The 119,199-nt window shown below is 39.2% G+C and overlaps 3 protein-coding genes across 7 annotated transcripts; 2 read left to right on the forward strand and 1 right to left on the reverse strand.

The window, feature by feature from the left end:
• Positions 1-5,165: 5,165 nt before the first annotated feature.
• LOC124147679 (zinc finger MYM-type protein 4-like) lies at positions 5,166-41,348 on the reverse strand. Of its 2 annotated transcripts, XM_046518399.2 has the most exons (17): positions 41,077-41,347; positions 33,572-35,002; positions 32,933-33,020; positions 32,455-32,549; positions 29,807-31,046; positions 28,096-28,182; positions 27,004-27,101; positions 26,077-26,227; positions 24,970-25,148; positions 23,397-23,532; positions 22,269-22,430; positions 10,021-10,482; positions 9,357-9,482; positions 8,492-8,746; positions 8,130-8,250; positions 7,863-7,868; positions 5,166-7,638 (listed from the first exon to the last, which is right to left on the reverse strand). In XM_046518399.2, exons 1-17 carry the CDS (start codon positions 41,116-41,118, stop codon positions 7,449-7,451), a joined length of 4,869 nt encoding a protein of 1,622 aa, XP_046374355.2. In that variant the 5' UTR covers positions 41,119-41,347; the 3' UTR covers positions 5,166-7,448. The 2 variants fall into 2 exon arrangements, with proteins under 2 accessions (XP_046374355.2, XP_048236651.1); XM_048380694.1 differs by lacking the exons at positions 5,166-7,638; positions 7,863-7,868; positions 8,130-8,250; ... (1 more) ...; positions 9,357-9,482; positions 10,021-10,482 and adding exons at positions 13,869-16,336; positions 16,765-16,935 and having other exon boundaries at positions 41,077-41,348.
• Positions 41,349-41,545: 197 nt separating this feature from the next.
• On the forward strand, positions 41,546-63,860 carry LOC124147680 (non-POU domain-containing octamer-binding protein-like). 4 transcript variants are annotated; one of them, XM_046518400.2, is made up of 10 exons: positions 41,546-42,518; positions 42,733-43,034; positions 43,143-43,238; positions 43,410-43,606; positions 43,819-43,906; positions 44,019-44,136; positions 44,283-44,393; positions 44,814-44,924; positions 54,105-63,344; positions 63,716-63,860. In XM_046518400.2, exons 1-9 carry the CDS (start codon positions 41,613-41,615, stop codon positions 54,354-54,356), a joined length of 2,181 nt encoding a protein of 726 aa, XP_046374356.1. In that variant the 5' UTR covers positions 41,546-41,612; the 3' UTR covers positions 54,357-63,344; positions 63,716-63,860. The 4 variants fall into 4 exon arrangements, with proteins under 4 accessions (XP_046374356.1, XP_046374358.1, XP_046374357.1 ...); XM_046518402.2 differs by having other exon boundaries at positions 63,217-63,344; XM_046518401.2 differs by lacking the exon at positions 44,283-44,393.
• Positions 63,861-78,641: 14,781 nt separating this feature from the next.
• LOC124147629 (balbiani ring protein 3-like) lies at positions 78,642-105,138 on the forward strand. Its single transcript, XM_048380651.1, has 45 exons — positions 78,642-78,658; positions 79,210-79,329; positions 79,721-79,840; positions 80,240-80,359; positions 80,751-80,870; positions 81,271-81,390; positions 81,782-81,901; positions 82,301-82,420; positions 82,822-82,941; positions 83,334-83,453; positions 83,844-83,963; positions 84,355-84,474; positions 84,874-84,993; positions 85,398-85,517; positions 85,919-86,038; positions 86,950-87,069; positions 87,472-87,591; positions 87,999-88,118; positions 88,511-88,630; positions 89,021-89,140; positions 89,540-89,659; positions 90,062-90,181; positions 90,589-90,708; positions 91,110-91,229; positions 91,622-91,741; positions 92,132-92,251; positions 92,654-92,773; positions 93,166-93,285; positions 93,688-93,807; positions 94,213-94,332; positions 94,734-94,853; positions 95,246-95,365; positions 95,756-95,875; positions 96,276-96,395; positions 96,798-96,917; positions 97,324-97,443; positions 97,845-97,964; positions 98,357-98,476; positions 98,876-98,995; positions 99,398-99,517; positions 99,924-100,043; positions 101,136-101,255; positions 103,977-104,111; positions 104,607-104,722; positions 104,931-105,138. The coding sequence occupies exons 1-44, from the start codon at positions 78,642-78,644 to the stop codon at positions 104,710-104,712; spliced, it is 5,178 nt and encodes a 1,725-aa protein (XP_048236608.1). The 3' UTR covers positions 104,713-104,722; positions 104,931-105,138.
• Positions 105,139-119,199: the final 14,061 nt, after the last annotated feature.

A 119,199-nucleotide genomic window follows, 5' to 3' on the forward strand; every position in this document is an offset into this window, starting at 1 on the left:
GCAGAGACAACGCCATCAGTATGTGTTGGGCAGAGACTACTCCATCAGCATGTGTTGGGCAGAGACTACGCCATCAGTATGTGTTGGGCAGAGACTACTCCATCAGTATGTGTTGGGCAGAGACAACGCCATCAGTATGTGTTGGGCAGCGACAACGCCATCAGCATGTGTTGGGCAGAGACAACGCCATCAGTATGTGTTGGGCAGAGACTACTCCATCAGCATGTGTTGGGCAGAGACAACGCCATCAGTATGTGTTGGGCAGCGACAACGCCATCAGCATGTGTTGGGCAGAGACTACTCCATCAGCATGTGTTGGGCAGAGACAACGCCATCAGTATGTGTTGGGCAGAGACTACACCATCAGCATGTGTTGGGCAGAGACTACACCATCAGTATGTGTTGGGCAGAGACTACGCCATCAGTATGTGTTGGGCAGAGACTACTCCATCAGCATGTGTTGGGCAGAGACAACGCCATCAGCATGTGTTGGGCAGAGACTACGCCATCAGTGTGTGTTGGGCAGAGACTACGCCATCAGTATGTGTTGGGCAGAGACTACGCCATCAGTATGTGTTGGGCAGAGACTATGCCATCAGCATGTGTTGGGCAGAGACAACGCCATCAGTATGTGTTGGGCAGCGACAACGCCATCAGCATGTGTTGGGCAGAGACAACGCCATCAGTATGTGTTGGGCAGCGACAACGCCATCAGTATGTGTTGGGCAGAGACTACGCCATCAGTATGTGTTGGGCAGAGACACCGCATCAGTATGTGTTGGGCAGCGACGAGGCCATCAGTATGTGTTGGGCAGAGACTACGCCATCAGTATGTGTTGGGCAGAGACTACTCCATCAGCATGTGTTGGGCAGAGACTACGCCATCAGCATGTGTTGGGCAGAGACTACGCCATCAGTGTGTGTTGGGCAGAGACTACGCCATCAGTGTGTGTTGGGCAGAGACTACGCCATCAGTATGTGTTGGGCAGAGACTACGCCATCAGCATGTGTTGGGCAGGGACTACGCCATCAGTATGTGTTGGGCAGAGACTACGCCATCAGTATGTGTTGGGTAGAGACAACACAATCAGTATGTGTTGGGCAGAGACTACACCATCAGCATGTGTTGGGCAAAGTCTAAGCCATCAGCATGTGTTGGGCAGAGACTACTCCATCAGTATGTGTTGGGCAGGGACTATGCCATCAGTATGTGTTGGGCAGAGACTATGCCATCAGCATGTGTTGGGCAAAGACTACGCCATCAGTATCTGTTGGGCAGAGACAACGCCATCAGTATGTGTTGGGCAGAGACTATGCCATCAGCATGTGTTGGGCAGAGACTACGCCATCAGTATGTGTTGGGCAGGGACTATGCCATCAGCATGTGTTGGGCAGAGACAACGCCATCTGTATGTGTTGGGCAGGGACTATGCCATCAGCATGTGTTGCGCAGAGACTACGCCATCAGTATGTGTTGGGCAGGGACTATGCCATCAGCATGTGTTGGGCAGAGACTACGCCATCTGTATGTGTTGGGCAGGGACTATGCCATCAGCATGTGTTGGGCAGAGACAACGCCATCAGTATGTGTTGGGCAGGGACTACGCCATCAGCATGTGTTGGGCAGAGACAATGCCATCAGTATGTGTTGGGCAGAGACTACGCCATCAGTATGTGTTGGGCAGAGACTACGCCATCAGCATGTGTTGGGCAGCGACGAGGCCATCAGTATGTGTTGGGCAGAGACTACGCCATCAGTATGTGTTGGGCAGAGACTACACCATCAGCATGTGTTGGGCAGAGACAATGCCATCAGTATGTGTTGGGCAGAGACTACGCCATCAGTATGTGTTGGGCAGAGACTACGCCATCAGTATGTGTTGGGCAGAGACTACACCATCAGCATGTGTTGGGCAGAGACAATGCCATCAGTATGTGTTGGGCAGAGACTACGCCATCAGTATGTGTTGGGCAGAGACTACGCCATCAGCATGTGTTGGGCAGCGACGAGGCCATCAGTATGTGTTGGGCAGAGACTACGCCATCAGTATGTGTTGGGCAGAGACTACACCATCAGCATGTGTTGGGCAGAGACAATGCCATCAGTATGTGTTGGGCAGAGACTACGCCATCAGTATGTGTTGGGCAGAGACTACACCATCAGCATGTGTTGGGCAGAGCCTACTCCATCAGTATGTGTTGGGTAGAGACAACACAATCAGTATGTGTTGGGCAGAGACTACACCATCAGCATGTGTTGGGCAAAGTCTAAGCCATCAGCATGTGTTGGGCAAAGACTACGCCATCAGTATGTGTTGGGCAGAGACTATGCCATCAGCATGTGTTGGGCAAAGACTACGCCATCAGTATCTGTTGGGCAGAGACAACGCCATCAGTATGTGTTGGGCAGAGACTACGCCATCAGTATGTGTTGGGCAGAGACTACGCCATCAGTATGTGTTGGGCAGGGAATATGCCATCAGCATGTGTTGGGCAGAGACAACGCCATCTGTATGTGTTGGGCAGGGACTATGCCATCAGTATGTGTTGGGCAGAGACTACGCCATCAGTATGTGTTGGGCAGAGACTACGCCATCAGCATGTGTTGGGCAGCGACGAGGCCATCAGTATGTGTTGGGCAGAGACTACACCATCAGCATGTGTTGGGCAGAGACTACGCCATCAGTATGTGTTGGGCAGAGACTACGCCATCAGCATGTGTTGGGCAGAGACAACGCCATCAGTATGTGTTGGGCAGAGACTACACCATCAGTATGTGTTGGGCAGAGCCTACGCCATCAGTATGTGTTGGGCAGGGACTATGCCATCAGTATGTGTTGGGCAGAGACTACACCATCAGCATGTGTTGGGCAGAGACTACGCCATCAGTATGTGTTGGGCAGAGACTACGCCATCAGCATGTGTTGGGCAGAGACTACGCCATCAGTATGTGTTGGGCAGAGACTACGCCATCAGCATGTGTTGGGCAGAGACTACGCCATCAGTATGTGTTGGGCAGAGACAACGCCATCAGTATGTGTTGGGCAGAGACTACACCATCAGTATGTGTTGGGCAGAGCCTACGCCATCAGTATGTGTTGGGCAGGGACTATGCCATCAGTATGTGTTGGGCAGAGACTACGCCATCAGTATGTGTTGGTCAGAGACTACTCCATCAGCATGTGTTTGGCAGAGACTACGCCATCTGTATGTGTTGATGAAATGGGATAGCACAGAGGTTATTGCTGATTCTTGTTTGATCATTCACCATTCACTGGATCATGAGTTGAGCTCCAATCTCTTGGCTTGACCACGAACCTGAAAAATATCTTTCTTGAAATCATGACAAAAATGTTCCATATTTTCATGTTGTTTATTTAGCTTTATTTTATGTTTTACTTTTTAAACTAAGAAGCATTATACAAACATCCTCAATTGTAACAAATAATTTCATCATATCTGCCTTTTATACAGGAGATGATGTAAGTAGGTTGCCTATTTTCAATAAAACTAATTTCACCTTAAAATACTGGCCAACATCTAAAACTACATACATTTTGACATATAAAACTACAGGTAAACAACTGTCCACTTATACACAATGTACTGGACAAAATATGTTTGGAACCTTTATAAAAATCACAGTACAAAGAAAATGATAAACCCGATTTATATTATATTTATATTATACTTTTACTCATTTTAGAATTATGGGGAGAGAAATTCCAAAGCCATAGAAAGAATAAGCAGTACCTGGTATCATGTTTCTCCCTTACTACTGATTTAACAGAGAAATCCCACTGCATGTTGTTCTATGTATATGTAGCGGCCATGAAATTTCCGAGTCCCGTGATGGGATTCGAACCACGGACCTTCTGATCTGAGGTCGGACGCCTTGTCCACATGACCAAAGAGGTTAACCCCGTCAGCAAGCTGACAAGGTAAGGATGTCATCTGTGGGATGACTCCCCGCCCTGCTACATACTCCCCCGTCAACAGAAGGCACGTCCCGGGCCGCATAGTAGGGTACTGAGGCTTATAATGTTCAAATTTAATATGAACATGCTCAGCCCCACGTTGGGCGCCAATGTAGCGGCCATGAAATTTCCGAGTCCCGTGTTGGGATTCGAACCACGGACCTTCTGATCCGAGGTCGGACGCCTTGTCCACATGACCAAAGAGGTTAACCCCGTCAGCAAGCTGACAAGGTAAGGATGTCATCTGTGGGATGACTCCACGCCCTGTTCATACATAAGGCTGATGATTTCTAACTGACAAAATCCGAGACTAGAACTTAATGATTATGCATGATCATGTCCAACTAGCACATCCACTATGTAAGTATGAAAGCTATCTAGCTTAAAGCACAGGTATGGCACACTGACGCAATGACTTCAATGACCGTATATTTAAGGAAGAGACACAAACACTTGAACACATACAACATTTGTTCCTCGATAAATCAGCTGAGGTGTACTGACTGTATAACAGATGATATAGGAAGAGGATTCACACCTAACAGGAAGCACATGTGAGTGTTCAGCACTCTCTCACAACACGTCTCACAGCAAGTGTGTACTTCTACACTATTAATGGACAAATTGCTGCCATGTCACAACGGATTTCAACAGCCTTCACATGTGCGGCAAATAGAACCTTGGTCTTCTCCTTGATAAGCAAATGCACTGGCCTCAAGGTTACCCAAGATCCATATAATCCTTGTGAAACACAACACATTGTTAATGACCCCCGTTGGAAATCAATTGATGGTTTATGTTGACTGGTGGTGTTGATGGATTATGAAATATAGAGTATACAAAGTACAATATGGCCAGCTTAGCTTTAACCATGTGACGTCACAGGTGTAAAATCATCTAGAATATATAATATAATATAATGGTTACCAAATCATTCCCAGCATGCTAGGTATTAACAAGGAAATCTGCCGGAAAGAACTACCACGTTGCGTTCACATATCTTCATTCTTACATGTAACTGTCCCACTAGTCTAATGTCTGAGTGAGTGAGTTGGGTTTAACGCCGCTTTTAACAGTATTCAAGTTATATCACGGCGTGTCAGCTTAATGTGGGAGGAAAGACCGAAGTAATGCAGGTCTCACACGTTTACCACTTCGGTGAAACCCACGAGCACAGGTATTGTGCTGACAAACCTAGAAACATAATCGGGGTGAACTGGGATTCGAACCCACAATCATAGGTTTCTGGTGTGCCCAAGGGACGCAACTCTGCACAGCGAATCGCGGCGCCTTAGACTGGGCCACCCGTGCCATGTCTACTGTCTGAACCAGTGCTGCACCAAGCTTCAGAGCATGAATCCTCGGGTCTCTTGTGCTTCCAAACTTGGGCTGTTGGGCTCGTTGTCTCACCTATCTGTATACACAAACGTACCCTCCCCAAAATGAAAACAGAAATTACAACGATGCTGAAGTCAGGACGAGTCTATTTTCACAATTCACCAAACCAATTTCTGTCCATATTTGTGCAGAGTAGACTTCTTGAATGCCAAACCCCAATAAATTCAATAACGGCAGTACTTCAGAACTTGCTGCATAAACTACATGATGAGATCTAATCAGAATACTCATAATACATGACAGTAAATCTGATTGATCCTTTTGTTGTGAAAGTAGACTCCTGACAAGTGCCGTATGCGTTGTGCAGTCGGAGCACATCTGTGTTAGAGGAAGGTTCCTGGCGTACTTTTCTGAAATACCTGTAACCACGACAACCTCAACAGCTAAACTTGGACACCAGCAAAACAATACTTAGAAGGGACTTAGGGCCCCCTTGTTCTTCCAAAAAGGGACATCAGCAACCTTAGGAGGATGTCACAAATGTTTTGGGGCAACGTCAATCATTTAACGCGCTTTTAGGGAAAATTCTTCATGCATTATTGGGAGCCATGGTTTACCCTGCGGTGCATCCGGAGTAGCGGTACATCGAGGAGCGTTAAGTCGAGGGACCACTGTATTTGAAAGTCATTTTGTCGTGGAGTTAAAACAGCAGCTGGCTTCTTGAATTACTGACAATGATGCAGACATGGAATTTCTATACAACATTTTATATTGTATTTTATATTACTAGCGGGAGACATAATAAAAATAAATACTGTTATGCTTAATTTAATTCTTTTCCAGCTGCTTTAGGCTTGAATCAGCAGAAAGTTAAAAAATTAGCTCGTAATTGTGTTTCAGAAATTAGCTCCATTGTATACATGCTTAAAAAGCTTCATTGGGTATTTACACAAGCTGTTTTTATACATTTGAGTTTTTCATTTAATGCATGCGTTTCTGTACGCAAGTTAATTGAAAGTAATTGTTTGTTGTTTGGAGTGTGTGTGTGTTTGGGGGGGTTATTTTCCGCAAATAAGCAGCTTGTCTGCAGCTCTGCATTGATACATGTGTCCTAAGGTAACAACTAACATGGCTGAGTAAATGAACTAAAGCCATCAGTCATTCATCTTTAATGCAACACAATTGTCCAAAAGAGCCCGCCAGGTGAAAGATGTGCAGGTGACCAGTAGTCGCTCACATATATCGTCAAGCAAGCTTGGAGTCATAACATGACGGGCACACAAAGCAAGATCAGTTTAACCACCTTTTACCAGGGATGATAAAATTTGGCTTGAAGTGTAGATGCACGTGGAACTCTAGTTCTTGTCCGGGACAATTAATCACAATAAACTCACAGCGACCAATTCCTTATGAAAATAGATTTCACTAAATGATCTGGACTATGGTACTATTTGAAAGATGATGGTATTAAAGCCAATGATGCCATGAAGGATCCTTGAAAATAGTACTGTAGAATGTTCCCAGTGGATTGTTCCTGGAGAATATTACTTAAGGATGTTCCCAGTAGATTGTTCCTGGAGAATATTACTAAAGGATGTTCCCAGTGGATTGATCCTGGAGAATATCACTAAAGGATGTTCCCAGTGGATTGTTCCTGGAGAATATTACTAAAGGATGTTCCCAGTGGATTGTTCTTGGAGAATATTACTGGAGAATATTACTGAAGGATGTTCACAGAGTAATGTTCCTGGAGAATATTACAGAAGGATGTTTCCAGAGAATGTTACTAAAGGATGTTCTTGGAGAATATTACAGAAGGATGTTCTTGGAGAATATTACAGAAGGATGTTCTTGGAGAATATTACAGAAGGATGTTCTTGGAGAATATTACAGAAGGATGTTCACAGATGTTCAAAGAGTATAGTTCCTGGAGAATATTATTGAATGATGTTCCTGGAGAATATTACTGAAGGACTTTCAGCAGGATTGTTCTTGGAGAATATTATTGAAGGATGTGTCCAGAGATTGTTACTTAATGATGTTCCCAGAGTATATTACAGAAGGATGTTCCCAGAGTATAGTTCCTGTGGGTTATTCATGGAGAATATGAGTGTAGGACGATCCTAATGGTGTTTAGACATATATGGGCTGGGCATGTATATGTGCCTCCTGTATTTCTCTCACAAGGAGTATTCTATTGAGCATCTTGCTCATGGACTCTGTGGAGATGGACTGTGTGGAGTACCAGACAGGACTGTCCGGAACACAGCTCCGCTCAGGGACAAGGTAGAACATGTCATTCCTGTTCTTAATACTCTCCGGGCTGAAATGGGAAGAGAGAATTGAAAATAGCACAAATTAATTATTCAGATTGAAATAGTTCAGTTAGCAGGATTTAATTATTTTACCTTTTTCCATATTACTGTTAAATTTAAGAATTGATGAGATTGAAACATTTGTTTACGTCTTGAGCCTATTTCATTTTGTAACGTTATCATGTCATTGCATGATCATTACGGGTGCCTTGACTGTGAATGAACTGGTTACCTGGAGCTGAAAAAAACAATAATATTTTGATACTGACTGCTTGGGAACTTCACACCTATTACAAAACAAAAATCTTACAAAATGTATTTTCACAAAAATATGATTACCACATTTATTTGCCATAAAGATTTTGAGTAAAAACAAACAAACAAAAAAAATAAAAATGGAAAAAAACCAAGATCTATAAAACTCAGGTACAACTCACACATTACTGTTTACACACAAATTCAGAACGTTTAATTTTGATGATAGTCTTATCATACTTACCACTTGGAGAGGTAAAACTCATAGAGTTTGACTGGACATCTTAGCGGGTTCTCCAAGTTCTCAGACGTCTCATAGACAGGTATGCCCTCCTTGGGCTTCTTGTTTGGGGTGCTCTGGCCATCTATAACAAGAATAGAAATATGAGTAAAAAAGATGGATTTATGTTATCTTTTTACAGCCATTTGACAGTGGCCTGCAGTCTTATTAGACCTGGTATATGGAAAGGAAGTTCATAGTGTTTTTTTCTGTATTCTGGAAATGAGATTTACAAGAGCTGCTTAATGGCAAGCTGGTCAAAAAAGTTCTTCAAAACATGAATATTATTTCCAGACACAAAATAAGACATGTTTGCACACACTTACTTCCCGGGTTAAGGCAGTAGTACCGCAAAGAGACACTGCGACCTTGACCTGTGACAACCTTCGACCCTGGACCGCCCTTCTTCCAGTGCTTCAGTATGTGAGCGAATGAGAGCTTCATGTGCTCGTCAGTTGTCTTCAGCATGAAGTGTTTGGTGTTGAAGTATATGAGGGTGTTGAGGAGAACGTAGGGGGAGTGGGCTCCCAGCTGTTTACACTCCCAGATGTGCTCTTCCTCTATACGACACAGCATCTGACCTGCGAGAGATTTGAAGAATAACCAACAAGCTACGGGGAATTACGGCTTGTATGTCCCAAGTATATGAATGATAAAGTCCTAAGCCTTTAATATAATTTATTTACAAGGGACAGATCCTCAATAATTCCAAGTTTCAAGTAAGTTATAAACAATAAAGTCACTGTGGTAACACTTGACTGGTTGTTAGTTTTGTCATTAATTGGTACACATTGGAAACATCTCTTTTTAACGTGCAAACTTCTCTAGACAGCCTCTGTGGTCTAGTGGTAGAGCATCCACTCGGAGAGTGGTAGGTCCGGGGTTGGAGACCCGTCCGCGTCATACAAAAACACATTAAAAGATGGATTACTGTTCAAAGCAGGCATTAAAAGCCAACTAACTCACTTATTGTTCATAATCAAGTCTGGATGAAACAATCCAGTGATTGACATCATGAGCATCAATCCATACAATTGGGATACCATGACATGCTATAAACCAAGTCACCAAGCCCGACCATCTGATCCCGTTAGTCACCTCTTACGGATTCTAACCCGGAATCACCACAAGCTTCTAAACACAAAACAACAGGTCATCATGTTGCTAGTACTCTCGTTTCATCACACTTACCTGTGGCGTTTACTTTAGGCTCATATTTAGCCAACACATCGTTGAGACATTCTGTGAACTTCTCATAGTACAGGTCAGTGAAGATGTTGTCAATACGGCTGTTCTCATACAAGTATTGCTGAATACCTGCCATGGAAACAGAAGCTACATTGTACAAATTGATAAAATATGGAGCAAAACAGTTTTATTGGTACATAATAGACCAATCAGCTTCATTTTTTGGAGTTATTATATGGACTGTCAGGGACTAAAGCTGAGCTTACTAGACCGAACAGCATTAACACTCAGCATCATTATCAGTATTTGGAGTTAATATATGGACTGTCAGGGACTATAGCTGAGCTTACTAGACCGAACAGCATCATTTTCAGTATTTGGAGTTATTATATGGACTGTCATTGACTATAGCTGATCTTACTAGATCGAACAGCATTAACACTCAGCTTCATTTTCAGTAGTTGGAGTTATTATATGGACTGTCAGGGACTATAGCTGATCTTACTAGACCAAACAGCATTAACAATCAGCTTCATTTTCAGTATTTGGAGTTATTATTTGGACTGTCAGGGACTATAGCTGAGCTTACTAGACCGAACAGCATTAACACTCAGGCTTCGTACTAGAGGCTAAAGTCACAGACTGTAAGAATCCCCTGTGAACTTACCGAGACAGAGGTAGTAAATACTGTCGGGAGAATACTCCTCTCCGTTTGGCTTTCTCACTTCCTTGACAAACAAACACAGCGAATAGTTGAGCTCATCCGCTGTACACTGAAGCAGGTCAGTCTTGAACAGCTTCAGTTTACCAGAACCTCTCTTGGACACCTTCTCCAGCAGCGTGTTCTTGTGGACGACCCAGTGGCGCCAGGCGTTGACACCGTACGTGTATTTGAGGTGCATGTTGGCATCTGGAGGAGGAAGGGAGGGTGCCAGAGGTGGGGGAGACGGCTCACTTGGTGGTTCCGGTTCTGGAATTTCAACTCGGGCTCTTTTAGACTGGCGACCTCCTCGTCCTCTGGATCCCCGCTTCCCTCTGCGTGATCGTGTTTCTCGAGGGGGGAGATAGTCATCATCTTCCTCATCAATCATTCTGATTGTATCAGGGTTGGCAGGAACTGGCGGCGGATCTACAATTGAAATGTAAGATTTTTAACAATAATCTAATATGTCTTACTCTCAAACTCATACAAACCATAAACTCCGTGATGGTCCCTGTAGAATTTACATGCCATCAGAAATGAAAGTTCTTTGTCTTTACAAGAATGTGCTCATGGTGCCCTTGATGTGCAATCATATGACCCAAAGGAGCTTTGATAAGATATGTCTTGAAGTTGAACTTCTGTACCAGTTGGTCGAACTAATACCAAGTGAGTGAGTTGGGTTTAACGCCACTTTTAACAGTATTCCAGTTATATCACAGTGTGTCAGCTTAATGTGGGAGGAAAGCCTGAAGTGATGCAGGTCACACATGTTTACCACTTTGGTGAAACCCACGAGCATGGGTACGGTGCCGACAAACCTGGTAACATCATCAAACCTGGATTTGAACCAATGATCACAGGTTTCTCACACGCTCAAGGGACGCAACTCTGCACAGTGAATTATGACTCCTCACCTGACTGGGCCACCCGTGTCCTCTCCCCTAGCAACAGTAAACTAATTGAATATCTGTGAGTACCAGCACATGTCTTGCAGTCTTGCAGTTTTTTGCCTTTCACTTCCTGGTTCGGCTTATCTACGGGTCATATCATTTTCTTAATACCTCAGCTTATCTACGGGGTCGACTTATCTGCGGTCATATACGGTACATATTCAGAATGACCATCTAACCACCCCTCACTTCAACCAACCCTGAGGTCTCGTAGCCACTAGGCCTTGATGCGCTGTAGGTACAATGAATATTGTGTGTCCCTTGAGATACAGTATTTCGTTTTTCTGCGTCCATTCTCTACAATTGTGCATACTGGATACGTGTGCCGTGTAAACCCCCCCAGCTTGTTTATCAACCAACGTGAAGAAAAATGACATTTGTGAGGCGCGGATTTTTGTAATTGCTTCTATTATTTTCCACTGATCGTCTGTGCTTGTTTTCAGATAATGTTTACAAAAGAAACTTGATGCAATGTTGAAATTCTGTACAAAGTGGTGCTTGAACATTAATACTAATAAACTGGATATTGTTTTCCATAATGGTGGCATAATATGGAAAATGGAGGTATAATGAGATCATCTTGAAAACTTCAACCTACTAAGGCTACAGGAGTTTTATATTTTCAAATAAGGTCAAAAATGAAAAAAATGCAATGTCGACCCATGGCCAAAAATGTGTCCTGTAATAATGTGAGTTCCCCTGACTTTGAACAATACAAACCAATCAGCAAACGAAATCACCAAGACTGTGGAAGTAGAACTCCAAAATATAGTATTGGGTCATAGCAGTTTGAATGAATGATATAATTTATTATCTTAACAAAAGTGAGTTAGCTAAATCCTTTGAACATCAATGATTAGAGCTCTGATGGCCAGATGATTAGAGCTCTGATGGCCAGATGATTAGAATTCTGATTGTGATATCATTAGAACTGTAATGGTGATATGATTAGAACTGTGATGGTGAGATGATTAGAACTGTAATGGTGATATGATTAGAACTGTGATGGTGATATGATTAGAACTGTGATGGTGATATGATTAGAACTGTGATGGTGAGATGATTTGATGACAACAAAACAACATCCACACTCCACAGTATACTAATTATAGTGTTTCACAAGATGAAAAGGAGTTTCTAATGACAGTAGAATGTTTGAAACGGGTGTGATTTAGGTTCATCTTGACACACAGTTTTGGTTTCATCTGGTAGAGTTTTTCATTTCACTGCAGCAGAGTTTTGAAAGGATAGTATTTTTAGTTTCCACCTTTGAGTCGGAACGAAGTCTTGAGTGTTTGTACCCATTCTGAAGTTGACAGAGGAAGTCAGGGGCTGTTCAGCAGTTGCACTGTTATGGCAGAGTGAGAGAACTTCAACTGGGAGCCAATGAAGATACTGAAGTACTGGTGTAATGTGAATAGACTTGGTTGTCACGCTTCGGGCAGCAGTATTTTGGACTCTTTGTGGCCAATGGAGGATCTCCTGGTTAGCACTCAGCAGTAGAATGTTACTGTGGTCCAGTGGCAGAGGAAGGCACAGAAGTGGAAGACATGGTCAGCTCCTGAACAACAGATAACTGATTCATCCGACCATCAGGCTGCCATCTTTGTTGTGTCTATCAACATGGCTTTTGTTTTATTCTCATTTAGATCGAGTATAGCTGTGTGGGGACTGCTATTTAGATTGTCTATTCTCTACTCTTCATGAGCCTCTATGGGCCTGACCTTCTTCCAGTACAGCGCTGTGTGGGGACTACTATTTAGATTGTCTATTCTCTACTCTTCATGAGCCTCTATGGGCCTGACCTTCTTCCAGTACAGTGCTGTGTGGGGACTACTATTTAGATGGTCTATTCTCTACTCTTCATGAGACTCTATGGGCCTGACCTTCCAGTACAGTGCTGTGTGGGGACTACTATTTAGATTGTCTATTCTCTACTCTTCATGAGCCTCTATGGGCCTGACCTTCTTCCAGTACAGCGCTGTGTGGGGACTGCTATTTAGATTGTCTATTCTCTACTCTTCATGAGCCTCTATGGGCCTGACCTTCTTCCAGTACAGTGCTGTGTGGGGACTACTATTTAGATTGTCTATTCTCTACTCTTCATGAGCCTCTATGGGCCTGACCTTCTTCCAGTACAGCACTGTGTGGGGACTGCTGACAGGGGCAAAACAAGTCCAAAAGCTGCACGTCATCGGCACACAGATGATGACCTTCACCTACACCATCTGGCCTAATGGCTTGTCGATCGGTGTTTTGAGAACAGCAGGGTTAGAAATTAACACTAGCCTGCTAGCCTGGTTTCAGTACAAATTCCTGTGGGCAAGTACAAATATCCCCATTGTTTTAATATTGGGCCTATCAAAAAAATATGTTTGCTTCCTAGTACAATCAAAAAATAAAAGGGGGAAGGTAGGTTGGAAAATTATTTTATTTTTTCAAATATTTTACATGGCATATCTATAACTTAAAGTCTCTTGTTGCATGGATGACAACAAAAACATTTTTTCACCAAGATGTCAGATATACAACCAATCTTTAAACAGGGTAAAATGAATTTTATGAAACATGTTGAAATTATATTGTCAGCACTGAACAAAATGATGAAAAACATAAAGACAGGGTCTGGGGATTGTCTTATTTAATAAATCGGAGTAAAATGAGGTAGAATAGGGAGTAAAATGTAGGTAGGGTTGGGTAACCGGAACCAAGCATTTTTTAGATATGCCTTACAAGGGCATTTTTATTTTAGCCAGTCTAATAAAGCTTTTCAGTGTAGTTGAACTGTGTGGCTAAAAGTGAGACATGGTTTACACTGTTAACAGCCTATTGAGCAAAATAATATAAGTCACTGGAAAAATGTTCCAACTGATATTTTTATTCACGAGTTTCCCTGTTACAAAAGTGGTGACCCACATCCAGGGAGTAAAGGTCACATCAAGTACAACATCATAAAGAAGTTTGTAAGGAACTATTTACTTGTATTGCACATCCAAGCCACTTGGCCCCCTTCTAACTGACAAAAACGAGCAATATTCAACAGTGAGGATGACAGACAGCAGAGGTAGGGAAGATTACTGAAACATGTGCCGTGGAGATAAACAATTGATGGGGTGCTGACAGACATCATACACAAGTTAAACTTGATGTCAGAGAGGCAAGAACTGTATTCATTGTAAAATGTGCCCTGGTGCTAAACAATTGATGGGGTGCTGACAGACATCATACACAAGTTAAATTTGATGTCAGAGAGGCAAGAACTGTATTCATTGTAAAATGTGCCCTGGTGCTAAACAATTGATGGGGTGCTGACAGACATCATACACAAGTTAAACTTGATGTCAGAGAGGCAAGAACTGTATTCATTGTAAAATGTGCCCTGGTGCTAAACAATTGATGGGGTGCTGACAGACATCATACACAAGTTAAACTTGATGTCAGAAAGGCAAGAACTGTATTCATTGTAAATGTGCCCTGGTGCTAAACAATTGATGGGGTGCTGACAGACATCATACACAAGTTAAACTTGATGTCAGAGAGACAAGAACTGTATTCATTGTAAAATGTGCCCTGGTGCTAAACAATTGATGGGGTGCTGACAGACATCATACACAAGTTAAACTTGATGTCAGAGAGGCAAGAACTGTATTCATTGTAAAATGTGCCTTGGTGCTCAGAAAATTGACAAATGGGGGGCTTATTATCACTATACACAAGTTAACTTGATGTCAGAGATGGAGAGGAAGAGTACTGTATTCACTGTAACATGTGCCCCGGCACTTAGACAATTGACAAATGGGGGGCTTATTATCACTATACACACGTTCACTTGATGTCAGTGACAGAGGCGAGTACAGTATTCATTGCAACATGCCCTGGTGCTTAGAAAATTAACAAATGGGGTGCTTATTATCAAGTTACACAAGTTAAACATTAATGCAACTATAGGTGGCTAAAATATGTTACTAGACAAGTTGAATTGTATTTTCAGTTAAACTTAAAGAAAGAATTTTAAAATCAAGATAATTGTGTCTGATTTTCTCAATCAATAACCAGGAAATAGCATTCACATGACTTAAGGTTTTACCTTTACTCCTGTGCTCTTCTGGGGATTCCATTTAGGAGATAACCTAAGTGTGTTTTAAAATATGAGGTAGTCTACCTATAGAATAGATACCTCTTTCTTTTAAAATTTGAAGCGGAACGCTTCCACTGGAATGTTTTAAAAAAGCACTCTTTTTAAATGTGTAATTATACGTGTGTAAATAAGTAAAATGTATCAAATTTATGTTCGAAACCTTTTAATTGAAATCACAGTGGGTTTACCTCCAAACTGACTGGATAATTTACAGGTGGAATTGTGCCTACTAACATAACCTCTGTACTAACAGAGCCACCTTGAAGTATGTTTGAATACCGCCGTTTTTGAGCTGAAGACAAGTTGGCATTGTACATTAGAAGAGACTGCTCATTTTTGTGGCCAGTGATTTTCATGATTTCTCGGTTTTCAACGCCAGCATGTGAAAGAAGTGAGATTGTTGTGGCCCTGACACAGTGGTTTGTGTATGTTTTACTTAAACGTGCACGTTGCGAAATAGATTTCATCATGTTTGACAAGTTGTTGTGCCCAAGTGCCTGTGCCGTGTACCAGTGAGGGTCGGGAGATCTGTTGACGTGCTTTCGTGGTCTCTGGAAAAGAGCCGTGTTTTCTGGGTGCAATTTGGAGAGATAAACTTTAAATGAAGCCACAGGACAGGAAGAAGTGCCAGTAGCATATATGCGTGTGTTTTGCTGGTTTAAATCCTGAAGATAACCAGAATGTCTTTTTGTCACCTCACTGTGTGCGCTTGTGATAAACTCACATCCTGATTCGTCAACCTCGATATTGAAAGAAGAGCGGGTGAGATTATGTTGATTTTCAGCCCCCATCCTGCCAAATCCTAGCGTTAGATCAAACCAAACCTTTCTCTGAAGGCTAACTGGATCATCTACTGATTGATATGCTCTGATTTTCACCAGATCTCTCTCTGAAATAGGCTCATAGTGAGTCGTTACGTCCAACCCCAGTTTCTGTATTTTTTTTAGCATCCCTATAAAGACATTGTTTGCACTAAAAAACTCTTGGTCCTGTCTGATGTTGAATTCACGCTCAAATGGTGGTTGTCGGAGATGGCGATGAATTGCAGCTCTAATGCCAACATAGGAAGACCTGGTATAATACTGTCCATCTGTATTTCGGACCTCGGCGTAGAATACTTTTAAAAGTCTGTTTAATTCTTGAGGTGTATGTGTCTCAAAATTCGGTGATTTGCCTCTCACACCAAGCCACTCTGGAAATTGAAATTAATTAATCTCTTACAGGACTGTCAACTAGAGTTATAAGTAATAATAATGAGTCTAGTTCCTGTTGTTATATAATCAATTTATGCATATGATTCAGCCAGTAAATATCAGTGACATCTTATGCATTTACTTCAGTAGGCCAGATTAGGCTAACTCCTCCATGTTGACATGTCAAAGATACTTATTTTCTTCATGTTAGAATTGATATTACAATTTACATCAAAAAGTAGTAAGATTTATGGATAACTTCTTAATCTGCCTGACAATGGTATAAGGATCTATACTGAAATGTAGCTATTACAGTAAAATAAAGAAGTTGTATTTCATAAACTGTGTGTACTTTGAACTTCTAAGAAATGCCTATCAAACAGAAATTATATTCAATATTTTATTTAAAGAACATATTTTTCCTTACGTTTGAATATCTTTACTCCCCAACTAGTGTTTTTTTTTGTCTTTTGTGCCTCTGAGTCTACCACACTAGACTTATTCTCAGCAGTGTCCATGTTGACGATGTGGCGACTGTCAGTAGCAGCAGACGTCTTTGTCTCAGGCATACTCGCTTCTGTCAGTGCAGTGTTGGGCCCTAATGTACAGTAAATAAATTGTAGGTAAAATGTAGATATACCGAGTATCAGTCCCAAAACCATTTAACAATATATTGTCATGAATAAATTTTGTTTTTACATTTTACGGATGTTTTTTTAATACCTTCATTGTTGTTATGTTTCACTGCAAAAATGACTGAATGTGGCCCTAAACGTTCTATAAATGTTGCTATTTGTTTGCAAATGATATACCTTTGTTAAGTGTTGTCATCGCATCATCAAACCAGTCACGGATAAGGTCTAGGACGTCAAAAATCGTCGCCAAAAACATCTGATATTGTTCTGATATCGAATGTATACAGTTCCAGCGGGTTATCGGCAGCTATTTTTATATGCACTGATATAAATGATATCAATAGATCAATGTATTCAGATGCTAGGTTTTTGAGAGAAATGGCTTGTAGACTGACCAATCAGAATCAAGCTTTCTTCAGTGTCATGGTAGTGTCAATGTGGGCCAATGTGACCCCAGTTCGATAAGCTTCAAAAACTTTTCACATTTGGGTAGTTCCCATCAATGGTATGTGTGATTATACAGACAATGATTTTCAAAATGTACAACCAACATAAATATCTATCAACATGCAGAGTATTATTAGTAAATGCCTTAAAAGTACAAATTGACCACCTAAGCAAATATTTAGGACAGAAACTTGAAAGCAGGGCTCCGTGTCACAAAGCGAGCTTAGCAATAAGTTAACTCCCATTCTATGAGTGAGTGAGTGAGTGAGTATGGTTTTACGCCGCTTTTAGCAATATTCCAGCAATATCACGGCGGGGGACACCAGAAATGGGCTTCACACATTGTACCCATGTCGGGAATTGAACACGGGTCTTCGGCGTGAACGAGCGAACGCTTTAACCACTAGGCTACCCCCCCTTCCCTACTAAGACATAAGCATATGATCGCATTGTGGAGTATAGCCCAGAAGTATAGCTTTACAGCATGACTCAAACCGTACTTGTGGGTACTCTTGTCCTTCTAAGTACAATGAGTGTACTCTGAGTGTCTTTGACAAACTTGCCCATAAATATGTTGTGGGTGCTTTGCCCTAGAAAACATATAACCCTAATCTGACATAGTATGATACAAGACTTCTCTGGTAATAGTGACATACAATCATCAAGTACCCATTTTCAGTATAAATGATCGTTGTAATTACAAGTCTAGCTTCCAGGGGTCACTGTACAACTAAATCTCTGTTTGCTTGTTGTACTAAAGTACTGAAGACTATCATTGTGTCATTGAAGCTCCGGTCTGGACTGTAAATTAAACACATGTATAACCCAGACAACTAAAATACCCTATCTACAAAAAGAGTAAACTTCTACATATTGCACACAAATAATGATTTTAATAATACCACTAATGAATAATCATTTGGCTAGAATTACACACACACACCTGCAAATATCTATTCACACATTTGACAAAATATAAATCAAAACAATCTGGTATAAAGTGTCTGGACAGATGTATGTCATCATAGCATATGCTGGTGCCTAGAATTGTGGCTCACTTCACGGCTTTTAGCCTCAGTGACGACAAAGGGAGTTAATTGACAGATATCGGTTTTGACGTCTGTAGAATGGATCTTGTGTTGTTACTTGTACATCTTGGAGGAAAATAAGCTAGCTCTGGTCAATTCTTCACCACTCGCCCCTTTTCCTAACCTGCAAGAAGACTCGTCCCCCTATCCATGAATGTTGTGTGTGAAAATGAGAAACCGATTGGAATGCTCGTATGACTTCAAGTACTTCGGTCAAAGAACCCCTCAGGAATAATTTGTGATGTTGCATATATCTTGCATTAAGACACATCCCCAAGACACAGTTAAATGTTTTCAATCATAATGCACAATACTGTAAGTCCGCATTTTCAAAAGCATCTGGAATATATATGACATCGGATAAATATATGTGAATCATTACGCAACGAGTTGACAATTCTTTTAGCTATGCCTGTTTGCGCTTTGACAGAACCCAGTCACAAAAATGTCCATGATAAGGGCACAAGTCTCTATTCGGCTGGTCCCGGAATACCGAATTCGACATAATAAGCGCCCACGTTCTAATAAGCTTCCACGACTACATTTGCTAATATATTGGCTAGTGAACAATCTCAATTAGCACCCCTTCCAATTGATCAATGTACACAAGACTTATTTATTCGTGTATAATACGCACTTGTGTGTTATATGCACCCTTAATTATGGGCAATTAAACCCAGGAAATATATATCCGTCATATATAAACATTTCAGGCTGTCGGCATAAACAAAGAAATTTACGATCTTTCAAAATAATATTCTGATAAGAGCCCGCTTTTTCTAATTTTGAGAGCGCCCTGGGCGCTTATTACGTCGAATACTGTAAGTCTGCATTTTCAAAAGCATCTGGAATATATATGACATGGGATAAATATATGTGAATCATTACGCAACGAGTTGACAATTCTTTTAGCTATGCTATGACAGAACCCAGTCACAAAAATGTCCATGATAGGGGCACGAGTCGCTATTCGGCTTGTCCCGGAATAACACGAGTTGGTCCTGAATGGCTCTGGTCCTGCTGGAGGTAGTCAGTTCATGGGAGTCAGGTCCTGATCGTAGTCCTAATTGCAGCTTGTCTTTGGTCCTTCTTGGGTTGCACTGTAGTCGCTTCAGAGGTACACAGGGAAAGGTTTGACCGAGCATCACCGGGAATCATATTCCATTTAGCCGTCACATTCACAAGGAAAATTATACTGTCAATGTTGAGCCACAAGGTTTGATGTTCATGATAACGATGATGTCAATTAAGAGTGTGTGGTATTATCGGTATATCCCTAAATTCAGGTTAATTTTCTCCATGTTACGTATCACAATATCATTTTTTCATGCTTGATATATCGGGTGATTTCAAAATAGCGATTCTTAGCATGTGTTTAATGTTACATACTTGCAAAATGCCTTCGATGCCCGGGAGCATGCATCCGGGCCCTAAGATGGCTGTGTATTTATTGACTGAGTAAACATCATGTTGTACTTACGTCTTCTTTTGTTCCAATTTTGAACTTCAATTCATACCTTAATGTATCAGATTGCTTCTGAATTCAAAATTAAGAATTATACAATATATCGTTATACGTATTGCATTACGGTCTTGTGCATCGCAAAATATAGTGATACACTTTAAACCTCCAATACTCATCCCTAATGTCAATAGAGATGACGATACGATAGATATTTGATAGATATTTGATATATATATACATATATGTATACAGTATTGCAGTGTAGATGTTCCACGTTGTGTTCAGCAGCCTAGACTGCTCTACGAACCGCATCTTCTTGATCCGTTTTATCTCCGAGCTCTAGAAGCTTTTACAATTTGAACACTGATGATTGACCCATGACACAGCACTTGTGGGCAATAAACTATAGTTCATAAATGTCAAGTGTGTAATCAACATTCAATGAAGATGTGCGACACTAATTGAATTTAGTACACTACACATGTAAAGGGGATGTTTTGACAAGCAAGTCCAGGACCACATTCTGTTACACAAAATAACATCAACATACATACAATTTCTCGCCAACTATAACTCCTTGAGAGCAATTGCTTAGTTGTTCCAACAAACCCTTCAGTTACTATCAATAGGTGTCAGTGAAAAACAAGGTAAAAAGTGAGCTAGACTCACTAGAACCCAGGCCTCAACTCCAACATCAGACGAAGAACAACTTTGATATTGAACATATATTGATGCCTTAACATTTGAGCAAGGTTTCGTTAAAAAGCACAATAATATAACATGGTAATGGCATGATTCAAAGATGCACTGGTACATCATCAGCAAGCTTTGCTGGATACGGTACACTTGACATGAACAAAAGCAGCATTATTTTCTCAGAAAATCCACTTATTGAAATCAAACTTTGCACTGCACCTGTCCTATTGGTATAGAAACTGTATCACCAATTGGAAAAAAATCCATGACATAGTTTTCAAGTAATAGGTCCCGCAAATGTTGAAGTAAAAATTATATTCTAAGTTAATTTTTCCAGAAAATACAAAGATCAAAATCACTCTTTTCTCAACACCTCTCTCATTAGTATAGTAAATGTTCCTTAAATTTGAAAAGAATCCATGTAGTTGTTCTCAAGGTTTAGGTTGCACAAATGTTAAAGTAACAAAAATCTAAGCCAAAAAAAAAAGGGAAGAAAAATAGCTGTATTTTTTCAGAAAATCCAAATATTAAATTCAATCTTTGCACTGAACTTCTCAAATAGGTATAGAAAGTGTTCACCAAGTTTGAAAAGAATCAATGCAGTAGTTCTCAAGTTATAGGTTGCAGGATATAGGTTATAGGATATTCCTTGGTATACATTCCCCCACCCTTATAAAAAAAAAAAGAAGATTAAAATTTTCAATAATCAGATGAACATGATTCTCATTTGTTCTAAAACACAGGACATGGGGTAGACACCATAGGTGGAACTAACTGGTCAGCAGGCCACTTTGGACAAGTAGCTTATGGCCCAACCAGGGATCATTTTAGGGTGGGGCCTTGTGCTTTTAGGACCGCCTCTGTGGTCTAGTGGTAGAGCGTCTGCCCGGAGAGCGGAAGGTCCGGGGTTCGATCCCCGGCCGCGTCATACCAAAAGACGTTAAAAGATGGTACTTGTTGTTACCTGTCTGGCGCTCGGCATTAAGGGGCTTAAAGAAGGACTGGTCGGCTCGGACTCAGTATACTGTGTCTGAGTGGGGTATTCATGTTAAACTGCGGCATGGTATCCCAGTGGGCTAGCACTATAAATTGGCATCAGTCCGGACTAGTACAAGCAGCCACACAAACACACACACGTACATGCACATCGCTATGTAAGTGCAATAATCTTGGACGCGACGTTAAACCCAATTTCACCTCACCTCACCTTGTGCTTTTAGCCCTTAAATTTGAAAAGAGGCTCACATTTTTAATACAATTTGGCATTTTAACATTGTGTTTACCTCTGGAACATTTGAAATTTTCACAAAGGGCCCATGTCAGACAATTCCAAGAGTGAACCCTGTCAGTATTTTGGGACAAAACAATCAGTGCCTCTAAAGTTTCAGTAGTCTCTAACAGACAAGTGGCTGTGGCTACCCCTGCTGGGGAAATTTCCAACTGTTCTCACACAAACAAAACATCAACTACCTACTACCAGTTTCAACAGCGAACACAGACAAAAACACAGTCGTTTCATTTCTAAGCTGCATCCATTCTACATGTATGGACACAGTTTTTATCATTGGAAGCTAGAAGTATTGAGACATTAGTCACCTACCTGTATTTACTGCGACGGGTTCAACACTTGTCTCGAGGTCAAGGACAGGTCCAGTGATCTCCTCGGCCATGCGCAGCGCCATCTGTACCAGGTCCTCCTCCCCACCCCCTGGTGCTCCACGATCTATCAATGGCGCCACATCATCACCATCATCTTTGTCATCTGAAGAATAGGAAGTCATCACTGATTAGTCCTACATGTGCATCGATAGTAACAGTTATAGCAGAATGTACAGTGAGTGAGTATGGCTTTACGCCACTTTTAGCAATATTCCAGCAATATCACGGTGGGGGACACCAGAAATGGGCTTCACACATTGCACCCATGTCGGGAATTGATTACTAGACTACCCGACCGCCCCGCAGAATGTACAGAAGAACCTGTGAGTGACACAAATGAATAAACACATTGGAATTTGGAAAATAATTTTCAGAGAATGGACAGGAAGAAAGAAATTGGTACGTGGTAGTAGAGCCTGAAGGCATGCAACATTGCAATAATGTTGTCTTAATTTGACTTCCCATTAACATTGTCATATGACCCGTGAAGATCTGGGTTAGAATAGGTCTTCAGCAACCCATGCTTGCCGTAAAAGGCGACTATGCTTGTCGTAAGAGGCGACTAACGGGATCGGGTGGTCAGGCTCGCTGACTTGGTTGATGCATGTCATCGATCCCAATAGCGTTGATCGATGCTCATGATATTAATCACTGGATTGTCTTTTCCAGACTTGATTATTTACAGACCGCCGTCATATAGCTGGAATATTGCTGAGTGCCACGTTAAACAACAAACCAACCAACCAACATTGTCATACCTTGACAGAAGCTTCCAGTCACTTATCATGATTCAAAATCCATTTTGTGTTTTCAAACTACGAGCAACGTCCTATACCATCGGAGAACATCGACATGTGAGTAATTGAGTAGGGTTTTATGCTGCTTTTATCAATATTCCAGCAATATCACATCAGGGGACCCTAGAAATGGGCTTCACACTTTGTACTCATGCAGGGAACTGAACCCGGGTGTTCGTCGTGATGAGCAAACCTTTAACCACTAGGCTACCCCAACGCCCTACATTGACACGCACTGGACTAGCCTGCCTCATGCTGAACTATCTACTTACTAGTAATTGCAGGGAATGGGTCTGCATCACTTTTATCTGTATCGCTGTCGGAGTCGCCGCCTCCCCCAGCAACAGCTTCTGCCATCATCAATAACTCCGCTTCCAGTGGGTCAGATGGAATCTTCTCACGAATCTCCTAAAAACATACAGTCATTAGGATCAAAATCACTCCTTCATGTGGAAATAAATATGAATACAGCAATACCTGGTTGACTCGAAGTCCTTGGGACACTAAATGAAGTTCACAAGTTATCAAGTTTACTACTGTCATCAATACTACGAGATGTGTGGAGTGCCATTACAAAGCCATCTTGCTGATACACATTCTGCAGGGACCATCAAGTCCCATAGAAGTTGTAAGTCCCCCGTGAAGATTCCGGGGAAGAGTAGGTCTTCAGCAACCCAAGCTTGCCGTTAAAGGTGACTATGCTTGTCGTAAAAGGTGACTAACAGGATCGGGTGGTCAGGCTCGATTATTTACAAACCGCCGTCATATAGCTGGAATATTGCTGAGTGCGGCCTTAAACAACAAACCAACCAACTCATAGTAGTTGCCCAACTGCCCAATAGTTAAGGCATCATAAGGACTAGTAGAAATCTGTCCCTTTTTCTGGTTTTGCTATATGTTATCATTACATGGACTAGTGGACGAAAACCGTTAGTTTCTAACGCTGATCAGTAGTTAATTATGCCAGTTACTCGCATCATAACACGATTTTGTAATAAAACGATTAAGTGTCATAATCTTTCTTATCTTACATTGACCATCCACATGAAAAATACAGTTAAACTGTTGGGCGTAATAACTGACTCGCCATCAGAAATTGGCACTAGTCCAGGAGTCCTTGCCAAACTGCCCAATAATTAAGGTATCATGAGGACTAGTTGAAATTTGCCATTTGTAAGGGTTTTGCTATATGTTATCATTATAAGGACTACTGATCCATACATTTTAGTTTCTACCGCTGTAACTAAAGTATGTGTACATCTTGTCATATTCTGGGTCATTTGCAACTGGTTTCATTAAAGCTAAAAAATGACAAAGAATAAGCAAGAAGATAGAAAGGGATGCCTTATGAACTTATTTTCAAAACATTTGATACTAAACTATTACCATGACAGAATATGACACAAATACTTAATAGCATCTTACTTAGTATAAAATCTTTTTATATCACAGGATGTGTCCTTCTGCAAGACCTAGTTTTACTTTTGTCCGCTAAGATATATCATGACGTTGGCCAGGAAAATGTGTTAATTCAGTGTTGTATGTTTGGAACAGTCTGCACAGACACATATCAATAATTACCTACTGAACAAAGAGACCAATGAAGATCCGGGTTAGAATAGCAACCCAAGCATGACATAAGAAGAGGCGACTGACAGGATCGGGTGGTCAGGCTTGCTGACTTGGTTGATGCATGTCATCGTATCCCAAATTCGTGGATCGATGCTCATATCAATCACTGGATTGTCTGGTCCCGACTCGATTATTATAAACATTGCTGATTGCGGCGTTTAACAAGAAACAAACAAACAAACTGAACAAGAAGGAAGACCAAAACGTACTTACTTTGATGAGCTTGAGGATCTTCTCGGCTGTTTTCTTGGCTGTAGGTATAAATATTGGGACTGGTATTGGGATAGGGACAGGCACCATCTGTGGCGTCGGGGCTGCATACATCGCCATTGGGCAGGGGACATACACCGGTACAGGCACTGGTATCAGTACCGGCTTGCCTTGGTGCTCCTCTGCAACGACAAATAACTGAATAACTATTCACATAATCAGATGAAGCGCACTTGTTATTATTACACATATGTTATTGAAATTAACACTATAGGTGCATGGTCGCAATGTTGCTCCAGGATGTATGATCATGTAGATGCATGTAAACACACGTTGGCAATGTGGTCAGTATCATTACCACCCAACAACATCCACCCTTCCATCTTTGTCAGGCACAACATCATGCTCCTCGCACCACCTGACGCCCATCCAGCCCTCCTTCCTCCTTAGAAACACTGACATGATCCTGGAACACTCCCTCCCCTCTTTAGACATAGAAATGCTCCTTGCACCACCTGACACCCATCCAGCCTTCCTTCCTCCTTAGAAACACTGACATGATCCTGGAACACTCCCCCCCTCTTTAGACATAGATATGCTCCTCGCACCACCTGACACCCATCCTTCCTCCTTAGAAACACTGACATGATCCTGGAACACTCCCTCCCCCTCTTTGACATACAGACATGAACCTCATACCACCTGACACCCATCCAGCCCTCCTTCCTCCTTAGAAACAGACATGATCCTGGAACACTCCCTCCCCTCTTTAGACATAGATATGCTCCTTGCACCACCTGACACCCATCCAGCCCTCCTTCGTCCTTAGAAACACTGACATGATCCTGGAACACTCCCTCCCCCTCTTTAGACATAGAAATGCTCCTCGCACCACCTGACACCCATCCAGCCCTCCTTCGTCCTTAGAAACACTGACATGATCCTGGAACACTCCCTCCCCCTCTTTAGACACACAGACACTCATACCATCTAGCACCCATCCCTCCTCCTAAGATATATCGATATGCATAGTACCACCCACTTATTTCTCCAACCAATTTTCCATGTAATTACACTCATACATCAGACATAATGGACTTCCAGACCGACCTGTCTGCACCTCCTTGTTGAGGGTGTGCGGGCGGCAGGAAGTGGCTTTGGTCTGGACAAAGGGTTTACACAGCAGCGACTTGTTCTTCATTTGTTTGGGTGGCGGCGGCTGGATGATGATCTGCTGCTGGGTTGCTGTCGACACACTTTGCTGCAACAATTACGTGAAAACGGTAAAACCTATGTACTCACTTTGCTGGAAACCTTCAGAATAATAATGATTTATCCATAGTTGATTTATCCAAGACATACAGAAAGTGATAGTGGCAATTTGGGCCTGCATCACACAGTTACATCCTCTTGAGCTATACAAAGTCAAGTCGGCTTTATCGGACACCAATTATGGGAACCCATCAAATCAGTGCTATTTAGAACCGTTCATCCGACTGTCTTGCACTCCGACTAAGACACAGCTAATTTGCAATTAAATTACCCAAATCACTCATTTATTATTTGTCTTTAATGCAACACATATTTTATTTTTATTATTCAACAAGTATGTATCGTTATCTATCGTGTAGTTGTCCGATTTTTTATCCCGAACATTGATACTACTTAATGTCATTTATCCAACATACTCGTTAATCTGACATAATCATAACCATCCATGTTGGATTAACGGGACTTGACTGTAATCGAGCTAAGACGAGTACAAATTTACAACCTTGGTACCCAACCCAAGTGTCTGAAATAGCTGCCTGCCTGCTATCCTCTGGCTAGTAACACTTCTGGCGGGATAGGTGAAATATATTCCTACCACTTAGGGTGGCCTCTTGCCCACGCGGCAATTCAATTCCCTTAACTCTGTGTAGAAATTCAGTTTGGCCTGTTTTTACATTTTTTTACATCCTACCTGCCCAACTGTAGGCAAAAATACTGAAGTATGTTAAAACCCTGACCTGACAGGTTCAACACTTGTGTTCCTACCTTTCCAGCTTGACTGACCACTACCGGCACTGGTGTGTTGGACTTGATGTTGACTGTCTGCTGCTTCTGCCCCGACAACATCAGCTTTCCTTTGGCACCTGTCAACACCCATGTTACAGTAAATTACCTTTATAAAGAACAAACTTAAAAGTAAAATTAGTGCTCCGAGTTCGTTATAGCCTAAGTTTACTGTATTTGTAATGTTGCTTAATGGAACACTAAGGAATATTCCATTTAAATGATGACGCTGTCTGCAACTTTAGCCACCAGACAGAAGACCAAGTCAAGTAAAATATTGTTTGGTCTTGTTAGCTCAGGTAATAACAATAATAAAAGTCTTTATGGTAACAATAAAATCTGTTGAAGAGGATGCTAAGAGACTTCTTCTGGCTTGTATTGGTTTGGTTTGATGTTTAATGCCGCACTGAGCAATATTCCAGCTTTATGACGGAAGTCTGTAAATAATCGAGTCTGGTCCAGACAATCTAGTGATTACATCATGAGCATCGATCCATGCAATTGGAATCAATGACATACCTCAACCAAGTCAGCGAGCCTGACCACCTGATCCCCTTAGTCACCTTTTACGACAAGCATAGTCACCTTTTATGGCAAGCATGGGTTGCTGAAGACCTATCCTACCCCGGGATCTTCATGGGTTCTCATGACACATGACTAATATCTGATTTTATAAGATTGAATCTGTAGGGTATACAATGTATACAATTTGTATACAATGTGTCTAAGGCCACTCAGTATTCTGAATAAACTCTCTGGTTCAGATTTGTTTATTGACAGACTGTCGTCATGCACTGGGCGAGACACGGCAACTAGTTCGGGACGAGTGAAAATCCATCAGGACTATCTGTCTTCTTCCAAAATCTAGTTGTTTTACATAAATAACTCGTTAAATATTGCTGAGTGTGGCGTTGAACAACAACAACAACAATAAAATTAATCTGACTATTTCAGTAATTTCACAGGTTGATTATCTGATAGAAGTGAAACAAGAACCAATCAATGTGGTGTGAAGAAAGGCAGGGCATTATGTGAATCTTGAGTAACACAAAGCGTTCAAGACCATGTCCTTACCTTGTGGTGCAAGGGACACAACATTGGAGATGACAGGGAAGGAGTTGGACTGGCCTTGTCCCGGGGACGTAGCATTACTGCTGGAGGCTGGAAACAAAGACGCAGCGTAAAATATCAACACATCTCAGGTATTTCACCTCATAAACCTACGGCCACTTTTGACTATTGTATTGTAGGTATCTTTCTATCTCGTAGTAACATCTTGGGAGTTTTACTTCTTGCAAGTAAGACCGTATGATTGGAGTAGCAGATGGAATTATGGACTGCAAACGTCCAATGTTAAAAAATCAAAGACATGAAATGAAACTTTTTCATAACGGATGACGGGAATCGAACCTGCAACCTCACATATCATGTTAAGTTTTGTAACCCACTGTTTCCCACTGAGCCACCGGGGTGGGGTGGAGTGAAAGAACATTTAATTTTAGATGCCATGACTTAGTTTTGTCTATGCTGCACGTGTTTCTTCTCTCTGTGCTTTGATTGCATTCCTTTTATACCATGACACACTGTATTGTTACACTATGAGGTATCTAAAAGTTTTCGTATTTTTTCCTGCTATTTCCTGCATTTAGATGGTTTATAGGTGAGATAAAGCACATTTATCCTTTCTCAAAACACCGATCAGTGATTTTTCACTTCTCCAGTTTAGAGAGTGAATATCGCTCTATAACGCCCACTCTTGGTGTGCCCTATTGCACAATGGCTGAACACCAAGGGAGTGAAGGGGTACTTAAACCCCTTTGTCAGACATCTTGAGTGTCAAATATACTGTCAACCTATCACGTGTCTATGCGCACTTCGTTAACTTGGATAGTTCAGGCTAGCAGGATCCCCATATTTCAAAAATCTAGAATTCACCTCTGCTGTGGTAACAGTATAATGGATGAATACACAAGGGGCTTCACACAATGAGTGTGGTGAATTGTACTCATGGTACTAGGACTTCCCACTAGCCTAACCCTGCCCTCCCTCAGTGAGCAGAGCTCCAGATAACTTTTTGAGCAATTGAATTTTTCCTCTACATGCTCTAGGGTTTCTATTTTAATTGGGTTATTACATTTTTCATTGGGTAACCAATATTTTTTCACTCATCTATTCATAACTCTATTGGATTTTTCCCCAAATGAGTGAACATTTTCAGATTTAAAAAATGAAATAATGTTTTAGATGTATAGAACTATGATAACTGTTCTAAATATATAGGCTTGACTTGGAAAGTAAATTAGCTCCTAATTGTGTTTCGGAAATTAGCTCCTTTGTACACATGCTGAAAAATCTTCATTGGGTATTTACGTGTGCTGTTTTTATAATCTGAGTTTTTCATTAAATGCATGCGTTTCAGTACGCAAGTAAATTGAAAGTAATTGGGTTTTGAATATTTTTTGGGGGTATTTTACGCAAATACGCTGCTTATCTGTAGCTCTGCCTCAGTTCATAAATGACATATCAACTGTAATGCAACCTTTGTTTCATAGACATTTTTTCTTAGAAGCTGACAATGCATCACAGCGGAGAACAAAATAGGAGCAACTGGATACAGGCAGGGACAGAACATAACACTAGCCCAGGGATAGCACAAATTCATGCGGGCCAATTTAATTTCCACATCTCCATTGATTTATCATTATTAGGGCATTTTATCTTTACCAGTGTTAGTCAAACTTTTGAGCTTTGTTCTAACCCTGTGCAGCAGAGAAGACATAGATACCTCGTGTATTAGGCTTGTTTTGTAGTTGAACCCTCTGCTGGGAATGAATGGTTGGCTGTGAGGAATTCTTCGAATTGGCACTGAACTGTGACTGGAAGGACATGACACAGTTATAAGAACAGAAGTTGCGCACCGAGGCGTCGCTCATGGTCAGGTGGTACTGGGCCGGGACGTACTTGTGACAGTGGTCACACGTCACCGCTTGGTTCGACTTAGCTTGCAGGTTCACTCGATACAGGGACAGGCAGTTGAGAGAGCAGAACAACTGATACTTATTGTTGGAATCAACACGTTCGATCATGTCAAAGTTCACTTTCTTAGTCCCACACCATCCACACGCGACGATCTTTTTGTGTTTAGACCGGAAAAAGTTCACACAAGCATCTTTACAAAATCGCTTCTGTTGGCCCTCGAACTGGATGAAATGGGAGACGACATCTTCCGTTGGACAGAGGCCCCCACAGTTGTCACATGTGTTCATTGCAAGCTTGTTGGCATACTGGAAGGCTGACAAACAGGGATCACTACACAGCCGGTTCATCACACCATTTAGTTTGATGTTATGCTTCATCTGCCCACCCTTGGCACACACAGCACATCTATTGGATTGCCCACCACCCTTCTTACCCGTGCTCTCCACACCGATTATCTCAACATCACTAGTTTTTTCCTCATATTTCTTCAAACAATTTTTACTGCAGAAGTCAAGGAACTTGTTTGCATCAACCGGTGCACAAAATGAATCACTGACAGTGGCTAGATCCTTTTGGCAAAATGCACACAGACGCAGTCTCTTCTTGTACTCATTGCTACACTTTGCCGAACAGAACGTTTTAAAATCGGTGCCGACCTGTAGGCAGAAGAGAGGCCGGAACTCAGGTGCCACAAAAGATGTGCAGTAAGAACAGGAAGAGTTGAGGTTACTCTGGTACTTGGCCAAACAGACCTTGCTGCAGAAGTCAACATTCATCCATTGTACAAACGGTTTCTGGGTGTTGATGTTCATCAGCTGACACACTGTGCAGGTCTTGTATTCTGATTGGCTGTTGGAAGATTTGGCAGTTTGTTTCAAGGAGCCTGTTTGAGACCTTGTTGTCGGTTGGCCAGGGGACTTCTGTTGGGTGGAGGACGTGTTCTTCAAGAACATTGTTGGGTTTGCCCGGAACTTGCGGAAACAGGTGTCGTCGCACAGATGTTTGATGTCTCCGTTACGGACGATGTTGTACTTGCATCGACCAACCTGCAACAAGATTTGGCAACTGGTTATCATTGATCCCACAGCTTATATAATCAGGGAGCTGAGATGCAATTTCAATGTGAGGTGGTGAAGTGTTTTGTTTGTTTGTTTGTTGTTTAACGCCGCACTCAGCAATATTCCAGCTATATGACGGCGGTCTGTAAAAAATTGAGTCTGGACCAGACAGTCCAATGTGAGGTGGTGAAGTGACAAGGGGTTTAATGTTTCATTCAAGATAATTGCACTTATAAAGTGGCATGCATGCATGTGCGCGTGCGTGCGGCTGCTTGTACTAGTGGGGACTAATGCTGATTTTATAGTGCTAGCCCACTGAGATACCATGCTGCAGTATAACATGAATGCCCTACTCAAGACACAGTATACTGACTGATCCGACCAGTCCCTGTATTAGCCATTTAATTCCGAGCGTCAGGAAGGGTAAACAAGTACATGGTATGACATGGCTGGGGATCAAAACCCCAACCTTCAGCTCTCCCACTAGATCACGGAGGCAGATCTAATTGAATGTTACATGATCCATAGTTACGAGTAAAAGATCGTATGAGTAGGATGAGAATGTGCTCGTGGAACACAATGTACACATTTATATCATCATTATCCTATTAATTCCTGTCATGGTATTGACAGCTAATGCCAAGATAAATTTGTGTTTGCTTAGCTTAATTTGCTTGTGGTTTAACGTAGCACTTCATTATTTCAGCTAATTGACAGAGGTAAATATTCGAGACTGAACCAGTGACTGATATTATGAACAGCGATCCACACCGTCAGGGTGTTTGTTTGTTGCAACATTGAGCAATATTCCAGCTATATGATGCCGGTCTGTAAATAATTGAGTCTGGACCTGACAATCTAGTGATTGACATCATGAGCATCGACCACACAATTGGGATATGATGACCTGCATCAACCAAATCAGCGAGTCTGGCGACCCGATCCCGTTAGTCGCCTATAGCAACAAGCATAGTCGCCTTTTATGGCAAGAATTGGTAGCTGAAGACCTTATATACCCTGGATCTTCATGGATATGAAGACATGCTATCAACCCAGTCATCAAACCTGACGACCTGATCCAATCAGCTTATGTTCCTGTGGACCTGTTCTAAACAGGAATCCCCACAGGGACCCAACACTAAGGCAACTGACTTTGTTCATGATATGCCTCTGTTCACCCATTAGGAAGATGTGGTATGACTATCAACTTCCTTGCACCTCTCTGGCATCTTGGGTTGTATACTCCCCAGGGAACGGAGAATGAAAATCGACTGCACACTGATCCATTGCTCGGGGACATAAAAATGTAGTGCCATGAGCATTCACTCATAAGTACAAAATGGACTTATTGTTAACAGCTTTACTCCAGTCTATGGAACATCTACAATCACATTACCTTGCCACACACGATACAGGACTGCATCTTTGACTTCTTCCCGCCTGAGCTAGGCGTGGCCGCTGCAACTGACGTCTTCCCTGCCGCAGGGCTCCCTGAGGAATTGAAACGCATTCATACAATTGTTCCACTTCTATTATCCTTTTCGACAACTTAAATCCAGAGAATAATCTTCACCCTACTTGATTAAAATACTGCACAGCACTCTTGTTATGTTTATTCTAGGTTACTGAATGATTGAGTGAGTATGGTTTTACGCCACCTTTAGCAATATTCCAGCAATATCACAGCGGGGGACATTAGTGAGGGCTCCACAGGTACCATCAGACCCGAGTACCCAAGTTACCTGTCCCGCCCTACTAGCCACTAGTCCAAAACCATGTCTAGTAAAATTCAATTCACTTCAGTACACTCAGTTAACAAAGGTTCACATAATAAATCTATTGAAAACAACGCTAGTGCCACAGAGCTGTCATACCTGATGCTGCAGGGGGAGGAGTTGTCCGCTCCTGTTTTATCCTGGTCTTCATGGAGTCTGGAGCTGTCTTCTGACCTTCCTTAGCACTCTGGAGGATGTCCCAGAAAAGAACACCATTTAAGATACACACCAACAGTATACTACCATAGCTTTTAGATCCTTTGTTAAACATGGGCAACATAACTACAGCTAGTTAACATACACCCTGTAGGGATGGGTAATACTAGTTACTTTTCATGCTAACTTAATTCAGATGGTGCATTTCAGTGCACAAAGGACCTAAACTGTTATGTGTTAGCTTCAAGCACTTATCATATAGTGAATATGACATTTGCAAATTTGAATTAAGAAATTCATTTCTCTCTCAAGTCAATAACTTGACAGAAAAATGAGGTCAAATTTATAATAGCTGGAAAATACTGCCCTGTTAATTTTGGACCAAACTTAAAATGGCCCAGTAACAAGGTGTGTACAAATTTCTAAATTGACATGATTAAGACTTTTTTATACTCATCCTTGCGGTTAGACATTTCAAACCTTGTCTTGGATGAGTAGGTGATGTGTTTCTTAATTATGACTCATAAGAATATGGGTTCAGTTGAATTTCAGGCTTGATAACACATAATTTAAAGCACTCACAGTCTTAGCAGCACTTTCCTTGTCCTGTGGCTCCCCGCCTCCCGAGACTGATGCAATGTGGAGGCCGCTGACGTCTGCTCCACTCGTCACAGAGGATATCTGCAATCCCATATCATTAGAGGAGTCCATGGTGGCCAAGGATGAACTGTCTTTCCCTTTACCCTTGGACTTCTCTGCAACACCACCCTCATCCTCATCATCATCCAATACAATAGCCTCGGGTTCTGTTTTCTCATCTTCAATCACCATCACGTCATCATCGTCATCTTCCATGTTTTTCTTGCCCATCTTAGATGCATCTGCAGACTTTTCACCTTTGCTCTCGTCTTCATCATCTTTGGAGTCTGTCTTCTGTCCATCTTTGTCTGTGTTGCCTTCTTTTGTAGAATCCGTGCCATCAACAATCTCGATGTCACTATCTCCCTTTTTCCCAGAATCAATGGAGGTCTCTGGATCTAACACAGGTGGTTCCGGTGACTTTTCACTTCCAACTTTATCAGCTGCTTCAGAACCTGACTGGTTACTAGTCTCTTGGTCTACCATGTCCCTAGAATCTTCATTAGTCTCTTCTGCCTCCTCCGATATTGTTTCCAGTCCCCCCTTGTCAGTCTCTGTATTGCTGGCATCATCTACCTCCATAGCCTCTGTTGTTCCTAACCCCTTACCTCCTCTATTTGCATCAGACTCCGGTTCTGAATTCTCATCTGCATCCTGGGAATTCTCTGCTGAGGTAGCATTCTGATCTGTTGGTTCTTCTGGTTCAAGGATAGGAGCTTCTTCTTCCAGTTCAGGAGCTTCTGCTTCTAAGTCGGGAGCATCTGCAGAAGTCTCTTTCATCTCATCCTGAAGAGGGGTAGCAGGAGTCTTTGGACCCTTTTCAGTGATCACTCCGCCTCCTTCACCTTCTGACAGAATCTCTGCATCTTCTCCTTTCTGGTCATCATCGTCATCTCCCAGCAGACGGTCCTCATCTTGTTGACTGAGGTCATCATCAGCTGGTTCTGCATCTTCTTTTGATTCCTCTTGTGCTCGCTTCTCAGGGACCTCAATCTGAACCACTTCATCTTCTTCTTCTGCAGAGGCTTTAGGATCTTCAGTTCCGTTCAAATTGTCCTGCTCCTCCGCTTCATCCAGTACTTTGTCAGAGGTTCTGTCTCCACCTTCTTCATTTTCATTTTGGGCTTCACTCAGATCACCTTCAGCCTCCATATCCTCCTCTCTTGGCGTGGCTACGCGGGGAGATCCTGGACTCCCAGGCGGCTCCTGTTCCTCATCTGCTATGGCTGGGCTGGCTTCAGCGCTGTCTGCCTCCATTGGTTCTGCTGGAGTCGTAGGCCCATTCCCTGTACCATTGTTAAGTTCCATGACTTCAGATGGTTCATCAATATTTACTGGGCTAACCTCTTTCTCATCATGTGCTGGACTTGAAATCTGAGGAAAGAATTATTAATCTATTAGTGTATACACGCAAAGTTCATTTAAAACTACTGACATTAACAACATCGACGAATCACACACAAGTGTACAATTATAACAAGAATAAGGGATTTACCATGACTTTCAAAAATGGGGCTGAAAGGGACCCCACATAATTAATTTAAAGGGTCCTTACAGGCAATATGAGGGCTCTGTAAAGTAATGGGATGGTGTGGTGTATTGTACAGTAAGTATTCATAATAACTTTAGAGCACTGGTCATGATTGACGGATGAAATGACAGACTCACATAACTGCAAAAGAAGAATAGATCTATTTCGGATGACGCTTCATGTTCTTGTGAGTCGCCTAATGAGGATACCAAACATTATCCCCTTGTATGTCCCAATTATGGTAATGTAAGGAGCACCAGTTATTATTTTATTAAGGGGTATAACTTACACTCTGTATTGAAATTCTACAAGCAGAGCTCCAGATAAGCTTTTGGTGTTGTGGGTATTTTACCCATGCATTTTAAAATCATTGGGTATCAGTAATTCTATCTGGGTATTCAAATTTCTGTTACCCACTAGTTTTTACACGTGGGTATTTAAGTTAAATATTTAAAAACACTATCTAGTCGCTGCAAACTGGTGTCGTGTGGGTTCGAGAGCTTTATAGAACTAAAAAATAATGTAATGTTCTTTGCGTATTTGATACGCTTGGATTTTATTTTACTGCATATTTCTGCATTTCTGATGCGTATTTCACGCAGATACGCAGCTTATCTGGAGCTCTGCTACAAGTCTGCAAATGAATATGAATTGTCTAATCAGTCCATAACTTAATTGCTGAAACTGGCCGATTTAATTTAAATGTTTACACATTTCACAGACCATGATGGGTGACACTATTTTGACTTCTGATATATATTATGTTTATTTCAATAAAATGCCTAAATGTTGATAAGAGAGCATATTACTTTTTCTACAAACCCAAATCACCATGCCATTACCTACCATGGTATTATGTTTTCTGGAGATGCATTAAAAAATCTGGCGGCTTGTTTGCCAACCCAGTTTCAAAATTATTTTTGGTATAAATATTTTTAAACCAACCATGAAGTGCAGTCTCCTTCGACAAAGTCTGGGTCAAACTGACATTTTTCGTCCACTCATATTGATGAGTGGCAGCATGTGCAGGGTGTGAGATCAGTGAAGAAACGCTCATCCTAGCGGGCGAGTACATAATTCAGTCATATCAATTGATCTCTTATCGTTTTCAATAATTATGTTTACAGAATTCAGTATTTGGGGGAGATGTTTTTTCGAGTATTAATTATGTGCAGAAAAAGATTACATTGTATTCCATCAGCGAATTCAGGTAAATGAACGGGTAATGATAAACTTAGTCAGAACAAATTTGAAATTTGAGATAAAACATTACTAGACATGGCGTTACACCGTCTAAATTGTATCTCCTGTTCTGCTAGGCATTGTTTTACATACAGAGACTAAGATTACGTGTGTATTTTTCTCGTAAACTAAGCCAGAAACAGCAGTTATCTGTACACACGTTTTCTCTTAATCTACCAGTGAATCGGTTAAAAATTACCCAATAATACAAATTTGGACACAATGATCGGAAAAAAAGTATCTGAAAATATTATTTTATCATGGATAATATTTTCCAATATTGGGCTGCAGCTTCTACCGTATACATGTATATCTAAAATAACAATAACCACAGACCTAGCACTTTAGTACAGCTGGTCGCTATTGCGGATATTTTTTATGTAAGGAACAATTAGACCAGTCACCATCGAGGCACTCACATTGCTGTAAATCTGGCCGTGGTTGCTGTAAATAATGGTCAGTTGTTCTATCTACCGATCACTTCACACACGATTTCGCCAAAACGAATGTAAACAATATTGAATTAAATTTTAGATTACAAACACAAGTCCAGATATACAATGAACACTTATTATAACCTGAGTGTAATTAAAAGATTATATTGTGTACTTCAGGGCTGATTTGTTGACATGGTATTTCCATTATTACGTGCTCACAGAAATGTAAAAAAGTGACAGAGAATGCTACTGTGAGTACAACATGTACAATGGTTGATGTACGAGTTTTTAATCGAAGACAAAAAAAGGATGATTTGATTACGAAACAGTATACAGGAATTTTTCTCTAAAATAGTATGACTGTAAGATGCATGGTTGATGGTAGATGGCAGTGACTGATTTATTTTGTATTGTCTGCCATTAATATCCGCAACTATCAGATTCAAAGTCTGGACTTGGGATTTCTTTAAAACGTGACTTCAGAAAGGAACAGTTAAAAATAACCTCAGAAAGGAAACATTAAAATGTTTCGAGCCCTGACATAAAAGAGCAATGTCAACAACTTTTACAAGGCATCATACCCTTCTTATGTATAAATATTCAAGCCACAAGCTGTGAAGCCTGGTCATTTTCTTTAAACTACATATATGTAAATGTTTAGGTTTATGTATGTACATTAACTGGAAGTTATAATTTTTCCACAATAAAATTCACAAACGTTGTGAGAAAAACGATCATTTTATGGGCCTGTCATTTGCATGTGTCATCATGATAATGAAAAATACTTTTTGGAATATAAATATTAGACAGTGTAATTATAAAAGAAATGAGTTTGAAGCAGATCTGTTAAAAAAACTGTTTCCAGTTGTAAATAAATCTAATGGGAAGACATGAAGGGTTTATAGATAACAATTTCTTGTATTCTTTGTAAGAAGTTTCAGTGCTACTTCTTGCATCTTCATCCGGAGATTAGCCTACTGCAAAAAACGTGAGTTAATACATACACATGCTGGTATGTTTACACAAAGATATCAATATAACAAGGAAGCCAGTGGGTGAACGGAAGAGAGACCAATTAAATACAAGGAAGGTGTAGTAATGGGGTGGGGTACTTTGGGGGTCCAGGGTAAAATCCTTTGATGTGGTGTGTTGTTTCAAGGGATTGAAACTGGATAGTCCGCCGCACTCAGCAATATTCCAGCTAGGCCTATATGACGGCGGTCTGAAAATAATAGAGTCTGGACCAGACAGTCCAGTGATTGACATCATGAGCATCGATCCATGTCATTGAGATACAATGACATGCATCAACCAAGTCAGTGAGACTGACCACCCGATTCCGTTAGTCGCCTCTTACTACAAGCATAGTCGGCTTTTCATATGTTGCTGAAGACCTATTCTACCCCGGATCTTCACGGGTCCCGAAAATATGGACTATGATACGAATTTCTTTTCAATGCAAAATAATATAACTTTTTCTAAACCACATCCTTGAAATTTCACATGGATGGTGTCAATAGCTCAAAATCTTCCCATGTTATATGCGTATTTATATAACACAACTTAAAGGGGCACTGATCTAACGGACTGGTTGTTGCCTTTGTTATTGTTTTTCCCCCGTGAGTACCCGGATGATACGCAACGCAACTGAGCGTGACCAGAGACTGGGGTACCGTCTGCAAAGACAGCTAAATAAACTTGGAGGCTGGAGGCAATATTTGTTTTACGCATTTTTGAACACTGATTGGCTAACTGTGATCTATAAAGATTTCGACAAAGGGCGCATGTTAATTCATTTCTTCAGCCTAAACAAACAGACAAAAAGAACAAGGGAGCTCATCGGATGTCGTCATTTGGAAATACCCCAGATGGTTATAGTTTAATACTAAAAACAGTATCCATGCAGTGAAAGCATTTTCGGATTTCGGCTTGCGTCGATAATACGATTACTACTCCCTTGTTGTCATCCACGTTTTCTCGTATAACCCTACACTTGTGTATTTGTCGTCATTCACTTGATGCTCAGTTAATGAATTTATTACAGGTACAATTAGTGGTAGCACCACTTATATTACCTGACAAAGGTTCCCATTTGGCATTTATTGTGTCTGGGGTAATTATTCAATCTAAATCCAGGTTTGAAGTGAGGTGAAATGTGTGTTATGTAATATGCACGTGGCAGCCCAGCAAGAGATGAATGAACAGTTGATTTACTTTTTTATGTAAATCAACGGATCGTTCCTAGTCATCAAAGGATTAACAGAAAATACGTTGATTGATTAATCACTGTTATCTTGCACAGTGGATATGTCAAGAGTGAGTGTTTACATGTCTGGGTTTACTCACGGACGTATATACATATACGTCTTTGGTTTACTAAAACAAAGGGAATACACTCATATCATGGCGCGAAGTTGATTGATCATTGTTATCTATCACTCAATGGAATTTTTAGGAACCGTGGACGCTATGAAAATAGTTGTCACGTCAGCCGACCATTGAGACTTGACACCTATGTAAAACACCTGAAACAATCCAAGCGATCAGTTGAGAAACGAACACGGGTTATAATATCCCGAAACGATATATATCTTTTAAAATATTTGATTGTTACTGAGACACGTGACATCGAATAAGTTTCTTTGTACAGCTGCAGACGAGTGGGATATTGTTCCTTTGTGTGGATATTCACGGATACATTCCTCGAACAAGGAAGCTGCCTAAAACTTATACACATAAATTTGGTAAGTGGAAATTATGATATCTGCATTTTGTTTTCCTTCATTTGAACCGATTCGTTCTTGTTTCTCTACGTCTTGGTTGGGAAATTCTACAATGTGCGATAGACGTTGTTGTCACACGTCTTTTCCTTTGTAAGCGTGTATATATTACCGTCAATTTGTAAAATGTGATTCTCTCAGGCAATTTATAAAATGTGTAAATATTTCAGTCATTTTGACTAAAAAATCTGTCCAGATTGATCAAGACGATCAAAAGGGCCTACAAACATCACAACAGATTATTATGTAGGATTAAAAGCCAAACAACTTAGAAATGTACTTTTCAACGTTACATTTTCAGTCTCTCGGTGATGACATTAAACATCAAAATGTCTGGAATTCGTTGTCATAACAATACAGATGGAAATGTTTTTCAGTCACTTTGTAAAACAACTGAATATTTAGACGTTTAATTAATTTGTTACACATTTGACAGTAAAAAAATATACACACTTTAAAAAAGCATATGCTCAGGTGAAATATATACTTTGTGTTGCAAGTCAAAATAGTGTAAACGAAAATCGCAAAATTACCAAGCAAGTGACTTATCAAAACTTCGTCACCATTACCGATGCTACTCACAAAGATACCTACATTTCCTTATTATCTCGAAAACTGTATTTCATTTTTTTGATCAATGTGACCATACGCCCTTATTACTACCCATAAAAGTGACTAATGCGCTTACGAATGGCGCAGCAGAGGTCGCGAACTAGTCTAGATTTCTGCTTTACATCCGGGTATTCACTGGGAAAAAACAATAACAAAGGCAACAACCAGTCCCGGGGAATTGCGTTAGATCAGTGCCCCTTTAACACAATATTGGTAATGTTACCATTACCAACATCATAAGATTGGATGATGAAGCCAACAAAAATGTTTCATATTGCATAAAGCCCAAATATCTTTTTGTCAGGATTTTACCTTAGTGATGAAAAAGAGGTGATGCTCCAAAACTGACTACTTGGGGTTAGTGGTTCGTGTAAAAAAAGCAGTGTTGTTTAGCAAACATACAGAACTGGCTTTTTTGTTACCCTTCCTGATAATTAATATTGATATAAATAATAATGCAAATAAAAGTCACCTCACCTCTAAATTAATTTGAAAACTTAACAGGACATTGTGAGTTATATAAAACATGCAAACAATACAATATGTATTAATTGGGGAAAGGAATTCCTTATAAACTTCCTTCCTAAACCTATAAACACCAAACACAGCGTAAAGATCCTCTTATCATTGATTTCATCTATAATTGGCCAGTGCGATCTAACCGCGGAATTAACCTAAGGGAAATAACCGCGGTGTGATAGAAATGGACGGTCTTGCTCAACAGCAAAATATCAAACATCACTTACATTTAACAAGTTTAAGTTACCCGCCTATAATTATATGCAGTTCTGTTTAGCACTACATCAATCTAATGATTATATCTGCAGGATGCATTGGAATACTTACCGTCTCATCTCCTTGCACATGTCCGTCGCTAGCGTCCGCCATTCCGCCTCAGTGTAAGATGAAATAAGGCGGGAAATTTTGGCTTCTCCGAAAGGATGCGAATATGTGAGGTATATGCTGAGGTCCTGTTTCAAAGTTCAAACACACTTATTCATACTAACGGTAAAAAATTGCATATAACTGTCAAATACTTCAAATACAAACAATCTGAGATAATAACTGCATTATATCAAGCGTCAAAGCCTCGTTGTGAAAACGGGCACCTGCTTTTGTCAAACAACATCCCCTTTAAAATATAACGTAGGTACGAGATTTCTGAAACATTATTCATTTCTTAAATTTGTATTTGTTAAATATTATATGATAACTGTAAGTTAATGACAGTTGTAAAAAGTAATGTAATTATCGTTTTCTTTTAAATTGTTGTGAACACATGGTCTCGGGTTCTTTGTTTCATTGCTGTCTACTGCGCATGTCAATCCCGATGCATTAACATAAAGTGTTGCGACGCCATTTTGACTAGTTCAAAAAGAAAGATGATGCGACCAGGAAACTTTGCGAGACCTTCGAGTAACTTTCGGGGCCAAGGTAACTTTAACAGGAATCAAGGAAATTTCAATAGAAATCAAGGACAGGCTGGGGGTACTTATGGAAGATATCCAAATCAACAGAGCGGTGGATTTCAAGGTCAGGGAAATAATTACGCTGGACGCCAGCAGAATCAAGGGAAAAGCCCTGGCAAGTATGAACCACCGAAGAAAACCCCCACGCCAACCAAGCCAACTAAACCTGATGAGGTTAAGACCGGGAAACCTGAACAAAAGCAGGAACTCAAAACTCAGATGCCTCCACCAGCCCAATCCCCGAAGAAAGAAGCCACGACGACCCCAACTGCTCAAAAGGTAACTCCTAAAATTACCACACCAGTCAAGAAAGACGAACCAGCTAAACCGACAGGCAACGGCACCTCGACTCCTAAAGGTGATGCTTCTACCGAACAGAAACGACATCAGTCGCCGAAATCACAGCAGGCGAAGCCACAAGACCAACAGAATAAGCCGCCGAACTTCCAGAATCAGAAACAAGACAGACCACAGAATAGCTTCCAGAATCAGAAACAAGACAGACCACAGAATACTTACCAGAAACAGGATAGACAGAATAGCTTTCAGAGACAAGATAGACAGGGTGGCTTCCAAAAGCAGAAGCAGTACAATAAACAAAATCGTGAAAGGGATTCAAGTTATTCAAGAGATCAGCAGTATCAGTTCACTGAACAGGGCCCGAAAGAAGAAAAGAAGTTCACGGGTAGATGTCGTCTTTTTGTTGGCAATTTAACTCCAGATGTCACAGAAGAGGATTTCAAGAAGATGTTTGAACAGCATGGAGAGGTCTCCGAGGCATATGTCAACTCGGGAAGAGGATTTGGCTTCATTCGTATGGTAAGACACCATTTTGTTTTTTTGCTGACATTTTCATCATTAACATTGTCACCATATTTTAAAAATGAACCTTAGGGTGACACTAAATTACATCCTAGAAATGAAACTTATGCTCTGTATTAATAGATTTCTACTTAAATTATTTTCTGTTCCATATATATATGCTGATAACTTTTGGTGAATGTGAATTAATTTTTATCATTAATCATTTCAGGACTATCGCCATAATGCAGAAGCAGCAAAAGCAGCCCTAGATGGCTTGCAGAAGAAAGGAAGAACCTTGAGGGTGAGGTTTGCCACACATGGTGCTGCACTGAAAATCAAGAACATACATGGTTATGCATCCAATGAACTGCTTGAAAATGCATTTCAACAGTTTGGAGACCTTGAAAGGGCCATTGTGATTGTAGATGACCGTGGAAAGCCAACAGGAGATGGAATTGTTGAATTTGTCCGTAAGCCAGGAGCACAACAGGCACTGCGAAGAATCAATGATGGAATCTTCCTTTTGGGATCGTAAGTAGCATTCTTTTTTTAATTCAAATTTTGATTTTATTCTGTACACTTTAAATCCTAAATGACTGTCTTTGTAGAAGTCCTTAATGAATTATCCTTTGTCAACAGATCACCCAGACCTTTGTCTGTGGAGCCGCTTGAGCAGACGGATGAGGACGACGGCATGCCTGAAAAATTCTTGAACAAGAATGAAGGTTACAAGAAGTAAGCATACAGTTCATAATATACGATAAGGCCAACATTATTAGTTTCTAGATTACCTGTGAAATCTGTCGTTAAGTTTGAGACTATGCATTTGTACTTGTCTTGCTTTTTCCTATCTCCTTAAGTATTAGAACGTCCTGATTAACTTTTAAATACTTTAAATTTTTTCAGGGAACGAGAAAAGGAACCTCGTTTTGCTATGCCTGGTTCGTTTGAGTGCGAGTTTGCACAGAGGTGGCGTCAGATTGACGAAATGGAGAAGGAGAGAATAGAAAGAGTGAAGAAAGAAATGGAGGATGCCAGGCTAAGATTGGATGATGAAATGCAGGGAGCTCTCATTGAGTACCAGGCTGAGCAGATCAGAAAAGGTAAGTTCTTTCAGAATAATGTAGTAATTAATAAATATAGTTATTACATTTATTTAATCAGATTGATTTGCTTTTGTAAATACTTAAGGACATGTATACACTACATTGCTCCACATGAGTAGACATAGGCCTGACATGCAACTTTTGACATTGACACATCTTCTGAACATAATGAAAATTAGGAAATTAATGCAGACAGTTCTTTTGTCTAGATCTAATGCGTCAACAAGAAGAATTGAGAAGGCTGGAGGAGATGAGACAACAGGATCAGATGCGCCGCAGGCAAGATATGGAAATGAGGTGATAAGCTTGGATAATTATTGGAAATTGGAATGAATTATTTTTTAAAAAGAACATTATTTATTTTTTTCTATTTGATTGTTTGCTAATACACCTAAATGTTCACTTGCAGACAACGTGAGGAAGAACGTATGAGAGTAGAGGAAGACCGACGTCTTCAAGAGATGATGATGAACAGACATGGTGGTCCTATGGATCAAGGTGGACCCAGAGGTCGCGATGAAATGATGGTAAGATTTTCTTTCAAAATAGTGTACTAAAAGTAGAATAAAGTATTGCGTGGTCAGTGAAAGGGCAAAAGACAAGCAGACATTGCTATATTAAATGTTTATTCATAAATTCCTCAGGACACTCAATGTCTGTTTCTGGATTTTAGGGTGGAATGCGTGATGGTCCAAGAGGAATGAAAGATGGAGCACCACCACTGCCCCCACCACCAGCCCCTCCTGCAGGCATGGGATTAGATAGATCAGGACGTCCTAGTCAGGTGTGTGAACACACATTACAACTCAAATTTGTTATTTTGATTTGGTAGATACTAGATATTGTTTAAGTGCTTTCTAATGCAGAATACTCTCCCAGCATCCCATGCTTGTAAGAACTAACTAAAATTATATGGGTTTGGTGGTCACAAAGGCTGTAACTTGCAACAAAAAAAAAAGAACTACATGTGTTTACCATATTCAGGGAAGGTATTTTTGTTGGCACACTGTCCTGTGCTTGGTTCTTTGGTTCTGTCTTGTTAAACTGTGCAGACTGCTATAATATAAGCTAGTGTTATCGGTAATAAAGATTTAGGGGAGCCAGACACGCTTTTTTGTACACTCATTCTGTAAATGTTGAATGTTTTGTTTTGATATTGGCTTGTATTTGAATTTGGGCAAACTTCTTCTATTCCTTGAAATAGATGTCAAGCAGCTTTGGAGGATCCAGCATGGGCAGCGGAATAGGCAGTAGCGGTCAAATGGGTGGGAGTGGAAGCCAAGGAGGAAGCATTGGCGGAATGGGAGGCAGCATGGTAAGTCAATGTCTAATAATCTTTTTTCCAGGAGTATTCACTGTTATCCTTTCAGACAGCAGTCCCTTCTTTGATAAAATATGTTGTAATAAACTTGAAGATTTTACCTGAAATTGTCTATTACATGTCACAGCAAATGATGCTGCAACGGAAAAAATTCATTATTCATATGTGGTTTAAGTTTTTCTTGTGTGTTACCTGTTGGCCCTTGCTTTTAGCTCATACAGTAATGTTCCAGTTTGTAATGGTAGACTTGATGTCGGTGTCTTGTGTCACAAATATGTTGTCTGCAATCACTGAAGTGATATCTGCATCCATGACTATTTCGGTCATGTTTTTTGATGAAACGGGATGTGATTAAGTATCCTCTTAAGCAAGTGATGGTTTTGATAACATCTTCGTTTGAATCTCCAAATCATAATGCAATAGCCTGAGTCATAATTATGGTTTTCCTTCATAGTTTGTGCTTATAAATGGTCTAAAATGTTTCAACTGTGTCATTCAAGCGCGTGGTTTTGATCGTTATGAAAAGATACAGCAAGAAGAATGGGCATGACCTGTTCAGATTCTGGTTTAGTTGAAACATTTCCAGTGGATTTTCAAATGAGCGAATGCTACTTTTATTGCAGAATTCAGGGTTAGTGGATTGTTACTTCATACATGGATTAAATCTATTTAGGTCTTTGTGAAAAGATGAAAACGTTTTCTGTTAAAGTGTTCATTAACAGATTTTTGCAAAATGATTGTTTACTTCAATTTACTTTCAGTCAAAAATGCTTTTATTGTCAAACCTTTTACTGAACATTTTTAGTAATAGTAGTTGACATTGACTGACATTGATTTATAGTCTTCTCACTGGAAAATGAAGCACTATCTGCAACCATAACACATAAGAAACACAGCCTGGGATCATTGCTTCCATTTTATGACAGCTAAGATGAGTTATTTTTATGGTCAACTTGTTTAGTCATAGACCATATTCTGGATTTCCAGTTATCTTGTCTCTCAGAAATTCGAGAATGAAATATATCTGAAAAGTATCTTTTTAGCCATTGGCAAACTTGCATATTTCCCAAAACAGGATATACAATTTGATAAACTGAGTCTGAGATGAGCTCTACCTACACTGTAAACACAGTGATCCCTTTTGGAAAACAAACTAGATCTGAAATTTCTATTTTTATGTTATATTTGTCCTTCGAAGACCAAAAATTTTAACTTATCTTCAGGAAATGGTTGTTTGACACACTGAAATTGAATTTTGATACTGGATAAAAAGTTGTTATTTTGCCTAATTTCAAATGGGAGTAAAACGAAATTGTGCTATGAAAGAAATGCCTATGACACCAATATCAGATGTCTTGCAACATTAAGCATTAAGCATGTCGCAATACACCGTTTGTATTTTAAGTTTGGATGATCACAATTTTAGGATGGAATGAAGAATGCCTTTTCTAGTTCAAGAATGTAATTTGATCGGGTAATATACCACAGTGAAAGAGCAGTTCCCTAAGTGTCCTGCTTGTCAGATTCCCTTGGACCTGGTCTTTGTCAGTGTTCCTGTTTACCGGTAATTATCAGTTTTTTTATCGGTACAATTAGTCTTGGACCTGTAATTCATGTGACTGCCAGTCCCTGTGGACTGGCAAATAAGTCTTTGTTGTTGAACAAAAAAATTGATGTTCATATAAAAATATTTTTCGTCCGAAGTCAGCTTGTCTATTTTTAGTGCAAGGAAATGACATTTTGCCTTGCGGTTTAATATTTATTTCTTGCGACGTTGTCCTGAAATATTCAAACAAGAAAAAGAAACATGTGGCTCAACTTTGTGTGAATGAGGTGTAGATCTTAGTTGCTCCAGAGATGATATCATTGCATTGAACATGATGTTGAAAGAATCAAAACCATGCAATTTTCATACATTTTTCTATTTGATAAAAGATGGGAAAATGCCTTCCCCACCCCCCACCCCCTGAAGTATTTAGAATTATTATCATTGTACCTCTAAGGCTTGATAGCCAACTGCCATCTATGAATAATTGTATCACAAGCATATCATTTCAGTCATTGTTATTAGGCATTCAAATTTTCAATACATATTGATATTGGCCTTTGGCCTGCAGATTCATGACCTTCAAACTGCATTCAGACCAAGGACCCTAACTTGCTCCAAGTTTTCTACATATCATTTCCCACATATGGATCAACATCCAGATATGAATCTGTGCTTGTCTTGTCAGTTGTAAAATGCAATGCTCTTGTATGTTTATCTTAGGCTGTCAGTGATGTTAAGATACGTGACTGCTTTTACAATGTATCACAACTATTCGACGGGTCCTCAATTGGAGGTTGTCCACAAGGAAACCAGTTGCATTTATGTGACTGCATCCTAGCTTTTGGGATCTTGCATTCTTACTGAGTTTTTTGTTCCACTTGTTTGTTGTTGATACTGGTTGAAAATGTGCTATTTGTTATCTACTGCTAAAGCAAGGGCCACAGGTCATCTATGTGAAACTATAACATCATGTTTCATGGTATTGTAACATGTTACCTAATTTTGTTGTGGGAATGCCCTCACATGATGGTGTATGGTGACAGAACAAGAAACCATTTGAGTAGCCATACTAAAGTGGCTGGTGAAGTCTCACACAAAGCTAGATTTCTTTTGTCTATTTTGTTCATCTTCTCGTGTTTATGCACTTGAAGTAGGACACCATTATTAAGAAATAAACTGTCTGTTGTGCAAATATTGTCTTTGTTAAAAAGGAAGCTTGTAGAACACATGCAAGTATCTTCTTGGTAAAACGGTTGTACAGAATGCTGTATTAAGATTATGGAACACCTGTATCAAACAATTTGTAATGCAGCCCATGTTGTGATCTGCCTTAGAGCTGCTTTATCAAAGTAATCAGTATGGTGACTTGACTGATCCTACCCATAAACATTATGGGTGACTGGTGCACACGTTATCGGAAACGATTTGTTGAACCGTGTTCATTCCTGGGTTGACAGTCCTGTTCTAATTGTGAACTGCGCACAGTATGGTATGTTTCATTTGAAAATTTTGCTTGAATTACTGCATTGCATTTGCTGCTTGGGTTGATATCAAGAAACAGATTTTAAGAACATGTAGGAAGTGTGAACTGATATTGAAGGACAAGGACATAGTTTGCTATTAATAAATGATGATTTTGGTTACATAATTTAAGACATGCAGCAACACTGCTTAGACCCAATTGTAAAGAATCAGAAGATATTCTCTGATCAATATTCATCTATTTATGGTATGTTTCTGTTGTATGTTAATTAGCTCTTTCAACACCAGTCAACCAGAAGTGTTTACTGCAGGGACACCGAGTTCCCAGAGACTCTTGTGTGATAGATGAAGCCAACATTTATCAAAGAAAATATCTGCTTGTAAAATATATTTGCTACTACATGTTATACACCATTTGAAAGGTCTGATCCTATGGTTAATAAACATGAAAGTTATGTTTTCACATTATTTAAAATAATGTATTGACAACTTAATTAAGATCGTTGTAAATAAAAAAATTGTAAGCTAACACGTTAACATCCAGATTAAGGAAGCGAAAACTTGACGATTTTCGGCAAATATAAGATTTAATAAAATCCACTTACCTATTTGTTTAATTTTTATTGTTTACGTAATTGGAAAACCATTTTAAAAAGAATTTATAAATAGTTTGTCATCACCCGTTTCCCGATAACAGGGACTGTCCGCTCAGTAACATGAAGAAATACCGCCATTTTTTAGGCTTCGTATGAATAACACATTCGTCGAAGAATGGCATATGACACATCGCTAGAAAGCTTATTCCTTCACCTACACGCTTGTTACATCGCCTGTTTTTTTCCGTAGTTATAACAAGCAATTTCATTGGATTAAAATTGGTTTCTAATGACGCTTTCTTGCCGAAATCTGCTACAAGTTTCGTGATTGGTCAGTTTTGAGCACATGACCTAATGCAGCCAAGCAAATTACAGCTGTGGTACCAAGCTCGTGTTTGATAAATTTCAGAAGTTGGCGAAAGATTTTTGTTAAATCCTGTTATTCTGAACGTTTTAAGCAGTAAATCACAATATATATTAAAGATATAAAACTTCGTGAATGTATCGTGCTAGGTTACGAGCTGTGACAAAGATTTTTCACGCATATATTTTTGCATTAAACATCGTGTATGAGCCCAGAATTCAAGGCGACGAAAGCCGAGATGTCATTTGACTTACATTATACGCGATCGCACGAAAAGATGGAAAAAATAACTTAGATGTAAGTTTGATTACTTTTAGATATATTTTTGTTGATTTTATTTATTACTTTGTATAATATATTTACAGATTTGTTAAGAACTTCTTTATTTTGCTCTTTGACATGTGCGATGTGGACCCGTTGTCGAAATTTGTGTCCGAGAATTTTATTTTCAACAACATCGCGGTAAATAGTGAATAATTTTTTAATTTATCGATAAAAAATGATAAATTGAAATGGAATATGTATTTTAGACATTGTGAAATGTGATAGATTTAATAAATGAATATCACAGGTAGGTCCATAAAAATATACATTATTTTGACGTGACTATGGCTTGGCCGGTTAACCGGCCAGCGGTGTCTTGGGACTCGATGCTTCTTGGCCGGTTAACCGGCCTACGGTGTTGAAAGAGTTAGTTATCTTCTTTATTATGAATTGCTTTTTACAATAATCAAACCAGGGATTTATCTTGCCCTGGTTAGGGGTCGATGTCAGACCCCAAGTCTACCCAAAATGTGGTCCAACATTCCCAAATTAGAAATAATAATTATCTGATTAGCAGATCGCCATAACTTACAGCAACCATAATCAGATAACTTCTGTTGATGCCTTGAAAGTAGCTTAGTTGTCATAAAATGTGGATACATACATGTATATTGTAAATTTGATACTTTGACTCATTTAGTCATATTTGTTAGTTTGTCAACATTGTTTTCGTGTTTGAAATAGCAGGACATAGGAAGTTTCAAACGGTGACTCGTCAAACTGTTCCATACATAAAGTATACCTGGCAAAATACCAAAGTGCTACGCTTATGGTTATTATTTTAAATATACTGAACAGCATTGAAAACGCACCAGCAATAAACCTTTAAATATAACAAAAACAACTTGAGCAATGACCGATTTTGATTAGAATAGTCATAAACAGATTATTAAGAAAAACAACAAACAGGAATACCACACAGTTATTACAATTACCTCATCAGTGTAAGGAAGACAAAAAGGGTTAAAATGAAAAGTCAATATCTGGTATGTCCACCATTGACAGCAACACATGCCATGCAACGTCTTCTCATTGATCGAATAAGTCTGCGAATAGTGTTCTGGGGGCATTCCACTCTTGACGTTCTGTACTTGCGGACGACATGAGAGGCATTGACCCAGGCAATCCAGGTGTGCGCTCTTGCATTATCTTGCTGGAAGGTGTGCATATCCTGGTGCTGATGAAAGAATGGGATGACGTGATTTGCCAGTGTTATTCCTGTAGGAAAGGGCATTAACTCTTCCACGACAAACATGGAGCTCTGTTCGAAGGTTATGACTGATGCCGCTCCACACCATGACACTCTCTTCCCCCCGTCGATTTGTCTATACAAAGCAGTCATTGTGTCGACACCACACTCGCAGTCGACACCACACTCGCAGTCGACTGTCATTCCGTAAATGAAAACAGGACTCATGAGAGAACAGCACACCATGCCACTGCCGCAATCTCCAATGACGATGCCTTTTTGTCCAACGCAGACGCTCATTTCAGTGTCGATCAGTGAGTATGGGTCCAGCATATGGACGTCGAGCACGTAGCGGAGACGTCGGCGTATGGTGTCAGCACTGATCAATTACGTCGGCCTTGTACGGTTGCTGCAGTCCTGGTAGCCGGAAGTGTACGATCATGAAGATGCCGACGAACAATATAGCGATCCTGACGTGTAGTTACACGACGTTGACCCGGACGTGGTCTATCTCTGGTGGTTCTTGCCTGCTGGTATCTGCTCTGTAGCCTGAGGACTGTAGAATGATGGTATTGAAACTGTTGTGCAACGACTCTACTTAACGTACCAATTTGAAGCATGCCCAAGGCACGTTCACGTTCCTCTGATGTTGATCTTGGCAATTCTTGTGTCAGTAGCCTTAACGTCTGCAGCAACAAGTGATGTGGCTTTTGAAAGTCGGTCTTTTATAGCCCTATTCTGCATGCTTCCCGTGAAACAAAACATGTTTTCCATGATGTGCACGCAATTTGTTGCGTTTTGGCGATTTCGCTCACAAAAAAATTAGGAATGTGTTTAGACGAGCTTTTCTTCATGCTTCGTCCAGGAAGCCTTTTATTACTCGTTCACTTATATATTTTCATGACTTAAGCCCGGATAAAAATACATCCATTTTCATGGTGGTGCGTTTTCAATGCTGTTCAGTATATATAAAGTTACAGCTGCAACTAAAATAAAACACTATTTGAATATATTATTCCTGGTAAATAATTTATTTAGATACAATTTCTTCCAAAAATGTCATCCAAATTCTTTTTTTAACTGAATATAATGTAGATCGAGGTGAATGTATGTACAGTTCCTATTTCTGGCTTAGTTGTGAGACGAATACAGTTATCTTGATCCTGGCATATGAAAAAATGTCTTGCGGGAATTCCTTTTGAAATGGGAAATGATCATGGCTTGTAATGTTTCTCAGGAAATTTGACACGCATCAATAACGCTCCATTGTCATGGTCAGATAGGATACAAAAACTTGTTTTATTGTAATAGATTATATCGGTCTTTAAAATTGTAATAGGAAACCTTCTTTAGGCCAAAATCCCTGCATACTGAGGCTTAGGTGTATTGTTTTCAGTGCAAAGGTATTCAGCTGCATTTGAATGTATTATGCATTTGGAACATATGATCTGTTATTCTTGGTTGTCAGTGCTAAGTTTCTCCTTCGATTTGCAAAACTAGTTGGATTGAACAGTTTTTAATTGCCAGTGACTTTAACAGCTAACTTAAATCCATAGTAATTTGGATAAACAGGTAACAAGAGCAAACAAAATATGTAAGATGTATGTGGGGTATACTAAGATTTTTGGGGGGAGTTTTGGATATTGCACTATACAGAATCAGGAATGCAAATTGCCACTAGCCCTCAAGTCAGTTTGGCTGATGTTGACGATATCTTGCGGACTGGTAGAAATGACCTTATGTTATTTAGGCAAGTATATGTTGCAGGTAAATGTTGCACCTCCGAGAATTGACATTGGTTGTGCTTGACAGATGAGTAGCAAGGTCTCAAAATATTGTTTATCTTCTATCTTGCCACTCCCTTCATATTTTCCTGTACATTTGTATCTTACCCCTATGGTTCCCTTATTTTGTTGCCTTTTCTGTCATCTTCAACTTTTTACAGCATGTACTGAACAGCTAAAATGTGTTTCAGTAATGTGTGTGAAACATTAGGCAACTTACAGGTGGTCAGATTCGCTGACTTTGGTTGATGCATGTCATCATATTCATTACAATTGCGTTGATTGATGCTCATGATGTCAATCACTGGATTGTCTGGTCCAGACTTGTTTATTTACAGACCACTGTCATGGCTGGAATATTGCTGAGTGGCACTGAACAGACATTCAGTACTCTAGGTGTACTCTTTAGTTTTGCCAGTATTCCTATATTGAAATAATGTATTACTGAGGCTGAAAAATTATTTTGAGCCTTGACTTAAGTTTATAGAATCCAGTATACACCACTAATGAACTAACTACTAGAGATATTAACTGTGAAGATCCGGGTCAGGATAGGTCTTCATCAACCCATGCTTTTCGTTGACAAATAGGATCAGGTGGTCAGTGTCGTTGACTTGGTCATCGTATCCCATTGTATCCCAATTGTGTTGATTGATGCTCATTATATCAATCACTGGATTGTCTGGTCCAGACTCATTGTTTACAGACTGCCATCATACAGCTGGAATATTGCTGATTGTGGCGTTAAAGAAACTAGTGATATACAGTGGGGGCCTATTAATCTGACATGGTTGGTTGCATATTATTGTTGAAAATTAGGTGTATTGGGGTCGTGTGAGACTGTTGGATCAACAGGTCTAAATAGCTCTGATTTAATCAATCCCCATCATGCCAAAGCTGATTGTTGGATTAATGAGACTTGGCTGTCACTTTTTTTTAGTAAACAATGTTTGTGTGACAATACCAGATCTGCCTTTAAACCGCTTGTGTATTCTTTGTGGGAACAAAATGCGAATAGGGTCAACTTTACATGAGAAGCAGATCCCATTCAAAACGTTGACATAATGTCAATGCCAGCTGACCAAACAACATTTTACAAGATGGCAACTTTATTACAAGTAATGATCATGTTCATGCTGTTGGACCTCTGGTTTACCTGTCACAAATGTAACAGGGCACCACTGTGTAGCTTGAATATTGCCAAACTATATGATATGGTTTAATGGTGTTTTCGTATCCCTTGGACTTGATTGCTGCTCAGTTGAACCACTGGTTTGTCTGGTCCAGGCTTGATTATTTCCTGATGTATATTTCTAACTTTGGTGTAAGATAACTAACTAGCGTCCTCATTTATAGAACAATGGTAGAAACTTGAAGGGTTCTGGGATATTTAAGCCAGTCTATTAGTTGAAATTAGCTTCAACATCATTCTCATTTATTCATAAAGCCTTCACTCTACTCTTTTGTATCAACAATTTCTTTGGGAAGGTGCTGTACACTAGCCATTATTAATGGCAGACTATATGCCGGAGTTCCTGTCGTTGACTGTTATAAATACAAACAGGAAAGACGATAGGAAGCTTTGCGATTGTATTGGCCATAAAAACACAATGGATGTTTTGTGCCATTTTGAAAGCATTTGTGATGAGATTTGTGATTGGTTTCAGTATTTGCACAACAGACAGTCTTAGTAATTAAATAGCAATTACATGTAGTGTTTGCATACTTGCTAACAAAAAGATTTTTCTTTCCCTTTTCTTTATGTGCTTGATGGATCGGCTGTTTCCTGCATTCCTGGTGCTATGTGTTCATGAACTTGGTGAACGTGATATATGTTAATCCAAACGGTTAATCATATGAACTGATATGAATATAACCTATAACAGCGTCAATCACGCTTTGACCAACAAGGAGGGAGCTTTGAGGGAGGGTTCCAGTCGGGGGGAGGGATGGGTGGTCCCATGGGGGGTAGCATGAGTAGCGGCCAAGGAAACATGTTTGGCAGTCAAGGCATGGGTGGCTCCAACAACATGGGTGGAGGTAATGGAGGCCCTGGAATGAGAGGCGAACGCATGGACCGACGACGAGAAGGCGGACCCAGAGAGGAATATGGAGACTTGAAGAGAAGGAGATACTGAGCTTTCTTGAAAAACACAACTGTTTCCATCTTTTTTCACTGACTTGTGAGACAAGAAGAATGTGCTATGCCCTGTTTGGGCTTGTTGACTTGCGACATAAATAATTCCATATTCTTAATCATGAACATTTTTTAAATACAGTGGCTTGAAGGCTGAAGACGACATTGTATATGTTCCAAGTCCAAGTGCGATTTTAGGATGTCAGTATTTGTTTTCAATCGTATCAATCATGTTTTGAGCATCACTTGTCGAAAAAAAACAGCTGACATTACAATGTCCTGGAGGACATCACGAGAGAGTTCATGCCTATTTCATAAGGCCTGTTTATTTGAACTATGAACTATTTACATGAGTATTTTATGTTGCTTCTTGTGATTAATTCACACTTATCGCTCTGTCATTGGTTTTAAGATTAAGGTACTTGTTTTCATTATATCAAAGTCATGCATGTTTCTTTAGATCACTTTAACTGTTTACATATGTGAAAAAACATTGGTAATCTTAATCGTTATTATTGAAGAGTTGTTGTGTATGTGGTAGTCCTTGTAATAAAAGTTGTCCTTAACATGAAAATATTTTCTTATGAATTGGTGATTTAAAATAGTGACGAAAGTATCCTCTAAAATCTTAACCCTAGGCATGTTAATTTATTGCAAAGACTGAATATAACTTGCCTGAAGATTGTCATTTGGGAAAACAGACACAAAGAAAATTATTAAGTTTGAAAAGTATTACCATTAATTTCACCAAGGGTGCATTTTACCCATAATTATCTGATCTTATCATAATTCAACTGAATTTGATCATGAAGAAATAGGGAAAGATATACATTATGGATGTGCTACCAAAGCGTGGAGATAGTAGACTTCATTACGACCCATGACTCGTGATCAGGCAGCATTGGAACATAATGGCTTGTGAAACATCATTGTAGGTAAAAAGAAATATATTAGGTAACTGTCAACTTGGATCAACTGATATATGGTTAAGTGAACCAGAAATAGTTTTCATTGTGCTAATGCAGAACTGAAGAGAGAAAACATCAGTTGCAGCTATTTGGAACAGTTTTGCCTTATGCATGCAGCTGGGCTTGATTCCTTACATGGTCACAATATCTGTGAAGCATATCTGTATGGTGTCCCTTGTGACATGATCAGCTAGTTAAGTGAAAACTTCTTGTGAAGCCTGATCAATTCCATTGAGGGAGAAAAGCTTGTTGGATAAACAAGTTTCTTGATGGATTCGTTCTGTTCAAGATGTGATACTTGTACTTATCACAATGGAGTGATGGGTTGATTAGTAGTTAAATTACTCACTTGCTACACAGAACCGGGTTTTATTCGCTCATGGGTACAATGTGTGATGGCCAAGAGGCCTGTGGTGGGTAGATGTTGATAAAATACACACACAGGTTCTTCATATAGACTTGTATTCAATATCCATCAGCCAACACAACACACCTCCTGCACTCACACCTGTTGTCACTCAACTACCTGCCTAGAGCAAACGAAGATGGCCATCGTAATGTCATTCCCAAATCATAGAGGGCAGTCTCGTATTCGAGGGAAAGTTTCGTATCCACACATTAACAGATGTCGTGCCGGGGCACATAGTTTCAAATTTGTGTGGGTCCTTATGGCCTGCAGTAAATTTGCTTCTTGGTTTATTTTGCCACAATAAGGTGCATTTTTAAGAGGGACTGGGGATTTTAGTCAGGGCCTTTCAAATATAAGTTGTGTAGGCCAGTAATTTCAAAATCACTTTTAGTGATTCTTGGAAATGTGTGGTATAATGTGGATCAAAACATCCATATTTATCATTCTGTTAGGGCTGTACCAAAGAAGTTGACCAACTTTAACATCTCGACTTCATATGAAACACAACTAAAGTGAACACACTAACACTGAAATGTTTTTGTGGCACTATAAATGCTTTATTGGGGTACAAAGTTTCTATGCTGATCAATTTGTGAATGTTTGAGGTGTAGACATTTTATCAAATAAGTGAAGGGACATTCCTTTGTGAAAGTCAAGTGATAAGTTTCAAGGGGTCATTTCCTTTCGCTGCCTTAAAATGCTATGACCTGTTATAGATTTTTGGCCTTCGGTGAAAAACCCCCGAGCCCTTGAGTAGCTAATGCAGAAGAACCAACTCTAAACCCTGCATGGGCATGTGTTGGATCCATACTTGGTGCATGCTGTCATTTGACAGCTGAAATTTCGAACAAAAAAAATCAAATGCTTGATCTTTGTAATCCTTGTCCAATTGCACGTGCACACTGACAGCCTTAGAAATTAATGCATGTACAAGATTACTAAATATTGCTGCAGACTTTTAAATAACTACTGACAGCTAGGCTTTGATTTAATCAAAGCTATAGCAAATATGGCAATTCAGGGACTCTTAATTTGACAATTAGATAAATGAGATATTAATTATATTTCAACAATTTATTGATTCTGGGTGAACGATTTTTGGTTTGACATATTTCTCTCCATATTGGTGGAAACATTTCTCATTTCAAAGGCTGTCTGGCTTCTGAGAATTTTGGAAATCAAAGCTTCATTGGGGACCTTTGTATATCCCAGAATGCAGATATATCCATCTTGTTCTCACATAGATAACATTAACAATTGAAATAAAAATTACTGTACTTAGTACTACTTACTACTATAGGTCACAATTGAACATTATTCATCATGAAGAAAATTGAGCAAGATCTTCAGTAGTATAAACGGAAATGATTGAGAATACCCTCGCGATCTACAGTCTTGATTCTTGATGCCTGTTGGTGATGCAACTGTAACAGATATGTTACGTTAGAAATATAACTTAGTTGGTAAGTATTGTTGGTAAGTAAATGTGTTGTTTGTGACTAGTGGAAGAAAGATGCGAGTGACAGATGCTGTGGTGACATAACAGTAATTGACTGCAGGTTGAGAGCCTTTGTAGGGGTTTAGCCCAGAAACAAAAGTTGGAGTAACGCATTTACCCTTAACAATGGCCATCTGTCTGGTGACCTAACACATGGCAGATGTCATAACACGGAATCTATGATGCATTGTTTGTGACTTGTAATCTGCAAAGTGGAAAAGGTGATTAAGATTACAATCTGCTTGTTTCATTGTGTATGTGTTTGGTTAATTACAATCACATGCATGGCTTAAGCTAATTGGTAGATTGACAGGTCCATCCAGTTTGGCGACATATTTGATTTATTATTCGATATTCTACAAAATGTCAAATTGTTAGAAATATCCAGGCTTGACTTAAGTACATAGTCTTATAGAAACAGACCGAACAGACTGGCCAGCATGGAGTAACAAGTTGTTCTGACAAAGAGCAATATTTCATCATGTCTAAACACATGAAGTATTTCTGTTGAACACAAGTTATAATTGGCATCATTTCCAGACTGATGTATCAATCACAGTTGGTTACTTTTTGATGAAAATTTCAAGTGTTGGAAATGTTGACTGGACGACAGGCCAATGATTTCATGTGATCTTAACAAAGTATTCCGACAGTAAGTTTGTTCTTTGACATTCATTAAATGTATGAACAAAAAGAAATCGCTTGATTGTTTGAAGGTGCCACCTCTTGGCTTACAGTGCATCCTGCACTTATTCATGATATATTGCCCTCACTTTTGAGTTTGCGAAAATAGAATTCTCATTAGTAATTTGACTAAAATTTGTTTTTTTTTCCATGGGTCAATTTCCTGTTTTGCAAAATTGATTCCCGGAATCTTGTACACTTTATTTCTATGTTCCTGATGTTTTTAAATTTATTGATAATCTGTTGAAACCCTTAAACCATTTGTATTCCTTATAACTGGTATGAGATTTTTCTCTCGTTAAAGGAAAACAATGAGACAATCGTGTGTTTTCAAACAGCTATCCTTAATTCGAATTGTGATGCTTTGTAACAAGAAATTAATGACAAAGTTGTCAGTGTGATGTGGAATCTTCTCATTGAATAACATAAAGGTGAAATGTTTTTGCAATATCTGCCCACATTCACTGTTCCATAAAAGTGCCACTTGTCTACAACAGTATCAATTACATGTATTAAGTGTCTCAATTTTGAACAACCTACATCGTGGCATGTGCCTTTTATCATATAATGAAGAGATGGTCGCCAAATATCACCTGGAGAGGTTAAGCGTGATGGCAATTTCCATCATGAGTAACTAGAAACCAGTAGATTGCAGTACATGTATGTAAAAGTAGATCGGATACACACATCTTTTCAGGTGGTTTGACTCATTTTCTGTTTGAAAACACATGTCACATGCACATATTTCAAGTTCAAATGTGAATTTTAGATGAAGTAATGTGCCTTTGACTTGTCCTGTGCCTGCTGGAGTGTCAAGTGTGAGAGAGGACCAACTACAGTTCACACTGAAAAGTTTAATCTTTTTTATGCTCCCAAGATTTTCATACAGGTTGATGAATAAGGATTTCCTTGAACTTGCTGTACCGATTTACAGAACAAGCCGTGCATGCGAGTATCCAAACCTCGCTATGTCATCTACAGCCTAACACAGGTCATCAGTTTGACTGCTGGAATGGTATGAGTAACATCACTTGAAAGTGATGATTTAGTGCAACAATGCTGCCACATGTTTCTGTTACTAAAGAGTTTGATCAATTTTGTCATTGCTAACTTTGCTATATAGTAAGAAAACCCTTTCTGCTCCTATATTAGATATGCCCATTTCTGCATGGTGAAATAACCTATCGGGAAGATGTTGTATGCGTAAATGAATTTCACATTATGAATACCATTGTTCATAACTGTTTGAAAGGCCCTTTCACAGGTCTTTAACAACTATAATCACATTCTGTTGACTTCATGTATGAATGATCAGCAAGAATAATTATGAATTTGTCTATGCATATGCCATATGATATCGAGCTAAGTGTCACATGTTGATGCCATTACATATACGAGTGATAATCAGTTTTACAAACTGAAAGATGAAACATATCGGTTAATTTTAAGAGGCTGTCAAATACATCTTTGTAAGTTACTGCTTAATGGTTTCTTGGTGGGGTAATCTTCATTGATTGTGTTGAGTTATTTTATGGCATGGTCTAAATTAATTTTCCTCGAGGTATTCATGCATTTGTGAACCTTGTGGGAATATCAATATTCCTTTCAAAACTGGAAACTATGGAGGGCACGACATGCCAATGAGGAAGACACTTCAAATGGATTGAGGGCAGATTTTCATAAAGGAACAGTCAAATGTTGGAGTGGGATAATTTAGACTAACAAACCTTGTGGTACTCTTTAAATGGTCAACAGATCTGATATAGAACCTTTTCCATGGTCATCACTACATTACAGCTCTCACTGTATGGAGATACAAGGCGTATTCTCTGGTACATTCACTTTTCATCCACAGTACTAATGACTCCAAAATTCATCAAGTGATCTTATGAAATATTTTGTTAGACCCTAGCTTGCGTCTACTATACTGCATTGCTGTACTTGTAATAGTGACCGAGTGCGACAGAGAAGTTAGGCAATCTACTACATCATTATTCTAGGATGCAGATTAAGATCTAAACAAGGTATGTATCAAATCTTCCATGATATTATGTTTATAGCTATATAAGCTTTCTACATTTCAGATACATGAATCCATCCACAGAAATCTGATGCTTATTACTTTGTGGTGTAGGGAAGACCTGTAAGATACGGTGTTGCATGTGTTGCTTGTGTGATAAGGGCTGTCGATGTATCGAAGATGTCAACAGTTACCCTTTGAAGTGAATGGGATGGGACAATCTGCTGTTAAACATGTTTCAATTACAATTTGGGAATTGGGGATACAGAATGCGTGTAGCACCAAGGTTAAATGAAGAATTGGGCTGGTCAGTGCAACTCATAAGACCCCAAGGGTCGTATGAGTGTTTGAAGTGTTGTCCATTATATAAGTTTGTATGAGCAATAAGAATCACTTTGGATGTCTCGTAATGGGTAGTGCATAACATATTCAAATTTGGGAGCTGTTGGGGTATATGTCAAGGAATATAACTGATTGGGTATTTCTGTGGTATGATAGTTCATGCTTGCCCAGTTTCCTTGTGAAATGCTTAGAAGATGGGTGTGATGGCATCATTTCATTGGATGTAGGACCCTTAAAAAAGGATATATCCTTATTTTGACTGGTAATTTATCATCAGAGGGAAGTTGTGGAAATAGGTCCGCAAGACACATTACCCAGAGATGCCAACCATTACGATTTGGAGTCTAGTTTAAATTGTTATGCTTGTTCTTCCACAAATTACAATTTTTGTCATTAATTAAACATGCATAAAAAATATGGAGATCAAATTGTTCATGCCTCTGTGACATGAGGCCTTCTACAGCGAGACTATGCTGGCTAATGATAGCCATGCTTTCAATTCACATACTGTTAAAATATCCATGGTACTAGTATCTGGTTATGTTAACACTGTTTATTTAATCAATCGATCTTTGTGAGTACTGACAGCTGAATGTACCCTTGAAACACCATCACTTGCTTGATAACGGTGTTCGAACCTATGCTGAAACTTCACTCCTAATTGTAATAAAGGAGTTGTTCATCCATATATCTTGCCCTTACTTAATTGAAACACCACATTGTCTCTGAAAGACATTCAGGGTCATGTGTGGAGCTTTCACCAGGTGTTTCACACACAGCTAGGCCTAACAAAATGTCCAAGCGAAAACCTGCAACATGGTTCTATCATCAGTGGTTCTAAAGAAATACGCTTTTTAACCAAAGAATACTCCAAAGCTTTAATTTGGGTTGGCATCTCTGCATTACTGAATAAGCCATGTGCACTGAATTGTAACCTGATATCAAAGCTTGCACTTGTTATTATTAAGAGATTTATCATTCCAAGTACATACCTTACTTATGACTATGTTTTAAGATACTGTTTAGGTGAGCTATGGTGATCTTTGCAATTGAGTATTTCATTGATAGAAAATTTGACAGTGTTGATTATTATCTCATGATCTTCCACAAACACTTATGTATGGCTGTAAGTGGCAATGAGGAGATGGACAACTGAGTATTATTGAAGTGCTCAAACAAATGCATCCTCTTTCTGAGTAATGCCACGTCCAATACATTCTAACCATAACAGTGCACCCCCTCCACACTTTATTGTACTGAGTTATTACTGAAGTCTCCAAGCCCAATGTCTGAAATCAGTAGCCATGTGCTCAGGTTCAGCACCATCAGACATGTTTTGCCATCACATTTTGGTGACAGTAAGATGTCATCTTGTCATGTCCAATAATTCATTCATTTTCACTATTAAGCACTTTTAAGCATGTGGTTGACATTGAAATCACTCTCATCATGGCACAGGATTCTGGAAACTATATCTGTAAACTTCATTTGTTCATTAATGTTACCAGGAATGTATTGTGAACATTCAAGTCCCACACTTGACTAACAAGGTGTTTTGAAGACATTTATTTGCCAGTCTCAAAATTGTTTCACAGCATAGATTTAAAAAGAAAAGCATGTATGTAAACATCCAGACCCGTGTGAATATCATATAATTTTGTAATGAGACCTTTATCTGTTCCCTTTCTTTCCCCCTAAGAACTATGATTGAACCAAAGTATGACATCTTGCACTGATGTTACTGGCTTGGTCATTTGTGTAGCCATTTGAAATGGGAAATAGCATGCAGTCATATTAACAGTAGAATTCTCTAATACATTCCCTTTCTTACTGTACCTTGATACGACGAAATGTAGTTTAAGTTATGCAGTGTCCCTTGTTAATCATCCAGAAAAGTTAAGGAAAATGAGTTGTAAAATCTCAGTGTCGGAATGGAGAAAAAAGTATTCATTTCATATTTCAGAATATCTTTGCACCATATGAATCCCCAAAGCAAATTAAGAGTCGCAATAGTTTTGGAAGAGCGAGGATTTGTTAGTATGGTAAATGAATATGAATGTTAAATATCTACTTGAAACTTTTATGTCAATAATTGTATCAAAGGTATCAAGTGACAACATGCTGCACAACATTAACAACATGTGGAGCTAGACAGTGTTATTGCGACAGTACAAGACTTTACCTTTGTTCATCAAATTGACAGAGGGTTAATGACTTCATTATGCGCTTTATTTCAATGATTTTAATATGAACACAAGACTTTTTCTTCTTGATCAGTTTATGATGAACCCTGTCACTCTTTTTGCACCCAGTATTTCATTGAACACTCATAAAGATTAAGACATCTACTTCACTATTTGGATAAATCATGGTTGCGCTCATACTGAAACAACTAGGCAAATATTGGTGACACGTTGATGTGAATATCTTGAGTGAACAATTGAAGTGTCTGTCTGTGAAGGCATGAATCAGTGATCATGGTTAAGTCAAACATGAGAATTATTTCTACATTTCATTTGTCATCGTGACATTACTTTGGTAGTGGAATGGGGGGTATCTGATTGGGAAGAAGTGTTGTCTCGTCCAAATATTGCCATTTATTTCAGGAAAAAATTGATGGCTGTACTGTGAAATGCAGGTTGTCTGAGTTGTTCCCTGCAGAGTAAAACATGACCGTCTACCTACATACCCAACTGTAGTTTGACATGCATCATATTGACGGATTTATTTCTGCATTTTAAAAATAACCTTTCATTGTTTTTCAGCAATTTAAATTTTCATTTTCTAAATTTGAAATATTTGATATTAATGTCTAACTTGTTTAAGGTAAGTAAAAGAAATAAAAAGTAAACATTCTGATTAAGATAATATCTGAGATAAAGTGTTTATTTGACTTTTAGGTTGGGGTCTTTTGGTAATCTGAGCCTGAATGTTTTGCAGGTGTGTTGTCCAGGATGAGGATGAAGATGACTAGCCCAACCTGCTGCTAAACCACAGTCTGATCTGAATGCACACATGGTCTAAGTCACTGGCCGAGTTAAGTGTCTGGAACTGCAGTAATAAGCGAGGTATGGAGATTATTTATAATGGTAGGTTGTATTTCTGAAATGACCATTACATATTATAAAGGTAAAATTAAATACTTTCCTTTTTGTGAGCATCAATTGAATTTTGGTTAACTGATATACATTTATATGTATTTATCAGTGTTTTGCAGTTGTTGGGTGTACTGGAATTAGTCCAGTCTGAGACTTGAGCTAGTGGTCCAAAGCCTAGTCAAGTAACATTCTGTTCAAACTAGTGAGCTCAGTTGTTAATAATTCACATAATAATATTAATTACTTGTGATTATGATGCAAAGAGCCAACTTAAGGCTAGAAGACTCAATCAGGGCACAGGCTGAGAGTCAAATTATTTTCATTATGCATCTTTTTTTCAGATTGAGAAAATGAAGAAGAGAACCTACTTGATGAATAGGATGCCACTGGTTTCAAGTCTGGGCAAAGATGCAAAAAAACATTTTCATCTTAATACATGATCAACATTGTTGAAAGAAAATTATGAATAAATGTTTATTTTCTGAATATTTTCTCGTGTTTGCACTTTCAAAGACAAGCAGTCGGATTCAAGAGAGCGTGCTTTCTTATTTTGTACGTTCCGTAATATTAAAGAAACTGATCTGAATTTTTTTGACAGCTAGAACTTGATAATAATTATAATCAAACTGACTATGGCTCTGCATATTGGTCTTTTGTGCATAGCAAACCCCCTTTCATGACCAGTGCAACTTGAAGTAGTTTTAAGGCTTTGTGGGGTCGGTGGATAAAAATGAAAGTCCTTTAAACTTTCCTTCCCTTGCAAGCTACTATACACCTGGAAGGGAAATCAAATGCACTGCTGTTACAGTCACATGTGTAATGTACACCCAAATTGTATGCAGGATATGGAATATGTTAGAATTTCATTTAACATGAGTTTAGAAAGAGTAATGTGCGACAATGGGCATGATATAAGTACCCTATTCGACGTAATAAGCACCCCCCCTCAATTAAGCACCCACAGCTATTTTTGCTTGTATATTGGCTAGTGAACCGCCAATTAGCACCCCTTCTGATGATCAATGTACACAAGACTAATTTATTCATGTATAATACGCACTATATATACTATGTGTTATATGCCCCTTAATTATGGGTCATTAAATTCTTGAAATATGTCGTGTATAATACGCAGACTTTTCTTTTGTATCATTACAGGATGTCAGCATAAACCACGTAATTTATGGTCTTTCAACTGTTTTTCTCACCAAAATTATTCTAATAAGAGCCCCCTGTTTCTAATTCCTGGGCGCTTATTACGTCGAATACGGTATATAAGAACATTATCAACAATGATGGCTGTATTATACATGGCTGGACAAGACAATCCAGTGATTGCCATGAGCATCGACCTATGCATACATCTATGTAATTGGGATTCAATTACATGAATCAACCAAGTAGCGAGCTTGACCACCCTCATACCACAAGAATTGTCTGATGCTTGCAGATTTGAAATATCACTTGACTTGACATGCATCAACAAAGTCAGTAAGCCTGACGACCCGATCCCGTTTGTCGCCTCTTACGACAAGCATGGGTTGCTGAAGATCAATTTTACCCCGGATCTTCAGTTTGCAATGTTGACACAAGGACTAGTGGGCTAAAACTGTTGGTGTCTATCACGCTCTGGTCTCCCCCCCCCCCAAAAAAAATATGAAATTAGATCATCGTGCAATGGATCTAGAAGCCACCCGCTGCTGATTTTTACCGATCATCGACGAAAGCCATAAAAAGTTGCATAACTTCAGCAATGTCTCACACACAAAGAATATTCTTGTACCAAAGTTATCTATGTAAAGCCTTCGTTGCAGTAGTAGCCTTTGGGGAAAGAAGGTAAACAAATGTGAAATGCAGCAGATTCTGAACCCAAATATTCTTTTACTTGGAAAGGCCAAACACATTGCTGTTCAGGATGATACAAATCCCCGTTTTACATGGAACTGAGAAAAATACTATCCTGTGTCAGTAATCCCTCAATGCACAATGACATCTGCACGCGACCACTTCATTGTGGTGAACACTGGAAAACCTGTAATGAAGTTCGACATTGTTAAACAGTAAATCAGTGTCAGATGAATGAAAGTTGTCTTAAACAAACATTGAAATATGCATGTAAAACCGAACGTTTTGTCTTTTTAGAACCGTTTACCTGAAGACCATATACAGTAAAGTACGGTTATAACGAACTCTACTAAGGGACTACTAATTTTAGTTCGTTAGTGTTCGTTATAAACATACATACAGGATAACTACAGCAAATAGTCTGGACCAAAAAAGTAAGTTCGTGATATCCGTCAGTTCGTTATAAAGCGTGTTCGTTATAACCGTAGTTTACTGTACATAGATTCTTAGTTGAAAAAAATAAACATTGACTCCCACCCAAACCAGCCTAAGCATTAAACATGCAATATTTTGTTCGTTGCAAACCCAACATTGATCACATGCGAACTTCCCTATGAACCATGTACTACCACTCATGAAAAAATAAAGTGTTCTTTAACTTATTTTGAGTAGTATGTTATAAACACAGATGCACCCACAGTTTTGTCTTGGGACATCAGAGGCTTCTGTCTGCGAAGTATGTTCGCTAAAACACCCCCAACATTATAACAATCGAGTAAAGTAACTGAAACTTACATAAAATATTCATACCACCCCCGCCCGTTGTCCGACAGAAGAGTGGAATATAAACTTACTGGAACCCCACACCTCTTGTCAACAGTAGTGTATCGGCGAACAACCTCTGTTAAAACCATGAACTCTTTGAGAGCCATTTAGAAGTTGTAAGAACATTAAGACGTAACTTTTCCGGATTACAATTTCTTTATTGTTTGTAACGACGGGCGAATGCTGAGTATGTGAATATGTTCACACAGGGCATGATCAGTGTACACAGCTGGTGGGGTTGACGAGAACGAAGACGATTGAGCAGTCTTGAAGACAGCGATTTGTCTGGATGTGATAAAAGTAGGGTAAAATCCTTAATACAATCAAGGAACGACTTTCTTTATATTCACAGAAAGTATTTGATCTGCTTGACTTTTGACTTTTGTAAGTCTCAGTAGTATAGTCCGCAGAAGGCCATTTTGGTTGATCCGGTTGATCCAGGCGGATGCGAAGGTGATTGGCTGATCCAAGTCACGTGATCGGATAGGATGACTCATGCATCAACAGCGCGTCACAGGTGAGGGGGGAATGAAAGGTGTGTGTTTATAAGGCAGAAAAGAATTCATAAGAAAACAAAAGTAAAGGGTATTGAATAGAGCTATGTGTATAACGTGCTGCCCTAAATAGACAGACCGTACCCGTCAGCCCAGTTTGAATTGAGCGCGCTTAACAACTCACGTGGCCTCGTCGTTTAACCCGCGCTCGCTAGAGCGTGCGATCTGGTTTGATGAATGCAGGGTGTGTGTTGAAAGTACATCATACCGCAATAGAGACGGGTTATGTCAACACGATATACGCCGGGTAATGTAGGGAAAAAAATGTACGTCTAGCTGGATCAAATTCATCTTGTACGGTGTACACGTTGTACACCATGAACGTTAGACAACCTGTATAGAAAAAAATATTGACAAAATAGATAAGACTACGCAATCAGCAAGCTAGCGGTGTCGTTTAATTACGTTTAGCGCGCAAGAACGAGGTAGTCACGTCACCCTGCATTGACTATAACGCTGAAGGCAGCCGGATTTCGAATCACCCCGCGCTGCGTACTATTGTGAATCATTTGTAAAGAATTCTTCAGCCCTGTCCCGACTTGCATAGTTGATGTTTCAGTGCTAGCGTTTCCTTTTAACGCGATGACAAATAAACCGTGCGGTTTGAGTTTTAACCGTGTAACATGATGTGCACAGTTTTACTTCAGAACGTGCTATTTTGAAAATTAAATAGAAAACTGATAAGTACATGTACCAGTGTGACGGCACGAAGCTAGGTTTGTTGGGAAAGTGATGGAAGCAATCTATAGGACATTTTCATGTTTACAATACTCACCCTTATTTCGAAGAGAGAACAGAGTTTATCATGGAAAATTGTTTGACGAGGAAAATGTTTTATTGGAAATATATGTCGAAGTAGGTTTATTCATAGCTAATGCATAGCAGAGAGACTAAGCGACCGACCGCCCATAACAATGTCAACATACCCCGGCCTTACAATTAATGTCAACATATCAGCCTCGCCTGAAGCTTCCCATTCATAAATGGTGTGAGCAGTGTCCCGTATTCATGCTATGTCAGGGAAGTTGTGTTGTACATTTGTTATTTTTAAAGGGAGTTATTTCAGAGAGGCGGGACTGACCAACCGATCCCCGTCAGTCGCCGATAAGCATGGGTTACTGAAGGTCCATTCTATAACCCGGGACCTTCACGGGTGTAGTATGACGAAGACTATATACTAATATGCAAAAAACTGAGAAAAAACAAACAATTCATTTGTATCATTTATTGATTCGAGTCAATCGGTTCCATACAAAGCCGTGATATACGAATGGACAATAGTATTCACTCTGGAACATTATTTAGTCACTCGTATACACATGCTGCTGCTGCTCGAAGGCCCTATTGTTTAAACAGCGAGTCCATGTTTTGAAACACATTTCGCAGTGTTGAATGTTTCCTTTCCTACGCTGTTTTAAGGTTGAATGGTTGTCTATAGTCTATGCTTTATCCATTGCTTGTAACGATTTCCGTCCAGGAGGTCCCAGTTTCACCATTCCTCTCACGTAGAGGGAAATTCGGCGTTTCTTATCGTTCAAACGCCTCAGTTTACGAGGTGTTTTCAAAATATGAATCAAACTAGACGCGTGGCGTTGACTCGGCATTATCTTCTGACTGTTAGACTGATATAGTAGTGATGGGTATTTATGCCTAATCGTTCTGCTCACGATCATCCTCCTCCTCCTCGTCATCACCGTCGTTATCCTCTGCAACGCTATCAGATTCAGTCTCACTTTCTATTTCCGGCATATCCATCAAAGGCAGGATCTCTTTCATCTTGGGTTTTAGGAGGAGTTTGATTTTATTTTTGAGAACGGATTGTTCCGTGGAAGGATTCATGTCTCCCAGGTTGTATAGCATGTTTTGAAACAGAGGTGCCTCTTTAAAGTACGTGGTATATTCCATCGCATAGTTGAGAGTACTACGCACTAGATCCTCCCACCTCAGTTTCAATCTTCTCTCAATCCATTCTTGCGTTCGTCCCTGTCGCTTGTACTGTTTTTTCTGCAGTTTCATCTTGTCATGAAACGTATCGTACACCTGCTTCCAGATGCGTTGTAAGCCTACATTTTGCCACTCCTCGGCTTCCATATTAGTGAATGTTGACTTCCCACGTAGAGGTTTGACGGCAAGACCACTGCCTTTCTGGGAAGAGGCTAGGTCGTCAAAGTCACTGTCATCGTCATCACTCTCGAGTTTGGCACGCTTTCTCTTAGGTTAAAGGCTATTGGCCGGACACCAGTGTTTGATATGTCGCTGTAGATCGTGCATGTTATCTATCAGCACCCCGCAATCTGCGCAAGCCGTGGCCATAGTCAATGATGTCTCACTACTCGTGTCTGAATCGGTTTCAATTGGCGTGAGCTGATGTTGGGGCAATCTCTCTTCTTGTGTCAGTGGACGATCCAGAGATTCTGTTGTAGTCAACTTCTCCCTACGCAGATCAGGTTCAGACTGTGCTGTTCTCCTGTTTTCCTCATTTATGAGGTTAACATGCAGTCGATCCTTATCTTTGGTGGTAGGTTTTAGATCGATGGTGAGTTGTCCATAGGGTGTTTCAGCAACCTTTTCATACATAGCCATAAAGGGATCCATATGTTCGGTGAAAATTCTACGAGCGAAGAGTTTGATTTGCTGTTTATCTATGGGGGAATGAAACAGGGTGACATAATGCGCATTCAAAGCAATGTCTCTCGATTCCTTACCTCTCGGAAACAGATTTTGTATCAAGAGAAAGATCAATACATTCTTGTGATGTGAGGTTTGAGTAAACAGCCGCGAAATACGCTTGTCGTGCTTTGCTTCGGCCAGGAAATCATCCAGGACCAACACGTTCTGTTGACGAGCATCAAAGTAATCCTCGTCCAAGATATCGTAGGGAATTCCTTTTACAAAGGTCAGCTGAGGCAGCTGCTCACCGAGGTCCTTATATAATGGCTGCCACTGAGTATAACACCAAACGATGCGGGTAGGTTGGGGTTGGATCAGGCCATGCCGGAGAACATGAGAGGTAAACACAGACTTTCAACAACCACTGGGTCCCACAACGAGCGCATTTGAGGGAATCAGGAACTTGAATTGTTCTCGAAGATCAGATATACATGGTAAATGAGGCAGCCACGAGTGGATTTGCGATGGCGGCGGCGGCGCATGTGCTTGTAACGGCGGGTTGGCTCGACGCAGCAGCGGCGGTGGGTGGACTTGCGGCGGCGGCGGTGTTAGCGGGTGGGCTTGTAATGGCGGGTGGATTTGCGGCGGTGGCGGCGGTAGCGGATGGGCTTGCGGCGGCGTTAGCGGGTGGGCTTGTAATGGCGGTTGGATTTGCGGCGGCGGCGGTGGTAGCGGATGGGCTTGCGGCGGCGGCGTTAGCGGGTGGGCTTGTAATGGCGGCGGCGGCGTTAGCGGGTGGGCTTGTAATGGCGAGTGGACTTGCGGCGGCGGGTGGGCTTGTAACGGCGGCGGTATGCTATGTTTGTTTCTCCTGTGTCGTAACATGACATCTCCCCTTGAAAACATTTTTTCACAGTCCGGACAGGTGGCAACCCCCATGGTGATCCAATACGGTGTGCGATTAGAGGGTATGAAGCTTTCTTTTATACCCTTGACTCTGTTGACGCTTCAAGGCAGCAAGTGCCCGTTCCACCACAGCCTTCACCTCCGATACATGTTGTATTTTCACGGGTTGGGGTGTTGTCTTCGATACCCGTTTGGTTGTCATCGTTTTCATTTTAGGTGTTACCTGTCTCTTCTTTGTCTTCAGCGTCGACTTCTTGGCTGCTTGTTGTTTCTTTCTCTGTTGTGATTTTCTCAACGTAGTCTTCCTAAATATATCTCTAGGGTCAAGTCTAATCTCTGATGCTTTCTTCATGTTGTTCACGTCCAATACGTTTGCTGGCGAGAGTAAAACTGTTTGTCGGGCTACACTACTGTAGAGTTTATACTGTCTTACACGTGCAGGGAATCTTGGAAGACACTCTTTTCTTCACAGCACACTTGTGAGTATGTTAAAAAAGCGATCAGTATGTGTTTTTTATACTGTCTTACACGTGCAGGGAATCTTGGAAGACACTCTTTTCTTCACAGCACACTTGTGAGTATGTTAAAAAAGCGATCAGTATGTGTATTTTAATTTGGTTTTACAATACACACTGGTAAATAATCCTTGATGGTCTTCACCTTTGGCTTCCACAGGCAGCAGGCCCAGTAACCCATGCTTATCGGCGACTGACGGGGATCGGTTGGTCAGTCCCGCCTCTCTGAAATAACTCCCTTTAAAAATAACAAATGTACAACACATCTTCCCTGACATATCATGAATACGGGACACTGCTCATACCATTTATGAATGGGAAGCTTCAGGCGAGGCTGGCATGTTGACATTAATTGTAAGGCCGGGGTATGTTGACATTGTTATGGGCGGTCGGTCGCTAAGTCTCTCTGCTATACATTAGCTATGAATAAACCTGCTTCGATATATATTTCCAATAAAACATTTTCCTCGTCAAACAATTTTCCATGATAAACTCTGTTCTCTCTTCGAATTAAGGGTGAGTATTGTAAACATGAAAATGTCCTATAGATTGCTTCCATCACTTTCCCAACAAACCTAGCTTCGTGCCGTCACACTGGTACATGTACATATCAGTTTTCTATTGAACATAGACATGGTTCTAACTATCTATTGTCAAAATAGCACGTTCTGAAGTAAAACTGTGCACATCATGTTACACGGTTAAAACTCAAACCGCACGGTTTATTTGTCATCGCGTTAAAAGGAAACGCTAGCATTGAAACATCAACTATGCAAGTCGGGACAGGGCTGAATAATTCTTTACAAATGATTCACAATAGTACACAGCGCGGGGTGATTCGAAATCCGGCTGCCTTCAGCGTATAGTCAATGCAGGGTGACGTGACTACCTCGTTCTTGCGCGCTAAACGTAATTAAACGACACCGCTAGCTTGCTGATTGCGTAGTCTTATCTATTTTGTCAATATTTTTTTCTATACAGGTTGTCTAACGTTCATGGTGTACAACGTGTACACCGTACAAGATGAATTTGATCCAGCTAGACGTACATTTTTTTCCCTACATTACCCGGCGTATATCGTGTTGACATAACCCGTCTCTATTGCGGTATGATGTACTTTCAACACACACCCTGCATTCATCAAACCAGATCGCACGCTCTAGCGAGCGCGGGTTAAACGACGAGGCCACGTGAGTTGTCAAGCGCGCTCAATTCAAACTGGGCTGACGGGTACGGTCTGTCTATTTAGGGCAGCACGTTATACACATAGCTCTATTCAATACCCTTTACTTTTGTTTTCTTATGAATTCTTTTCTGCCTTATAAACACACACCTTTCATTCCCCCCTCACCTGTGACGCACTGTTGATGCATGAGTCATCCTATCCGATCACGTGACTTGGATCAGCCAATCACCTTCGCATCAGCCTGGATCAACCGGATCAACCAAAATGGCCTTCTGCGGACTTAGACTATACTACTAGTCTCAGAAAAGAACCAGGTTCAATTCTGTCCAAACATTTGATTTTTCAACCTCGTTCACCGCTATCCCACATGACAAACGTAAGAAAAATCTACATTCCTTGATCCATGGGGCTTTTGTTACAAATCATGGCTACCATAGATACAGTTATATATCTGTCTTCAGGGGCTCAGGTCAATTTGTAAAAAAATCAAGCAAATGCCATCTGAAGTTTACTGAGAAAATATGTGAAAAGCAGGACTTCATTGATAACATGTACGGGTAAAAATGTTTGGGTAAGAAGTAGGAATCACCAAGGGCCCCCAATTGTTGATCTGTTTCTTTATGCATGATATGAATCGGAAATTCTACTTGGTGTGTCAAAGTCAATATCGCAAAGAAGTTTGAATTAAGCTTCAGGTATGTCGATCTGATATCGTTCAATAACATCAAATAGCCAATTCCCTTGGAACCACTGATTTAACCACCTGATCTAGAAAAAAGGAGACCATTGAGACCGTGTCCCCTGTTTCCTATTTAGATCTATACATACAGATTCAGTGACAGAACGTCATACAACTCTTACTCAGAAGTTGTTTAACCAAGGTTACCAAGAGGCCCAAGTAAAGCTTTCGCAATATCTTATGGTAGACATGTGGAGGATATTTCCAAATTTGACGCATCAGTGACATGATGGTGTGTTTATTCCAACTCCCAGAAATCGCTTACATGCATATGTATGTACTCTGAATAGTGTCTAACTGAACCATGACCCATACATCAGAACCATATAGCAGAATCGGGTTTATTTTTGTATGAAATGATTAAAAAAAGTAATTAATATATATAACACCAACAGTTTTCAGATTTTTAAAAATACCGAAGATAATTTTTGCTTGTGTTGCAACTTTCGTTAAATGAAAATTCCAAGACATTTTAATAGAGCCAAATACCAAATACTTGTATTTCGTACTCACGTCTAGAGCCTTACCTCAATACAACCATTTCTCTCCTTTTGACATTTTACCGCCATTATCAAAAACAGTTAACTTCGTCTTTTCCATGTTGGCAGTTAAACATGATTTTTCACAGAACGCTTCTAATACATTAGTTTGACGCTGTAAACCACAGTACTAGGAACCCTTACAAAGTCATAAGCAAATAGCAGCAGGATTTGTTTTTATAATATCTTCTATTTCTATGGCTAATTCATTGATAAAAAAGAAAAAGAAAGGGACTTAGAATACTACCCGCCCTAACTCCAATATTACATTGAATTTCATCGATCTAGAGACCGTCACCTCGTACCACAGCTTTTACTTGTTGATAAATGGATGATAGTAATTTCACAGTGCCTTAGTATAGACCACAATCTATCACGCTGTACTGTGTCAAACACTTTGCTATAATCAACAAAAATGAGCACAACTTCCCTGCCTTCCTAGATAACGTTAAATTGATGAACACAATATGGATATTTTGTTTGTGGTAGTATAATCCTCTCCAAAGCCAGCTTTCGATTCTGTTATTTTATGAGTGAGTGAGTGAGTGAGTGAGTATGGTTTAGCGCCGCTTTTGGCAAAATTCCAGCAATATCACGGCGGGGGACACCAGAAATTGGCTCCACACATTGTACCCATGTCGGGAATCGAACCCGGGTCTTCGACGTGACGAGCGAACGCTTTAACCACTGGGCTACCCGACCGTCCGTAACCTGTGTCATGTCTATTGTACGTCTAAAAACAACGTCAAAAGTTGTGAAATGTAGACACCAAAGGCTGGCTCTGATGGAATAGTGCTCGACATTAAAAGAGAGTTGGCCATTAGAAAGTTGAATTAACCCCTCTTGTCCCTCAAATAGCCCTGTGCAGAGGTTTTGTCAGTCTGAATCTTTATTCATTATTATAGATCTAAATATGAAACAGATAAGGCTCCTTTATGTCTAGTTCAGGTAGATAAATCGATGGAAGCGAATTGGCTATTTGATGCTTATTGAATAATATCAGATCACCGACATACCTGAAGCTTTATTAAACTTCTTTGCTGCCTTGTTTTGACTTTGCCACTTCGAGCATTCCAATTCATATCATGCATAAAGAAACAGATCATGAAGAAGGGGAGCTCAACTGTTGCCCATGGGAATGTCTTCTTGCGTAAATGTCTTACCCCAAAGTTTTACATAGATGTTATCAGTGAGGAAGTCCACCATTTCACATATTTGAAAGAGCATGCCCAATTGTACCCCAAGACTTGTGAAATGTAGACACCAAAGGTTTGAACTTCTGCAATATTGCTCGACATATAGTGGAAGTTGACTATTGGAAAGTTGAAGTTACCCGTCTTGTCATCCAGCCTTGAGAGTTATTTGCACTCTGAATAATTGTGCATAGATCTAAATATGAAACAGACGAGGCGGTCTAACTGGTCTCCTTTATGTCTAGTTCAGGTGGGTAAATCGGTTGAAGACACACACACACATACCTTCTTCTAGCGGCATAAAAATCTCTCGTTGTTTCATTACCTCTCTGCAAATGTGATTAAATCTAGATCTACTCAGTCGCTTGAAAACTACTTCAACAAGTTACTTTTCTTATAATACGTCCAACCCATTTTTATATCATCTTGCTTTAAAGATTCAATGAAACATTTGAACACGTGAAAAGTAACAAAAGTTTCCTCGATTTCACAACAGTTGCACGCCCCACATTCAGGCTACCTGTGTTCGATTTGTTTTAATTCACAAAAGGGTTTTCATGTGATGTTAGTCTCTTAAACAACACTCCCCGGTTGCAATAAAGATAAGTGAATATTGGTTCAAATCAATCACAGCCTGGTCATGAAACCACTATTACCATCAAATTCCCTGTGTATATAAAGGTGTGCACTGGGATCTTGGGACAGGGACGAGTGGGCCCACGTTTCAATACTGTACAACGCGATACTAGCTGAAGACATGGGTGATTGCATGAAGTACTTCGTATTGTTGGCGGGTATGTTATATTTCTTATAACTACATACTGTAGTGAGGCATTGAACTATCATATCATGCTGTCAGCAGGTGTGTTATATTTCTTATTAATACATGCATTCGTAAGGCATTGTACTATCATATCATGCTGTCAGCAGGTGTGTTATATTTCTTATTAATACATGCATTCGTAAGGCATTGTACTATCATATCATGCTGTCAGCAGGTGTGTTATATTTCTTATTAATACATGCATTCGTAAGGCATTGTACTATCATATCATGCTGTCAGCAGGTATGTTCTATTCCTTATTAATACATGCATTCGTAAGGCATTGTACTATCATATCATGCTGTCAGCAGGTATGTTATATTTCATTTTAATACATGCATTCGTAAGGCATTGTACTATCATATCATGCTGTCAGCAGGTATGTTCTATTCCTTATTAATACATGCATTCGCAAGGCATTGTACTATCATATCATGCTGTCAGCAGGTATGTTATATTTCTTATTAATACATGCATTCGTAAGGCTTTGTTCCATCATATCATGCTGTCAGCAGGTATGTTCTATTTCTTATTAATGCAGGCATTCGCAAGGCATTGTACTATCATATCATGTTGTCAGCAGGTATGTTCTATTTCTTATTAATGCAGGCATTCGTAAGGTTTTGTACTATCATATCATGCTGTCAGCAGGTATGTTATATGTCCTATAGCTACACGCAGTAATAAGGCATATCAAGTTGTTGGCGGGTATGTTATATTTCTCATTATAACACTCCCGTGACGATATTACCCGTTTAATAACAACAAGCTGTCGTTACACAGTGTTTAATACTAAACGCGTGCTTATGTACTGCGGGAACAAGTTTCACTAGCAAATATTGAAAACTCTCATCATTCCTTGGCTAATTCAAAGACATTGCGTGCAGAAATGATAGATCATTGAAAGGAGCTTAAGCTCAATCGATGACCCCAGCAACCCTTTTGCTAGACTGACGTCAGATGGCATTGTTTTGGGCGTGTGTCCTGCAACAAAACTTCACAAAATACGTCATAGTGTATTGTGATGTGATTATAAACTTTGTTGTGCAGGACCCCGTTCCAAAGGGCGACCATAGCGCTACGATAGCTTTGTGAAACGGACACTGAATTTTAAAGGTTGGCCGTTGTACGGTATTAAATTAAGATGTGTCAACTTTTGACGCGTTTGAAGTATTATTCTGTTAAAGTCATTCGAATTATGATGTAAATCGCGTATCTCCTGCCTATTCACACACGACATGGGTGTGTTATATTTCTCATTGCTACATGTATTACTAAGGCCTTGTACCCTCATATCATGCTGTTGGCGGGTATGTTATATTTCTTATTGCTGCATGCATTAGGACCCGTGAAGACCCGGGGTCGAATAGGTCTTCAGCAACCCATGCTTGCCGTGAAAGGAGACTATACTTGTCGTAAAAGACGACTAACGGGATCGGTGGTCAGGCTATCTGACATGGTTGATGCATGGCATCGGATCTTAATTGCGTGGATCGATGCTCATGATGTTAATCACTAGATTGTCTGGTCCAGACACGATTATTTACAGACCGTAGCTGGAATATTGGTGAGTGCGGCGTTCAACAAACAAACAAACAAACAAACAACATGCATTGGTAAGGCAGTGTACTATCATATCATGTTGACGGGAGCATTATATTTCTCATTTCTACGTCAGATACCAGAACTATTCACTCATTTAATAAAATTGGTATTACACGGTAGCTCGTTTAGTATTCTATATTTACTATGTGCATTAGTAGGCCTTGTACCATCATTTTAAGCTGGTGTATTATATTTGTATTGCAACATGCACTGGTAAGGCCTTGTACCATCATATCATGATGTTGGTGGGTGTGTTATATTCCTTATTGCTTCATGCATTAGTAACGAATCGTACCATCATGTCATGTTGTTGTTAACGAGAGATTACTATCAAACGATTCCGTTTAATTAGCGTTTGCCTGGTAATAATGAGGCGTTACTGCACAGGTAATACAGCCATTCAATTTGTCAACGACAAATACGTTTCTTGCTTACCTTTGATAGGGAAACAATTAAATGGAAACTAATTTATGTCGTCATGAAATCACTGACACCGTGGCTGGGCCGTTGTAACTTTAGCCTTTATTGTAGTCGCGGTACTCGTGTACTAAAACTGTTATGTTTTGTTGATTTGTCTACAAACTGCCTTTGTGAAAATATTACACTCGGCAAACTGCAGCACTTCACTCGATTTAATTTCATTTTGAATTGTAGCTCGTATAATATTCTATGAAGATTCATATGGCGGTGGAGCTTGTGTATCATCTCCGTGCTCCTACATGTTATATACCTACTCGCCTTTTTACTTTAATCGCTCTGTTTTAAATCAGCTGTGTACAGGATCTGTCAAGGTGAGGACTGCAGCTGTCCTAGCACCATCTATCCTGTCTGTGGGGACGACGGCAACACCTACAACAATGAATGTTTGCTCTCCTGTGCCGGGTAGGTATACAACGTGTCTGGTCATGCCACATATTCCACATAGAATGAAGGAGTGAGTTGGGTTGAACAGTATTTCAGTCATGTCAATATGAGGGCAGTTACTTCTCTTAAAGGAGCCAGAATCCCACAATACAATATTCGTCCTGATTATGAAAATGGGTTTGTCAGCATTATAACGGTACTCTTGGGTTTCACTACGGCGGTAAATGTCTTCAGTTGAAACATCTTGCCTTCCACGTTACGCTGAACCGTCTAGATGTAACAGAATACTGCTAAAATCAATGCAAATCCCACATCATTTACAAACTCACATTTTAATTTAATCTTCGCCATGCTTGTGGTTTTGACACAGAGGTCCATCCATGTTACGACACGGAATATATAGAGGGGGTCATGGAAAATACAAAATTCTTTGGAATATGCCCTTTTACAGCGTCAGTCCTATCCAGACCAACATACCTGATCTTGTCCTTTTTGATAAATCCAATGACATTATTTATATCATTGAATTTTATGTCCCTTTTGGCACTAATTTGATTGACATGATTCAGGAAAAGCATGGCAAATATGCAGATCTTGCTTTCGAATGTCACACTTGCATCCCAAGTACCAAGTTGTCAGACTCCCCATTCTTCTCGGTGCCTTTGGTTTGGTACCTCCCAATCTGTTGACTGACATTGGGAGAGTACCCAAGTTTGTTGCCAGGAGTACAGCCCTACTGATTATCTGTGTAATGCAGAAGGCTGCTGTGTTAGAGAGTCTTCACATTCTCCAAAAAGTTCTGGGTGCGTTTGACAAGGCAGCACTTCCTGGGAGAAGTCCCATTCGCTGTCTGGTCTGAACCTAACCAGCCAGTCTGTGCCAGGATCACCCAAACCCTCTTTGTAGCATTCGAAATTTTAATCTGTAAAAATGATAATAATTATGCGGATCCGATGGTTCAATTTTCAGGTCTTTAAATTGTTTAGCAGTGCTTGATGTCACCTAAGCTAAACTACGTGTTTATCAGTGAGACCTTGGGAATTATATGGAGCGGTGATTCAGAATGGATATACTTGATCGGTATGGAAGATGATAAACACGTTTTCACCTGCACACGAGGAAATTAAACTAACAAACCCATTTCCATAATCACAAGGAATATTTGCCTAAAGCAGTGTCCACTGTACGACCCCGACTACATCAAAAGCATGTGTTTATGAATCATTACCAACTAGAGAAAACACTAGGTGTTTGACAAAAGGTTAGCGTATCCTGCACCACCAGCTGCACCTGTCATAAACACATGCAAAGCTAGTAAATTCATCACCTGAAAAAAACCCATGCAATTTTAAACTAAAAAAAACTGGAAACTGCGTTGGACATTAGTTTTGTCACTGAAGCTTCAAATTCAGAAATGACCTCCACATGCTTTGCTAAGGCATTGGATTTACGGCATTGCTTTTGAGCAAGAGTCGTCTGAAATCTTCGTATAGATTAACGTTATTCTCACTATAATTAATAGTGGATTCATAATGGATATGCGTAATCCATTGAGAAGATGATCAACAAGATTTTGCCAACCAAACATTCAACAAGCCCTGAAGGTATTTTTTCCTTTTTTACTTCAAAAGTGCGACGAAGGTGTCCGATGGGAGATGTCCCAAAGTTTGCGCCTGTCCACTTCTCCTTTCACCTGTCTGTGGCGATGATGGCGTGACTTATGATAACGAATGCCAACTGGAGTGTCAAGGGTGTGAACATTTGGCATGAGTGTTGTTGAAATTAGAAACACTTTACAAGAACTAATGTATACGATCATTTCACTGAGTTATTTATTCTTTACCTCAGTTAATGTCTTATTTTATTAACAAACCATCTTTGTTTCTTACCTTTACAATATCCATGTTAACGAATATCACTTTTAGATATTTGGCTTATGTTTCGCACCAACCAATGTATAAAACAGGGTTTGGTATCACTGTAACCTTAAAACTTTCTTAAATCGTTGATTCATAATGGTGGTATGTAGTCTGTTTAGAAGATGATAAATACGTCGTTATGTGAACATAAAGTAAAAGATGTCAAACGTCTACAACATAATAATATCTCTTTCAACTAACCTTTACTTTGTTCCTTCAAAAGTGCGACGAAGGTGTCCAATGGGCAGTGTACTGAAGTTTGCGCCTGTCCACGTCTCCTTTCACCTGTCTGTGGCGATGATGGCGTGACTTATGATAACGAATGCCAACTGGAGTGTCAAGGGTGTGTACATTTGAAAAAGTATTGTTAGAATTCGAAACAGATCACAAGAATTGATAAATGCGATCATTTCAATAAGTTATTTATTCTTTACCTCAGGTAATGTCTTATTTTATTAACAAACCATCTTTGTTTCTTACCTTTACAATATCCATGTTAACGGATATCATTTTTGGATATTTGGCTTATGTTTCGCACCAACCAATGTATAAAACAGGGTTTGGTATCACTGTGACCTAAGAACTTTCTTAAATCGTTGATTCATAATGGTGGTGAGTTGTCTGTTTAGAAGATGATAAATACGTCGTTATGTGAACATAAAGTAAAAGATGTCAAACGTCAACCACATAATATTACTTGAGATATTTCCTTCAATTAAACTGTACATTTGTGTTTTAATAGTGGAACGAAGGTGTCCAATGGGGGATGTCCCAAAGTTTGCGCCTGTCCACTTCTCCTTTCACCTGTCTGTGGCGATGATGGCGTGACTTATGATAACGAATGCCAACTGGAGTGTCAAGGGTGTGTACATTTGGCATGAGTGTTGTTGAAATTAGAAACACTTTACAAGAACTGATGAATACGATCATTTCAAGGAGTTATTTATTCTTTACCTCAGTTAATGTCTTATTTTTTTAACAAACCATCGTTGTTTTTTACCTTTACAATATCCATGTTAACGAATATCACTTTTAGATATTTGGCTTATGTTTCGCACCAACCAATGTATAAAACAGGGTTTGGTATCAATGTAACCTTAAAACTTTCTTAAATCGTTGATTCATAATGGTGGTATGTAGTCTGTTTAGAAGATGATAAATACGTCGTTATGTGAACATAAAGTAAAAGATGTCAAACGTCTACCACATAATAATATCTCTTTCAACTAACCTTTACTTTGTTCCTTCAACAGTGCGACGAAGGTGTCCAATGGGCAGTGTACTAAAGTTTGCGCCTGTCCACGTCTCCTTTCACCTGTCTGTGGCGATGATGGCGTGACTTATGATAACGAATGCCAACTGGAGTGTCAAGGGTGTGTACATTTGAAAAAGTATTGTTAGAATTCGAAACAGATCACAAGAATTGATAAATGCGATCATTTCAATAAGTTATTTATTCTTTACCTCAGGTAATGTCTTATTTTATTAACAAACCATCTTTGTTTCTATACCTTTACAATATCCATGTTAACGAATATCATTTTTGGATATTTGGCTTATGTTTCGCACCAACCAATGTATAAAACAGGGTTTGGTATCACTGTGACCTAAGACCTTTCTGAAATCGTTGATTCATAATGGTGGTGAGTTGTCTGTTTAGAAGATGATAAATACGTCGTTATGTGAACATAAAGTAAAAGATGTCAAACGTCAACCACATAATATTACTTGAGATATTTCCTTCAATTAAACTGTACATTTGTGCTTTTATAGTGGAACGAAGGTGTCCAATGGGGGATGTCCCAAAGTTTGCGCCTGTCCACTTCTCCTTTCACCTGTCTGTGGCGATGATGGCGTGACTTATGATAACGAATGCCAACTGGAGTGTCAAGGGTGTGTACATTTGGCATGAGTGTTGTTGAAATTAGAAACACTTTACAAGAACTGATGAATACGATCATTTCAAGGAGTTATTTATTCTTTACCTCAGTTAATGTCTTATTTTTTTAACAAACCATCTTTGTTTCTTACCTTTACAATATCCATGTTAACGAATATCACTTTTAGATATTTGGCTTATGTTTCGCACCAACCAATGTATAAAACAGGGTTTGGTATCAATGTAACCTTAAAACTTTCTTAAATCGTTGATTCATAATGGTGGTATGTAGTCTGTTTAGAAGATGATAAATACGTCGTTATGTGAACATAAAGTAAAAGATGTCAAACGTCTACCAGATAATAATATCTCTTTCAACTAACCTTTACTTTGTTCCTTCAACAGTGCGACGAAGGTGTCCAATGGGCAGTGTACTAAAGTTTGCGCCTGTCCACGTCTCCTTTCACCTGTCTGTGGCGATGATGGCATGACTTATGATAACGAATGCCAACTGGAGTGTCAAGGGTGTGTACATTTGAAAAAGTATTGTTAGAATTCGAAACAGATCACAAGAATTGATAAATGCGATCATTTCAATAAGTTATTTATTCTTTACCTCAGGTAATGTCTTATTTTATTAACAAACCATCTTTGTTTCTATACCTTTACAATATCCATGTTAACGAATATCATTTTTGGATATTTGGCTTATGTTTCGCACTAACCAATGTATAAAACAGGGTTTGGTATCACTGTGACCTAAGAACTTTCTGAAATCGTTGATTCATAATGGTGGTGAGTTGTCTGTTTAGAAGATGATAAATACGTCGTTATGTGAACATAAAGTAAAAGATGTCAAACGTCAACCACATAATATAACTTCAGATATTCCTTCAATTGAACTGTACATTTGTGCTTTAATAGTGCAACAAAGGTGTCCGATGGGAGATGTCCCAAAGTTTGCATCTGTCCACTTCTCCTTTCACCTGTCTGTGGCGATGATGGCGTGACTTATGATAACGAATGCCAACTGGAGTGTCAAGGGTGTGTACATTTGGCATGAGTGTTGTTGAAATTAGAAACACTTTACAAGAACTGATGAATACGATCATTTCAAGGAGTTATTTATTCTTTACCTCAGTTAATGTCTTATCTTATTAACAATTAATCCTTGTTTCTTTACTTTTACAAAATCCATGTTAACTGATATCATTTTTAGATATTTGGTTCATGCTTCATGCCAACCAATGTATAAAACAAGGTTTTGTATCACTGCAACCTTAGAACTTTCTTAAATCGTTGATTCAAAATGGTGGTGAGTTGTCTGTTTAGAAGATGATAAATACGTCGTTATGTGAACATAAAGAAAAAGATGTCAAACGTCTACCAGATAATAATAACTGAGGGATTTCCTTCAAATAAACTGTACATTTGTGTTTTAATAGTGGAACGAAGGTGTCCGATGGGGGATGTCCAAACGTTTGCGCCTGCCCACTTCTCCTTTCACCTGTCTGTGGCGATGATGGCGTGACTTATGATAACGAATGCCAACTGGAGTGTCAAGGGTGTGTACATTTGGCATGAGTGTTGTTGAAATTAGAATCACTTTACAAGAACTGATGAATACGATCATTTCAAGGAGTTATTTATCCTTTACCTCAGTTAATGTCTTATTTATTTAACAGATCATCTTTGTTTCTTTACCTTTACAATATCCATGTTAACGAATATCACTTTTAGATATTTAGCTTATGTTTCGCACCAACCAATGTATAAAACAAGGTTTTGTATCACTATAATCTTAGAACTTTCTTAAATCGTTGATTCATAATGGTGGTGTGTTGTCTGTTTTGGAGATGATAAATACGTTGTTATGTGAGCAAAAAGAAGAAGATGTCAAACGTCTACCAGATAATAATGTCTCTTTCAACTAACCTTTACTTTGTTCAATGAAAAGTGCGACGAAGGTGTCCAATGGGCAGTGTACTAAAGTTTGCGCCTGTCCACGTCTCCTTTCACCTGTCTGTGGCGATGATGGCGTGACTTATGATAACGAATGCCAACTGGAGTGTCAAGGGTGTGTACATTTGAAAAAGTATTGTTAGAATTCGAAACAGATCACAAGAACTGATAAATACGATCATTTCAATGGGTTATTTATTCTTTACCTCAGGTTATGTCTTATTTTTTTAACAAACCATCTTTGTTTCTTACCTTTACAATATCCATGTTAACGGATATCATTTTTGGATATTTGGCTTATGTTTCGCACCAACCAATGTATAAAACAGGGTTTGGTATCACTGTGACCTAAGAACTTTCTTAAATCGTTGATTCATAATGGTGGTGAGTTGTCTGTTTAGAAGATGATAAATACGTCGTTATGTGAACATAAAGTAAAAGATGTCAAACGTCTACCACATAATAATATCTCTTTCAACTAACCTTTACTTTGTTCCTTCAAAAGTGCGACGAAGGTGTCCAATGGGCAGTGTACTAAAGTTTGCGCCTGTCCACGTCTCCTTTCACCTGTCTTTGGCGATGATGGCGTGACTTATGATAACGAATGCCAACTGGAGTGTCAAGGGTGTGTACATTTGGCATGAGTGTTGTTGAAATTAGAAACACTTTACAAGAACTGATGTATACGATCATTTCAAGGTGTTATTTATTCTTTACCTCAGTTAATGTCTTATTTTTTTAACAAACCATCTTTGTTTCTTACCTTTACAATATCCATGTTAACGAATATCACTTTTAGATATTTGGCTTATGTTTCGCACCAACCAATGTATAAAACAGGGTTTGGTATCACTGTAACCTTAAAACTTTCTTAAATCGTTGATTCATAATGGTGGTATGTAGTCTGTTTAGAAGATGATAAATACGTCGTTATGTGAACATAAAGTAAAAGATGTCAAACGTCTACCACATAATAATATCTCTTTCAACTAACCTTTACTTTGTTCCTTCAAAAGTGCGACGAAGGTGTCCAATGGGCAGTGTACTAAAGTTTGCGCCTGTCCACGTCTCCTTTCACCTGTCTGTGGCGATGATGGCGTGACTTATGATAACGAATGCCAACTGGAGTGTCAAGGGTGTGTACATTTGAAAAAGTATTGTTAGAATTCGAAACAGATCACAAGAATTGATAAATGCGATCATTTCAATAAGTTATTTATTCTTTACCTCAGGTAATGTCTTATTTTATTAACAAACCATCTTTGTTTCTTACCTTTACAATATCCATGTTAACGGATATCATTTTTGGATATTTGGCTTATGTTTCGCACCAACCAATGTATAAAACAGGGTTTGGTATCACTGTGACCTAAGAACTTTCTTAAATCGTTGATTCATAATGGTGGTGAGTTGTCTGTTTAGAAGATGATAAATACGTCGTTATGTGAACATAAAGTAAAAGATGTCAAACGTCAACCACATAATATTACTTGAGATATTTCCTTCAATTAAACTGTACATTTGTGCTTTAATAGTGGAACGAAGGTGTCCAATGGGGGATGTCCCAAAGTTTGCGCCTGTCCACTTCTCCTTTCACCTGTCTGTGGCGATGATGGCGTGACTTATGATAACGAATGCCAACTGGAGTGTCAAGGGTGTGTACATTTGGCATGAGTGTTGTTGAAATTAGAAACACTTTACAAGAACTGATGAATACGATCATTTCAAGGAGTTATTTATTCTTTACCTCAGTTAATGTCTTATTTTTTTAACAAACCATCTTTGTTTCTTACCTTTACAATATCCATGTTAACGAATATCACTTTTAGATATTTGGCTTATGTTTCGCACCAACCAATGTATAAAACAGGGTTTCTTATAACTGTAACCTTAAAACTTTCTTAAATCGTTGATTCATAATGGTGGTGAGTTGTATGTTTAAGAGATGATAAATACGTTGTTATGTGAACATAAAGAAAAAATGTGAAACGTCTACCACATAATATTACTTCAGAGATTTCCTTCAATTAAATTGTACATTAATTTTGTGCTTTAATAGTGCAACGAAGGTGTCCGATGGGGGATGTCCCAAAGTTTGCATCTGTCCACTTCTCCTTTCACCTGTCTGTGGCGATGATGGCGTGACTTATGATAACGAATGCCAACTGGAGTGTCAAGGGTGTGTACATTTGGCATGAGTGTTGTTGAAATTAGAAACACTTTACAAGAACTGATGAATACGATCATTTCAAGGAGTTATTTATTCTTTACCTCAGTTAATGTCTTATCTTATTAACAATTAATCCTTGTTTCTTTACTTTTACAAAATCCATGTTAACTGATATCATTTTTAGATATTTGGTTCATGCTTCATGCCAACCAATGTATAAAACAAGGTTTTGTATCACTGCAACCTTAGAAGTTTCTTAAATCGTTGATTCAAAATGGTGGTGAGTTGTCTGTTTAGAAGATGATAAATACGTCGTTATGTGAACATAAAGAAAAAGATGTCAAACGTCTACCAGATAATAATAACTGAGGGATTTCCTTCAAATAAACTGTACATTTGTGTTTTAATAGTGGAACGAAGGTGTCCGATGGGGGATGTCCAAACGTTTGCGCCTGCCCACTTCTCCTTTCACCTGTCTGTGGCGATGATGGCGTGACTTATGATAACGAATGCCAACTGGAGTGTCAAGGGTGTGTACATTTGGCATGAGTGTTGTTGAAATTAGAGTCACTTTACAAGAACTGATGAATACGATCATTTCAAGGAGTTATTTATCCTTTACCTCAGTTAATGTCTTATTTATTTAACAGATCATCTTTGTTTCTTTACCTTTACAATATCCATGTTAACGGATATCACTTTTGGATATTTGGCTTATGTTTCGCACCAACCAATGTATAAAACAGGGTTTGGTATCACTGTGACCTAAGAACTTTCTTAAATCGTTGATTCATAATGGTGGTGTGTTGTCTGTTTTGGAGATGATAAATACGTTGTTATGTGAGCAAAAGGAAGAAGATGTCAAACGTCTACCAGATAATAATGTCTCTTTCAACTAACCTTTACTTTGTTCAATGAAAAGTGCGACGAAGGTGTCCAATGGGCAGTGTACTAAAGTTTGCGCCTGTCCACGTCTCCTTTCACCTGTCTGTGGCGATGATGGCGTGACTTATGATAACGAATGCAAACTGGAGTGTCAAGGGTGTGTACATTTGGAAAAGTATTGTTAGAATTCGAAACAGATCACAAGAACTGATAAATACGATCATTTCAATGGGTTATTTATTCTTTACCTCAGGTTATGTCTTATTTTTTTAACAAACCATCTTTGTTTCTTACCTTTACAATATCCATGTTAACGGATATCATTTTTGGATATTTGGCTTATGTTTCGCACCAACCAATGTATAAAACAGGGTTTGGTATCACTGTGACCTAAGAATTTTCTTAAATCGTTGATTCATAATGGTGGTGAGTTGTCTGTTTAGAAGATGATAAATACGTCGTTATGTGAACATAAAGTAAAAGATGTCAAACGTCAACCACATAATATTACTTCAGATATTTCCTTCAATTAAACTGTACATTTGTGCTTTAATAGTGGAACGAAGGTGTCCAATGGGGGATGTCCCAAAGTTTGCGCCTGTCCACTTCTCCTTTCACCTGTCTGTGGCGATGATGGCGTGACTTATGATAACGAATGCCAACTGGAGTGTCAAGGGTGTGTACATTTGGCATGAGTGTTGTTGAAATTAGAAACACTTTACAAGAACTGATGAATACGATCATTTCAAGGAGTTATGTATCCTTTACCTCAGTTAATGTCTTAATTTATTTACAATTAATCCTTGTTTCTTTACTTTTACAAAATCCATGTTAGCTGATATCATTTTTTAGATATTTGGTTCATGCTACATGCCAACCAATGTATAAAACAAGGTTTTGTATCACTGCAACCTTAGAACTTTCTTAAATCGTTGATTCATAATGGTGGTGAGTTGTCTGTTTAGAAGATGATAAATACGTTGTTATGTGAACATAAAGAAAAAGATGTCAAACGCCTACCAGATAATAATCCTTGAGGGATTTCCTTAAATTAAACTGTACATTTGTGTTTTAATAGTGGAACGAAGGTGTCCGATGGGGGATGTCCCAAAGTTTGCGCCTGTCCACTTCTCCTTTCACCTGTCTGTGGCGATGATGGCGTGACTTATGATAACGAATGCCAACTGGAGTGTCAAGGGTGTGTACATTTGGCATGAGTGTTGTTGAAATTAGAAACACTTTACAAGAACTGATGAATACGATCATTTCAATGAGTTATATATCCTTTACCTCAGTTAATGTCTTATTTTTTTAAACAAACCATCTTTGTTTCTTTACCTTTCCAATATCCATGTTAACGGATATCATTTTTAGATATTTGGCTTATGTTTCGCACCAACCAATGTATAAAACAGGGTTTCTTATAACTGTAACCTTAAAACTTTCTTAAATCGTTGATTCATAATGGTGGTGAGTTGTATGTTTAAGAGATGATAAATACGTTGTTATGTGAACATAAAGAAAAAAATGTGAAACGTCTACCACATAATATTACTTCAGAGATTTCCTTCAATTAAATTGTACATTAATTTTGTGCTTTAATAGTGCAACGAAGGTGTCCGATGGGGGATGTCCAAACGTTTGCGCCTGCCCACTTCTCCTTTCACCTGTCTGTGGCGATGATGGCGTGACTTATGATAACGAATGCCAACTGGAGTGTCAAGGGTGTGTACATTTGGCATGAGTGTTGTTGAAATTAGAATCACTTTACAAGAACTGATGAATACGATCATTTCAAGGAGTTATTTATCCTTTACCTCAGTTAATGTCTTATTTATTTAACAGATCATCTTTGTTTCTTTACCTTTACAATATCCATGTTAACGAATATCACTTTTAGATATTTAGCTTATGTTTCGCACCAACCAATGTATAAAACAAGGTTTTGTATCACTATAATCTTAGAACTTTCTTAAATCGTTGATTCATAATGGTGGTGTGTTGTCTGTTTTGGAGATGATAAATACGTTGTTATGTGAGCAAAAAGAAGAAGATGTCAAACGTCTACCAGATAATAATGTCTCTTTCAACTAACCTTTACTTTGTTCAATGAAAAGTGCGACGAAGGTGTCCAATGGGCAGTGTACTAAAGTTTGCGCCTGTCCACGTCTCCTTTCACCTGTCTGTGGCGATGATGGCGTGACTTATGATAACGAATGCCAACTGGAGTGTCAAGGGTGTGTACATTTGAAAAAGTATTGTTAGAATTCGAAACAGATCACAAGAACTGATAAATACGATCATTTCAATGGGTTATTTATTCTTTACCTCAGGTTATGTCTTATTTTTTTAACAAACCATCTTTGTTTCTTACCTTTACAATATCCATGTTAACGGATATCATTTTTGGATATTTGGCTTATGTTTCGCACCAACCAATGTATAAAACAGGGTTTGGTATCACTGTGACCTAAGAACTTTCTTAAATCGTTGATTCATAATGGTGGTGTGTTGTCTGTTTTGGAGATGATAAATACGTTGTTATGTGAGCAAAAGGAAGAAGATGTCAAACGTCTACCAGATAATAATGTCTCTTTCAACTAACCTTTACTTTGTTCAATGAAAAGTGCGACGAAGGTGTCCAATGGGCAGTGTACTAAAGTTTGCGCCTGTCCACGTCTCCTTTCACCTGTCTGTGGCGATGATGGCGTGACTTATGATAACGAATGCCAACTGGAGTGTCAAGGGTGTGTACATTTGGAAAAGTATTGTTAGAATTCGAAACAGATCACAAGAACTGATAAATACGATCATTTCAATGGGTTATTTATTCTTTACCTCAGGTTATGTCTTATTTTTTTAACAAACCATCTTTGTTTCTTACCTTTACAATATCCATGTTAACGGATATCATTTTTGGATATATGGCTTATGTTTCGCACCAACCAATGTATAAAACAGGGTTTGGTGTCACTGTGACCTAAGAATTTTCTTAAATCGTTGATTCATAATGGTGGTGAGTTGTCTGTTTAGAAGATGATAAATACGTCGTTATGTGAACATAAAGTAAAAGATGTCAAACGTCAACCACATAATATTACTTCAGATATTTCCTTCAATTAAACTGTACATTTGTGCTTTAATAGTGGAACGAAGGTGTCCAATGGGGGATGTCCCAAAGTTTGCGCCTGTCCACTTCTCCTTTCACCTGTCTGTGGCGATGATGGCGTGACTTATGATAACGAATGCCAACTGGAGTGTCAAGGGTGTGTACATTTGGCATGAGTGTTGTTGAAATTAGAAACACTTTACAAGAACTGATGAATACGATCATTTCAAGGAGTTATGTATCCTTTACCTCAGTTAATGTCTTAATTTATTTACAATTAATCCTTGTTTCTTTACTTTTACAAAATCCATGTTAGCTGATATCATTTTTTAGATATTTGGTTCATGCTACATGCCAACCAATGTATAAAACAAGGTTTTGTATCACTGCAACCTTAGAACTTTCTTAAATCGTTGATTCATAATGGTGGTGAGTTGTCTGTTTAGAAGATGATAAATACGTTGTTATGTGAACATAAAGAAAAAGATGTCAAACGCCTACCAGATAATAATCCTTGAGGGATTTCCTTAAATTAAACTGTACATTTGTGTTTTAATAGTGGAACGAAGGTGTCCGATGGGGGATGTCCCAAAGTTTGCGCCTGTCCACTTCTCCTTTCACCTGTCTGTGGCGATGATGGCGTGACTTATGATAACGAATGCCAACTGGAGTGTCAAGGGTGTGTACATTTGGCATGAGTGTTGTTGAAATTAGAAACACTTTACAAGAACTGATGAATACGATCATTTCAATGAGTTATATATCCTTTACCTCAGTTAATGTCTTATTTTTTTAAACAAACCATCTTTGTTTCTTTACCTTTCCAATATCCATGTTAACGGATATCATTTTTAGATATTTGGCTTATGTTTCGCACCAACCAATGTATAAAACAGGGTTTCTTATAACTGTAACCTTAAAACTTTCTTAAATCGTTGATTCATAATGGTGGTGAGTTGTATGTTTAAGAGATGATAAATACGTTGTTATGTGAACATAAAGAAAAAAATGTGAAACGTCTACCACATAATATTACTTCAGAGATTTCCTTCAATTAAATTGTACATTAATTTTGTGCTTTAATAGTGCAACGAAGGTGTCCGATGGGGGATGTCCCAAAGTTTGCATCTGTCCACTTCTCCTTTCACCTGTCTGTGGCGATGATGGCGTGACTTATGATAACGAATGCCAACTGGAGTGTCAAGGGTGTGTACATTTGGCATGAGTGTTGTTGAAATTAGAAACACTTTACAAGAACTGATGAATACGATCATTTCAAGGAGTTATTTATTCTTTACCTCAGTTAATGTCTTATCTTATTAACAATTAATCCTTGTTTCTTTACTTTTACAAAATCCATGTTAACTGATATCATTTTTAGATATTTGGTTCATGCTTCATGCCAACCAATGTATAAAACAAGGTTTTGTATCACTGCAACCTTAGAAGTTTCTTAAATCGTTGATTCAAAATGGTGGTGAGTTGTCTGTTTAGAAGATGATAAATACGTCGTTATGTGAACATAAAGAAAAAGATGTCAAACGTCTACCAGATAATAATAACTGAGGGATTTCCTTCAAATAAACTGTACATTTGTGTTTTAATAGTGGAACGAAGGTGTCCGATGGGGGATGTCCAAACGTTTGCGCCTGCCCACTTCTCCTTTCACCTGTCTGTGGCGATGATGGCGTGACTTATGATAACGAATGCCAACTGGAGTGTCAAGTGTGTGTACATTTGGCATGAGTGTTGTTGAAATTAGAATCACTTTACAAGAACTGATGAATACGATCATTTCAAGGAGTTATTTATCCTTTACCTCAGTTAATGTCTTATTTATTTAACAGATCATCTTTGTTGCTTTACCTTTACAATATCCATGTTAACGAATATCACTTTTAGATATTTAGCTTATGTTTCGCACCAACCAATGTATAAAACAAGGTTTTGTATCACTATAATCTTAGAACTTTCTTAAATCGTTGATTCATAATGGTGGTGTGTTGTCTGTTTTGGAGATGATAAATACGTTGTTATGTGAGCAAAAAGAAGAAGATGTCAAACGTCTACCAGATAATAATGTCTCTTTCAACTAACCTTTACTTTGTTCAATGAAAAGTGCGACGAAGGTGTCCAATGGGCAGTGTACTAAAGTTTGCGCCTGTCCACGTCTCCTTTCACCTGTCTGTGGCGATGATGGCGTGACTTATGATAACGAATGCCAACTGGAGTGTCAAGGGTGTGTACATTTGAAAAAGTATTGTTAGAATTCGAAACAGATCACAAGAACTGATAAATACGATCATTTCAATGGGTTATTTATTCTTTACCTCAGGTTATGTCTTATTTTTTTAACAAACCATCTTTGTTTCTTACCTTTACAATATCCATGTTAACGGATATCATTTTTGGATATTTGGCTTATGTTTCGCACCAACCAATGTATAAAACAGGGTTTGGTATCACTGTGACCTAAGAACTTTCTTAAATCGTTGATTCATAATGGTGGTGTGTTGTCTGTTTTGGAGATGATAAATACGTTGTTATGTGAGCAAAAAGAAGAAGATGTCAAACGTCTACCAGATAATAATGTCTCTTTCAACTAACCTTTACTTTGTTCAATGAAAAGTGCGACGAAGGTGTCCAATGGGCAGTGTACTAAAGTTTGCGCCTGTCCACGTCTCCTTTCACCTGTCTGTGGCGATGATGGCGTGACTTATGATAACGAATGCCAACTGGAGTGTCAAGGGTGTGTACATTTGGCATGAGTGTTGTTGAAATTAGAAACACTTTACAAGAACTGATGAATACGATCATTTCAAGGAGTTATGTATCCTTTACCTCAGTTAATGTCTTAATTTATTTACAATTAATCCTTGTTTCTTTACTTTTACAAAATCCATGTTAGCTGATATCATTTTTTAGATATTTGGTTCATGCTACATGCCAACCAATGTATAAAACAAGGTTTTGTATCACTGCAACCTTAGAACTTTCTTAAATCGTTGATTCATAATGGTGGTGAGTTGTCTGTTTAGAAGATGATAAATACGTCGTTATGTGAACATAAAGAAAAAGATGTCAAACGCCTACCAGATAATAATCCTTGAGGGATTTCCTTCAAATAAACTGTACATTTGTGTTTTAATAGTGGAACGAAGGTGTCCGATGGGGGATGTCCAAACGTTTGCGCCTGCCCACTTCTCCTTTCACCTGTCTGTGGCGATGATGGCGTGACTTATGATAACGAATGCCAACTGGAGTGTCAAGGGTGTGTACATTTGGCATGAGTGTTGTTGAAATTAGAATCACTTTACAAGAACTGATGAATACGATCATTTCAAGGAGTTATTTATCCTTTACCTCAGTTAATGTCTTATTTATTTAACAGATCATCTTTGTTTCTTTACCTTTACAATATCCATGTTAACGAATATCACTTTTAGATATTTAGCTTATGTTTCGCACCAACCAATGTATAAAACAAGGTTTTGTATCACTATAATCTTAGAACTTTCTTAAATCGTTGATTCATAATGGTGGTGTGTTGTCTGTTTTGGAGATGATAAATACGTTGTTATGTGAGCAAAAAGAAGAAGATGTCAAACGTCTACCAGATAATAATGTCTCTTTCAACTAACCTTTACTTTGTTCAATGAAAAGTGCGACGAAGGTGTCCAATGGGCAGTGTACTAAAGTTTGCGCCTGTCCACGTCTCCTTTCACCTGCCTGTGGCGATGATGGCGTGACTTATGATAACGAATGCCAACTGGAGTGTCAAGGGTGTGTACATTTGGCATGAGTGTTGTTGAAATTAGAAACACTTTACAAGAACTGATGAATACGATCATTTCAAGGAGTTATGTATCCTTTACCTCAGTTAATGTCTTAATTTATTTACAATTAATCCTTGTTTCTTTACTTTTACAAAATCCATGTTAGCTGATATCATTTTTTAGATATTTGGTTCATGCTACATGCCAACCAATGTATAAAACAAGGTTTTGTATCACTGCAACCTTAGAACTTTCTTAAATCGTTGATTCATAATGGTGGTGTGTTGTCTGTTTAGAAGATGATAAAAACGTCGTTATGTGAACATAAAGAAAAAGATGTCAAACGCCTACCAGATAATAATCCTTGAGGGATTTCCTTAAATTAAACTGTACATTTGTGTTTTAATAGTGGAACGAAGGTGTCCGATGGGGGATGTCCCAAAGTTTGCGCCTGTCCACTTCTCCTTTCACCTGTCTGTGGCGATGATGGCGTGACTTATGATAACGAATGCCAACTGGAGTGTCAAGGGTGTGTACATTTGGCATGAGTGTTGTTGAAATTAGAAACACTTTACAAGAACTGATGAATACGATCATTTCAATGAGTTATATATCCTTTACCTCAGTTAATGTCTTATTTTTTTAAACAAACCATCTTTGTTTCTCTACCTTTCCAATATCCATGTTAACGGATATCATTTTTAGATATTTGGCTTATGTTTCGCACCAACCAATGTATAAAACAGGGTTTCTTATAACTGTAACCTTAAAACTTTCTTAAATCGTTGATTCATAATGGTGGTGAGTTGTATGTTTAAGAGATGATAAATACGTTGTTATGTGAACATAAAGAAAAAATGTGAAACGTCTACCACATAATATTACTTCAGAGACTCCTTCAATTAAATTGTACATTAATTTTGTGCTTTAATAGTGCAACGAAGGTGTCCGATGGGGGATGTCCCAAAGTTTGCATCTGTCCACTTCTCCTTTCACCTGTCTGTGGCGATGATGGCGTGACTTATGATAACGAATGCCAACTGGAGTGTCAAGGGTGTGTACATTTGGCATGAGTGTTGTTGAAATTAGAAACACTTTACAAGAACTGATGAATACGATCATTTCAAGGAGTTATTTATTCTTTACCTCAGTTAATGTCTTATCTTATTAACAATTAATCCTTGTTTCTTTACTTTTACAAAATCCATGTTAACTGATATCATTTTTAGATATTTGGTTCATGCTTCATGCCAACCAATGTATAAAACAAGGTTTTGTATCACTGCAACCTTAGAAGTTTCTTAAATCGTTGATTCAAAATGGTGGTGAGTTGTCTGTTTAGAAGATGATAAATACGTCGTTATGTGAACATAAAGAAAAAGATGTCAAACGTCTACCAGATAATAATAACTGAGGGATTTCCTTCAAATAAACTGTACATTTGTGTTTTAATAGTGGAACGAAGGTGTCCGATGGGGGATGTCCAAACGTTTGCGCCTGCCCACTTCTCCTTTCACCTGTCTGTGGCGATGATGGCGTGACTTATGATAACGAATGCCAACTGGAGTGTCAAGGGTGTGTACATTTGGCATGAGTGTTGTTGAAATTAGAATCACTTTACAAGAACTGATGAATACGATCATTTCAAGGAGTTATTTATCCTTTACCTCAGTTAATGTCTTATTTATTTAACAGATCATCTTTGTTTCTTTACCTTTACAATATCCATGTTAACGAATATCACTTTAAGATATTAAGCTTATGTTTCGCACCAACCAATGTATAAAACAAGGTTTTGTATCACTATAATCTTAGAACTTTCTTAAATCGTTGATTCATAATGGTGGTGTGTTGTCTGTTTTGGAGATGATAAATACGTTGTTATGTGAGCAAAAAGAAGAAGATGTCAAACGTCTACCAGATAATAATGTCTCTTTCAACTAACCTTTACTTTGTTCAATGAAAAGTGCGACGAAGGTGTCCAATGGGCAGTGTACTAAAGTTTGCGCCTGTCCACGTCTCCTTTCACCTGTCTGTGGCGATGATGGCGTGACTTATGATAACGAATGCCAACTGGAGTGTCAAGGGTGTGTACATTTGAAAAAGTATTGTTAGAATTCGAAACAGATCACAAGAACTGATAAATACGATCATTTCAATGGGTTATTTATTCTTTACCTCAGGTTATGTCTTATTTTTTTAACAAACCATCTTTGTTTCTTACCTTTACAATATCCATGTTAACGGATATCATTTTTGGATATTTGGCTTATGTTTCGCACCAACCAATGTATAAAACAGGGTTTGGTATCACTGTGACCTAAGAACTTTCTTAAATCGTTGATTCATAATGGTGGTGTGTTGTCTGTTTTGGAGATGATAAATACGTTGTTATGTGAGCAAAAAGAAGAAGATGTCAAACGTCTACCAGATAATAATGTCTCTTTCAACTAACCTTTACTTTGTTCAATGAAAAGTGCGACGAAGGTGTCCAATGGGCAGTGTACTAAAGTTTGCATCTGTCCACGTCTCCTTTCACCTGTCTGTGGCGATGATGGCGTGACTTATGATAACGAATGCCAACTGGAGTGTCAAGGGTGTGTACATTTGGAAAAGTATTGTTAGAATTCGAAACAGATCACAAGAACTGATAAATACGATCATTTCAATGGGTTATTTATTCTTTACCTCAGGTTATGTCTTATTTTTTTAACAAACCATCTTTGTTTCTTACCTTTACAATATCCATGTTAACGGATATCATTTTTGGATATTTGGCTTATGTTTTAGCACCAACCAATGTATAAAACAGGGTTTGGTATCACTGTGACCTAAGAACTTTCTTAAATCGTTGATTCATAATGGTGGTGAGTTGTCTGTTTAGAAGATGATAAATACGTCGTTATGTGAACATAAAGTAAAAGATGTCAAACGTCTACCACATAATATTACTTGAGATATTTCCTTCAATTAAACTGTACATTTGTGCTTTAATAGTGGAACGAAGGTGTCCAATGGGGGATGTCCCAAAGTTTGCGCCTGTCCACTTCTCCTTTCACCTGTCTGTGGCGATGATGGCGTGACTTATGATAACGAATGCCAACTGGAGTGTCAAGGGTGTGTACATTTGGCATGAGTGTTGTTGAAATTAGAAACACTTTACAAGAACTGATGAATACGATCATTTCAAGGAGTTATGTATCCTTTACCTCAGTTAATGTCTTAATTTATTTACAATTAATCCTTGTTTCTTTACTTTTACAAAATCCATGTTAGCTGATATCATTTTTTAGATATTTGGTTCATGCTACATGCCAACCAATGTATAAAACAAGGTTTTGTATCACTGCAACCTTAGAACTTTCTTAAATCGTTGATTCATAATGGTGGTGAGTTGTCTGTTTAGAAGATGATAAATACGTCGTTATGTGAACATAAAGAAAAAGATGTCAAACGCCTACCAGATAATAATCCTTGAGGGATTTCCTTAAATTAAACTGTACATTTGTGTTTTAATAGTGGAACGAAGGTGTCCGATGGGGGATGTCCCAAAGTTTGCGCCTGTCCACTTCTCCTTTCACCTGTCTGTGGCGATGATGGCGTGACTTATGATAACGAATGCCAACTGGAGTGTCAAGGGTGTGTACATTTGGCATGAGTGTTGTTGAAATTAGAAACACTTTACAAGAACTGATGAATACGATCATTTCAATGAGTTATATATCCTTTACCTCAGTTAATGTCTTATTTTTTTAAACAAACCATCTTTGTTTCTTTACCTTTCCAATATCCATGTTAACGGATATCATTTTTAGATATTTGGCTTATGTTTCGCACCAACCAATGTATAAAACAGGGTTTCTTATAACTGTAACCTTAAAACTTTCTTAAATCGTTGATTCATAATGGTGGTGAGTTGTATGTCTAAGAGATGATAAATACGTTGTTATGTGAACATAAAGAAAAAATGTGAAACGTCTACCACATAATATTACTTCAGAGATTTCCTTCAATTAAATTGTACATTAATTTTGTGCTTTAATAGTGCAACGAAGGTGTCCGATGGGGGATGTCCCAAAGTTTGCATCTGTCCACTTCTCCTTTCACCTGTCTGTGGCGATGATGGCGTGACTTATGATAACGAATGCCAACTGGAGTGTCAAGGGTGTGTACATTTGGCATGAGTGTTGTTGAAATTAGAAACACTTTACAAGAACTGATGAATACGATCATTTCAAGGAGTTATTTATTCTTTACCTCAGTTAATGTCTTATCTTATTAACAATTAATCCTTGTTTCTTTACCTTTACAAAATCCATGTTAACTGATATCATTTTTAGATATTTGGTTCATGCTTCATGCCAACCAATGTATAAAACAAGGTTTTGTATCACTGCAACCTTAGAACTTTCTTAAATCGTTGATTCATAATGGTGGTGAGTTGTCTGTTTAGAAGATGATAAATACGTCGTTGTGTGAACATAAAGAAAAAGATGTCAAACGTCTACCAGATAATAATAACTGAGGGATTTCCTTCAAATAAACTGTACATTTGTGTTTTAATAGTGGAACGAAGGTGTCCGATGGGGGATGTCCAAACGTTTGCGCCTGCCCACTTCTCCTTTCACCTGTCTGTGGCGATGATGGCGTGACTTATGATAACGAATGCCAACTGGAGTGTCAAGGGTGTGTACATTTGGCATGAGTGTTGTTGAAATTAGAATCACTTTACAAGAACTGATGAATACGATCATTTCAAGGAGTTATTTATCCTTTACCTCAGTTAATGTCTTATTTATTTAACAGATCATCTTTGTTTCTTTACCTTTACAATATCCATGTTAACGAATATCACTTTTAGATATTTAGCTTATGTTTCGCACCAACCAATGTATAAAACAAGGTTTTGTATCACTATAATCTTAGAACTTTCTTAAATCGTTGATTCATAATGGTGGTGTGTTGTCTGTTTTGGAGATGATAAATACGTTGTTATGTGAGCAAAAAGAAGAAGATGTCAAACGTCTACCAGATAATAATGTCTCTTTCAACTAACCTTTACTTTGTTCAATGAAAAGTGCGACGAAGGTGTCCAATGGGCAGTGTACTAAAGTTTGCGCCTGTCCACGTCTCCTTTCACCTGTCTGTGGCGATGATGGCGTGACTTATGATAACGAATGCCAACTGGAGTGTCAAGGGTGTGTACATTTGGAAAAGTATTGTTAGAATTCGAAACAGATCACAAGAACTGATAAATACGATCATTTCAATGGGTTATTTATTCTTTACCTCAGGTTATGTCTTATTTTTTTAACAAACCATCTTTGTTTCTTACCTTTACAATATCCATGTTAACGGATATCATTTTTGGATATTTGGCTTATGTTTCGCACCAACCAATGTATAAAACAGGGTTTGGTATCACTGTGACCTAAGAACTTTCTTAAATCGTTGATTCATAATGGTGGTGAGTTGTCTGTTTAGAAGATGATAAATACGTCATTATGTGAACATAAAGTAAATGATGTCAAACGTCAACCACATAATATTACTTCAGAGATTTCCTTCAATTAAACTGTACATTTGTGCTTTAATAGTGGAACGAAGGTGTCCAATGGGGGATGTCCCAAAGTTTGCGCCTGTCCACTTCTCCTTTCACCTGTCTGTGGCGATGATGGCGTGACTTATGATAACGAATGCCAACTGGAGTGTCAAGGGTGTGTACATTTGGCATGAGTGTTGTTGAAATTAGAAACACTTTACAAGAACTGATGAATACGATCATTTCAAGGAGTTATGTATCCTTTACCTCAGTTAATGTCTTAATTTATTTACAATTAATCCTTGTTTCTTTACTTTTACAAAATCCATGTTAGCTGATATCATTTTTTAGATATTTGGTTCATGCTACATGCCAACCAATGTATAAAACAAGGTTTTGTATCACTGCAACCTTAGAACTTTCTTAAATCGTTGATTCATAATGGTGGTGAGTTGTCTGTTTAGAAGATGATAAATACGTCGTTATGTGAACATAAAGAAAAAGATGTCAAACGCCTACCAGATAATAATCCTTGAGGGATTTCCTTAAATTAAACTGTACATTTGTGTTTTAATAGTGGAACGAAGGTGTCCGATGGGGGATGTCCCAAAGTTTGCGCCTGTCCACTTCTCCTTTCACCTGTCTGTGGCGATGATGGCGTGACTTATGATAACGAATGCCAACTGGAGTGTCAAGGGTGTGTACATTTGGCATGAGTGTTGTTGAAATTAGAAACACTTTACAAGAACTGATGAATACGATCATTTCAATGAGTTATATATCCTTTACCTCAGTTAATGTCTTATTTTTTTAAACAAACCATCTTTGTTTCTTTACCTTTCCAATATCCATGTTAACGGATATCATTTTTAGATATTTGGCTTATGTTTCGCACCAACCAATGTATAAAACAGGGTTTCTTATAACTGTAACCTTAAAACTTTCTTAAATCGTTGATTCATAATGGTGGTGAGTTGTATGTTTAAGAGATGATAAATACGTTGTTATGTGAACATAAAGAAAAAATGTGAAACGTCTACCACATAATATTACTTCAGAGATTTCCTTCAATTAAATTGTACATTAATTTTGTGCTTTAATAGTGCAACGAAGGTGTCCGATGGGGGATGTCCCAAAGTTTGCATCTGTCCACTTCTCCTTTCACCTGTCTGTGGCGATGATGGCGTGACTTATGATAACGAATGCCAACTGGAGTGTCAAGGGTGTGTACATTTGGCATGAGTGTTGTTGAAATTAGAAACACTTTACAAGAACTGATGAATACGATCATTTCACTGAGTTATTTATCCTTTACCTCAGTTAATGTCTTATTTCATTTACAATTAATCCTTGTTTTTTACCTTTACAATATCCATGTTAACGGATATCATTTTTATCCCCCCGGCTTATAATGCGGGGGAATATAGAGATCAGCCAGTCTGTCCGTCTGTCCATCAGGCCGTCCGTAATCGTTCTCTTTTCCGGGGCAGAATTCCAAAACCATTCAGTGTATTTGATCGAAACTTGGCAAATCTATGAGGCACATACTGAAGTGGTGCCTTTTGATATTTTGGGATTTTTCTAATTTTAATTTTTTAAAATTTTTATGGAATGAAGTTGGACATAGACTCAATTGGGGATGGGGTTCGTTTCCGGGGCAGAATTCGAAAAGCATTCTGTGTATTTGATCGAAAGTTGGCAAAGTTATCAGGCACACACCGAAGTGGTGCCTTGTGATATTTTTTTTTTTACGAATTTTTATTTTTTACAATTTTTATTGAAAGAAGTTGGACCTAGACTCCATTGGGGAACGGGTTCGTTTCCGGGCCAGAATTCGAAAACCATTCAGTGGGTAAACAATGTATGCTTCTTAAAGAACATTCAACTGTTGACTCATTACAAACAGAATTGCACATTTACTAGTGGTTACTTTACAGACAGCTGCCGGGGGGATATGTCATCTTTCTTATGACTCTTGTTAGATATTTGGTTCATGCTTCATGCCAACCAATGTATAAAACAAGGTTTTGTAATACTATAACCTTAGAACTTTCTTAAATCGTTGATTCATAATGGTGGTGAGTTGTCTGTTTAGAAGATGATAAATACGTCGTTATGTGAACATAAAGTAAAAGATGTCAAACGTCTACCACATAATAATATCTCTTTCAACTAACCTTTACTTTGTTCCTTCAAAAGTGCGACGAAGGTGTCCAATGGGCAGTGTACTAAAGTTTAAAAGATGTCAAACGTCTACCAGATAACAATCCCTGAGGGATTTCCTTCAATTAAACTGTACATTTGTGTTTTAATAGTGGAACGAAGGTGTCCAATGGGGGATGTCCCAAAGTTTGCGCCTGTCCACTTCTCCTTTCACCTGTCTGTGGCGATGATGGCGTGACTTATGATAACGAATGCCAACTGGAGTGTCAAGGGTGTGTACATTTGGCATGAGTGTTGTTGAAATTAGAAACACTTTACAAGAACTGATGAATACGATCATTTCAATGAGTTAATTATCCTTTACCTCAGTTAATGTCTTATTTTATCAACAATTAATCCTTGTTTCTTTACCTTTAAAATATCCATGTTAACGGCTATAATTTTTAGATATTTGGTCTATGCTTCACGCCAACCAATGTATAAAACAAGGTTTTGTATCACTGTAACCTTAGAACTTTCTTAAATCGTTGATTCATATTGGTGGTGTGTAGTCGGTTTAGAAGGTTTAAAGACAAATCAGACGTCAATCGCATAATAATATCTAAGGGTGTTCCTTCAATTGAACATTACAACGAAGGTGTCAGATTGGAAGTTTGTGCCTGTCCACTTCTCCTTTCACCTGTCTGTGGCGATGATGGCGTGACTTATGACAAAACCATTTCCATATTCATCATAAATCTCTGCCACTAATAACCTATTACCATGTTTTCTTTATTACTCTATTCTTGTTTAATGACACCCTGGTCGCTCGAGTTCAGCTGCATGACACTGAATTTTGTTTTGTTGAATTACAAGGGGTATATGTTTCCTTTACAATGATTGAAAACCGATGTCAGAGGGGTGACAGAAAATGTATGAGCCTAACTACACGTATGATGGCCTGAGCAGCACACTTTTACCCTTTTCGTGAACACTTGGTGTCATCACTGCTTTTCAATGATCTATTCACACCATTTTCACCACAAATTTACTTTTTACGCCAAATGGAATCAGTTTCGGCAGATACTCTGGTTGTTCACTCGCCTTAACATTTTATATCATTTTGATGGAGTGCATTGCTAATTCAATATAATTGATAGGTAATGATCGAACATAAAATGTTCAATATAGTCCTCCCAGGGTCCACACAATTTTGTCAACAATGCTGCTCTTCCATTGGTGTAGAAAGCTTCCTTTTGGTGGTGTAAAATATCCTCTACAGCAGTTGGATGATGCTTGCCAGACAGTTCTTCCTTCAGGTTTCGGAAGAAGTGAAAATGTGACGGTGCCAAGTATGGTGAATACGCAGGATGTTCAAAGCTACAGTCATGCACTGCAGCCATGCCAACAGACGTGTGTGCACATGTGCATTGTCCTGGTGGAACATTATACCTTCCACGACGTTTTGACTTTGTATTCTCACGCAGTTGCCTTTGCAGATTAGCATAATATTGGCCGTTAGTGGGCTAATCTTTCGGAAGATTTCGGCTAATCTTTCGGAAGATTAGTCCTCTGGTAGAATTTCTTTGCAATCACAGAAAACACAGTCTCACCTTCGCAGCTGATGGCATAGATTTGCCGTCTTCGTTGGAGGATGCTTCCTTTGCGATGACTGTTGTTCTGCCTGTGGTTAATGGTGGTGAGCTCATCCATGGTTACAACTCGCTCACAACAATATCTGCTGCCTTAAAACGATGTTAAATCTGACGAGAGATGATGAGTCCAGAGCGTTTCTGATCAGGAGCCAGAAGCCTTGGAACCCAATGTACTGAATCTTTTGTCATGCTCATTTCATTCCTCGGACATGCCTGCTGTATTGGGTGTGTGACGTGTGGTGATATCATATAACTATAATGATATCATGTATATATTAACATTTTCCTTAATAATTTATAATGCGCCAGATTCCATCCACCAAGTGGATGCTCAAATTGCTACACTATTTATTACCCCGGTGGTCAAAGGATCAAAGTGCACTCGATTTTCATTCTCATCTCCCTGGGGAGTATACAACCCGAGCTGCTTGTGAGGCGCTAGAAGGTTAACAGCCACATTACCTTCTCATGCTACCGGGTATCCACTCACTGCTGGGTGAACAGAGGCACATTTCGAACAAAGTCACTTGCTTAAGGAGACACCACATGTGGTACATGTGCTTCAGTGTGGGGTAGGACCGAATCCCTAGAAAATCCCAGGAGTCAAGCTGCTTAACGTGGTCACCCATCCAACTACTCTCCGAGACCGACGTTGCTTAATTTCACCTGATTTGTGATCTGTGCGCTGTGCACAGGACCACAGGACCACGTGCTACTACACCTTAGTCGGGGTACTAGTATGTGAAGGTTTACGGGTATTGGATAATCTTCGTCCTCCCCTCTTGAACTAACCTCCTAACAGAAGGAAGTCAAAGAATAATAGATGGCGGCCCGGTAACCAGATCTGTACATTTCCATCAACAGAAAATGCCTAGTCACTGTACTTATTACATGTAAACTGTTATGGGTGTACTTTACATCCTTAGGTAGGCTCAGAACGTTCAGCCACCCCTCGTATTTGTCTCATGTAAACTCACTTTCCATTTGTGTTATGACATACACGTATACACGATATTACACATATGACACTATGCTGTTTGAGAATGAAATAATAAAACATCCGATTTTTACCTACCCACCTGGCAACTTTGTTACGTTATATTCATTTTCAATAAACCGCTTTAGAAGTCACACAAACTATAGTACACCGTTAGGGCAACAATAAGAAGGCAGTGAAGTAGATCAATCATGGATAAAGAGTTGGATCACCACGCTGACATCCTTGGTTCATGTGTGAAGACTATTCTTGACGTCCCACGCCTTCAATAAGTTGGACTTTCAGCAATATTGACTCACCAATTTGAACCGTATTATTTTGAATGTAAATGTATCTTTGTACTTGAACACATGTTGTTTTAGTGGTGTGAGTAAAGTACGATGCCAAGTGACAAACCCAACTCGTCCAGAGGACTGCAAGTGTCCAACACGATTCAGACCTGTGTGTGGAGATGACAACAAGACGTACCGTAATGCGTGCTTCCTGCAGTGTTTGTCGTAAGTATATAACCGAGCCAATACACACACCAGATTTTTAACGCCACACATGTATATTCTAGCGATGTAACAAATAATCGAGTCTGGACCAGACAAACCAGCCATTGATGGTTAACCTATTATTATTATTATTATTATTATTGATATTAAACATATTTTATTGTCCCAAAAGACAAAGGGATTGGGCACAAGTACAGCACTTATTACCACCTTCTCTCTATATACAGTTATACATAATATTGCATAATGAAAATGAACAATTTACAGTTGAAGCTTCACATTGCGGTTAACCTATCAAGTCAAGTATTTGATCCCAAACGAGTAAAATATCTCTGGCACGTTCTCCATAACTGATAACTCTGAGTGTAGACATATTATGCAAAACTATTTTAAACCCCAGCTTACTCACTTAATATTTAGGCTGCAAACACATGAAAGTATACTGGCCTGAGTTTAACCTGGCTTTTATTATATTTATTTTTGATGTTTGACCAGGAGCGGCCACTTAGCCCGTCGTGGGGTCTGTCGCGGTGACAGGTTCAGAGACCTCGTCCCTCGGTTTCGTCTCCATCCTGAGACGAGGGGAAGAATCATACACTAAAATTTGAAAAGTAAGAACAGTCCTTGTACAGTCAGTATATTGTTTGTTTTTAATTTGAGAAAGAAATGACTCTATGCGTGGTCTCTTTAGTTATGTATGTTCTTTTCAATTAGAAATGCTTGTACAAAGTTATGAGGGAATAACATTGTAGAATCAATGTCGAATTGTGTGAAAGTCATTCAGTGTCAATTTGAGAAAATATGTGTATTCCATTTCAGGCGAATGCTGATATCTGCAGGATTGTCAGATGCACATGATTGAGAGAAGATGCTCAGAGATGTTGAATATATTCTAAGTTTTTCGGAAATTGATTCTTTTAAGAGAATTCTACATAAAATCCAGCTTGAAATACATGGAGGGGGTGGTTCGAAATATTGCAATCAATAAATTACTGTTACTCCAATCAGTCACTGCTTTGTATTCACAATAAACTTCAAAACAAACCGTCTTGTATTTTAGTCGTTGTTTTTTCACCTGGAAATAAAATACATATGCAGAACCTATTTTATGCCCCTCGAAAAGATATGAAACAATTGTTGCTATCAATAGATTCTAGCACGATTAATTTGGCTAGCAACAGAAGCATAACTCTCGAAATCATGAATACTTTACCATATGTATAACATGATGCACACGTTTATACCGTCAACTCGACTCAGCATTCTGCAGTGAGTGAATGAGTTTGGTTTTACGTCGCTTTTAGCATTATTCCAGCAATATCACTACGGGGGACACCAGAAATGGGATTCACATATTGTACCCATGTCGGGAATCGAACCCGGTTCTTCGGCGTGACGAGCGAACGCTTTCACCACTAGGCTACCCGACCTCCCTCAGCATCCTTCAGCAGTTTACACTATTATAACAGTTTAAACATACATAGTTCATGTAAACAATACTACCTCGACGCTGGAAGACAGAGGTAATACCATGCTCCGCATTCGTACCATTCACACGCATGAATGCACTAACTAATTCACGCACTAATTCACCTGCAAATGCACGAGGACATATGGTACAAGTAAAAATGCAGTATTGCTTCGGACATCATTTTTGAAAAGTCCCCCACATGTCTGCCATAAAACCGTTTTGAAAGCTTGATTGGGGGTTTAAATGTAGGCTGCTGGAATATTTCTCACATAATGGGAATGCTGACTATTGGAAATATGAAGTCATCCCTCGAGTCATACAGCCTTTTGGATCACTTTGTATCACTCTTAAACCTGAAGATATGTCCTTTCCATTCCCCCTTTGTATTGGAATCCAAACCTCCATAGAAAACCGTAGAAAGAGATATGTTGTTGTGTCCAGCAAATCGGCGTGATGACCCCACACTTCAACCACTGAGCTACTAAATGTGTGACCTAAATACGTAATTGGAATAAACCCATTCTGTCCCAGCCAGCTGTCATCCAAAGTCTGGCTGCTCTACAGGAAAAGTTTGCAGTTTTTCCCACTGACAAGACCTCAAATAACATAACCATTACATGTAAGGATCAATACTTTAATTGTTTGATCAAAGAACTTGGTGAAAATGACATATCAAATAATGCCACATATCAGGCCAGTATGTTAACTGAGGAAGCAATCTGCCTGAACCATAAATAAGTACTGTCAACTTTGGAGTCAACTGAAGAAACGTCCAGTCCTCTTTTGTACTGGATTCCAAAGCTCCATAGAAATCCATACAAAGAGAGATATATTGCTTGGTCCAGCAAATGTACCACCAAATCCATGTCTCAAAGACTACACGTAATCCTTAATACAATCAAGGAAGGACTTTCTTTATATTCACAGAAAGTATTCGAGACAAGTGGAATACCGTGTAGATTCTCAAAAAGTCAAAGAATTTGCTGGAGTGTTTGAAATGTCATAACGAACTAAATTCGATTATGTCAAAAGATTTCATTGTTTAAACTTTGGCACTATGCCACACGACAAACTTAATACCTTGATCCATGGGACATTTGTTACAAGACGTGGTGACCACAGATACAGTTAAGTATCTATTTTCTGAGGTTCAGAACAATGTGTCCAAAATGAAAGCAAATGTCATCTGAAATTTATTGAGAAAACAATGTGTGAAATCCTGGACTTCCTCCGTGATATCATCTATGTGAAATTTGGGGGTAAGACATTTAGGCAAGACGAAGGCAGACCTCAGCACCAACTGTGCTCCCCTTCCTATTGATCTGTTTCTATATGCATATGAATCGGGATTTCTGCTCGGATTGGCAAAGTCGACACACACAAAATAATAACTATGCAAAGAAATTGAAAATGATGATGATGATGTACGACAGAAGGGATGATTTCGTTTTATCAATCGTGAATGTCCTCTTCATGTCGAGTAATATACTATCAGCTTTAGCTTATGTTATATACACTTATACACTTCCCAATTGCTTTGGCGCTTGAGATTATGTACATATAATTCAACTTTCATGGAAATACACAGTTTGCTTAGAGCTAAGCCTATCAGTCGAGGTTTCCCCCATAAAGGCCTGCTAAAGTTATTCAAGAAATTTTAAGGTGGACATTCAGAGGATTTTAGATTGTGACACGTCGCTTGTCAAGAAGATGAACAAAGCTATCCCATACTTTGACCGTTACAAGGAGTTTCCACTCCTCTTTACTCACTGGCACTTACTTAATGGATCGAGTGGACAAGCTTGGTGTCGGAACCCAACGACGTGGAACATTGCTGATGATATCAATCACTGGGTTGTCGATAACGTGCAGGCCGATGCGTATAACAGGAATATTGCTGGGCCCGTCGTTTTAAACACATTTTAATGAAAATTATGTGATGTCTGGTGCTACACCCAGGACATGCTTACCCTTTTCGCGAACCCCTGATCAGTGATCCATTCATATAATTGTCATGACAATTATGCCTTTAACGCCTTGTGGAATATGTGTCAGCAGATAATCGAAATTAATTATTTTTTATCGTTGACATTATGAATATCAGTTAATCAAATCATGAGGTAAGAGTGAGAGTGTTTTACGCCGCTGTTGCAATATTCAAGCAATATCACATATTGTACCCATTTTGGGAATCGCACCCGGGTCTTTTGCGTGACGAGGGAACGCTTTAACCATTGGGATATCCCACCGTCGCCATGAGGTAAGACACCATCGGCTATTCTCACTGTTTACACACACTATAAGAGCTCACTTCTCCAAATACGAGTTCCTAGTTGTATAGTACATGTACCTGTTTCACCCAATGGGGAAATCTAGGATGACCACAGAGGAAATATATTTCCTCATCAGGAAATAGTTGTAGCTGCACTTTTCTTTTGTAAAAGTAAGCACTCTGCAAACTTACGGGGATTAAATGAGGCCTTACCGTTCTGAGAAATAAGAAGGAATTTATGAACGTAGGCTAAAAGTAGAGTTAGTCAGTGAGTAAGTGAGTGAGTATGGTTTTACGCCGCTTTTAGCAATACTCCAGCAATATCACGGCGGGGGACACCAGAAATGGGCTTCACACATTGTGCTCATGTGTGGAATCGAACCATGGTCTTCAGCGTGACGAGCGAACGCTTTAACCACTAGGCTACCCCACCGCCCACTAAAAGTAAGATTAATATACCCTCGGCAATGAACGTTGAGTATTTCCACTCAATATTAAAAAGACAGTTAGTAGTTGTTAATCCATGACAAGAGTCTTAGGCTATCTGCCGTATTCAGCTATATAGCGGGCTGTAAATAATCGAGTCTGTACCAGACAATCCAGTGATTGACATCATGAGCGTCGATCATGGGTTGCTGAAGACCAATTCTAACCTGGATCGTCACTGGGGACAAGCGTGGGTTGCTGAAGACCTATTCTAATTCTAATCTGTATGGGTCAATGATGAGGGTGGGTTTGGTTTAACGCTGTTTAAGCCATAGTTCAGCTTTATTGTGAGACGAAACTAAATCCTAAATCACTGGGCCACTCGTGACCCATCGAAACTGAAAAGCCAATATTCATATATTCTTCTTTGAAACCTGGTGGTGTGAACAGGTGACAAGCCTAACCACGTGGCTTAATCGACTCTGCTTTTAGCTATTTCCTATGAATATTATTATTAGTATTATTACAGGGATGTCAAATCTCCGCGGAAACGCGGAAAATCGCGTTTTTTAAAACAGTAGTCCTCGGAAAAACTCATCTTCCGCGTAAAAACATAATGAAAGATTTAAAAAAGATTCACCGAAAGATATGATCGTGTTTCCCGACAACCGTCGCGGATTGTCCTGTTTTCGAGCAGAACTTTCAATATCATATATGCCTTTACTATTATTCATGACACATACGTTTTCTATCACGAATACTTGCACTATAACGTGGGGTGTGGCGTCACACAGATACATGTAAATACTCAGAAGATGGCTTGTTTTTAAGATAAAGTTGTCTTTTAGCCTATAGGAGAATGAGATGTTTTACAGTTATTCATGTGATTAGCGAGAAAACTATGAATGTTTTTTCAGCGTCCGAAAACCCATAACACGGGGATATATGTTGTATTAATGTCTTATGTTTGCAATGTTGCTTTGTTTTTTTTCAAGGTAGTACAAGGTAAATTTCTTTTCAATATGCTTCAACATGGGGAAAGGGTCAGACATTGCCCGCTTGTGACAGTTGTCCTTGTGTCTGGGGGATGGGGGGTGAGGTTCATGGCAGTATTGCTCCCAAATCCGGCGGGTAGCCGGGTGCGCAGAGGTTATGCCCGATTTTTAAAAGTTCTGATTAAACTTTGAAATTTTACTGGATCCGCCATCTTTGTTTATTTGACTTGACGTTTGCCATTGACTTATAACATTTCTTGGTGTGAATGTTATCGAAACTGCACGAAATTGCGTAAAACGCAACCATATATATTATATAGAAAGGGTTTTGTCGATTGTATTATAATATTGTTTATTTTGGTGTGGCAATATTTGAATTCCTAATTTACTTGTTCTGATACCCACGCAGTCTTCCATGATTATCGTGTATGTGCGGAACGTTATTTAGACATTAAAACGTTTTATGTGTAAACTTCAGCCGAATATACATGAACCAATATTTTATCCAGAAGATACTTGAGATATTATTGACAAAGATAGTTCACTCGCACACACTAACACTGTTTTGTTTGTTTTGACCCATGGACGGTTTGTGAGTCAGAACAACACTTCATTTTATGATGGTAACCAAATATTGATCAACTGAATGAAAACATAATTAAAACAGTATAGATTCACCCATGTTTACACAAAGACAATGAAAGAGCAATACAATATCCTGCACAGCCATGGGCTATTTCCATACGGAATTAAATGTCTCTATGTCGAGCAATACCCGTCAGTGATCTGACTGAGACTTCATTTAAATGTAAATGATAATGTTAATAATGTAAATGATTTCACCTAAAATCTCGACCTAACGCTTGACCAAGACGCTGCCTACATTCTATGACTTCCCATCCACAACTAAGCGGGTTAACACGAGTGGATATTCTGTGCTGGAATAGGTCCCCAGCAACTTAAAGGATCATTGTTCACATTATCTAATCACTGGATTGTCTGATCCAGATTTCGATCATAATTCAGACGTTATATACTGAAATATTGATGAATGCGGCGTTGAACACACACACACACAAACACACACAAACACACACAAACACACACAAACACACACACACACACACACACACACACACACACACTTAGAGGGAGAGAGAGATATACACACACACACTCATGGACGCACGTAGAGAGAGAGGGAGGGAGAGATACATACACACACACACACACACTCACACACACACACACACACACACACACACACACACACACACACACTTAGAGGGAGAGAGAGATATACACACACACACTCATGGACGCACGTAGAGAGAGAGGGAGGGAGAGATACACACACACACACACACACACACACACACACACACACACACACACACTTAGAGGGAGAGAGAGATATACACACACACACTCATGGACGCACGTAGAGAGAGAGGGAGGGAGAGATACACACACACACACACACACACACACACACACACACACACACACACACACACACACTTAGAGGGAGAGAGAGATATACACACACACACTCATGGACGCACGTAGAGAGAGAGGGAGGGAGAGATACACACACACACACACACACACACACACACACACACACACACACACACACACACACTTAGAGGGAGAGAGAGATATACACACACACACTCATGGACGCACGTAGAGAGAGAGGGAGGGAGAGATACATACACACACACACACACACACTCTCACACACACACACACACACACACACACACACACACACACACACACACACGCACACACACACACCTTTAACCTTTTACAGTGCGACGTGTTATATGTGCAGTGCGAAGTGTTATATGTGCAGTGCGAAGTGTTATATGTGCAGTGCGAAGTGTTATATATGTGCAGTGCGAAGTGTTATATGTGCAGCGCGAAGAGTGATGTAAGTAGTATGTAGTGTGTAGTATAGTTTGTGCAGTGTGAAGTGTAACATGCGTTGTGTTCAGTGTGTAGTGTTCGTCGTGTGACATATGGTATGTGCTGTGTTAAGTGTAATGTTCGTCGTGTGACATATGGTGTGTACAGTGTTAAGTGTAATGTTCGTATCGTGACATATGGTATGTGCAGTGTGAAGTGTAATGTTCGTCGTGTGACATATGGTATGTGCAGTGTTAAGTGTAATGTTCATCGTGTGATATATGGTATGTGCAGTGTTAAGTGTAATGTTCGTCGTGTGACATATGGTATGTGCAGTGTTAAGTGTAATGTTCGTCGTGTGATATATGGCATGTGCAGTGTTAAGTGTAGTGTTCGTCGTGTGACATATGGTATGTGCAGTGTGAAGTGTAATGTTCGTAGTGTGACATATGGTATGTGCAGTGTTAAGTGTAATGTTCGTCGTGTGACATATGGTATGTGCAGTGTGAAGTGTAACGTTCGTCGTGTGACATATGGTGTGTGCAGTGTTAAGTGTAATGTTCGTCGTGTGACATATGGTGTGTGCAGTGTTAAGTGTAATGTTCATCGTGTGACATATGGTGTGTGCAGTGTGAAGTGTAATGTTCGTAGTGTGACATATGGTGTGTGCAGTGTTAAGTGTAATGTTCGTAGTGTGATATATGGTATGTGCAGTGTTAAGTGTAATGTTCGTCATGTGACATATGATATGTGCAGTGTTAAGTGTAATGTTCGTAGTGTGACATATGGTATGTGCAGTGTTAAGTGTAATGTTCGTCATGTGACATATGGTATGTGCAGTGTTTAGTGTGATGTTCCTCGTGTGACATATGGTTTGTGCAGTGTTAAGTGTAATGTTCGTCGTGTGACATATGGTTTGTGCAGTGTTAAGTGTAATGTTCGTCGTGTGACATATGGTATGTACAGTGTTAAGTGTAATGTTCGTCGTGTGACATATGGTATGTGCAGTGTTAAGTGTAATGTTCGTCATGTGACATATGGTATGTGCAGTGTTAAGTGTGATGTTCGTCGTGTGACATATGGTTTGTGCAGTGTGAAGTGTGATGTTCGTCGTGTGACATATGGTATTTGCAGTGTTAAGTGTGATGTTCGTCGTGTGACATATGGTATTTGCAGTGTTAAGTGTGATGTTCGTCGTGTGACATATGGTATGTGCAGTGTTAAGTGTAATGTTCGTCGTGTGACATATGGTTTGTGCAGTGTTAAGTGTAATGTTCGTCATGTGACATATGGTATGTGCAGTGTTAAGTGTAATGTTCGTCGTGTGACATATGGTATGTGCAGTGTGAAGTGTAATGTTCGTCGTGTGACATATGGTATTTGCAGTGTTAAGTGTGATGTTCGTCATGTGACATATGGTATGTGCAGTGTTAAGTGTGATGTTCGTTGTTTTGAGTGTATTGTGTGAGAAGAGGTACGTGTAGAGTGGAGTGTAATGTTCGTTGTGTGACATATGGTATGTGCAGTGTTAAGTGTAATGTTCGTCGTGTGACATATGGTATGTGCAATGTGAAATGTAACGTTCGTCGTGTGACATATGGTGTGTGCAGTGTTAAGTTTAATGTTCGTCGTGTGACATATGGTGTGTGCAGTGTTAAGTGTAATGTTCGTCGTGTGACATATGGTGTGTGCAGTGTGAAGTGTAATGTTCGTAGTGTGACATATGGTGTGTGCAGTGTTAAGTGTAATGTTCGTAGTGTGATATATGGTATGTGCAGTGTTAAGTGTAATGTTCGTCATGTGACATATGATATGTGCAGTGTTAAGTGTAATGTTCGTAGTTTGACATATGATATGTGCAGTGTTAAGTGTAATGTTCGTCATGTGACATATGGTATGTGCAGTGTTTAGTGTAATGTTCGTCATGTGACATATGGTATGTGCAGTGTTTAGTGTGATGTTCGTTGTTTTGAGTGTATTGTGTGAGAAGAGGTACGTGTAGAGTGGAGTGGTATGTGCAGTGTCATGAGACGAGGCATTTGTCTTCATTCAAACATACACTTTATACATTGGGGGTAAAATAACAAGGGCCGATTAACTGTTCAGAAAATAATGACCTAGCATCTTGATGATCTGATATCGGTCAATAATGGTGAAATAGACAATTACACTGATTTACCCATATGAGACCAGTAAATCCGCATCACCTGTTTCATATTAAGAACGAAACTTCAGAGTGACAAAAGGCTATTCACAATACTGCACGACAAGAGTGTAGACTTTAACTTTCCAATAGTCAACCTTCCCTTTATTTCGAACAAAATTCCAGCAGTTCCAGCCTTTGGTGTCGACATTACACAACTTTTGAGGTACAATCGAGCACGCACGTTTCAAAGAGCGTCATACGACTTTTGCTAACAAGTTGTTTGATCAAGATTACAACTTTTAAGGCCTCAGCTTTCAAAAAGGTTTATGGTAGACATGTAGAGGACATTTTTAAATTTGACGCATCTGTTACAAATATTATGTCTGATGCAATTCCCTATTTTGACATCTACCATATGTTCCTGTGTTTTACAGGTGAACATCTTTTTTGCCTATATAAACTGACGTCCAAAGGAAACTTTACCAGAGTTTGAAATCACTCTTGCTCAAAAACAACAAAACATACATGCATGAAGTCAAGTGTATTGAGAAGATCAATATATCAACATAATCAACACTGAAAATGACAATCATACCGCGACCGAGAATGACGCCAGAGCCCCCCAAAGTTGGGTGTGGTACAAAACTCGAGCTTTCAGAATCGTGGACAATAGGCAGAGTACATAAACAATCGCTCACGTTCAATAACAAGTCATTAGTAGCGTGTGTGACCACCAAATGCCTCAATACACGCAAAAACTCTTCGACGCCCAGAAAAAGTCAGTCGTCTGATGAGGTCACGTGGGATTTGACGCCATTCTTCTTGGAGGGCCAAGATCAGTTCTTGCCGGTTGGCTGGAGAGTTTGGTCGTTGTCGAACACGACGATCCATCAAGTCCCAGAGGTGTTCTATGGGGGACATGTCGGGTGAGCGTGCAGGCCACAGCAGGACGTTGACGTTGGCTGCGAGGAAGTTAGTGACAATTCTGGCCGTATGGGCTCTAGCGTTGTCATGCTGATAAATGACACCACGTGGCTGCTGTTGGAGAAATGGTAGGACAACTGGACGAAGAATGTTATCCATGTAACGCTGAGCTGTCAAGTTTCCGTCAACGATGACCATCGGTGTCCTCTCCTGCCCACAGATCCCTCCCCACACCATGACACTCCCTCCACCATATGGTACGACCTCCTGCACGCAACACGCCGCCGTTCGTTCACCCCTTCGGCGGTAAACGACGTTGTCTTTCATCAGCCCTAAACATACAGAATCGACTTTCGTCAGTGAAGACAACCCTCTGCTAGTCACGTCGTTGCCAACGTCGTACAGCCCGGGCCCATCTCAATCGCCGACGACGATGTTGCACTGTCAATAGCTGTCCTCTGTATGGTCTAAAAGTCCTGATTCCATGAACCCTGAGTCTCCTGGCCACTGTCTGTCGACTAACCCTGTGACCTAAGGCATTTGTCGCCGATGACGTCACTGTCAGGAAGCGATTTCGGAGGTGCAAGGTACGCAAGTACCGGTCATCATGGGGCGTGGTCACCCTGGGTCTGCCTGTTCTTGGCCTGTCAGCGGTCCGCCCTGTCTGTCTGTAACGTTGCATCAAGTTGGAAACGGCAACACGGGAGCAACCGAAGGTTCGTGCAATATGGGCGTGGGTGGCTCCCATCTGTACCATAACCAAGGCTCGTTCACGTTGTTCGACTGTGAGTCGTGGCATTTCTTTTGTGTTTTTTTTATCACTGTGGATGTCTGACTTGCCGTTGCAATCGTTTAATACCCTTACCCGCACGTGCATTTGCAGTTGTCCGTGGTGCACGTGTTTTTCACTTTTTCGCGTGTTATCTCGCAAACATGTAACAGACGATTAACATTTTCTGCATACACTATTGTTGTATTGAGGTTATGTGTTTTAGATAGACTTCATCGAATTTCTTTTTATACTTTGTCTGAAATTTATATTTTCAGTTGGTAAAGTTTGTTTTGGACGTCAGTTTATTTGTTTGTGACGGGAGCCCCCTGTGGGGGAGGATTCGCTTGACCTTTTTGCAAACACGTGGTATCATCACTATTTGATAGTATAGTATGACTCTATATGATCGCGGGCTCTGTATTATAGCGATTTCGGTAAACCTCGTAATCAAAACTCCTTATCGACTGTTTACTTAAATAAATCTAAGCACGATATTTCATCGCTTGATCGAATACAGGACTCGTTGCGGCATGCCACGCCTACTCGTAAGTACACACGTTAACGTTTTTATGACAGTTTTTTAAGTGGAATTACCCCTACCTCCATTCAATATTAATTAGAAAAGAACCAATTTGTTTGGACGATGTCCCTTGACCCAACCTAGGTCGTATGCATACTGATTATGCATAATCCAAAACAGGAAGTGATGTAAAGTACATATTCCATACCTATTACACCACAAACTAGCCATACCGCGATAACATAGAGTTGCCCGCCCTTGAGTCTCTAATGACAGGCACTTTGTGTATCGGACTCAGTAAATAAGATCAGCATCGATCAATCCTGATTGATTGCCATGAAAGTTGCACTAAGAACAAGAAACATTTTGCGTATGACATGTTTAAAAGCCTAGTCAGTGTGCGCCAATACGATCCATAATAAATGAACTACTGTGATAATATGGCGTACCATGCTTATTCATAAACACATGTTAATAATGTAGTCGGAATCGAACAAAGGACTCTGCTTTTAAAGGAGATTTCTTATGATTATGGATAAGGGTTTTGTCGCTTTTATTTACCATTTGGCATAGGGAATAACTTAACACTGCACTCGGGGACAATAACATCTATACAAGTACTCCCGTTAGTCTAGATCGGGAGGAGTGACCAATTCGAAGCGTTACGTCCATTACGCCAGGATCCCATGATCATGAGTTCAAATCCAAGATTTACACTGATTATGATTCTATGTTACATCTGCCCTTAATACCAAATTTTCTTGAAAACTTAGTGGAGAGGGGTATTTTATGATATATTAAATAAAGTATCCAACAATATGATATCCCCCAAATACATTCAAAGATGGGAACTAGATCTTGGCCTTAACGGAAAAAGATTGGCAAATCGTAGCCCCCACAGATATGTGTCCTCAAAACAAAAATGTTTCCAATACAGTATTATTCATAGTATTATACCAACAAACAAGTTACTTACAAAATGGGATATAAAGAATCATTTCTTTGCAATTTTTGTAAACGAGAAAAACAAACCTTAGTGCACATGTTCTTTGAGTGCAAAATTATAAAACATATCTGGAACAACCTTACAAAATGGATCAAAGACAAAACTGGAATAGAACTCGAATTTTCAAAATTGACAATTTTATTAGGATATCAACAAAAACGAAATGATGTATTAAATCATATCATAACTGTAACAAAGCAAAACATATTCAAATCAAACAATTCCGACTCCATACCAAATTTCCCACACATCAAACAAGAAATAACAGATTCATATTACATCGACAGAAATATATCATATTCACAATGTAAATACACACAGTTCATGACATTTTGGTCTCTCTGTCACCACCTATTCGTTTAAAACCACGAACTTGCACAATCCAACAATATGACACTGGAATAGGTTTTGTTTGTTATCATCTATAGATATACTTTGTAACTTGTATTTTTTAAGATTGCATGTGTACTATATTCTGTAAACATATTGTTTGTGTACTTCAAAAAGAAATAAAATCATAAAAAAATTCTACAAGTACTCTCCGTTTGTCTAAATCGGGAGGAGTGACGAATTAAAAGCGTTACGTCCATTACGCCAGGATCCTAGGATCATGAGTACGAATCCAAGATTTACCCTGTTTATGATTCTTGTCTTGTCACAACTTTGGGCTTTCCTCCACATAAAGTTGAACTGAAATGGTTGGTTGGTTTGTTGTTTTACGCCGCACTCAGCAATATTCCAGCTATATGACGGCGGTCTGTAAAAAATCGAGTCTGGACCAGACAATCCAGTGATTGACATCATGAACATCGGTCCACGCAATTGGGATCGATGACTTGCATCAACCAAGTCAGCGGGCCTGACCACCCGATCCCGTTAGTCGCCTTTTACGACAAGCATAGTCGCCTATTACGGCAAGCATGGGCTTCTGAAGACCTATTCTACCCCGGATCTTCACGGGTATGAATTAAAAGAAGAGTTCTAAACATCTTTAAAACAAACACAATCATCCACTCATGGCGGATTGTTGAAGTTGTTGATTAAGGAAGACTGACCGGATATTTGTGTCTAAATAAACAAATAAACAAACACTGCTTTGCAGGACACATAGGTAAAACAAACCAGCTTCTGGTTGTAGTTCTGATTATTAATAAAGAACATGTGTGTTCGGGTACTGAGTGAAGCGAATCTAAAATATGCCATTGCCGTTCACGTTTGTTTCATGGAGAAGTGTTCGCGCCAGGCACCGAATGCTGACATCTTGCCAACAAATGACGAACTCGAACAAGCATATCAATAACCTGAAAGGATACAAGCCACACCATAAAATGAAGCTGTAGAGTATGGTCGGACATTTAAGTAAGATCCCCAGGTGGTATTAGAGGCTCTAGCATCAACGCAATTTGGATTTTTTGTTCTTCTTTCAGGGCGACATTTCGGTGAAGATGTAAGAGGTGCTGTGCCGAAAGAATTAAAACGAAGTTAAAATCTATGTGCTGATTTGAGTAATGACAGCAATTTGCTTTGTGTATCTGAAATCTATGATTTGTTTTCTGAGCGATCAATCATCAAGGGCAGATGTAACACTGGGAAACTCAACCAGTCAAGATGAACGATCAAAGCTACATTTGATATCAGATTGAAAAGTGAAGTCAATGTGTTTAGTTAGTACCATGTGACCAAGTTTGCAGACCCGTGAAGATCCCGGATAGAATAGGTCTTCAGCAACCCATATTTGCCGTAAGAAGGGACTATGCTTGTCGTAAGAGGCGACTGACGGGATCGGGTGGTCAGGCTCGCTGACTTGGTTGATGCATGTCATCGATCCCAATTGCGCGGATCGATGCTCATGATATTAATCACTGGATTGTTTGGTCCAGACTCGATTATTTACAGACCGCCGTCATGTAGCTGGAATATTGCGGCGTTAAACAAACAACCATCCAACCAACCCTTATTCTTATGAGGTGAAATGGGGTTAAACAAGACTGTTTCAATTACTAAGAGACGTGCATGTGGCTCCTTGTACTAGTCCAATTTATGACGGTTTTTCAGTGCTCGTCCACTGAAATACCATGCCACAGTTTAACTTAATAACGACTCTTCTAGGGGTCGAACCACCGACCGTCAGTTCTCCGGACAGATCCTTTTTTCGCTACGCCACGAAGTTTTTAGCTATACAGCACATAGCTCTGCATATGAGATAGCTACGCGATAAATCGCAAAGAACAATGAAGAACAAAGCGTGGTTTATTTCATGATAAAACATTGTTCACGACGTCATTTCTGAAGATTCGAACACGTGCTCGCAACCTGACGGCGGCGTATATTGGACGACGTTATTTTTAAGAGGGAAGTGTCTAGTGAGTTGTTCCCCATAGATTTAGCTTGGCAACACAGATAAACGCTATCTGCAGACTGCTATCAACCTGCAGGTCATATAATCACAGGTTTCTTCTCTATTGTTAAAGATAACAACCTTCGTCAGTTATTCAAATATTAACTAAAATACCGTGAGCAACCTCCTACCAATTGGGATCACAACTTTAAAATCATTATGGATGCTGTCGAAGAATATGCCAAGAAATGGACCAAAAGAGAAGAGGAACCTGTTGAACCTCTTCCAGAGTTGGTTAAGTCAA

Source organism: Haliotis rufescens, unplaced genomic scaffold (genome assembly GCF_023055435.1).
Source record: "Haliotis rufescens isolate VD_foot unplaced genomic scaffold, xgHalRufe1.0.p SCAF_32, whole genome shotgun sequence".
NCBI lineage: Eukaryota > Metazoa > Mollusca > Gastropoda > Lepetellida > Haliotidae > Haliotis > Haliotis rufescens.

Excerpts from the sequence above, each read along its gene's own strand:
- LOC124147679 (XM_048380694.1), bottom strand. The coding sequence starts at position 41,118 with ATGGCGGACGCTAGCGACGGACATGTGCAAGGAGATGAGACG. Across the intron at positions 32,550-32,932 it reads TCCTCCCCCTGCAGCATCAG|GGAGCCCTGCGGCAGGGAAG; the intron begins GTATGACAGCTC and ends TCAATTCCTCAG. Across the intron at positions 16,337-16,764 it reads GGGAGTAAAGATATTCAAAC|AGTGGCTTGGTGTGAGAGGC; the intron begins GTAAGGAAAAAT and ends TTCAATTTCCAG.
- LOC124147680 (XM_046518400.2), top strand. The coding sequence starts at position 41,613 with ATGATGCGACCAGGAAACTTTGCGAGACCTTCGAGTAACTTTCGGGGC. Across the intron at positions 43,607-43,818 it reads GGCTGAGCAGATCAGAAAAG|ATCTAATGCGTCAACAAGAA; the intron begins GTAAGTTCTTTC and ends TCTTTTGTCTAG. Across the intron at positions 44,394-44,813 it reads GATCAGGACGTCCTAGTCAG|ATGTCAAGCAGCTTTGGAGG; the intron begins GTGTGTGAACAC and ends TCCTTGAAATAG.
- LOC124147629 (XM_048380651.1), top strand. Across the intron at positions 86,039-86,949 it reads TGCCAACTGGAGTGTCAAGG|TGGAACGAAGGTGTCCAATG; the intron begins GTGTGTACATTT and ends GTGCTTTAATAG. Across the intron at positions 87,592-87,998 it reads TGCCAACTGGAGTGTCAAGG|TGCAACGAAGGTGTCCGATG; the intron begins GTGTGTACATTT and ends GTGCTTTAATAG.